The sequence below is a fragment of the Adiantum capillus-veneris genome, chromosome 23, assembly GCF_014529385.1.
Source record: "Adiantum capillus-veneris isolate H3 chromosome 23, ASM1452938v2, whole genome shotgun sequence".
Lineage (NCBI taxonomy): Eukaryota > Viridiplantae > Streptophyta > Polypodiopsida > Polypodiales > Pteridaceae > Adiantum > Adiantum capillus-veneris.
Genome location: NC_140953.1, coordinates 44,651,067 through 44,795,245, shown reverse-complemented (window position 1 = coordinate 44,795,245; position 144,179 = coordinate 44,651,067).

Here is a 144,179-nt window from a genome sequence, read left to right as displayed (position 1 = left end):
TAATCGATGAGCCTGAGCTATAAGCTTCTAAAATGTATCAACTTATCTTTAGCTAGAGATCCCATATTATTAGTTTTTGACCAAAGAAACCTTAGCTAAGGTATAAAAGCCCTTTTTTGTAAGTTAATGCAAAGTTTTTTTGGATAATATAAACACAACATGATCTAACGGCGCTCACTTCTCTCCTTCTCGTGCTTCCTACTCCATTCTTGGTTATCACATTGTAGTGTTGTCTGTTGCGTTGCAATAGCAGGTAAGAGCTCTACGCATTGACGTAAACATTTCATGGTAATCCATAGCTTTTGGCGTCAACGACCCATGGACTAATTTCATTAGAAGTAAGAATTCAAGCTTGAAAATCACAAAGTAAGCATAGGTGGAGTATAGGGGCATCATTGCTAAGCATTTAGATGCATTCTGGGTTGAAAACAACCAGGTCAAAAACTCAATGCTGTTAATAATCGTGATTTTTGCACTTGACCTAAAGTGAGATTTGAGACCATAAGCATGTGTGCTTAGGTCTTATATACATGTCCTAGAAGTTTCGTAACATTCGGATTCATTTGATGCTGGAATGGTCATGTTTTGTTCGTCGAGATTAGCGACGACTAGCTTTTGGTGACTTTGGTCATTTGAGTGTAGCTTGTGTTAGATGCAAGCTGTCTGTTGTTTTCCAAGAGATTGACAACCTCTTGTAGCTTGTATGCACTAGTTGAGTCAGCTTCATCCCATGGATTGACAATTATGTTCGTGGTTCTTCCTATGTCTGCAATAAGATAGGAGTGAGGTTAGAAACCCGTCCAACAACTCTGTTCACCTTCCCAATGATTTTTAGTTTCTCTTAAACTCAACTTGATCCGCATCTTTTATCCCCATTTCCCATCGTGGAATTAGAGCGACACAACATCCACCCCCTATGAACGTGCACATCCTCTAGCATGTGTCAAATGTTATCTGAAACTTCAAGCTTCCGCATATATCCGCCCAATAACTACCCCACTTTAAGAGTGCTTTGGAAAATATTCCAACCTATGGTTTTATGAGAATATACCCATTTGGAACAAAGAAAATGTAGGGACAAACATAAGTATCTTGTACCCAATAAATCCCAGATGTCATGGCACATAGACATGCTCTCCTTCAAAGCCATAGACATCCTACCTCTGAGGCAAGCTTTTCCATGCATGGGAACCCCCCATATATATATATATTTTGCCCTTTTACCAAAAAAATATTTCCTATTATATAAGTTACTTTTGATTTTTCTTCCCTTTTTCACAAACGTTTTAGCCTTTATTAAATAAATAAGACTTATGCTAATCAATCACGATGTAGCATAAATAAGTAAGCTTTCTTTGTTGATCTCTCTTTTGACCTTAAGCATTAAATATATATATTCTAAATTACATGATATATATTTAGTATTTTCTAATATATTTTTCATGTATATATATTATTCCACCCTACCAAATATTTTATTCACTAGTTTTCATTTTCAAACCTCAACCCCACTTTCAAATTTCAATAATACCTCCATTTAGATGATTGCCAATCTTTTCAACACTCTAGGTCATGTTTTCATACACATGAAGGAGCTTACACTTGAAGGAAAGAGAGAAGTCCACTCAAAGGGGACCACCAAAAGACCTTTGCAGCCACAAATAATACATTATTTGGCTGAATTTTTGCATAGAGAAGAATCCCGAATCTGAAGAAGTGTTCAACATGAAAGTTGTAGATCGTGAGCTCAACTTTTAGCTCAAATTTTTTCAGAATATTTGGAGTTATGAACGTGGAGCTATGAGTTTTGTGGTGGACCCCAGTTTTCTCGTGTAATGGTGACACAGGCCATCCCCAATTTTCTTCCCTCTAGAATGGCTATGGTTCTACAAGTCTTCAAGCATGATTACAAGAGACAAGGCTCTTTTAATGAATTCTTGGCAAGTCTAGAGTGATTCTATCACCATTTTTGGAGGATCCATCCTCATCAACAACTATCCACCTTCGACAACCTCTCTTGTAAATTTCTTACCTCTCTCTTCTCTCCCTAATAAGCTTATGTCTAGCCAAAGCTAGACTATTGTAAATATCTCCTATCCTCTACATCCTACCTACATTCTCTCTTCTTCTCTCTCTATTGACTTTGGTATTTTAAATAATGAGGAGACAAGATGGGAGCCACAATCACATGCACCCATTTCCTAGTCACCAGAGTGGGACACTCACCTCAATTAGAAATATTGCTAAATCCTCCCCTCCTTCCCTATATAAGGAGGCCATGAGAGCTCACTAGGGGGAGAGATAATATACACACACACACACACACCTATCCATACACACCCTTGTGCTACGTGCTTGTAGCATGAACCCTAATCACATAATCACCATCACCATCACCATGCACAAAAAATGAGCACCATACCTCCACACCACTTGTAATTAAGGATTGAAGGCACAATTTCAAGAAGAAGAAGGGTGGACACACTCATGATATTCCTCGCCATCAAATCCCATCTCTCCATTATGCCTCCTACAATCTTGTTCCCTTCTCATCTTCTTGCCATACACTACCTATTGTATTCATCTTTTGCAAGCAATCAACACACTCCATCTTGGTGCCATACCTTGTGTCGCTTTGGATACATCTCATTGTGAGTATGGTATATGCTTGTTCCTTGCCTTCTTTTTTCTGCTTATGTTAAGGTGTGCGGATTCGCTACCATACACACACACACTCTCTCTCCCTCTCATATTCCTATCATCTTGCTACTTCCATCTTGAGGTGTGCGGATTCGCCACCTCTTGTATGAGAAGTGAGCATACTTGCATGTTTCCCTGACCTCATTATCTTCCTTACTACATGCACGAGTAGCGAGCCCATTCTCACTCACTCACCACTCCTCTCACCTTATTCTCTGACCACCCCATTCCACATTTGGGCATGGATCTTGAAATTGTTTTCCATGGCATGTTTCATTGTGTATATGTATGCGTCCTAGCCGCATATCTTGCTAGGTGGTGCCCCTATTGTGTACCTCCCATGATGAGGCCATTGTGCATAGTCTTGGTGTAGAGGCCACCGGGTCTATTTTTCACTTCCGCCTCTGACCTCGATCAAATGGAAAAAGAAGAAACTACCCAAACATTGGAGCTTCATATTAACCACATGACCATGCATTACCTGTATCGATCAAAATCAAGCATCCCTGATGCAAGTATGTTTTTCTTAGATTAAACATCAAACAACCATATCGTATAGCCAAAACCACCCATCCATATCCAACCTTACTTTTGAAGAGCTATGGAATCTCTTAGATCAATCACCATTGAGAGTGCATAGCACCAAAGAGTCCCACAATAGACTAAAGCTTCATTAAATCATAGTGTATCATCCTCAGCCCATAAAATTTTGGCAACTTTAGCTTGTTACCAACATGCATACAAGAGTTGTGACTCCCCTTGACTGACATCCATAGCATTGGTAACATAAACATCAATAGAAAGAGTATCCAAACCCAACCATGCTTGATTTATTGTCCAAAAAAGTGGAAGAAACTATGCTCTCCTTGCAATGACCATGATAATTTAGCATCATCATCCCCTTTGATTGCATATTCATCAAGAACATTTGAACAATTTGAACCTATATTAGACACATCCTTACTCAAGCTTCTAGGTTGGTCATGAGAAACAACTTCTACCTATAAATCAACATCCACAACACCCTCCATTGGATTGATAGATCCTTGGAAGTCAATGTCATAGAATCTAATATTTACCTATCCCAAATTATTTATGCTAGACCTATCTCAACAAGGGGCTAGGAGGAGGGATATTTATCTCTCAATAGGGGTCCAAATGGAGAGAGGTCTACCAAAGAGAAATGTTCATTTAATATAGCTTCAAAAGACATTGGGGTAAGCTTCATGAAAGCCTCCAAAGGTTATTGTTAAAAGCCTTTAGGCCTAGGACCAAAGGGGTGACTATCGCCTATGGTATGTATTTGAAACCTTTGTAAATTTGGACCATGGTCATCAAGTGGCCAAGTGGACAGTCCCACTAGCATGGAGCGAGCCCTCTTTGTAGGGGATGAGAAAGAACACACGCACACGCACACGCACGCACACACACACACACACACACACACACACACACACACACACACACACACACACACACACACACACACACACACACACACACACACACACACACACAGAGCTTCCCTTTTTCACATAAGGTATATGGGACACATCTCAGGCTCCTATACAAGTTGCCCCCCAATGAAGCGTGAATCCTATTGGATGGCCTTTGGCAAGGATCAATGATAATTAAGCTTGATTAAATTGAGCTTTAAATTTTTAGAAAAGCTAATTAAAATAACTAATGAGAAATAGGATCCTCCTAATTCCTATTGGACAATCTACCAAGGGGTCCAATGAGAATTAAGCAGCCCTAAGCTAGATTAATACCTATTGGCCAGTTGAGAGGTCCAATAGGAATTTAGCTTCATTCAAATAATTATCTAAGATCTCTCTAAAGGGTAAATAAGGACACTTCTCACAAGGCTACGCACATTGCTTGCTATCTCTCATTGGCTAAGCCTTGGCATGGACCAATAGGATGCAAGGATGAGTATTTACAAGAGAGGGGGTCGACCAAGGAAAGAGGAGGCTCTCATTTTTTATATACTCAACCACATACACTCACACAAATCATGTGTTGAGAAATAAATCCATTTCCTTCTCTAAGCTTGAGAAGTAGAGAGCCTACAAAAACACCTCTTGCCTATGGAATGCAAATCCAAGCAAGAGGCAAGCTTCAATGGCATGCTCAACTTCTCGACCATCTTCATTATTATGCTAAGCTAAGCTCCAAGAGTAATCTATGAAGGGGATCGGGGAGCACCACAGACGGAGAGTGAGAGAGAGAAGGAGACACACGACACACAGATATGGGTGGGGAGACTGTGAAGTGGCAGTCCCCCTATACAGTATACTCACTATAAGTATAGGGTAATAGTGGGCGGGCGCCCATGACCTGGGCGACCAGTCAAGGCACATAGGCCTTAACCCCAACAACCTCCCACTTAAAGGCCAATGTGCCTTTAAGCAAGATCTACTAGTGTACAACTAATAGAAGGTGAGATATTCTATCAACCTATGCCCACTGACTCTCGATGAGCTATTGCATCCGGCTCTAGTGATAGACAAACATCCTACTGCGGAAGCCACACAGAGCTAGCTCCAAGCTCTGCAAAGAGTCTACAAGAGCTCATGTACTCCTGCAAGTATCAGTCCAATACCTGCAAACCTCCCCTATGCTCTATGCCGAGATCAGTCATCGAATGACTGATCAACCCTGCTGCAAATGCTCCCACTACAGCTGCTATGTCGGGCCTCGAGATCAGCATCTCGTACATGAGGACACCAAACGTTGATGCAACCCTGGCAACCTCTGCCACCTCCAACTCAGAACTCAACTCATGGCAATCCTGTCCCCTATCATAGAGACCATGACACTCTGACTCCAAGCTCTGGAGTGACTCCTCGTGCCCACCACATATCACATGTGTACCAAGAGTATCCATCTGTCCTGAATCTACACATCAAGCTCTGGCATAAGCATATCAAGAAATGACTCCACAATAACTGACATCTCAGCATCCATGTGAGTCATCTCTGTCATCACCTCTGATGACTCATCCTGCTGTGACTCACTAGAGCTGTCCCGCTCTACCTGTGCATCCGTAGACGCAACCTGCACAACAAGGTCACTGCTCTGCATTCCATGCAAAGCATCCTACAACCCACAAGCAAGAGAGACTCGCCTGCTCTCTCGCTCTCTACGTGGCTGCATGATCACAGAGACAACACCGTCTCTCCCGTGATCCACATGCAATGGGTAACTTGTACCACTCATGGCACCTCTCGCAATCACTAGCGAACCCAAATGCATCACAAAATCTCGCTCTCATAGCGAAATCTGACATCCACAATCTCTAAGCTGACCAATCGAGATCAAACTCACTGTCAAATCTAGTACATAGCGCACATGTCGTAACAAGTAAGATGAACCACTCGGTAATGACAGTCTCACATCTCCTGCACCTGCTATCGCATGCACCGATCCATCGGTCAAACGTACACTGCCAAGCATCCCGCTAGAATAGCTACAAAACCATGCACGATGCGGCGTGACATGAAACATAGCATCTGCGTCTAGCAACCACTGCGAAGGGAGTGCACTATCCACATGTATAGCATCTCGTGCATAGCTCGAGGTAAAAGTGACATCCCCGTCACTAGTATACTCCGACACTACATGTGCCTCAATTGTCAAAGCAACTGAGTCCATGGCATCACTACATACATCTCTGAGACTGCCATGTCTCCTACGATGTCGCATACGACGAAAACAGCGCCGTCTAACGTGTCCAGAATGACCACAATACCAACATGTCACCTGACGGCGTGCTCGTGAATGTACATGTCTCACACGAGTCCGTGATGACTCATATCTATCATACATTTCATGTAATCTGCACCAAAGTGCTCTCGAAGTTGTCTCATACATAACAAGAGCATATACAGATTCCGCAAGGTGCAAAGAGAGTGTAGATAGTGCCATCTCCTCTAGCTCCTGTCACTGATCGTCAGACATGTTTGAAGGTCTACCTGCATCACCACTCAATGGTCCATGCAACCCTCGCTGTGTCAATGCGTCAAGCATACACTCTCTCCATGCCGCAAAGTCTGACCCATCAAACACGCGCATCTATGAGAGGTCACAATCTGATCGATCACCTGTCTCTGCCATGAGCACAATGTAGCAAACTAGAAAGCAAAACCACCTCACCAACAACACCTAGAAACTGTCTACCAATATGGCTAGAAACACAATGTAAAACCTGTGAGACACACTCCAAAATAGAGCTCCCGCAATGTCAATACAAGCCTCGCCTGCTCTAGTATCACACTGCAATCAATCACACTACTTACAAGACGCATTCATGACGACTATAACCTTGTGCATAATCTTCACCGAATCAGCCCTGAAATTCAGCCCAAAATTAAAAAATTCTCAGCCCTCTTGCATGGCCAAAAACAGTCCGTAATTCAGCCCCACACTACCAACCGTAGCGCATAAAGAATCAACCCAAAACTTCTCCAAGAAGTTATGACTTGTTCGGTCTGAAGATCACCTGCACACACGCCGTCATAGAGCATACATCTGTGAGCTAATCACCAAGCCCACACTGTGCGGTATCGATGCATACACTTGCACAAATTTCCCACCTGCAGAGAACACCGCACGCAAATGCTGAGTGCAACCCACAATCTCTACCTAGATCGCATAAATGATACGCATAAAACTCCTGGGAAAATTTCGCCAGAGTTTCGTTAGTAAAACGGCCACAAAACCAGTAACCAAACTGACTGTACACTCAAAACCATGAGCAACCAAAGCGCATCAAACCGCACTCCAAATGCATGCACCAATCTCCACACTTTGCATACATCATTGCAAACACCTGCAAATCTAGTACACAAATATCTTCTCTACCTGTGACTGCCAAAAAACATGCTCGAGGCATACATTGCCGAGCTCAAAATGCAATCACATTAGTCTCCTTGAGCATCAAACCACATAAGGCATACATTGTATCCTCCCACATGTGAGGAAACTTGCAGCAAATATCACTCTCACATCTGAGAGCAAACCATGTGTGGAATCCTCGACACACAATAAACAACTTCTGTTGCAGAAAATTCAGCGTTCAGAATTTTAAAATTCTCATATGACGAGCGCGTCCGGAGCGTGCCAAAACCCCAAGGTAGACTCCTGGATCACATGTATCTGAGTCCGGGTGTGAAAGCTATGCCAAAAACCTCCGTTTCGACCCAAAAACGCAGCATAAACTGCCAAAAGAGGGCTGAAAATGCAGCTCCTCAACCGTAGCTCGAATGAGGTTTCTGATGGCTCGAATGGCTTCGAAAAGGGGGTAACACGCCAGAACACCTGGTGGAAACGCTCTCGAAAAGTTGAATTTGCCAATGCCGAAGTCGAAACCCTGTTTGCACTCTTGAAAGTGCACGCGCGCGGACGCGATTTCGGGAATGAAACTGGCTCTCCGCTGTTGTCGTGACTGTGCACACACGCGCTCCCTCCGCACGTACGCTCTGATACCAATTGAAGGGGATCGGGGAGCACCACAGACGGAGATTGAGAGAGAGAAGGAGACACACGACACACAGATATGGGTGGGGAGACTGTGAAGTGGCAGCTCCCCCTATACAGTATACTCATTATAAGTATAGGGTAAGAGTGGGCGGGCGCCCATGACCTGGGCGACCGGTCAAGGCACATAGGCCTTAACCCCAACAATCTAAGGTAAGTAGAATAACTATTTCAGGTATGTTACATCTTCTCCCTCTTTACTTTCCTCACTCCTTGCTAGCGCTCTTCACCTTTGAAGTTGTTTGAGGTCTTGGGATTGAGCCTGGGAACAAGTTTATGCTATTGCAAGTAAGTTTAATTGTTTTATTTTGGCATAATATTGGTGCATGAATCTTTTCATCTTCATGGCATCAACAAGGTCTTAATGGAACACAAAGAATGTATTGTACCAAGTCTCTCTTTATGGGAGAACATATAATACAAAATCCTTTTGGAGGGGGGACCAGCTCTAAGTAAATCCGATCCTCAATTGTTGTCAATTTATCTAATTATCTCTCTTTTACAAGTATTATTCATGCCAAGCTAGCTAGGTTTCATGTTTATATTGCTATCTTTAATCAATTACTCCCTCTCTATCTTCATTAGGAATTCTCTTAATAAAGTGATCAATACTGTCATTTTACTTTCGCTACAATCAATGTTATTAGCCTAATTTCATTAGATTGGTATCAGAGCTATTAGTTTCTCTTTTCTTGTCTAAGAAGAGGAGTCCTATAAAGCTTTTTTCAAGAGGGTTTTAAGCTACCAACAAAGAATAAGTTAGTATACACCTAAAATTTGTTAGCATGGATGACAAAAAAAAGAAGAGTAGAATGGATATTGATGACTTTGATTTTGCACATGAAGATGCTACTAATGATGCCCCTATGCTTGTGAATTATCTTGTCACTAGGCTACAACAAGCCATGGGAAACCCTGCTCTACAAGGTGAAGTTTTCCAACAACTTTGCACCCATGGGATTCTTTAAACTCCCCAAGAAGAGAGAGTACTTAGGAATTTCCTCAGTGAGACTTATAAAAGAAGACTTTCTCTTATGAGAGAAGAGGAGGAACCCTATGAAAGAGAAAGAAGTGAGTCTCCAAAAAGGTCACTGCATAGTCCTTCACCTCGTAATCCCAAGAAGGAAGAGAGGAATCCAAAGGAAGAAAACGGAGAGAAAGAGGTCACCCTCTTCTCCATCTCATCACCTTCTTCTTTGAAGAGAAAGAGATCACCCTCTTCTTCATCCTTATCACCTTTCTCTTCTTCCGATGAAAGTAGCGGCTTATCCCCTAAAGAGACTAGAAGGAGAGGGCATCAGAAGTCTTATGCTACTTGGAAATGGTCCAACAAGCTCAAGAAGTTCAAGGAGGGAGGAAAGAACATCTCTTATATCACTTATGATGGCACCTTTGGTGCTAGGAACAAAGTCTTAGCCTTCATCCAACAATTTGATCCGGCCTTTGGAGATGAGGGCTTCATGGAGTCCTCTAAGCTATGACATGTAGCTATGCATTTTCAAACGTCCGCTAGATGATGGTGGGATAATCTACGAGCTAATGGAAAATCTCCAAGGATGTGGAAAGCCATAAGAGCTTCCATAATGAAGCAATTTCTTGCAAGCAATGCCAAAGACAAAGTTCTTACCCAATGGAAAATTTTGAAGCTGTCTGCCTACGAGTCTATCCACAAGTATGTGGAGACGTTGTGAGCGGGATGAAAACACACACAATGGCTCTATAACGACCCGACACACACTCTTGGAATGATACACACACACACACACACACACACACGCTATGGGGCACCACTCGGCTTACACAACACACCTGGCCGAGACAGGGAACACACCTCTGGAGTGAGAGGAGAGAGACTATCCACTTGCCCACTCCACACACACACACACACACACACACACACACACACACACCCCCAAAAAACTCAGCTCAAAAGAGGGGAACTTCCGATAATTAGATACAATTGAGCTTGGGCCAACACCAATGGGGCAAATAGCTCACACAATATGGGTAAAATAAGCTAGATACAATCACAAACTAGAGCAGAAACTTCACTCATAGGAGAAACTTACACAAAAAAACAGCAGGAAAAGAGTGAGAAATTTGGCAAAATGGACAGTGCCATCGCATCCGGAATGGCCCAAAACCCCAGTCTACAATGTCAAAGTGCTCAAATCCGACCTCGGATGAGCAGTTTACGGCCAAAACTGGCTCCAAAAACCCCAAAAAACACACCTGCGGCTGTTCCTCCTCTCTTCTCCACGTTTTTTCTGGTCTTCTCTCTGTTTTTTCAGTTCCCACACTTAGATTTATTAGTTGGCCACCCTTGGCCTTTTAGATGACCTCAAACGGACCCCGAACAGGCCAAAAACTGACCTCGCAGTGCATAGTTGTCACCTTTTTGCATCATCCGCACACTTGGCACTCAGCTTTTTTCAATAATGCATCCCGCCACCACATGAATTTTCCCCAAAGTATGGTCCTCATGATGACCTTTCTCCATAATTCTCACAAGAAAACACCCACGTCGTGTTTGTACTTATCCGTGTGCAAGTATTGACCCCGTTCAGCCTCCTGACGCCACTAGATGCCATCTGATACACCTGCTTACCTCATGTCGTCGGCCTATGGATAGCTTCCTCGAGAATTTTTACGCACTACCAACTCCAAGACCCACTTCACCCACTACAGAGCAAGAAGACCAGCCCATGCCAAGTCCAAGCCCTTCACAAACTGCTAAATCCAATGAAGACAAGGACGCAAAGGGAAAAGAGAAGCAACATGAAGATGCCAGTTTTGAACAGCCAAAGGGAACAGAAAAGACTGAAGCTAGACCTTCTACAACAACACAACCAGAATCACCTGAAGCAGCTATAAGGCCTCAAGAAACATCAGCTGAAGCATCTACAAAGACACAAGTAGAATCTGTTGCACCATCGAAAGAGCCACAAGCCGAATCTGCTGGAACTTCTAAGTAGCCTCACATAGAACCTAAAGAATGGCAAACAGCGGATGAAGTGATCATTCAGGTTAATGAGTATGCAAAGCAAATGCAGCTAATGACAGAAAAAATGCGAACATCAGCACCTAGCCGCAGTGCCAAGGCTAGAGAATTGGAACAAGTAATAGATGCTCTACAAGGTGAGCTTGAAGACAAGATGAACATTATTGAAGATCTTTAAGGTAGATTAAAGAGATAAAAAACAAAGTAGAACAACACCAAATGGTCAAGGAAAGACAACAGAAAGAGATGGAAGATTTGGGGGAGCTCCTCACGAAGCTGTCTGATGCATGCAAAAGTAAGGGCCAACAACTGTCTGAAGTGACCGACAAACTTAAAATCACTACTCAGTCAGTCCAAAAGATCCAAGTGCAACTAAATGTAGCCAATGCCTCCTTACAGTACTATGAACAAAGAATCACTAGCTGTAGCTTCACTCAAGGGAACAGATGAAGTCTACAAGAATTTGGAAAAGAGGAACAAGGACCTCAAACTTAACTTGAAGCTTGAACAAGGACAAAGAAGAGACCTTGCATTAATGCGGGTACAAAGAGACGATAATTTTCTCAAGGAGATAGAAGATTTGAAGAGAGCCAACCAACTGCTAAGAGAAGGACATACAGAAGCTTAAGAGGAGGCAAGAACCTCTAAACAGCCAAGCATAGACATACCATCAGCCACCTTTGTAGATATGGAAACACAGCCATCAGAAGGGCTAGCAAGAGATTTGGAGTTTCAAGTATCGATCATAGATGGAGATCAAGTGCCAATGGTCCAGCTTTCTAAAGCTGAAGAAGATGCACTGAAAGAATAGATAGCCCATGAGGTAGATACTGAATGGAAAGCAGAAATGGATTAAGAGTTGAGAGTTCTCCACTCAGTCAATGTAACTCTGCTCACTCCCAACCAAATCAATGCTCAATGGCATCAACAATTGCTACCCTACCTTTGATAAAGATGGAGCTACTGCAAGTCAAAGAAAAACTTTACAAGGATATGCAGGGAGAAGGCTCAGATGATCTCCACCCCAAATGGAGAAAGAACTGGCTCAACAAGAACTCTAGATACCTCATTCTGTTTATAAGAGCACTCAATACAGAAAGACTCTGCATTCTATCCTGTACCAAGGGTAAGGACATGGTAGGCACACAAAGCACTAAATAAGAAGAGGCCGACATGGCTCAACTACTCGAGGCTGCCAGCTCCAAAGCAGGGACCAGCAACAACGGAGGACTACATGGTGAAAACCCTAACGGGCGCCATGAACTTCTTCAAAAGCCTCCCTGACCTCTCATGTACAATGCTCTATAAAATCTACCAAATGCCGTTTACATGCATTCAAGCTTTTCATGAGCCTGAGCAAACAGGATCTCCATGGATGTATTTCCTAAAAGGTAACAAAGTTTTATTCTATGATCTGAGTGACAGCCTTCAAAAGAAGTCCTCTACGGCTTCTACGCCAGATGCATGTTCCTACCATCAAGCAATATGTTGGCATTCAAAGAAGAGTTTTATAATGGCTTCTTCACATGGAAGACAAAGATTTTTGGGCCAGTGATAAACAATCTGACATCAAAGTTTGTTGGCTATTCTGCCATCGAACTTATAAACAAAGCCACTATTTAGTTTTTGCAAGCCCCTGACAAAGAAAGACACATCAGATATGAGAAAGATGTACATGCACTTAAAGACCACCTTGCCAACCACCACTACCAACCCAAAGACTCATGAAACTGTGTCAAGGGATGACACAGTTGAGGAGGGGGGGAATGTTAGTAGCAAGCTAGCCCATGTATCATTTTTTGAGAACTTTTATTGTAAAAACACTTATTCTTTTGATAAACTGAGAATATTGTAACTCCTCTTTTCTAGATGGATATTGTAATCGATGAGCCTGAGCTATAAGCTTCTAAAATGTATCAACTTATCTTTAGCTAGAGATCCCATATTATTAGTTTTTGACCAAAGAAACCTTAGCTAAGGTATAAAAGCCCTTTTTTGTAAGTTAATGCAAAGTTTTTTTGGATAATATAAACACAACATGATCTAACGGCGCTCACTTCTCTCCTTCTCGTGCTTCCTACTCCATTCTTGGTTATCACATTGTAGTGTTGTCTGTTGCGTTGCAATAGCAGGTAAGAGCTCTACGCATTGACGTAAACATTTCATGGTAATCCATAGCTTTTGGCGTCAACGACCCATGGACTAATTTCATTAGAAGTAAGAATTCAAGCTTGAAAATCACAAAGTAAGCATAGGTGGAGTATAGGGGCATCATTGCTAAGCATTTAGATGCATTCTGGGTTGAAAACAACCAGGTCAAAAACTCAATGCTGTTAATAATCGTGATTTTTGCACTTGACCTAAAGTGAGATTTGAGACCATAAGCATGTGTGCTTAGGTCTTATATACATGTCCTAGAAGTTTCGTAACATTCGGATTCATTTGATGCTGGAATGGTCATGTTTTGTTCGTCGAGATTAGCGACGACTAGCTTTTGGTGACTTTGGTCATTTGAGTGTAGCTTGTGTTAGATGCAAGCTGTCTGTTGTTTTCCAAGAGATTGACAACCTCTTGTAGCTTGTATGCACTAGTTGAGTCAGCTTCATCCCATGGATTGACAATTATGTTCGTGGTTCTTCCTATGTCTGCAATAAGATAGGAGTGAGGTTAGAAACCCGTCCAACAACTCTGTTCACCTTCCCAATGATTTTTAGTTTCTCTTAAACTCAACTTGATCCGCATCTTTTATCCCCATTTCCCATCGTGGAATTAGAGCGACACAACATCCACCCCCTATGAACGTGCACATCCTCTAGCATGTGTCAAATGTTATCTGAAACTTCAAGCTTCCGCATATATCCGCCCAATAACTACCCCACTTTAAGAGTGCTTTGGAAAATATTCCAACCTATGGTTTTATGAGAATATACCCATTTGGAACAAAGAAAATGTAGGGACAAACATAAGTATCTTGTACCCAATAAATCCCAGGTGTCATGGCACATAGACATGCTCTCCTTCAAAGCCATAGACATCCTACCTCTGAGGCAAGCTTTTCCATGCATGGGAACCCCCCATATATATATATATTTTGCCCTTTTACCAAAAAAATATTTCCTATTATATAAGTTACTTTTGATTTTTCTTCCCTTTTTCACAAACGTTTTAGCCTTTATTAAATAAATAAGACTTATGCTAATCAATCACGATGTAGCATAAATAAGTAAGCTTTCTTTGTTGATCTCTCTTTTGACCTTAAGCATTAAATATATATATTCTAAATTACATGATATATATTTAGTATTTTCTAATATATTTTTCATGTATATATATTATTCCACCCTACCAAATATTTTATTCACTAGTTTTCATTTTCAAACCTCAACCCCACTTTCAAATTTCAATAATACCTCCATTTAGATGATTGCCAATCTTTTCAACACTCTAGGTCATGTTTTCATACACATGAAGGAGCTTACACTTGAAGGAAAGAGAGAAGTCCACTCAAAGGGGACCACCAAAAGACCTTTGCAGCCACAAATAATACATTATTTGGCTGAATTTTTGCATAGAGAAGAATCCCGAATGTGAAGAAGTGTTCAACATGAAAGTTGTAGATCGTGAGCTCAACTTTTAGCTCAAATTTTTTCAGAATATTTGGAGTTATGAACGTGGAGCTATGAGTTTTGTGGTGGACCCCAGTTTTCTCGTGTAATGGTGACACAGGCCATCCCCAATTTTCTTCCCTCTAGAATGGCTATGGTTCTACAAGTCTTCAAGCATGATTACAAGAGACAAGGCTCTTTTAATGAATTCTTGGCAAGTCTAGAGTGATTCTATCACCATTTTTGGAGGATCCATCCTCATCAACAACTATCCACCTTCGACAACCTCTCTTGTAAATTTCTTACCTCTCTCTTCTCTCCCTAATAAGCTTATGTCTAGCCAAAGCTAGACTATTGTAAATATCTCCTATCCTCTACATCCTACCTACATTCTCTCTTCTTCTCTCTCTATTGACTTTGGTATTTTAAATAATGAGGAGACAAGATGGGAGCCACAATCACATGCACCCATTTCCTAGTCACCAGAGTGGGACACTCACCTCAATTAGAAATATTGCTAAATCCTCCCCTCCTTCCCTATATAAGGAGGCCATGAGAGCTCACTAGGGGGAGAGATAATATACACACACACACACACACCTATCCATACACACCCTTGTGCTACGTGCTTGTAGCATGAACCCTAATCACATAATCACCATCACCATCACCATGCACAAAAAATGAGCACCATACCTCCACACCACTTGTAATTAAGGATTGAAGGCACAATTTCAAGAAGAAGAAGGGTGGACACACTCATGATATTCCTCGCCATCAAATCCCATCTCTCCATTATGCCTCCTACAATCTTGTTCCCTTCTCATCTTCTTGCCATACACTACCTATTGTATTCATCTTTTGCAAGCAATCAACACACTCCATCTTGGTGCCATACCTTGTGTCGCTTTGGATACATCTCATTGTGAGTATGGTATATGCTTGTTCCTTGCCTTCTTTTTTCTGCTTATGTTAAGGTGTGCGGATTCGCTACCATACACACACACACTCTCTCTCCCTCTCATATTCCTATCATCTTGCTACTTCCATCTTGAGGTGTGCGGATTCGCCACCTCTTGTATGAGAAGTGAGCATACTTGCATGTTTCCCTGACCTCATTATCTTCCTTACTACATGCACGAGTAGCGAGCCCATTCTCACTCACTCACCACTCCTCTCACCTTATTCTCTGACCACCCCATTCCACATTTGGGCATGGATCTTGAAATTGTTTTCCATGGCATGTTTCATTGTGTATATGTATGCGTCCTAGCCGCATATCTTGCTAGGTGGTGCCCCTATTGTGTACCTCCCATGATGAGGCCATTGTGCATAGTCTTGGTGTAGAGGCCACCGGGTCTATTTTTCACTTCCGCCTCTGACCTCGATCAAATGGAAAAAGAAGAAACTACCCAAACATTGGAGCTTCATATTAACCACATGACCATGCATTACCTGTATCGATCAAAATCAAGCATCCCTGATGCAAGTATGTTTTTCTTAGATTAAACATCAAACAACCATATCGTATAGCCAAAACCACCCATCCATATCCAACCTTACTTTTGAAGAGCTATGGAATCTCTTAGATCAATCACCATTGAGAGTGCATAGCACCAAAGAGTCCCACAATAGACTAAAGCTTCATTAAATCATAGTGTATCATCCTCAGCCCATAAAATTTTGGCAACTTTAGCTTGTTACCAACATGCATACAAGAGTTGTGACTCCCCTTGACTGACATCCATAGCATTGGTAACATAAACATCAATAGAAAGAGTATCCAAACCCAACCATGCTTGATTTATTGTCCAAAAAAGTGGAAGAAACTATGCTCTCCTTGCAATGACCATGATAATTTAGCATCATCATCCCCTTTGATTGCATATTCATCAAGAACATTTGAACAATTTGAACCTATATTAGACACATCCTTACTCAAGCTTCTAGGTTGGTCATGAGAAACAACTTCTACCTATAAATCAACATCCACAACACCCTCCATTGGATTGATAGATCCTTGGAAGTCAATGTCATAGAATCTAATATTTACCTATCCCAAATTATTTATGCTAGACCTATCTCAACAAGGGGCTAGGAGGAGGGATATTTATCTCTCAATAGGGGTCCAAATGGAGAGAGGTCTACCAAAGAGAAATGTTCATTTAATATAGCTTCAAAAGACATTGGGGTAAGCTTCATGAAAGCCTCCAAAGGTTATTGTTAAAAGCCTTTAGGCCTAGGACCAAAGGGGTGACTATCGCCTATGGTATGTATTTGAAACCTTTGTAAATTTGGACCATGGTCATCAAGTGGCCAAGTGGACAGTCCCACTAGCATGGAGCGAGCCCTCTTTGTAGGGGATGAGAAAGAACACACGCACACGCACACGCACGCACACACACACACACACACACACACACACACACACACACACACACACACACACACACACACACACACACACACACACACACACACACACACACACACACACACACACACACACACACACACACACACACACAGAGCTTCCCTTTTTCACATAAGGTATATGGGACACATCTCAGGCTCCTATACAAGTTGCCCCCCAATGAAGCGTGAATCCTATTGGATGGCCTTTGGCAAGGATCAATGATAATTAAGCTTGATTAAATTGAGCTTTAAATTTTTAGAAAAGCTAATTAAAATAACTAATGAGAAATAGGATCCTCCTAATTCCTATTGGACAATCTACCAAGGGGTCCAATGAGAATTAAGCAGCCCTAAGCTAGATTAATACCTATTGGCCAGTTGAGAGGTCCAATAGGAATTTAGCTTCATTCAAATAATTATCTAAGATCTCTCTAAAGGGTAAATAAGGACACTTCTCACAAGGCTACGCACATTGCTTGCTATCTCTCATTGGCTAAGCCTTGGCATGGACCAATAGGATGCAAGGATGAGTATTTACAAGAGAGGGGGTCGACCAAGGAAAGAGGAGGCTCTCATTTTTTATATACTCAACCACATACACTCACACAAATCATGTGTTGAGAAATAAATCCATTTCCTTCTCTAAGCTTGAGAAGTAGAGAGCCTACAAAAACACCTCTTGCCTATGGAATGCAAATCCAAGCAAGAGGCAAGCTTCAATGGCATGCTCAACTTCTCGACCATCTTCATTATTATGCTAAGCTAAGCTCCAAGAGTAATCTATGAAGGGGATCGGGGAGCACCACAGACGGAGAGTGAGAGAGAGAAGGAGACACACGACACACAGATATGGGTGGGGAGACTGTGAAGTGGCAGTCCCCCTATACAGTATACTCACTATAAGTATAGGGTAATAGTGGGCGGGCGCCCATGACCTGGGCGACCAGTCAAGGCACATAGGCCTTAACCCCAACAACCTCCCACTTAAAGGCCAATGTGCCTTTAAGCAAGATCTACTAGTGTACAACTAATAGAAGGTGAGATATTCTATCAACCTATGCCCACTGACTCTCGATGAGCTATTGCATCCGGCTCTAGTGATAGACAAACATCCTACTGCGGAAGCCACACAGAGCTAGCTCCAAGCTCTGCAAAGAGTCTACAAGAGCTCATGTACTCCTGCAAGTATCAGTCCAATACCTGCAAACCTCCCCTATGCTCTATGCCGAGATCAGTCATCGAATGACTGATCAACCCTGCTGCAAATGCTCCCACTACAGCTGCTATGTCGGGCCTCGAGATCAGCATCTCGTACATGAGGACACCAAACGTTGATGCAACCCTGGCAACCTCTGCCACCTCCAACTCAGAACTCAACTCATGGCAATCCTGTCCCCTATCATAGAGACCATGACACTCTGACTCCAAGCTCTGGAGTGACTCCTCGTGCCCACCACATATCACATGTGTACCAAGAGTATCCATCTGTCCTGAATCTACACATCAAGCTCTGGCATAAGCATATCAAGAAATGACTCCACAATAACTGACATCTCAGCATCCATGTGAGTCATCTCTGTCATCACCTCTGATGACTCATCCTGCTGTGACTCACTAGAGCTGTCCCGCTCTACCTGTGCATCCGTAGACGCAACCTGCACAACAAGGTCACTGCTCTGCATTCCATGCAAAGCATCCTACAACCCACAAGCAAGAGAGACTCGCCTGCTCTCTCGCTCTCTACGTGGCTGCATGATCACAGAGACAACACCGTCTCTCCCGTGATCCACATGCAATGGGTAACTTGTACCACTCATGGCACCTCTCGCAATCACTAGCGAACCCAAATGCATCACAAAATCTCGCTCTCATAGCGAAATCTGACATCCACAATCTCTAAGCTGACCAATCGAGATCAAACTCACTGTCAAATCTAGTACATAGCGCACATGTCGTAACAAGTAAGATGAACCACTCGGTAATGACAGTCTCACATCTCCTGCACCTGCTATCGCATGCACCGATCCATCGGTCAAACGTACACTGCCAAGCATCCCGCTAGAATAGCTACAAAACCATGCACGATGCGGCGTGACATGAAACATAGCATCTGCGTCTAGCAACCACTGCGAAGGGAGTGCACTATCCACATGTATAGCATCTCGTGCATAGCTCGAGGTAAAAGTGACATCCCCGTCACTAGTATACTCCGACACTACATGTGCCTCAATTGTCAAAGCAACTGAGTCCATGGCATCACTACATACATCTCTGAGACTGCCATGTCTCCTACGATGTCGCATACGACGAAAACAGCGCCGTCTAACGTGTCCAGAATGACCACAATACCAACATGTCACCTGACGGCGTGCTCGTGAATGTACATGTCTCACACGAGTCCGTGATGACTCATATCTATCATACATTTCATGTAATCTGCACCAAAGTGCTCTCGAAGTTGTCTCATACATAACAAGAGCATATACAGATTCCGCAAGGTGCAAAGAGAGTGTAGATAGTGCCATCTCCTCTAGCTCCTGTCACTGATCGTCAGACATGTTTGAAGGTCTACCTGCATCACCACTCAATGGTCCATGCAACCCTCGCTGTGTCAATGCGTCAAGCATACACTCTCTCCATGCCGCAAAGTCTGACCCATCAAACACGCGCATCTATGAGAGGTCACAATCTGATCGATCACCTGTCTCTGCCATGAGCACAATGTAGCAAACTAGAAAGCAAAACCACCTCACCAACAACACCTAGAAACTGTCTACCAATATGGCTAGAAACACAATGTAAAACCTGTGAGACACACTCCAAAATAGAGCTCCCGCAATGTCAATACAAGCCTCGCCTGCTCTAGTATCACACTGCAATCAATCACACTACTTACAAGACGCATTCATGACGACTATAACCTTGTGCATAATCTTCACCGAATCAGCCCTGAAATTCAGCCCAAAATTAAAAAATTCTCAGCCCTCTTGCATGGCCAAAAACAGTCCGTAATTCAGCCCCACACTACCAACCGTAGCGCATAAAGAATCAACCCAAAACTTCTCCAAGAAGTTATGACTTGTTCGGTCTGAAGATCACCTGCACACACGCCGTCATAGAGCATACATCTGTGAGCTAATCACCAAGCCCACACTGTGCGGTATCGATGCATACACTTGCACAAATTTCCCACCTGCAGAGAACACCGCACGCAAATGCTGAGTGCAACCCACAATCTCTACCTAGATCGCATAAATGATACGCATAAAACTCCTGGGAAAATTTCGCCAGAGTTTCGTTAGTAAAACGGCCACAAAACCAGTAACCAAACTGACTGTACACTCAAAACCATGAGCAACCAAAGCGCATCAAACCGCACTCCAAATGCATGCACCAATCTCCACACTTTGCATACATCATTGCAAACACCTGCAAATCTAGTACACAAATATCTTCTCTACCTGTGACTGCCAAAAAACATGCTCGAGGCATACATTGCCGAGCTCAAAATGCAATCACATTAGTCTCCTTGAGCATCAAACCACATAAGGCATACATTGTATCCTCCCACATGTGAGGAAACTTGCAGCAAATATCACTCTCACATCTGAGAGCAAACCATGTGTGGAATCCTCGACACACAATAAACAACTTCTGTTGCAGAAAATTCAGCGTTCAGAATTTTAAAATTCTCATATGACGAGCGCGTCCGGAGCGTGCCAAAACCCCAAGGTAGACTCCTGGATCACATGTATCTGAGTCCGGGTGTGAAAGCTATGCCAAAAACCTCCGTTTCGACCCAAAAACGCAGCATAAACTGCCAAAAGAGGGCTGAAAATGCAGCTCCTCAACCGTAGCTCGAATGAGGTTTCTGATGGCTCGAATGGCTTCGAAAAGGGGGTAACACGCCAGAACACCTGGTGGAAACGCTCTCGAAAAGTTGAATTTGCCAATGCCGAAGTCGAAACCCTGTTTGCACTCTTGAAAGTGCACGCGCGCGGACGCGATTTCGGGAATGAAACTGGCTCTCCGCTGTTGTCGTGACTGTGCACACACGCGCTCCCTCCGCACGTACGCTCTGATACCAATTGAAGGGGATCGGGGAGCACCACAGACGGAGATTGAGAGAGAGAAGGAGACACACGACACACAGATATGGGTGGGGAGACTGTGAAGTGGCAGCTCCCCCTATACAGTATACTCATTATAAGTATAGGGTAAGAGTGGGCGGGCGCCCATGACCTGGGCGACCGGTCAAGGCACATAGGCCTTAACCCCAACAATCTAAGGTAAGTAGAATAACTATTTCAGGTATGTTACATCTTCTCCCTCTTTACTTTCCTCACTCCTTGCTAGCGCTCTTCACCTTTGAAGTTGTTTGAGGTCTTGGGATTGAGCCTAGGAACAAGTTTATGCTATTGCAAGTAAGTTTAATTGTTTTATTTTGGCATAATATTGGTGCATGAATCTTTTCATCTTCATGGCATCAACAAGGTCTTAATGGAACACAAAGAATGTATTGTACCAAGTCTCTCTTTATGGGAGAACATATAATACAAAATCCTTTTGGAGGGGGGACCAGCTCTAAGTAAATCCGATCCTCAATTGTTGTCAATTTATCTAATTATCTCTCTTTTACAAGTATTATTCATGCCAAGCTAGCTAGGTTTCATGTTTATATTGCTATCTTTAATCAATTACTCCCTCTCTATCTTCATTAGGAATTCTCTTAATAAAGTGATCAATACTGTCATTTTACTTTCGCTACAATCAATGTTATTAGCCTAATTTCATTAGATTGGTATCAGAGCTATTAGTTTCTCTTTTCTTGTCTAAGAAGAGGAGTCCTATAAAGCTTTTTTCAAGAGGGTTTTAAGCTACCAACAAAGAATAAGTTAGTATACACCTAAAATTTGTTAGCATGGATGACAAAAAAAAGAAGAGTAGAATGGATATTGATGACTTTGATTTTGCACATGAAGATGCTACTAATGATGCCCCTATGCTTGTGAATTATCTTGTCACTAGGCTACAACAAGCCATGGGAAACCCTGCTCTACAAGGTGAAGTTTTCCAACAACTTTGCACCCATGGGATTCTTTAAACTCCCCAAGAAGAGAGAGTACTTAGGAATTTCCTCAGTGAGACTTATAAAAGAAGACTTTCTCTTATGAGAGAAGAGGAGGAACCCTATGAAAGAGAAAGAAGTGAGTCTCCAAAAAGGTCACTGCATAGTCCTTCACCTCGTAATCCCAAGAAGGAAGAGAGGAATCCAAAGGAAGAAAACGGAGAGAAAGAGGTCACCCTCTTCTCCATCTCATCACCTTCTTCTTTGAAGAGAAAGAGATCACCCTCTTCTTCATCCTTATCACCTTTCTCTTCTTCCGATGAAAGTAGCGGCTTATCCCCTAAAGAGACTAGAAGGAGAGGGCATCAGAAGTCTTATGCTACTTGGAAATGGTCCAACAAGCTCAAGAAGTTCAAGGAGGGAGGAAAGAACATCTCTTATATCACTTATGATGGCACCTTTGGTGCTAGGAACAAAGTCTTAGCCTTCATCCAACAATTTGATCCGGCCTTTGGAGATGAGGGCTTCATGGAGTCCTCTAAGCTATGACATGTAGCTATGCATTTTCAAACGTCCGCTAGATGATGGTGGGATAATCTACGAGCTAATGGAAAATCTCCAAGGATGTGGAAAGCCATAAGAGCTTCCATAATGAAGCAATTTCTTGCAAGCAATGCCAAAGACAAAGTTCTTACCCAATGGAAAATTTTGAAGCTGTCTGCCTACGAGTCTATCCACAAGTATGTGGAGACGTTGTGAGCGGGATGAAAACACACACAATGGCTCTATAACGACCCGACACACACTCTTGGAATGATACACACACACACACACACACACACGCTATGGGGCACCACTCGGCTTACACAACACACCTGGCCGAGACAGGGAACACACCTCTGGAGTGAGAGGAGAGAGACTATCCACTTGCCCACTCCACACACACACACACACACACACACACACACACACACACCCCCAAAAAACTCAGCTCAAAAGAGGGGAACTTCCGATAATTAGATACAATTGAGCTTGGGCCAACACCAATGGGGCAAATAGCTCACACAATATGGGTAAAATAAGCTAGATACAATCACAAACTAGAGCAGAAACTTCACTCATAGGAGAAACTTACACAAAAAAACAGCAGGAAAAGAGTGAGAAATTTGGCAAAATGGACAGTGCCATCGCATCCGGAATGGCCCAAAACCCCAGTCTACAATGTCAAAGTGCTCAAATCCGACCTCGGATGAGCAGTTTACGGCCAAAACTGGCTCCAAAAACCCCAAAAAACACACCTGCGGCTGTTCCTCCTCTCTTCTCCACGTTTTTTCTGGTCTTCTCTCTGTTTTTTCAGTTCCCACACTTAGATTTATTAGTTGGCCACCCTTGGCCTTTTAGATGACCTCAAACGGACCCCGAACAGGCCAAAAACTGACCTCGCAGTGCATAGTTGTCACCTTTTTGCATCATCCGCACACTTGGCACTCAGCTTTTTTCAATAATGCATCCCGCCACCACATGAATTTTCCCCAAAGTATGGTCCTCATGATGACCTTTCTCCATAATTCTCACAAGAAAACACCCACGTCGTGTTTGTACTTATCCGTGTGCAAGTATTGACCCCGTTCAGCCTCCTGACGCCACTAGATGCCATCTGATACACCTGCTTACCTCATGTCGTCGGCCTATGGATAGCTTCCTCGAGAATTTTTACGCACTACCAACTCCTCCTTATTGTAGAAAAAACACACTGGTATTGGTAATAGTGAAAATCGATGCACTATGTACATGTTGTCGTACCTGTACACATGTGGGCCCCACGTAACCACCTGGCTCTGGAAAATGGGCAATTCTTTATTTGATGCACAATGCATGTGTATGTACATATGCGCAATCCCTTTCTCCAAAAAACTCCTGACAACGTTTTGGGATTTGCATCTCAAATCCATTGTCTACAAAAAGATAAACTTTGGAGAACGAAAACAACAATTTTGTGCTGGGCTATATCTGAAGACATGGCCAAATATGTCAATTCTCAACGGCCTAGGACCATCTCTGTAGTCATACATCATACTATGGTCGCTTCACAAATCAATTTTCAACAAGGGTCTAAGAGAAATTCTAAGCCCATGGAAACTAAAGACCAAAATGAGTCGAAAGAGAAGAACAATGCTCATAGTTTTTCTAAAGGAAAATCCAGCAACAACAACAAAAAAGCTAAGGAGAAAGGGGTCTACAAAGGTAAGAATAGACTCTCTCTTGAAGAGCTAGAGTGTTTTTGCAAAGACAAAAGTGCTTCAAGTTAGGGGAGCAAGGAATTGGCTATCGCAGTTGCCCCCAAAGAGATGCACGCAATGAGCCACCTAGACATTCTATGATTGAAACTCCAAAAGGGGCTGCTCATTGCAAAGGATCTTCCCTTTCCTATGCTTGGGGAAAGGTGAGAGAGCATGATGCCTTTATCCTTTTTGAACTTGGCTCAACTCACAACTTTATATCAATGGAGTTGGCTACCAAGTTAGGCATACAAGATTTTGAGTTGGGAGACACAGTGACTTTTGATGGGGCTTTCACGGGACAAAATGCCTCCTTTACTCCCTTGATTGGGAAATTGAGGCTTCATGTCCAAAGCTACATCGACAAAGAGGACTTTTTCATCTCCCCTCTCCAACATGAAGATGTTATCCTAGGGGAACCATCGTTCCATTGCATGGCTGTCAATATGAAGTTCCCTAAAAGGAGAATCTATTTCAAGTACAGAGAAAAGAACATGTACATAGATTCTAATGAGTTGGGTAACACCATACCCCTTGTGAATACGCCTACTTCTAATAAGTCAATGAAAACCTCAAATTTTGCGTACATAATTTTTGTTAAGCAATCTCTAAATGATCCAAATGTTTTACTACTAAAAATGGTCACAATCAAGGGAAATTAGAGTTCTCTAATTTCCTAATTAAATTCCAAGATGTTTTTATTGATGATATCCCCAGAGAGTTACCTCCAAAATGAGGGGATGGCTATTATACAATAAAGCTTCTACCAGGAAGCTCACCGCCTTATAAGCTTGCTTATCAAGTTTCACAAGCTCAACAAGAGGAGATCATGAGGCAAGTCCATGAACTGATAGAAAAAGGGATGGTGAGGCTAGCTCATCACCATTTTGTTCACCAGTCCTCTTAGTCCAAAAGAAAGACGACACATATCGTATGTATGTTGACTATAGAGCACTATATAGAATCACTATCAAAAAGAGATTTCTTGTGCCACGAGTAGAATATCTATTTGATAAATTAAAAGGGTCTACCTACTTTAGTAGGATTGACCTTGAAAGTCTATCATTAGATAAGGATAGTCAATGAAGATATCATAAAGCTTATCTCTCAACCTGTGCTTACACTGTCGGATCTCTCAAAACGATTTGAGGTCCAATGTGATGCTTGTGGCAACTGCCTTGGAGCATTTTGGCTTCAAGAAGGGCATTCCATAGCATAAGAGAGTCAAAGACTTAACTCTAATGAGCGAGTATTGGGAATATATGAAAAGGAACAACTACTTGTTCTACACGCCCTAGACGCATGGAAGCACTATCTTTTGGGGACTCCATTCATCCTACGCATGGATCACCAAAGCCTCATGTATTTTATGACTCAAACCAAGCTCTCCAACAAACAAATGAGGTGGGTAAATTTTCTTTCGCAACTTAATTTTCATATTGCTCACATTGCTAGCAAACACAATGAGGTGGCTGATGCCCTATCACGATGGCCAAGAGCAAATGTGGTATCTATAACAACTCACAATGATCTATCTTTCATGATAAATGGGTATGCTACTGACTCCAATTTTAAAGACATGATTTCAGCCCTTGCTTTAGGGAAGAAAGAGGGAACCATTCACCTTGCAGGATGGTTATCTTCTCTATGGCAATAGGCTGTGTGTTACTAACTCACTTCTTGAGAAAGTAATGTATGAATACCATGCTCCTCCTTATGCACAACATAGAGGGATTCAACCTACTATTTGGGGAGTAGAGACCTATTTTTATTGGCCCACTATGAAAGTAGACATACAAGAGTATGTTTCAAAATGTGTGGTGCCAAAAGACGAAGTATGACAGAGGGAAGCAACCTGGAATGCTTCAGTCATTTCCAATTCCTAATTCACCATGGGAGAGCATATCCATAGATTTTATCTTTAGATTTTCCAAGTCTATCCATGGGAATACAGAAATATGGACAATAGTCGACAAGTTTAGCAAAAAAGCACATTTTATACTTTTCTAAAAGACTATTAAGGCACACCAAATAGCAACCCTCTTCTTATATTAGATAATTAACATTAAATACCATGGCTTGCCAGCATCTATAGTGCTAGATAGAGATCCTAGAATGACTAGTAATGTTTGGAAGGGTCTCTTTGAGAACCTAGGCACAAAGATTAAATTTCTCTTTGGCCTATCACCCACAAATGGATGGCCAAAGTGAGATAGCTAACCTTACTATCCTAGATTTACTAAAAGCCTATGTCACAGAAGTAGATCAATGCTCACAATGGGAGAATTACTTACCCCTTGTAGAGTATGCATAACCAACACATTGTACACACTTCTATAGGGAAGGCACCTTTTGAGGTCATAAAGGGAAGATCTAAATATCCCTTGCTAAAGTGAGATAGCTAACCTTACGATCCTAGATCTACTAAAAACCTGTGTCACAGAAGTAGATCAATGCTCACAATGGGAGAATTACTTACCCCTTGTAGAGTATGCATAACCAACACACTGTACACACTTCTACAGGGAAGGCACCTTTTGAGGTCATAAAGGGAAGATCTAAATATCCCTTGCTACTAAAGTAACATGGAAAGATCTTCACTGCTACTGATGAGTATAGCCAAGATTTACAAGAATATTTTTGAAAGAATTAAAGAGGTTATATCCACCTCACAACAATGGCAAAAAGCTGGCTAATAAGCAGCTGATGAGTATAGCCAAGATCTATAAGAATCTTTTCAAAAGGTTAAAGAGGTTATATCCATCTGACAACAAAGGTGAAAGGGCTGCTAATAAGCACAAAAGAGCCTCATATTTTAAGGAAAATGATTGGGTCTTGCTAAAATTCCCCAAGGCTAAGGCAAACTGCGGGCAAGAATCCTACGGGCCACTAGAAGTATTATGCTAAATTAGCAAAAAGATACTATGGTCCTTTTCAAATTCTTAAGCCCATCAACGAGATGGATTATCACCTAGAACTTCCCAATCATTGGTTCATACACAATGCTTTTCATGTGAGCCTACTCAAGCCTTACAAAGGAGAGCCACCAACTAAACCAATAAATGAAGACCCTCTAGAGATTGAGGATCAAGAAGAGGTGATTAGACCCAAATCCATCCTTCGACATGAATACAAGGTGCTAAGACATGGTAATATTATTCAAAGTTATCTTATTAAGTTCAAAAATTATCCTTTTAAAGATACTAGATGGATGCAAGGAACACAACTTAAAGATACTATGAACCTGCTACACTAGAATAAGAAAATGTAAATACATTTTAAATGAACAATGTTTATATCTTATAGTAATCTCTCTATTTCTTTTATTGTGCACAAATTTAACAAATATGCATGCTTAGGATCATGTTTGTGTGGCGATGATGTCTCCCAAACACCAACTATAATTTGTCACTCTACTTTGGGAATGTGATATGGACTAAAGAAAAGACATGCTTGCGGCAACTGGGTCTCTCAAGCACAAAAATGGATTATTCATCTATTTTGGAATGATTTTGTAGGAGGGTAGAAAGGGATCCTTTACCCGCTAGGAAGCTATGGATTAATGGTTAGAGTTTACCTCCTCTACCTCACAGTCGAAGATCACTATGATTTCCAGAGAGAGGTAATGTCATAAAATCTAATATCTACGTATCCCAAATGATTTTTCATACTAAAATGATCATTTAATATGGGAAGATAGAAGGTAAAAAGGGTTAGAATATGGATATGTGCTGCTAGATATCTCAGCAAGGGGCTAGGAGGAGGGACATTAGGAAAAATTTGGACTCACAAAGGGGCCCTATAAGGACTTTAACTTTCTCTCTCTTGTCCAAAATGGGTGCATGGTAAATTATTTACAAATGAATCAAAACTTGTTGGACCTATTGGATTTAGAATGTACTCATTGAGATCTAGCCATTGATATATAGCATGCCACTAGATTCCTTATATTCTAGAAGATTCTATTTTTTGATGTGACAACTATGTCTTATAAATGGAATCTTTCCCCACATTTCAGCTTCAATAGGGAGATCACAACTTCTACAAATCAACTCCAAATTTGTCAGAGTTTGGGGATTTAGAACCTAATTTCTAAGATCTTTCCACTGATTTGTTGGTTGATAGGGTTTTAACAAATCGTTCACGGAATTCATCGGGTTTCCCACTTTGGACAAGAGAGACAAAATCAAACATCCTTATAGAGCCCCTTTAAAAGTCCAAATTTCCCCTAATGTAGTTATCTCTAGGGGTCAAATGGAGAGAGAGTCTACCAAAGAGAAATTTGCACTTAATAGAGCTTTAAAAGACCTTGGGTTAAGCTTCATTAAAGCCTCCAAAGGTTAGTGTTAAAAGACTTAAGGCCTAGGACCAAAGGGGTGACGATTGCCTACCGTAGGTATTTAAAACCTTTGAAAATTTGGACTATGGTCACCAAGTGGACACTCCCGCTTGCATGGGGCAAGCCCTCTTTGTAGGGGATGAGAGAGAACACACACACACACACACACACACACACACACACACACGCACACACACACACACACACACACACACACACACACACACACACACACACTACAAGAGCTCCTATGGGACACATGTCAGGCTTCCTAGACAAGTTGCCCCCCAATGAAGCTTGAATCCTATTAATTTGATGGCCTATGGCAAGGACCAATGAGAATTAAGCTTGAGCAAATTGAGATTTAAATTTTTAGAAAAGCTTATCAAAAGAACCAATGAGAAATGAGATCCTCCTAATTCCTATTGGACATCTAAGTGGTCCAATGAGAATTAAGCAGCCCATATTATATATTAATTCCTATTGGTTGGCCAGTTGATCTAGAGGTCCAATAGGAATTTAGCTTCATTTAAATGATTATTTAAGCTCTCTCTAAAGGGAAAAGAAGGACACTACAAGGCTACACACATTGCTTGTTATCTCTCATTGGCTAAGCCTTGGCATGGACCAATAGGATGCAAGGATGAGTATTTGCAAGAGAGGGGGTAGACCAAGGCAAGAGGAGGCTCTCATTTTTTGTAAACTCAACCCACATACTCACACAACTCATGAGTTGAACAAGCTCTCCATCTCATTCTCTAAGATTGAGAAGTAGAGATCCTACACCAACACCTCTTGGCTATGGAATGCAATTCAAGAAAGAGTCAAGCTTCAATGGCATGCTCATCTTCTCTACCATCTTCATTACTATGCTAAGCTAAGCTCCAAGAGTAATCTAAGGTAAGGAGAATAACTATTCCAGGTATGCTACATCTTCTTCCTCTTTACTTACCTCACTCCTTGCTAGCTCTCTTTACCTTTGAAGGTGTTTGAGGTACTGGGATTGAGGCTAGGGACACATTTATGCTATTGCAAGTAAGTTTAATTTTTCTTTTTAAGGCATAATATTGGTGCATGAATCTTTCCATCTTCACGGTATCAAACAAGGAACACAAATAATGTATTATAACAAGTCTCTCTTTATGGAAGAACATATAATACAAAAGCCTTTTGGAGGGGGGACCAACTCTAAGTAAATCCGGTCCTCAATTGTTGTCGATTTCTTGAATTCTCTCTCTTTCACAAGTATTGTTCATGCCAAGCTAGCTAGGTGTCACGTTTATATTTCTATCTTTAATCAAGTACTCCCTCTCTATCTTCATTAGGAATTCTCTTAGTAAAATGCTCACTATACTGTCATTTTAATTCCTCTACAATCAATGTTATTAGCCTAATTCCATTACATTGGTATCAAAGCTATTGGTTTCTCTTTTCTTGTTTAAGAGGAGAGGTCCTAAAAAGCTTTTTGCAAGAGGGTTTTAAGCTACCAGAGAATAAGTTAGTATACACCTAGAATTTGTTAGCATCACTGGAAATAATAAATATAGTGCAATGGATATTGATGATGACTTTGATTTTTGACATGAAGGTGCTATTAATGATGCCCCTATGATTGTAAATTATCTGGTCACTAGGCTACAACAAGCCATGGGCAACCCCGCTCTACAAGGTGAAGTTGTCCAACAACTTCGCACCCATGGGATTCTCCAAACTCCCCAAGAAGAGAGAGTACTTAGGAAGTTTCTCAGTGAGACTTACAAAAGAAGACTTTCCCCGATGAGAGAAGAGGAGTAACCCTATGAAAGAGAAAGAAGTGAGTCTTCAAACCCTTTGAAAGATGTGTCTCCAAGATGATGAAGAAAAAGGAGAGAAAGAGGTCACCCTCTTCTCCATCTTCATCACCTTCTTCTTTGAAGAGAAAGAGATCACCCTCTTCTTTATCCTCATTTCCTTCCTCTTCTTTCGATGAAAGTAGCGGCTTATCCCTTAAAGAGACTAGAAGGAGAGGGCACCGGAAGTCTTATGCTGCTTAGAAAAGGTCCAGCAAGCTCAAGAAGTTCAAGGAGGGAGGAAATAACATCTCTTTTATCGCCTATGATGGAACCTTTGGTGCTACGGACAAAGTCTTAGCCTTCATCCAACAATTTGATCTGGCCTTTGGAGATGAGGGCTTCATGGAGTCCTCTAAGCTATGACATGTAGCTATGCATTTTCAAAAGTCCGCCAGACAATGGTGGGTTAGTCTACAAGCTAATGGAAAGCCCTAAGAGGTTTCATAAATGAACCAGTTTCTTGCAAGAGATGTGAAACACAAATTTCTTACTGAATGGCAAAGTTTGAAGTTGTCTCCCTACGAGTCTATCCACAAGTATGTGTAAAATTTTGGGGAAAGTTGCATCTCAAATCCACTGTCTACAAAAAGATAGACTTTGGAGAACATAAACAACAGTTTTGTGCTAGTCTATCTAAAGACATGGCCGGATATGTCAATTATCAAAGGCCTAGGACCATCTGTGCGGTCATACATCATACTATGGTGGCTTCATGAATCAATTTTTAAGAAGGGTCTAAGAGGAATTCTAAGGCCATGGAAACTAAAGACCGAAATGAGCCTAAAGAGAAGAACAATGCTCAAAATTCTTCTAAAGGAAACTATAGCACCAAAAACAAAAAAGCTAAGGAGAAAGGGGTCTACAAAGGTAAGAATAGACTCTCACGTGAAGAGCTAGAGCTTTTTTGAAAAGAAAACAAGTGCTCCAAGTGTGGGGAGGAAGGACACGACTATTACACTTGCCCCCCAAAGAAATGCATGCAATGAGCCACCTAGAGATTCTAGAATTGAAACTCCAAAAGGGGCCGCTCATTGCAAATGATCTTCCCTTTCCTATGCTTGGGGAATGGTTAGAGAGCATGATGCCTTTATCCTTTCTGACCCAGGCTCACCCCACAATTGTATATCAATAGGGTTGGCTACCAAGTTAGGCATACAAGCTTTTGAGATGTGAGACACTATGACTGCCGATGGGGCTTTCAAGGGACAAAATGCCTCCATTACTCCCTTGATTGGGAAATTGAGGCTTCATGTCCAAAGCTACATCAAAGCAAAGAACAAGCTACCTAGTTTGTGGGTAGTTTTTGGATATATTTTGGCTTTAGTTTTCCAAATTTGAGATGATTTATACATATCAACAGGCATTGTTTAAACCTTGTTGCGTTTTATTGCGATTTGATTTTTTATAAAAATGCTAACTAATGCCTACAAGTACGCAAAGGGGGATCATATCATGACAAGGCCAAAAGTAACCCCATACTTTTGTATATACTACGCACATAAGATTTTCATATTTTGTCTCTAATTATATAGTCAACTATGGTGAAAAATCAAGAAAAAGCACAAAAAATAGACCAATTATGGACTAAATATTTTGTATATAGCCAAAAGCTTGTATTCTTGATCAAGAATAATTTACCTAATTTGTGGATAATTTTGGAATATATTTTGGCTTTATTTTGCTAAATTTTGGATTTATCGCAAATTTTAAGTACTTTTTTAGGATTTTCTTTCTTAAAATATATAATAAAAATTCCAGAGTTTGGTAGCAAATTGAAGATGTCAAATTTTGACTTAAAAGCGACTGTGACCCGACAGGTACATCTGACATATCAGGGGCACATAAAGTCCAGACATGGAAATTGAAGATCCAATGGAAATAGAAAGTATGCAAATAAGGAGATGGGATAAAAAACCAGAGTAGGGTCTGAGAGCACTAGGCACATATACTAACATAGGGGGAAACTGTAGCTCATTTGCCTACTAGAGCCTTGCTATGAGAGAGAGAGAAGGCCTACAAGAGAGCCAACTTTTGAGATTTTGTATGCATGACATGGTGGTCTCCATGGAAAGTGGAGCTAGCAATAAGTTTCTAACTCTATCTAGAGCATGTCTATGTATGTAAAACACTAACACAGTCGAGGGATCGGGGTCTAGACACCGCAACTAGAGACTGGGTCACTACTACCACATGGGACGATAAAAATAGACATGCATAGCATCAAAGTGATCATTAGAGAATAGGGAATGATCAAGTACCACCCAATCAGGAATAACTACCACGTGTCAGCTACCACGGTTGCTGCCACCTAGGCCCAAATTAAGCACAAGTTGCCCCATAAAAAATGAACTACCAAATCCCTTCCAGATAGGTGAAGCAGCCAACAAAAACCAGATCTATTGACAAATTGCAGGTCCATATAATAGGTACATAGCATCAAAATGACCACCAAGCCATGGGGGAGCCACCCATGGAATTTCATAAAATACAGGCCCCAGTGTTAGCTACCATGGTTGCTTCCACCGCATCCCAAACCAACAAGAAAGGTTTTCGACAGGTTCCTCTAGCCAAGATGAGTCCCTAGGAACAAACAAGAATGAAGATCATAATACAAACAAATTTGGGGCAGATCAATCTAAAAAGATAGATTGGGTTGTAAATTGGCAAAGAGAAATGCAAAGTCAGTAATTTTGACAACAAAAGCTCCAACACCCTTAGTGGCACATAATGTAACAAAAAATCAGGCAAAAAGATGACCAAAATTCAAGGTAAGGAAAAATGTGCATTTCTTGTGCGGTTTTAACCAAGCAAGTTGACATGATCGACTAAATCTTAAGCCCATGGATAGGAATTTCTCCATGATAAGTTCAAGAAAGACCCAACGAATATGCATGGAATAGTTGAAATTGATAAAAACACCAAGGATACCATAACTCGACCAAAATCCTTTCAAAAAAGGAAAAAATTTAGGGAAGGGGATCAAGACCCAACTCACAAGATGGTGCCTAGCATAAGAGGGACCTACACATCAAGAGGAACCAGCATAGACCAATTTTATAAGGTCTAGTCACAGATGTCAACTATCGTGGTTGCTGCCACATGAGAGTCTCATGGAAATTAAGAGTACCAATGTGCAAACCAACACCCAGGGAGTCCAAAAATGCTAACAAGAAATGGACACTTCAACCCCATAAAAACCAAGTGCCAAGCTCCTACAAGACAAAAAACTGGCTATCTAGCAAGATACAGGTTTATAGGATAAAAGCAAGGCACAAAGGCATGAGGAAGCTACTCAAGCAATTTTGGTCCAAAATGACACATATGGCAGCTATCACGGTTGCTGCCACACAAGAGCCAAAATTGAGAAGAATCTGATACCCTAGCTCTAACAGGTCAGATCCACCCTGATAGTACATAGTTGACACAAAGAGTACCTTGATCCACCAAGAAATCAAAGGGAAAGAGAATTATAAGTCTCAAAGGTAAAAAATGATAATAACTTGGACGAGACTAGGGGAAGTCAAGAATTTTGTGGTATTCAGACCTTACCAAGTCTTATAGGGAGATGCAATAGCTAGACATAATTCCCCACAGAATTCAATTGGAAATAAAATGTGCATTTTTTGCCAAACGACTTCCTAATAGATAGCCATGATGGCCAAGTCTAGGGTGTAACCTTTAGGAAGCTCATGAGAAGTCCTAGGAAGCTACATGAGAAGCTTGAAGATGATAAAAAAACCATAAGTCAAACAAATAGTGCAGCCCCCTTCTTTTTTCGGCCTTCTCTTCCCTACGAGCTGCGAGTGCCTTCTCTTCCCTACGCAGCTCGTCGCCTTTCACCTGCACGCCATCGACTTCCTTTCTTTTTCTTTATTCACACTCAAACACCCTTTTTAAATTGTCGGGCGGCCTTCCATAGTAGGCGGGCGGCCTCCCTTTGGTTGCCTTTGGGTGGCCATAGGTTGAGGCCATTGGGTCTTAGTTGTGGCCCTTGGCCAATATTTGATGGGCACCACTTTTGGTATACATATTGACCAAGCTTGTCAAGCTTGCTAAGCTTTTCCATTGCCGGCCTTCGGGCACTGTAAGGGATGACATGCCAGCCCCATAGCCCTTGGGTGCATAAATATCGGGCAAGCATCGTCAAGCACAACATCTTCTCCAGTCGCCATCGATTAGCAATATCATCATGGATTTTGATGTCATAAAAATATGCAATAGTGCCACATGCCTGTAAGAAACAAGTGTGAGTGATTGCTTTTGGAGAGTTGACCCGTCAAGGCTAGGCATATTATAAAAAATGCTTCCGCGTTCGGCCCACATTTGGCATACACATCGGGCACCGCACTGCATTAAGCCAGATGAATGTGACTGATCAGGGTGACTAGGGCGGTTCGAACCCGGCCCCCGACAATACTTAAGCTGGCCATATCTTGCCAACCAGAACCCTAATTGGCGAATTGGAAGGACCGACATGCTCTTGGAAGTGAGCACTTTGGACCCATGCATTCCTATCATCTTTGACTTTTTATCAGTAGGTGCTCAATCCGGTACAGATCTGTTACTGACTCAACTTAAAACTATCATAACTTCTTACCCGTAGCTCTAATTGACGAGCCGTAAAGATAGGCACGTAGAGCCCTTCAAGTACTTCAACTTTGGTTAGTAAAATCCCAGATATGTCCACTTCAAGAATACTCACTGTTCATCATTACCAAGACATCTTTTGGTCCTTAGAGCCCCATCTAGTACACTTTTAGCTTATAAATTGGCTTGTTAGCAAGCCCTTGTAATTGTTGATTAGCCATGCGGGTTTCAAATACTCTTGATTGGCATTCCTTTGCTCATTTTCTTGTCATAGGAGCGGAGCGGCACGACATTCGCCCCCTCTGAACCTGCACAGCCTCCGGTCTGTGCCAACCGGTCTTTAAGCTGCATCTGCTATAAACACCTTAAGCTACTTATAATCAAGCTTACGTAGTTGGTAAAGGCATGTAAAACAAAAGAAGGTGTAAATCATAGCATCAATAGTCTATCTCAATTATTTGGTAGCTGTCCCACCACAAATATTTGAATCGTAGTGGTCGTATCTCCAAAGCATTCAATTATGAAAATGTGTTTAGTGAACCCTACCAGACTCAAGTGCTCCAGTTACTTATGCACACGGCTTGACCATTAGCTCTCTTTAGGGAACCCTGTCAAGCTCAAGTATGCCTTACTCTATCTGCACACAGAATGGTCGTCAAGTCCTTTACTTCAAGTTCTGGTAGCAGAAGTAACTCAAAAAATGTGAAGATACTATAGCAATTGTCCAAAGATGTCAACTGGAAGATGTCCAAAGATGTCAACTGGAAGCTAGCCATGTAAGCTTATTGATCATATAACCAAAAACACTTATGTATTAGCATACATCCAAAAACAAATCTACTGGTAAGTAACCTGCTCTATAGGAAAATAAAAGATATCTTTGTATCTGCAAGTTGCTCTTCAATAGCTCCCAGGATCAAATGGGATAATAAGAAATTGCCCCAATAGTGGAGCAGCATAATATCCACATGAGCAGACATATTCTAAATCAATCAACTTCAAGCATTTCTGCTCCAAATATGCTATTCCAGGATCTAGCAGAAAGAAACCACCATGTATACCCAAAAATACCCATCCATAATGAGCCTGCTTTTGAAGATCTTTCAAATCACCTGGATCAAATACCATAAAGATCACATAGCATTGATGGCCTCCGCAATATACTAGAGCTTCACTTGAAGCATAGTGCAACAGCCACATCTCATAAACTTTTGGTAATTGAAGGTCGTTACCAGCAAAAATCAAAGAATTCTGACTCCCTTTTACTGGTAGCCAGGACATTATTGACATAAGAATTAGGAATAATATCCAAACCTAGCCACATTTGTCACATTGTCCAAGAAAATGAAAAACCTTGTGCACTTTATGCAGTATCAAGGATGATTTAGCATCATCACCCCCTCTAGCTTCATAACCATTATGAAAAATCTTAGGACTTTTTGGACCTGTATCATCGGAGAGATTTTTACATGGCTTTTGAGGTTGATAATGAATAATAGCTTTGTACTGAAGATCTTCATCCATATTCATCAAAGCTATAGGAGTTGGCTCCTCTTGCTGCCCGTATATAAGCATAGATGTACAATCCATGTCAATATCGTGCCAGCATGATGTAGGCAATCTTCAATATCGTCCTCTGCTTTCTCATATGCATCCATGCTACTTAGCAAACTATTATTGCTTTGAAAAGGTTTATCAGGCACCCCCTCTGAAGGGGTACATGCATCACAAAGCTGAGCTATATTGCTATAACTTTCTCCTTCAAATTGGGCCAAAAACCCATCAATTATGGAATCTGCTTCTGTGATAATAGAATTGGCAAACATATTGCCAGAAGCAACCATAGGTTCATTGGAATTATCAGGTACATCTTGTGTTAGGTTCACAGTCTCGGCCACTTCATCAGCTATTGTATATATAATAGATTTGTTTATGCAATCATCTGTAATAAATCTGCTACCTTGCTCAGCTATAATGCTGATAGAACCATTAGAAGCCTGTAGTGGCTCATCTTCTTGATAGACTTGTTGAGAGCATCCCATGCCAAGGTCAATAGCTTGAAAAAAAATTCTTGTACAATCTAGCTCTTCACTAGAACCATTATTCGAAGTAACTTCCATGCGAATAATCTTTGAAAAAAATTCATACATTTGTGTTTCAGCATTCATTTCATTATGAACCTTTGCTAGGTTTCTCAAAATATGGTCCTTTCCCATTGAATCTGCTTCTTCCAAAGCTGTATTTGCCTTGGCTTTACTTCTTGCAGAAATATGGTCCCAAATTTGATCATAATTAAGGAACTACATATGATCCCCTTCTTCTTTATAGAAAACAATATGGCTTCATTCAGTAATGTCCTTCATCGTTAACTCGATAATTTTTGAACTTTCGTGAACAAACCCATTTGCAAAATAGTCCCAATGCGTGGTATATGTTTCGGCCAGTTCTCGTACCTTACTTTAAACTCGGAGGTTACAACTTCTTCAAAGGTCGAAATCATCCAATCTTCTAGAATTCCTTGGCTCTTCATCTCCGCTTGATAGCATGCAAGGAGTCCATCTGGATCATGTCCTTGAAAAATTCCACACTATTCATGTACGGCATCAAGTGCCATCTCCACTGCATCATTAATCCGCTCTTTCATCTTCATCGCTTTTACTTCTTGCAAACATCTCTGAACTAAGCCCAACATTTTTGACAGATCTGCTGCTGCTAGATTTTTATCAAATCTATTGAGGTTGTAATCTTCAATAAACTGCATTAACTTTGCTGGAATCTCCATCCTGACCTCCCACCCTGGCTTGTTTCACGCCGGGTTCACCAAAGATGTTGGGGGATATGTGTGCAAAAGGTGAGCCGAGAAGGCACCGGGCCCCTGGCTGTGAGAGGTGTGCGAAAGAGGTGCAACAGACACAATTAACAAAAACAGAGCTCAAAACAGACAGTTCACCTTACACCAGATAAGCCATAGTATCCATGTTTTAATCAAATAATAATGGAAACGTTTATGCACTTTACAAACTTTAACCTGTCTTAATCTGGGTGCTAATCAAGACGATTAGTAGTAACCGCCTTGGACTGTCTTTTGCCTTCAACTTCCAAAGCCTTGGGTGGTCCAATCTAGTTTATGGTTATCGGATTAATTCAGGGTTAATGGCTTGGAGATTATGGCTTGGCGAGCTTAGGATTATGGCTTATGCGAGATTAGGATTAGGCTTGGGTTAAGAGTTTGAGATTAGGCATAGAGAGTTTACGCAAATCGGCTTAAGCGGGATTAGGTTTAGCTCTGCCAATGAGAGTTTAATGAAATCGAGAGCTTTGCTTGGCTTGAGAGATTAGACTTAGGCTTAGGAGTTTTAGATTAGGCACAGCTTAAGAAAGCTTAATGAAGCTTAGCTTGGGCTATGGAGCTTTAGAGCTCAAGAGCTTTTCCCGACTTGCTTCTCGAGAGCGTTCAAAATGAAAAGGGAAGGAAAAAAAAAAACATACCAGAGCTTTAGCTTCGGGAGCTTTAGATTAGGATGGCTAATGCCTCTCACCTGCTTCCCCGTAGAGCAAGAGATCAATCTGATGCTTGGCTAATGAGGCTTAGAAGCTTTGGCTTGGCTTAAGGATCTTAAGAATTTGGACTTAAGCTTGATTAATGAAGGTGAGGTTCGGCTTAGAGGGCTTAGGCATATGAATCATGAGCTTTAGAAGCTTCCCCTTTCCTTCTCTCTGAAGAGAGAGTTCTCTGAGATGAGGAGCACACAAAATCACACGTCACCCTCTTTTATAAGTTGCATGGCTCCCTTGCTCAAAATAGCCTACCCATTAGCGATGTCACTAATGGGTAGCTGACATGGCGGGACCCATGCCTACGACATGGCAGACTGTTTTGACGGGCTCACCAAATCACACGCCACTTGGACCAAATAAGATCGCCCTGCCTTGCTCGTCATTTCTCGTTTCTTCTCCAAAGCGTTCCCAGCATCCTGGAGCCCGTTGCGAGTACCTTCTCTTCCCTACGCAGCTCGTCCCCTTTCACCTGCACGCCATCGACTTCCTTTCTTTTTCTTTATTCACACTCAAAAACCCTTTTTAAGTTGTCGGGCGGCCTTCCATAGTGGGCGGGCGGCCTCCCTTTGGTTGCCTTTGGGCGGCCATAGGTTGAGGCCATTGGGTCTTAGTTGTGGCCCTTGGCCAATATTTGATGGGCACCACTTTTGGTATACATATTGACCAAGCTTGTCAAGCTTGCTAAGCTTTTCCATTGCCGGCCTTCGGGCACTGTGAGGGATGACATGCCGGCCCCATAGCCCTTGGGTGCATAAATATCGGGCAAGCGTTGTCAAGCACAACATCTTCTCCAGTTGCCATCGATTAGCAATATCATCATGAATAAAAAATCCTCCTGCAAGAAGCAAGTTTGAGTGATTTCTTTTGGAGAGTTGACCCGTCAAGGCTAGGCATATTATAAAAAATGCTTCCGCGTTCGGCCCACGTTTGGCATACACATCAGGCACCGCACTGCATTAAGCCAGATGAATGTGACTGATCAGGGCGACTAGGGCGGTTCGAACCCTGCCCCCGGTGATACTTAAATTGGCCATATCTTGCCAACTGAAACCCCGATTGACAAACTCGAAGACCTCATGCTCTTGTAAGTGAGCACTTCGGACCCATGCATTTCTATCATCTTTGACTTTTTATCAGCAGGTGCTCAATCCGGTACGGGTCTGCTACTGACTCAACTTAAAATTGTCATAACTTCTTATCCGTAGCTCCGATTGACGAGCTATAAAGGCAGGCATGTAGAGCTCTTTGAGTACTTCAACTTTTATTAGTAAAATCCTAGCTATGTCCACTTCAAGCATACTCATTGTTCAACATTACCAAGACATCTTTTGGTCCTTAGAGCCCCATTTGGTACACTTTTAGCTTATAAATTGGCTCGTTAGCAAGCCCTTATAACTGCTGATTAACCATGCAGGTTTCAAATACTCTTGATTGGCATTTCTTTTCTCATTTTCTTGTCATGGGAGCGGAGCAGCACGACAGCGTGACAGTAAATTGGATGCACCTTTGTCTAGTCGTACTCATTGAGGCTCTCGCCATGCATCTTATGCATTAGATTGTTATGCTTTGGCTGTGTCTAGCTTACATGATGTTGAGGAACCTCTCTCTTTTTATGAAGCACAAAAATCAGAAAATTGGATGGCTACCATGCAATCAGAAGATGATGCACTTATAGAAAATGACACATGAACTTTATGTGATTTGACTCTTGGCAAAAGGCCATTGGTACGAAGTGGGTTTACAAGTTGAAACGCAAGCCGGATGGTGCGATCAATTGACATAAGGCTCGACTTGTTGCAAAGGGTTATGCAGAGAAAAAAGGCAAAGATTATGAAGAGACTTTTGCTCCCACTTGTCGTATGACTACTGTGTGTTTTCTATGTGCATTGGTAGCTCATTTTGGTTGGGATGTACATCAATCACACATTGTTACTGCTTTCTTGAATGGTGACATATTTGAGGAAGTTTATGTAACGCAACCTTGAGGTTTTGTCATAAAAGGACAAGAGGAAAAAGTATACACATGTAAGAAGGCTTTGTATGGGTTGAAGTAATCTCCTCGTGCTTGATATGAGAAAGATCACGCTCATTTGGTCAAACAAGTCTTTCGTAACAGTCCAACTGAAAGCATATTGTATGTAAAGCGTGAGGGTGATGTACTTCTCATTGTGGTTCTTTATGTCGATGATTTGTTGATCACTGAACAAAATGAGAGACATATTGCTGAATTTAAGGCTGATTTGAATGCTACTTTCAAGATAAAAGATTTGGGGTTGTTGCATCATTACTTGGGTATACAATTTAAGTAGTGTGATGGTGGTATTTCCTTGTGTCAAAAAAGTTACATAGAGACATTGCTATGTAAATTTGGACTTGAGGATTGCAAACCTATTTCCACTCCCATGGAAACAGGTTTGAAGTTGAGTCTACATGATGCTGACGATCCTGCTGATGTCACTCTTTACCAATCTGTTGTTTGTTGCCTCATTTATGTATGCAACACGAGGCCGGATATTCAGTTTGTAGTCTCACAGGTCAGCAGATTTCTGCATAGCCGAGGGTCTAAGCATTGGCAGGCTGTCAAGAGGATTTTCCACTACCTTAGTGGCACTTTACATCTTGGCTTGTTTTATCCCAAGGGGGGATCATTGTCGCCAAACTTACATGCTTTTTCAAACTTAGATTGGGCTGGTTGTTTTGACACGCGAGTGTCCACAAGTGGTTTTTGTTTCTTGCTTGGTAGTTCATGTATATCATGGTTGAGCAAGAAGCAACCTACTGTGGCTACTTTGAGTTGTGAGGCTGAGTACAGGGCAGTCTTCACAACTACGGTTGAGTGTGTATGGCTCAGACGCCTTATGGCTGATTTGGGTGTTGGACAGAACAGTGCCAACACTATCTACACTGACAATCAGAGCGCATTGGCAGTTACGAGGAACCCAGTTTTTCATGCTTGCACAAAGCATATTGAGATGCATTACCACTATGTCTTGGAGAGGCTCTCAGCAGGAGAGATTAGCTTGGCTTGTGTGCCAACATAGGACAACCTTGCAGATCTTTTCACAAAGGCATTGTCTCGTGAGAAGCTTGAAGTTTTCCACAAAGCTTTGGGCTTACTCCCCTTTGTGGACTGACCATGTCCTCAGGGCATGGCACTTCCCTTTACTCATGTGCCAGCTCTCGTTCACCGCATCACTCCAGGGGGGATTTGTTACCATATACATGTGGTAGTGATGTGTGTGAACACACTAGGACCGTCCGGGCATTTTTTCCCTCTTTAGGAGGTTTTTTCCCCCGAGCATTGTATATACGCCCATCACTCTAGGGCTATCTATCTTTTTATTGCACACTAAGTAACACACTCTCTATTGTGTGCCTTGAGCTTTCTTCATCTTCTCCAAGCTGTGCGCATTTCTTTGCAACCCTAATTCCAACAATATTGTCTTGTGGGTGACTACTTTGGATCTATACCTTGCACTTTCTTTCAAAGGTGAATATGGGCTTATCTTGGATTCATTTAGGTTTACTCTATTATTGAAACATTCAATATGGTTGATGGGTGGCAGGGAATTCAATGCCCTGTCATACAAATTTTTTTACTCTCGGACGTTGCTATAATCGTCGGTATATAAGGCTCTGCAATGTCACTATGAGCGTTGCTATAGGAAGCTTGCAACCATTGCTATCTGCATCGCTAATGCGTCGCTACATAGCAACGTGTATAGAGACGCAGGTAGCGACGCAGATAGCGACGTATATAGCGACATTCCCGTAGCGATGCTATTAGCGACGGTCTTAGCGACACCGGGGAGTATAAAAACCCAATGTATATCATTTGCTAAAAGCATCACAAGTGCACATAACCTCTTGTAGTGCCTTATTTCCATAGCTTCAAAACCATGTTTCTACACAAATCTACTTTTTTATATCTCTCTATAATCAGTTTCGTCTTACCAATTTCTCTTCATCCTTCCCAAAACCATTCAAAATCACAAAAAAACTCAATTGTAACCTTTGCAAATGGGAGATTTTGAGCATCAAGTGCTCGGGTTTTCTTCACTGCAACTTTGCCTAGTACCATAAGCTACAAGAGGACTAAGTTTACTACCACTTCATTAATCGTTGTACATAGGTAAAATTTCTCGGTTTTCACATAGCTTTCACACTTTCCATGTGATTCCTCATCCCTCTTGAGGACTAACTCATTGTATATTCGTATCAGGGAATTCATTCACGTCTTTATGTGACGTGTGAAGTGATAATGATGCATGTTATTAACACCCCATGGGAGTCTTAATAAAATCAAATTCACATTAACTTGTTGAAACTGGGAGTTCTTGCTTGCTCGACGAGATACTATGATTTGGATCCGCCGGGGGGCTCAAAATTGTCTCCAAATTTTCAAAGAGGTGCCAAGTTTGGAGGGGCCTTTATAAACAATAGCCCATCCTCTCAGACACCCCCTTTTGGCACACTCTCTAGAGTCCTCACTAGAGCTATTATCCTTGAGCTTTATCCTATAATTTTTTTTCATCTTTTTCCCCTTTAAAAATGTCCACATATAGTTATGTCCCTTGGGTGTCTATTCGCGTGGAAGCAAGTTTGGGTAGAAAGAATTATCGTGGAGGGTTTAGGTGGTGTAAGTTCTTGGGGCTCATTTATATTATTGCAATGGAGTGCTCCTCATCACTACACCAGCATACTTGTATTATACGACTAGTTACCTCCTTTGGGTGTCTACTTGGAAAGAGGTTTGGGTAGGAAGCATCTTTGTGGAGGGTTTAGGTGGTGCAAGTGTTTGGGGTTCATTTCTATTTTTGGAATATTAATTTTATGCTTTTTTTTCCTACATATCACTATTGTCAGTGTTTTAGGTGGTGGTCACACGAGGCTCAATGATGAGTTATTTGGGAGGATAACAGATCCCCCTTAATTGTGGTCACACGGATCCTACTATGCCAACTTCGTTCTACTAAATAAACCCTTTTGTAACTATGCCATTTCAACATAGTTGCAAAATGAAGCATGTAAAATAAGTTTGCTTTCTGCCACCAAAGTGCTCACATTTATGCAGTTTGGAGTTGCTTACAACGTGACCGGTTGAGAGTGGGTAGCAATTATCACACTTGGCTTTGGGACCACTTGAGCGGGTTGTTTCTCTCTTTTTCTCCATGGGTAGATGAGTCAAGATACCCACAACTAGGCCTTGTGTGTGACCATGACGAAGGACGTTAGTATACAATTCATTGAAGACAGGCATAGTTGGGTCGGTAAAAACTTCTGTGTAGCGGAAATTAGCAAGAACATAGTGGGCATTTCATTAGAATAGATTCCTAATGAGAATTACAAGAGTGCTTGGGTGGAGAGAGCAACAAAAAGCATAACACCTAGTTAGATAGCATGAAAAATACTTTCAAAAGAGAGAGAAATTAAGCTATTGACAACAGTTGGGGACCAGATTTGCATGGAGCTGGTCCCCCCTCCAAAAGGATTTGTATTATCGTTTCTCCCACCAAGAGAGACATTGTAAAATACAATTCTTTGTGCTCCTTCAAGACTAGCTAGTGCAACGAAGATGAAAGCTTCATACACTAAGAAAAACACTTAGCAAACACAACATCAATTATCCCCGGTCTCAGACCCAAGACCTCACACACCATCAAAGATGGTGAGAGCTAGCAGGGTATGAGAGTAGATTGAGAGGAAGAAGGAGTATCTTACGAGAAAGATGTACATCTCCTCACATAATCACTCATATTAGCATAGCTTAGCTTAGTAATTAGCTTGGTAGAGGAGATGAGCATGCATTGGAGCTTGGCTCTTGGTTGGATTTGCATCCACATGCCAAGAGTGTGTCGATGTAGGCAGTTCTATCTCACAAGCTTGGAGTAGGTGATGAGCTCTCCATTAAAGCTTGGGAAGAGATAGTCTTTTTCTTGCTTCTCACATAGACTGTGTGAGAGTGTGTGTGTGGTAATGCCTTGCAAAAATCAGCCCCCTCTCTCCTTTGGGCGACCCCTCTTGCTATTTGCTCTTGCTATCCTCCCATTGGACCTCCCTAGGACTAGCCAATGACAATTAAGCAGCATAAGTAATAGCCTTTTTACGTGTGTCCCCCTTTCCCCTTTTGTGAGAGCTTTAGGTAATTTAATAATTCAACTAAACTCTCATTGGACCTCTTTGCCTCCTGGCCAATAGGAATCAGGCAAGCCATTGGGCTGTTGAATGCTCATTGGACCCCTTGGGAGACTTTCCAATAGTCTTCTAGAGGACTTAATTCTCATTGGTTCTTTTATTAAGTGTTTTTAAATTAATTAAACTAGATTTACTCTAGCCTAATTCTCATTGGTCCACCTCCAAGTCCATCCAATAGGAATTGGGTACACCTTGTGGGCATCTGGGCTAGGGAGCTGACATGTGTCCCTCATTCCCTTTGTGTAAAGGGGGCTTGTGTGTGTGTGTGACTTTCTCTCTCATCCCCTACTCCCAAGGCTCGCCCCCAAAGACTTTTTGGGTCACACACCAAGCATCCAATTCCCCTATGGTTGACCTTTGGACACAACCTTTGAATTTTGGAACCTTAGCATTTTGGAAGTCTTAATGGGCTGAACCTTAGGGTCTTTTTAGCCCATTGTTGCACATGGCTCTTTTGCAGATGGCCCCACCTTTGGATCCCTATTTTCCCTCCTTTGGATCCCTACTGTGGCCGGTCTGCTAGTTTAACCAATATTCTAGCTTTTTCTCCCCTGGCACTTCCCCATATTAAATGATCAATTTAACATGAGAAAATCATTTAGGAGAATTAGATATTGATTATTATGACAATTAACATTGTGATCATAGAAAAAAAACATGTTGGTGTAGCCAAAGTTGGTCGACCATAGAAGATGGCATGGGCAGGCTAGCAGAAGCAGGGCAAAGGGCTAGAGAAGCTACAAAGATCCTGGGTAGACAGGTAGCAACGAATGTGTATGGCCAATGCGGTTTTATAGGCCAAAAAGGGCTCCAAAAAGCACTAATTTGGATGGTAGATGAAAGAGGTTCAAATTTTAGTCTTTTTTCTTGGAGATGTAGATCTTGAGTTGTTGAAGGAGCATGCCCAGAGAGCTCATCAAACAGAGCTACATAATCCAAGATATTGGAGTTTGAAGGTGCAGTGTATTGCAGATTTGAGATGGACAGGGTTGACAGATCTAGTGGTCAAAGTAACTTTGGAGCTATGAATGCCTAGTGCTTGATTTCTGGAGCCTGCTGGTATTTTCAGATTGGCAATCGGAGTCACAGATATCAAGATACAAGGGGTGTAATTTTTGCAGGTGGATTCTTAGCCAAGTTATTTGCATTGGAAGGCGTGCCACTTGGCATTTCGCTAGCCTTGACAGGGTTCTAGAAGGTGGTATCATCAAGTGAAGTCAACAAGATTTGATGGCTCGAGGATCGGAGATACGACCATGGAGATATCCCATTGGAAGTTTGACGATGGTGGTTGTCGACAGAGCAGCCTCAAAATTTCTTTTCCACTTTTGCGGCCTCGATTTACGGCTAAATCCGTCTATGCCCCGCATAAGGTGGAGCATGAGATTCAGTCTTTAAGGTAGACTGAATCCCTCTATGCCCCACATAAGGTGGAGCATGAGATTCATACATTACTTTCTCACGTAGTGAGTTAGTAACACATAGTCTATTTCCATAGAGAAGATAACCATCTTGTAAAGTAAATGGTTCTTCTTTCTTCCCTAATGCAAGGGCTGAAATCACATCTCTAAAATCGGGATCAATAGTGTACTCATCTATCATTGAAGATAGATCATTGTGAGTTGCTATGGAAACCGCATTCACTCTTGGCCGTCTTGAGAGTGCATCAGCTACTTGATTATGCTTGCCAGCAATGTGAGCAATATGAAAATGAAATTGCGAAAGAAAATTTTCCCACCTCATTTGTTTGTCGGAGAGCTTGGTCTGCGTCATGAAGTACTTAAGACTTTGGTGATCTGCTCGCAGAATGAAAGGAGTCCCCAACAAATATTGTTTCCATGAGTCTAAGGCATGTAGAACTACGAGGAGTTCCTTTTCATACATGCCTAGAGCTTGCTCAACAGGGTCGAGCCTTCGACTCTCATAGCCTATGGCGTGCCCTTCTTGGAGCAAAATAGCTCCAAGGCAATCACCACAAGCATCGCATTGGACCTCAAATGGTTTTGAGAGATCGGGTAGTGTAAGCACAGGTTGAGAGATAGGCTTTTCTTTAAGCTTTTCGAAAGCATTGTTCTCCTTATAAGACCATGTATACCTAACACTTTTCTTTGTTAGGTCATGTAATGGTCCTGCAATTTGTGAGAACTTTTCTATGAAGCGTCTACAGTATGCACACATACCTATAAAGATTCTTAGTTCATGAAGATTCCTTGGTTAGGCCATCCTTTTATTACCTCTAACTTTGATGGATCCATTTGGATGCCATCTTGAGAGATAATGTGACCTAAATACTGAATCTCTTGCAAGAAAAAATCACTTTTCTTTCGATTAACATAAAGTTTATTCTCTCTTAAAACTTGAAATATTACCTGGAGGTGTTGCTTGTGTTCATCTAATGAATTAGAGTAGATGATAATATCATCAAAGAACACTCCAGTGAAGGTTCCATGAGGCTTGAACAGCTTCTCCATCAAGCGGTTGAATGTGGCTGGTGCATTGGTCAAGCCAAAAGGCATGACAATGTATTCATAAAGACCAAATGTGGTGCGAAATGCGGTCTTTACAATGTCTTGATCAACTATCCTTATTTGATGATAGCCACTTTTTAGGTCAATCCTACTGAAGTAGGTCGATCCTTGTAGCTTATCAAATAGGTATTCTAACCGTGGAACGGGAAACCTAATCTTGATAGCGATCCCATTTAGTGCTCTATAGTCGACACACATATGATATGTGCCGTCTTTCTTTTGCACTAATAGCACAGGTGAGCAAAATGGAGATGAGCTAGGCCTAACCATGCCCTTCTCAACTAACTCATGCACTTGCCGCATAATCTCCTCTTGTTGAGCTTGAGAAACTCTATAAGGAGGTTTTTTAGGCGGTGAACTTCTTGGAAGAAGTTCAATTGCATGGTCATCATTACCTCGTTTAGGAGGTAGCTCACAAGGGATGTCGTCAATAAAAACATCTTGAAACCCCTTGAGAAAATTGGATAACTCTAATTCCTTTTGGTTGCTTTTATTTTCTTTTGCTAAAGCATTAGGTTCATTTTGAGAATCTTTAACAAAAATCATGTACACGGAAATAGAGCTCTTTATTGACTTGTTGAAAGCTGGTGTATGTACAATGGGGATAGTGTTACCCATTTCCTTAGCATCTATATACATGTCTTTTTCCCTGAACTTAAAGGAGATTCTCCTTTCAGGAAATTTAACATTGGCAGCCAAGCGGTCAAACCATGGTGCCCCTAGTATTACGTCCTCATGCTTGAGAGGAGAGATAAAGAAGTCCTCTTTGTCCACATAGCTTTGGACATGAAGCCTCAATTTCCGGATTAAGCGAGTGACTGAAGCTTCTTGCCCCTTGAAAGCACTGTCTGCGGGTAGGACATCTCCCATCTCGTAGGCTTGTATGCCTAGCTTGGTGGCCAATTCTATGGATATAAAATTGTGAGTAGAACCAGGGTCAAAGAGAATAAAAGAATCATGTTCTCTTACCTTTCCCCAAGCATGGCATAGAGGAGATCCTTTGTGGTGAGTTTGGTGATTCTCCTCCTCTTGGATTTCAACCAAGTATGCTCTAGGAGGATCTTGGTGGTTGTTCTTTTGGGGACAAGCGCGGTACGCATGCCCTTGTTCGCCGCACTTGAAACACCGTTTATCCTTGTGATAACGCTCAAGCTCTTTAGGAGAGAGTTTTTTTTAACCTTTGTAAACTCCCTTCTCTTTAGCTTTGTTGGAGTTGCCCTTAGGAGCCTTTTGGACATTGTCCTTCCCCTTAGGCTCGTTGGAACCCTTGTTTTCAGTGGGCTTATTACTTCTTTTAGACCCCGTTTGGAAATTGATTCGAGAGGCCACCATAGTATGGTGTATTACCACTGATATGGTACGTGGCCTTTGGGAGTTGACATACTCCGCCATTTCTTCGGTTAAGCCCACACAAAATTGTTGCTTTTGCTCTCCAAAATCCAACTTTTTGAAGACAGTGGCTTTGAGTTGTAGGTCCCAAAACTTGTCTACATATTTGTGGATGGATTCATATGGAGAGAGCTTTAAGCTTCGCCATTCGGTGAGTACTTTGTCTTTGGCATCGGTGGCCAAAAACTGCTTCATAATGGAAGCTCTTAAAGCTTTCCATGTTCGTGGAGCTTCATTGTTGGCTCGTAGGCTAGACCACCATTTCCTGGCGGACTTTTGAAAGTGCATAGCTACATGGCGTAGCTTAGAGGACTCCTTGAAGCCCTCATCTCCAAATGCCGCATCAAATTGCTGGATGAAGGCCAAGACATTGTCCGTAGCACCAAAGGTACCATCATAGGTAAGGAAAGAGATGCTCTTCCCTCCCTCTTTGAATTTCTTCATCTTGGACGACCTCTTCCATGCGGAATAGGATTTCCTATGGACTCTTCTTTTTGATGGTTCAAAGGTTGCACCATCACTTTCTTGACAAGGTGAAGAATTTGAAGAAGATGGAGAAGAGGGTGACCTCTTTCTTGCCTTTTTCTTGTCTTGATCTTCGTCGTCTTCACCATCACTTTCATAAGAGGAGGAGGATGAAGAAGGAGGAAGAGGATGAAGAAGATGGAGAAGAGGGTGTCCTCTTTCTCGCCTTTTTCTTCTCTTGCTTTTTTATCATCCCTCTTTGAATTATGGTGTGGAGAAGGGTGCGATGCTCTTCTCCGCTTTGGTGGTGATGGAGAGCGTTTAGCCTGCCGTCTTCGTGGAGCCATCTCCACCGAGGTGGCGGGAGACTCACTTCTTTCTCGTTCCTTCAGTGGAGGCTCTTGAGTTCTCCTTTGGGAAGGAGATGCATCATCAAGAAGTAAATTCTTGAGCCCTTCGTATGGATTCTCCTCTTCTCCCCGAATCGGAGAGAGACCTCTTTTGGAAGTCTCACTAGGAGGCTTCCTAGGTGTTCTCTCGTCATGGTGATGAGCTTGGAGAATCCCATGAGCACGGAGCTTCCGTTGCACTTCACTTTGGAGAGATGGATTGCCCATGGCTTGTTGAAGCCTAGAAACACGATAGTTAACAAGCATCGGAGCATCATTAGTAGCTTTCTCATTAGCAAAATCAAAGTTATCAACATTAATTTCACTCTCTTTACTATTGTCAGCCATTCTAACAACTTTTAGGTGTAAACATTTTAGGTGTACTTTGGCACTTCAAGCCCTAGTTTCTACTCCTCTTTACCCCTTTAGAAAAAGCACTCAAGCTACTGTACCCGTGGCTCGAATACCATTAATTGCAAGGAATAGAAGAGAGGGTCTTTCAACACCAAAACAAGACCGGTTCCTGTCAAGCTTCTAATAGCTCAATAGTGGTAGGACTCCACTATTAAGACCATAGCTCTCGACGGTGATGCCCCGTTAACTGCACGAAGGCAAGCGCAGTGCAAGGCTGAAAAATCCCTATTCTACTTACTCACAAGCAATTAATAATACCAACCATTTATAGCTAGCTTGAGGACCTCCCTTCTTGACCAAGAAAAGAGAAACCTTGTGCTCTGATACCAATGTAACATTTAATGGCCTAAAAACTTGTGTGTAGCGGAAATTAGCATGAACATAGTGGGCATTTCATTAGAATAGATTCCTAATGAGAATTACAAGAGTGCTTGGGTGGAGAGAGCAACAAAAAGCATAACACCTAGTTAGATAGCATGAACAATACTTTCAAAAGAGAGAGAAATTAAGCTATTGACAACAGTTGAGGACCGGATTTGCATGGATCCGGTCCCCCCTCCAAAAGGCTTTGTATTATGGTTTCTCCTATCAATAGAGACATTGTAAAATACAATTCGTTGTGTTCCTTCAAGACTAGCTGGTGCAATGAAGATGAAAGCTTCATGCACTAAGCAAAACACTTAGCAAACAAAACATCAATTATCCCCGGTCTCAGACCCAAGACCTCACACACCTTCAAAGATGGTAAGAGCTAGCAGGGTATGAGAGTAGATTGAGAGGAAGAAGGAGTATCTTACGAGAAAGATGTACATCTCCTCACATAATCACTCATATTAGCATAGCTTAGCTTAGTAATTAGCTTGGTAAAGGAGATGAGCATGCATTGGAGCTTGGCTCTTGGTTGGATTTTCATCCACATGCCAAGAGTGTGTCGATGTAGGCAGTTCTATCTCACAAGCTTGGAGTAGGTGATGAGCTCTCCATTAAATCTTGGGAAGAGATAGTCTTTTTCTTGCTTCTCACATAGACTGTGTGAGAGTGTGTGTGTGTGGTAATGCCTTGCAAAAATCATCCCCCTCTCTCCTTTGGGCGACCCCTCTTGCTATTTTCTCTTGCTATCCTCCCATTGGACCTCCCTAGGACTAGCCAATGACAATTAAGCAGCATAAGTGATAGCCTTCTGACATGTGTCCCCCTTTCCCCTTTTGTGAGAGCTTTAGGTAATTTAATAATTCAACTAAACTCTCATTGGACCCCTTTGCCTCATGGCCAATAAGAATCAGGCAAGCCATTGGGCTGTTGAATGCTCATTGGACCCCTTGGGAGACTGTCCAATAGTCTTCTAGAGGACTTAATTCTCATTGGTTCTTTTATTAAGTATTTTTAAATTAATTAAAATAGATTTACTCTAGCCTAATTCTCATTAGTCCACCTCCAAGGCCATCCAATAGGAATTGGATACACCTTGTGGGCATCTGGGCTAGGGAGCTGACATGTGTTCCTCATTTCCTTTGTGTAAAGGGGGCTTGTGTGTGTGTGTGTGTGTGTGTGTGTGTGTGTGTGTGTGACTTTCTCTCTCATCCCCTACTCCCAAGGCTTGCCCCCTCCCATGTAGGGATTTGTAAAGACTTTTTGGGTCACACACCAAGCATGCAATTCCCCTATGGTTGACCTTTGGACACAACCTTTGAATTTTGGAACCTTAGCATTTTGGAAGTCTTAATGGGCTGAACCTTAGGGTCTTTTTAGCCCATTGTTGCACATGGCCCCCCCTTTGGATCCCTATTTTCCCTCCTTTGGAACCCTACTGTGGCAGGTCTGCTAGTTTAACCAATATTCTAGCTTTTTCTCCCCTGGCACTTCCCCATATTAAATGATCAGTTTAACATGAGAAAATCATTTAGGAGAATTAGATATTGATTATTATTGATTATTAGATATTGAAGATGGCATGAGCAAGCTAGCAGAATCAGAGCAAAGGGCTAGAGAAGCTACAAAGATCCTGGGCAGACAGGTAGCAACGAATGTGTATGGACAATGCGGTTTTATAGGCCAAAAAGGGCTCCAAAAAGCACTAATTTGGATGGTAGATGAAAGAGGTTTAAATTGTAGTCTTTTTTCTTGAAGATGTAGATCTTGAGTTGTTGAAGGAGCATGTCCAGAGAGCTCATCAAAAAGAGCTACATAATCCAAGATATTGGAGTTTGAAGGTGCAGTGTATTGCAGATTTGAGATGGACAGGGTTGACAGATCCAGTGGTCAAAGTAACTTTGGAGCTAAGAATGCCTAGTGCTTGATTTCTGGAGCCAGCTGGTCTTTTCAGATTGGCAATCGGAGTCACAGATATCAAGATACAAGGGGTGTATGTTTTGCAGGCCGGTTCTTAGCCAAGTTATTTTCATTGGAAGGCGTGCCAGTAATTGGCATTTCGCTGGCCTTGACAGGGTTCTAGAAGGTGGTATCATCAAGTGAAGTCAACAAGATTTGATGGCTCGACGATCGGAGATACGACCATGGAGATATCCTGTTGGAAGTTTGACGATGGTGGTTGTCGACAGAGCAGCCTCAAAATATCTTTTCCACTTTTGCGGCCTCAATTTACGGCCTTGCGGATCTTGGAATATGGCAGGCATTGGCTATTTTGAAGTCCAAATTGGTAGCTTATGTTGTTACATCTCAACCATGTAATAGTGGAGAAGACACTGGGAGCAATTGGAAGCTGGGAAAAAATGGTGTTTTTTTAGTAAAAGAGTTCCAATGACAAGGATTGTGGGGCAATTTCTACCAAGCTGCCACATGGCAAGAAGAAGACCCACATGCGCATCCCATGGTGGGCAGGTTAGTATCTTTGGGGTAGGCCATGAGGCCCATGTGGAAGAGATGATAAGAGAGGGGAGCTTCCCCTTGGCGCAACTCTGGCACCTATGTTGAGGCCCTGCTCTTGTGCACAAAGTGGCGGCTTTGTTGTGCAGGAGACAGCTTTAGTGGATGGTTTTGGTGGTGTTGCTGGGTGGTCGAATGGCCACGAGCGGCGTTGATGACCTGGCACCCCGCAGGGGTTTGATCCTAAAGTACCCCCCCCCCCCCCCAACTAGCGTGGTCGCTAGTTCTGGGGGCAGGGGGTTGAGTCATATGTAGGAGAGGGGGAGAGAGAGAGAGAGAGAGAGAGAGAGAGAGAGAGAGAGAGAGAGAGAGAGAGAGAGAGAGAGAGAGAGAGAGAGAGAGAGAGAGAGAGAGAGAGAGAGAGAGAGAGGCTGAGTGCCCATGGGGGGAGTTCATAAGGATGTGGCCAAAGTTCTTGGAGGATCTTCGGCAGCCAAAGCTAGTCAAAGGCCCATTGGAGGGACAGATTCAAAGGTGCAAAGGTAAAAAATATAATATATATAAAAATTGCCTAGGGGCACTAGCGTGCCACCCCCCTTCAAGAGACTAGGTGAAGTTCAAGTTCCCAAAAGGAAATAAATCCCATGCAAACCCTCTAATTAGCAAAGGGACAAGTGTTCTGCACTGCCCAATTTACCAAATAAGGGCGATCTCTCCTATAAATATCAAAAAATGGCCCATTTTGGGGTTTTTTTTGCACTGTGAAGGCTTGCAGACAACCGATGTGGAGCTGTTTTGTGTTGAAGCTTTCCATTGAATCTTTGGAATGGTCGTACTATCTCTCTGATAAGTAATACTAAGTCCTTGCCCCATTCTTGGTGTTGTTTCTCCCCTCCCCTTCCTTTTCTCTCGCTCTTTGTGTGCACGTTGGTGCCTGCGGAGGTGTGTGCCTGCGGATTGTTGTGTGGTGCAAAGAGGTCAAAATTGGGGTGTTATGTGAGGCTATTAAAAAAGGTGAGTTGAGCCGCTGGGGTGCATTCTGGCTAAATAGTTGTTTTGCAGAGCAAGAGAGCATTGTTTTGTGTACAAGGCTTGTTCCATTAGTGCAAATTGGTCAATTTGAAGGTGTTATCTGAGAGGTTAGGGGTGTTGTGGATACCTTGAGCTGTAGGGAGGCATTGTGTTGTGTGCTGGGTGTGTTCTCCATTGGATACCCCTCTCCATCTTCTAGTGCCCCCATTGAGGAGCAGCAGCTGATTGCTTGTCGATTTTGATCAAAGAAGGTTTTTTTTATCAAGGAAACATGGTAGCATGAAGTTATGGACCAATTTTCACTAGAGAAGAAGACTCGGAGGAGTGGATGACCAATTTTGAGTTGTATATGCTATCATTGCATATGCAACATGAAGATAGCAAGATGCAGACAATTCTGTTGATGATGCGAGGGAGAGCAAAGACATGGTTCTATGCTTTGGAAGGGGAACTGAGACCTATATGGCCGGCTTTGCATGCCTGTTTTTTACATGATTTCCGTAAATAGGTGTCCCCTATTGATTTGGATACAAGATTGAAGAATTTAAATTAGCGAGGAGTTCGGAATTTTTCTCAACCGCTTCGAGGAATGCTGGAGGGATTTTGCAGTTTCCATGCAATTGGCTAACGGTGGCGGTGAGCACTTTAAATTGGAAAATTTTATGGCTTGTTTGCATCCCAAAGTTTGTGAGAAGGTGGTTTTGAGAGCCCAAAAAATTACAACAAAGTGGTCGCGATTGCGCGGGCAAAGAGCCAAAAAATAAAAAAGATCGAGCAAGGTGCACTGGGATTTGAGGTGATGATTCCCAATTCTACTCCAAGTCCACAGGAGCAAGTTCAAGTGGAGAACCAAAAAAATTAGGGGGTGGCAACCATTCCCCAACAATGAGTATATACGGTTCAAGGTTTATCTGAGAAAATGCAAGAATTGCGTTTGAGTGTGATGGACAAAGGTCAGGCGAGGGCAGGAAGAGGCATGGTTAGGCAATTGGCAATTACCCGGTAGGTGTTGTAGTTGCGGAGAGAAGGGCCACTATGCTCTTCAAATTGTCCTCATTCATTGAGGGAAAGCGGAGGCTTGTACCCTCTGTTTAGAAAAGGCAGAGGGAAATCACAATTCAATGGTCAGAGGGAGCATCAAGTAGTTGAAAACCAGGCACCGCATGCTCCACCAAGAAATGATGAAGTGAAAAGGGTTAACATTATTGGCGTTGACGAGTAGGAGTTTGATATCAAGGCCAACAAAAGAGCAAGAGGAGAAAGAGAGACCAAGATAGAACGAGAAACCAAGGCAAGAAAAGTTAAAAGGAAGATGAACGAAGGCCGAGAGTAGCCCGAGTCAAGCAAGAGAAGACGAAGAAGAAAAATTACACAAAAGGATTTTCAGTTGTGACGCGGTAAGCCTGAATATGATCTGGTAAGGGATGTTCAAAATCCAAAATCTAATATCAATTTTGGGCAGCTGCTTGCATCGAACCCTAAATTGAGGAGACAATGGTCAACCAATGTCAGCACGAGGCTTCCTCAAGTAAGAGGTGATGTGTGTGTTGTACAAAATCTAGCCTTGAGTGTGGGGAGTCCAATTGATGTGCTTCCAGTGGTGAAAGTTTTGCTTGAGAAGATGAAACATGTGCAAGAGTATATCGATGGGGTGGTGCCTAGGTCTGTGTGATCACCAAGTCTGCTATGAGGGATATCGGTATTAAAGCTATAGTCATGTCCAATGTAAAAATGAGGATGGCCAATCATGCCAAAGCTCGATGTTTGGGAGTGGCGCACAATGTGAAAGTAAAAGTCATGGGAATTGAATACCTCATTGCTTTTTTTTTCATGAGAGCAAGTGAAAATGCTTACCCAATTATATTGGGGAGGCCGTGGTTGTTGGAAATTGGGGCCAAACAGGATTGGGAGAAGGGGGTATCTACCTTGCCGGATTGAGAGAATGGAGGGCAGATCGTGCTTGACCTGAAAACCGGGGGGAGCCACTTTCATCCAGAGGTAGGGGGTGATAATAGAGATTCTAGCACCACCTACAAATATGAAATTGAGTCAAATTATGATGAAGGGTCCACCAATGTCAAAGAGGAAGAGAGTGATCAACACCTATTGAAGCTGGATACAAATGTTTTTGGGGTCACCATAGATTTTGTCAGTTCGACTGAAGGTATGTAAGCTTCAGTTTATAGTCTAAAGATTGAAGAGGTGGAAGAGATGTTCGATGTAGACCTAACCAAGAAATAGAAAGAAGGTTATGTAGACTTATGTGCAGCCTATCCCATTTTGTTTGTAGCTGAATATAAAGATTTGAGAGGAACTAAAGGAGTAGAGCATCGAATTCTACTTAAAGATGGATACATGCCAAAAGCACAGAAGCTACGGAGGTTGGGAGATATTCAAAAGGAGGCTCTATGGCAAGAGATAGTAAGTTTCTGGAGGTAGTTATTATTTAACCACAGTGAAATAATTTGAGTGGGTTTCACCTGTTGTTATTGCACCAAAGAAGAAAGGGAAGTGGTAGCCTGGCAGGTATGTGTAGACTATAAGCCCTTGAATGTTGCTATCAAGCGGAACCACTACCCCTTGACATTTCAGGACGAGATTTTGAACCAGGTTGCAGGACATTAGTGTTATTCTATCATGGATGGCATTTCATGGTATTTTCAAATCGGTATTGCTTTGGAGGGTCAATTGAAAACTACCTTCATCTCTCCATGGGGGTGCCTTGCTTACCGCAGGATGCCTTTTGGACTGGTCAAGACTGGATGAACAAAGTGTTCATGCCATACTTGGGTAAGTTCATCAGAGTTTTCATGAATGATATTGGTTGTTATAGTTTCATGGCAGAACACCTATCCAAGTTGAATCTGTGGTTCGAAAGGTTAGACAAGGAAGGAGGGCAATTGAGCCCAAAGAAGTGAAAATTTGCACAACCGCGAGCTTAGTTGTTGGGCCATGTGGTCTCACAGAATGTTATAGAAGAGGATCCAGAGAATTAAAAGCATTGGTTCTGATGAAGCCTCCCACCAGTGCAATAGGGTTGGCATCGTTGGTGCATAAGTTAAAGCATCTGTCACGATTCTTTTGGATGTTCTCCTAGTATGTGTATCCTCTTCAAAAGAGGGATCAACATGTGCATGGATTTTAATGGGATGATGAAGCTCAAGAAGTGTTTGACAAAGTGAAGGTGTGTTGTGTCAGCTACCTATGGTATGTTATAAATAAGGTAAATTAGGATATGTATCTTGTGTACCTTGTGGACTAAGGCTGTGCAGTAGGCATTGCTCTAGTTAGATAGTAGATAAGCTAAGGCTAAGCGAAGATATCACATTTAATGTATTTATTACTCAAGTGCTCATTACACGCTATGGCCATTTATGCCCGGTCGGTCAATGTGTATTTATTTTGAGCATTGAAGAATCTATAAATAAAATACGTGCAAGAGGGAAATTCTCACTCTTGCACGGGGGCAGATTGTATGTAAAGTCCCCAACCTGCCAATACCAAGATCGGGATGGGATCCTTGACACGTCTCTAGGTCTGATAAAAATCAGAGTCTCTAAACAGGAAAAATCCAAGGAATAGACCTTTACCATTGACAATGGCTTGGGTCTATAGCCTTAGAAAAAGACCTAGTCCTGTCTCGCAGCGAAAACGGGACAACGTATTAAAAGTCCGAAAAACTATTTCGGCCCTATAACTGCCACAATTGGGCTACGGTATCCTCAACCAACGCTTTTTTCCCTCTAACAGATGTGAGGGCACAGCCGCCACTGGTGGACTCCTCTTCCAAGTGAAGAAGTTTTCTAAACGTTTTAGTGCACAGGGATGGATAGTTACCTGACTAATCAGGTCCACCCGTCCATGATTGACAACCTTAGTCAATCCCCACTTACCACCCGACACTCACACAAGATTCATTTATCTTATTATCACATTGTTTTAACATTTAAAATAATGGTTTCTTTTAGCGTTCCATCACAGTAATTCCTTGAAGACAGCATTGAAAGCATTCTTTTAGAAAACAGACATCTTTAAACTTAAGACAGGGTACTATCAATCAAAACTTTGTCCATAATAACCATGACCTGTACTCGTCTTGTCTCAAGACCGCCTAAGGGTGAAAAAACGGCACCCATTCCTTATTCACAATCCGGAGTGGATAAACCTCCACCCAAGGTTCCAGGTGCCCATCCACCAAACCAATTGCCCATGCAACCGGGCGTTTCCCCTAGGTTAAAAAAAACGGTATCCTAACTTATGTAGAAACATCAAGACATGACACGAAGTAGAAACTCTACGTTCATGGGGGTAATCGACTTATCCGTGGCTAGAAAGCCAATCATTATCATCAATTTATACTAAGGAGTCGGAGGTGTCTTGAGACAAACTGTCTTAAGGATGATCAATCATATCTTTTCTATTTTAACCAGTTTTAACCGAAACAATTCTTTCCTACATTATAAACAAATGCACGTTGGAAGTTACCTTCCGTTTTCAGCCAGTTTATCCTTCCTAACCTTACGTATGCAATGCTCACTTAAAAGTGAACTTTAAAAGATTTCAAATGAAAATAGAATCCACCTGGGAGCTGGGCTGGAGCCTACAAGCTTTCCTCAGTCGGCCTATGGGGCTAGGCCCAGCCTCATGGTCATTAGTGGCTTTGTTTCGCTTGTTGCTAACATCCTCTTCCTCAGTAAGAGGATTTCCCCTGGTTCTCTTTGGAGCCATGTCGGAAGCCTTATAAAAAGACTTAATCCATTAGAAGTTTAATTGAATAATCTTCTTTTCCCTTGTTTACCCAAAAATAAGGATTTTTGGCGTAAGTAGGTATCTTTAATAGTCAATGTGATGAGATATTCCTCCTGTAACTTATTTATGCTATAAGTAATTTTCATAATTACCATTTAATTTAGGAAGTCCTTTAACTAGGTTTCTTCTTAGTCTATCTTCCATTTTAACCTTAGTAAATTATAAATTTCTATCCGCTAACGGGTTACTCTCCCTAAATTGTAATTGAATTGTTCTATCTTTAGTAATTTTCATAAATTTGATTAATAACCTTTTCCTCCTATACTTATGGTCTAAATTAGGTAAAATTTTATTGACAATAATTTATTATACCATCCATTTATGCTCAGGCAAATTTTCCACCCTTCAATAGTGATTTTGGACCCCAGATATTTATTTGGTAATTAAATAAATTCATTTACTAATTTTCCTTGTCTATTTTATACGCAAAATCGATTACTTTTATTGAAGATAAATATCTAAAGTATTTATTTGAGGTTGGGGTATTTATCATGGATTCCCCAAGGTGTGTTCTGCCTTTGATATTTATATCAAAGGTTTTTGGATTAACCTCTAATAAATAAGTGAATTCAATTTGAATCCATTTGCTAATTTCTCCTATTTAATTTGTCATAAAAACAGAGTATTTCTGCTAAAGTAATAGATAAATTAATTATCTAAAATTTTCCTAATTATCATAGGTTTATTAACATGTAATTAACGTCTAATAAATAACTCAATTCAATTTGAATCCATTTATTATTTTCTCCTATTTAATTTGTCCTAAAAACAGAGTATTTCTGCTAAAGTAATTAAATAAATTAATTATCTGAGCTTCACATAATTATCACGGGTTACCTAGCATATAATTAACCTCTGATAAATAAATTAATTCAATTTAAATCCATTTGTTAATTTACCCTATTTAATTTGTCCTAAAAACAGAGTATTTGTGCTAAAGTAATTAGATAAATTAATTATCTGAGCTTCTCCTAATTATCACAGGTTTACTTACATGTAATTAACCTCTGATAAATAACTCAATTCAATTTGAATCCATTTGCTAATTTCCCCTATTTAATTTGTCCTAAAAACAGAGTATTTCTGCTAAAGTAATTAGGTAAATTAATTTTCGGAGCTTTTTCTAATTATCACAAGTTTTCTAACATGTAATTAACCTCTGATAAATAACTCAATTCAATTTGAATCCATTTGCTAATTTCCCCTATTTAATTCCTCCTAAAACCAGAGTATTTTTCCTAAATTAATTAGATAAAATAATTATCTGAGATTATTTTGATTATCATGGGTTTCTCAACACCTAATTAACCACTGATAAATAACTCAAAGCATTTGGAATCAAACTACTAATTTCCCCTATTTCATTTGTCTTAAAAACATAGTATTTTTGCTAAAGTAATTAAGTAAATTAATTATCTGAGATTCTCCTAATTATCACAGGTTTTCTAACACATAATTAACCACTAATAAATAACTCAAAGCATTTGAAATCAATTTACCAATTTCCCCTATTTAATTTGTCTTAAAAACAGAGTATTTCTGCTGAAGTAATTAGGTAAATTAATTATCTGGGCTTCTCCTAATTATCATAGGCTCCCTAACACATAATTAACCACTAATAAATAACTCAAAGCATTTGAAATCAATTTACTAATTTCCCCTATTTAATTTTTCTAAAAAACAGAGTTTTTTTGCTAAAGTAATGAGTTAAATTAATTATCTGAGCTTCTCCTAAATATCATGGGTTTCTTAACATATAATTAACTGCTGATAAATAGCTCAAAGCATTTTGAATCAATTTGATTATTTTCCCCTTTAATTTTCTCAAAATAACAGTGTAATTCTACCTAATTAATTAGGAAAATTACTCAAAAAATTATAGGATAATTTTCCTAGCTTAATGACTGTCTAATGCAGCTCTGATAACTACCTCAACTTAATCTAAGCTTAATTAATATATTTCCCATTAATTCATGGTTAATTTGGCTAATTTCAACCCTAATATGATAGGATAATTAATTAGCTTAACATTACCAAGCTTAATTACAACAATTAGCAGAGAGAATAATTAATTAAGAGAGGTTTTACGAGTATACATAGGCCTAATCTTTGATTTATTAACAAAATAGATTAATCTAGCCTTGCTAATTAAGAAGGATTAGCTAATTACCGTTTAGGTTAATCGACTAGAGCTTAATCTCTAGTGATTTCTGCGTAGCGTTCTCTCTAGATGAGAGAGAGTGTCAAGGCTCCGAGTCTGTCCAATTTGTGAAGCAAGGGGTCCTATTTATAGTTTTCTGGCACTCACAAGCTCTCACAGGCTGTAAAAGGCAGTTGCTTGCAGTTCAAGCAGTCCCCAGCAAGTCAAAAAATGCCCCCTACTGCTAAATGAGTCCATGGCAGGTCAGTGATGACCCTCCCATTACCTGCCAGCTTTTAAAATGTCAATTCTGCTATATTTTGATCTATTTTTGCTGAAGTGGTAAAATATCTTGTAAATATCTAGGAGGCCTTTAATAAAGTCTATGATTAAATGATTACTGCAACCCTTCAATTTTTCTTAATAATTTAATTTACATTGAATCTTTCGGAAGGACTAGTGGGGTCAATTTTTGTCTAAATTTAAATCTGAAAATTTCTAGCCCGGGGTTTGTTGTGCTTAAGATTCCAAAAATACCAATATTTGCCATGGTCGAGCAATTCTACATTGCTTTTTCAATAATTATATCAGTTTGATTAAGCTTTATACAATCTTTAAGGTTTCAAAAACTGGAAACCTTACATTGTACCCAGTGCTTGTGTTCTTCTCTCCTCTCCTCTCTTCTCTCTCGCTCTCTCCTGCTCTTTGTCTCTCTATGGTCGTGTGAAGTCTTTATTATGTTCTATGGGATTTTCCAGGTATGTAGATTTATCATTTATGGTATGTATTGTGCTATTTTGAGTATTTTGCAGGGCTGCCACACTCCCGATTGTAGCAATGGTATCAGAGCTGAGGATACGCTCTTGGTAACAAGAACACCTTTTGTAAGATTTGGCTTTCAACAACATAGCTCCTTACGATTGTGTAACACAGATAAGTACAATTATATAATTCTATTTTGTTTTATGTAATTTATTTTTGTTTAATCTCTCTTCTTGATTTCGTACACATGTGGAAAATTTTGGGAAACAATTAATAGTAACTCCTGTTGAGATTGTGATTATAGAAAGCCCACCTATATAGGACAACAAGCAAAATGATATTTCACATATTTAGAAAAGCCTATACATATCTTTAACATAGTAATTAAATTTTGATTATTTTGATGTAGACTCTTTAATATGGTAGTGGGATTATATCCGACTATATAAATTACTTGATTGAATCTGAGATATACATAGATATATGCGTTGCCATGGTCGAGCAATTCTACATTGCTTTTTCAATAATTATATCAGTTTGATTAAGCTTTATACAATCTTTAAGGTTTCTAAAACTGGAAACCTTACATTGTACCCAGTGCCGCATGCTCTTCTCTCCTCTCCTCTCTTCTCTCTCGCTCTCTCCTGCTCTTTGTCTCTCTATGGTCGTGTGAAGTCTTTATTATGTTCTATGGGATTTTCCAGGTATGTAGATTTATCATTTATGGTATGTATTGTGCTATTTTGAGTATTTTGCAGGGCTGCCACACTCCCGATTGTAGCAATGGTATCAGAGCTGAGGATACGCTCTTGGTAACAAGAACACCTTTTGTAAGATTTGGCTTTCAACAACATAGCTCCTTACGATTGTGTAACACAGATAAGTACAATTATATAATTCTATTTTGTTTTATGTAATTTATTTTTGTTTAATCTCTCTTCTTGATGTTGTACACATGTGGAAAATTTTGGGAAACAATTAATAGTAACTCCTGTTGAGATTGTGATTATAGAAAGCCCACCTATATAGGACAACAAGCAAAATGATATTTCACATATTTAGAAAAGCCTATACATATCTTTAACATAGTAATTAAATTTTGATTATTTTGATGTAGACTCTTTAATATGGTAGTGGGATTATATGATCCGACTATATAAATTACTTGATTGATGAATCTGAGATATACATAGATATATGTGTGTGGGTGTGGGGGAAGCAATGCTAGATAATTACAATAGAAGGAGTAAGCAAGATGTGTGATGCTCAACGAAGAAGGATGAACAGTACTAACTTCATGTAGCTTGAAGCTCAAAGAGGTCGTATATGAGTTTAACCCGTGACAAACCACCCTATGACAATATTACATATGCACACACAAAAAGATGGTGACCGGTTGTACTCATTCACTCGCGCAAAACTGTAGTTCAAGGACGACACTGTCATGAACCAAATTACGACCTCAACCAATTTTGTCATAGTGTCATTGGCAAAGTTGCTACAGCAACCAAAATTTGCAACATGGATGGAAGTAGAGTAGTACGCAGTACTCCGTAGGACACACTGTTAGTGACCAACTACAGCCACCAACCATGCAAACTCTCTCTTGCTCTCTACCATTCCTTTGTCGATGGCGCAGCCCCACTGCCATTTACCAACCACCTCGTAGCCGTCGACCATTTCTCTCTGTAGCCGCAACCCCTTTTCTCTCCCGCACCCTCATGAAACCATATGACTCTAGCTCTCTTTCTCTCCCTCGTCAGTAATTGATGGCACTCACACATATATTCTCAACCGCCACTTTTTTCTTCCCCTTTTGAACCCCATGCACCATACACACACATGCAGAGCCTATCTCTCTATAACTCCCCCACATGCAGTCGCCTTCACCCACCAGACAATCCAAGTGCAATCCTCCTATAGTCAGGATCCAACCACTTTTTACTACTACTATTATCAGTATCTTCTGCCCACTCTCCCATGGGCTTCAGTTAGCTCATGATAAACTCGCAGAGTGGATGGGTTTCAACGCTCCACCAGGCGGCTTGACGATCTCTCTGTGACCCACAACTCATCCCTTTCTCTCGTTCTTGTACAACCACCACAGGCGCCTACTTTTTGGCTACCCCCCCCCCCCCCCCCCCCCCCTACACATACACATGCACTCAGACCAGACGTTATCTCACTCTCTCCTCCATTAGCCACCATGCAGCGTTGCGGCTATGGTCGCATGCTTAGTACCATACCGCAACAGGGAATCACCACCCTCTCTTGGACCAGCAGCTAGTGGACTCTATTTTTCCCTCTCTTCCTCTCTCTACAGTAGCCACCCCAACCTTCAACCTTCAATCAATACCACAACCTACCAATTTTTAGAGTGTGAATCCTTTTGTGATACAATATCAAACACAAATAAGATAGGAATTTTTCATTCGCCGTGGACCTAAAAGATGCTTCGCTCCAAAAGTGAGGTAGATTTGTAGCACATGTGGTGGGTGAGGTGGCGAAACTTATATATTACTCAAGGAGTAGGTCTTCCTCGCTCTATAAATCCCACAACGCAAAGAAAACTACTAGTAATACACAATATCTTAAACAATATGTGTCTTCGGCCACGTCTTTGCATGCTCATTTATATTTTCTTCAAACTCCTATAGGAAAAATTGAGAAACGTGTTAATAGCAGTATCACTATTAGTGCCCTCTTATATATTTGCTACAAATACATGTCAGTTCTCATGTGATATTAATGTTAGTCATTTACATTTCAACATATTTGATTAAAGAGCTCAATTTAGCAACACTCATAAAACATACTTGAACTTACTCATGTATTATTGTTAGGGCGTGATTTATATTTCAACATATTTGATTAAAGAGCACAATTGAGCAACGCTCATAAAACATACTTAAATTTACACATGGATATAACACCCTTTACTTACAAGATTCCATTGAAAAAGGGATTTCCTAAGAAATGGTATGAGCTACCCTTTCCTTGCAATAAAGTCCCGGTCTGTCTTCTCTTTGATGGAGTAAAAGCCGCTTGCAAATTGGCTTTATTGCATTGTCTAGTGAAGTAAAATTCTTATAAGGATGAACATCCTTCTTGCAAATTGGAAGACGACGACATCGACAACATACACACTTGCCTACGATCACAGCGAGGTCTTTTTTGAGCGAGAAGGGCTTTTGAGTGGGATCTTCAAGGATATATTCATCATCATCACTATCAGAAGAGTACTCTGCACCTGTCAAAAGATATCCTCCCTCATGGTAGAGCTTTACGTGAACAGTGGGACGGGCCACTCGCATGGCTTCAATGAGCTTAAACTCGATCTTTCGACGGTACGATTGTGATCCTGTGGGCACAATGAGGACTTTCAAGGACGGTAGCATGCCAGGTGAAGTGATGATGTTCACCTAAAAAGCAAATTAAGAGCCTTATATATGTTGCTAAAAAAGATTGTAATCTATTGATTGAAAAGAGAATGCCTAGGTGAGGCTTAGCTTCCATTAACTTGTTTGCAACCCACAATGTGAGTGCCCTATAAGCAAGATCTAGAGCAAGAGCATACACGGGAGAGGCTATATGAGTTACTTCTTATAAAATCAAATCAAACCTCGTGCATGTTGAAGAGGCACCAAGAAGGCTGCAAAACTACTAGAGGTGTGTAAATGAGCCACACAAGGATTAGACACAAATAACATTTGCAAGGCTACCCATATTATTGCCACAAAGAGAACATTTGTGAGGGTGGCTACCTTCTTAGGGTGGTCGAAATAGAGCTCCTCCAGCAAGGGCAGTGCTTCGAGCCATGCCATCTCCGCTCTACGGCTAATTTCCAATGGTCTGAGGAAGAGGGATCTCAGGGATGGAAATGTGACACTATTGAAGACATTGACTTGCTCCTCTCCTAAATCAATCCCGTGAACTTCGTCAATGCGAAGCTTTTGGAGATTGGGGCAGGTCCTAGCAACGATTTCTGCAAGCGGAATGCTAGCGCTGGTGGATAGGATCACCCATCGAAGAGAAAGATGGCGGAGGTTTGCTCCAGGGCCTTCGCGCAGGCCCTCCTCCAAACCCTCTGCGTTCCAACTATCGAATCTGCAAGATTTGAGTGATAACGCCGTGAGCCCAGTCCCGCGTCGCAGGCCCCACCCAGTAATGCGCATATGGCCATGGAGGAAAAGCTCGGTCATGGCGCTGCAGTTGGTGAGTATGGAGTCGATGCCGGCGTCTGAAATGGTTCGGCTCGAATAACTGAGCATATGATATGGAGTCAGTCGCACAGAGAGGCGAAGGGATGCGAGCTGTTGGCATCCGAGCGCCAGAGATTCGAGGTGCGAGTCCATAAGAGGGTCGCAGCGATAGCCCCTCTGCAAAGTCTGGAGACGGATATGGGCGAGAGCAGGGCAAGCGAGAGTGAGGGCTTTCATCCATTGCAGGTCTTGGAAAGAGACGTAGCGGAGGTGGAGGGTGGTGAGGCAGGCCAAGCTACGTGGCTGAGGTAGTGAGAAGAGGCATTGAAACGCAGCTGGGATGAGAACGTCGGCATCTGCCCACGAGAAGCCTTCAATGGTGATGGCTTTGGCTTCCGGGAACGCAGAAAGCGCTTCTAGAGCCTCTATTCCCACGTCCCGCCATAGCCGCTCTTGCCGGCGTATTTCGTAGTGTGCGTCCCCTTGCATCTGAAAGATCGTAATGTCCTTGCTGCTCATGGGGTGCAGGATGTGCACCGCTGCTGCCGGCCGGCGGCCGCAGTCGACAAGCTTGCTCCACTCCGAGCACGTGAGCGAGGCCGCATCTTTGTCCTCCTTGAGGTTAAGCTTGGCCAGAACGCGCACCAGACAACGGTCCGGCAGGTCCTGAAGCCGTAATATGAATTCGATACTTCTCTGCACGTCATCGCTTCCAGCGCTCTCCATCTTCAGATGTTGTTTTCGTTCTCTAGCCAGCTCTCCGCCACCTTTCTACACTTGTCGTCCTTCGTCGGTCAGCTGGTTCTCTCTCACGAGTCATGAAAAATATATTCTCAAGACCAAGGTATACTAACAGGGCAAATGGTACATAGAAACATAAAAACATTAGAGTAATCCCACCTACAAATTTTGAAAATTGCCTCTACGTTTTAAATGTGAAGGCAAGAGAATTTAGAGAAATTTAGTGTAAAAAATTTCAAATATAATGGTGTGTATATGCGTGTCATGTGTCATTGTACTTCTTGGCAAGAACGTACATAAAAAGAAACAGAAATGCCCTCTCCAAATTTTGTCTCGCTAGCCTATCCCCGGGTCTTAGTAAACATTGCGGAGAAAAGAGATATCATAGAAAGAAGAGAGAGAGAGAGAGAGAGAGAGAGAGAGAGAGAGAGAAGTTTCTGTTATTTTTGAGAGAGAGAGAGAGAGAGAGAGAAGAATGGCGAGGTGAGAATGAAATCCTGCATAAGACCGGCCACCATAAGCCCAGCATCAGACCTGCCACCATAAGCACGAAGCCTCTTATGCGTGAGGCGGCACACCCGCGTGCGATTCTGCAATACTCATCCGACGCCTGGCTTCAACCCTGCTTCGACGATTGTCACCCACATAAGCAGGTCCTTCCTTTGTTCTCTACAATGACCTCTTTTGCATTACCTTCGGCTTCTAGAGTAGACCTTAGGCATTATGGAAAATTTGGACTCACAAAGGGGCCTTATAAGGAGTTTAACTTCCTCTCTCGTGTACAAAATGGGCGTGCAGTAAAATTTTTGCAAATCAACTCTAAACTTGGTGGAGATTTGATAGTTCGAATCTACTTTGCAAGATCTTTCTATTGATATATAGCACGCCACGAGATTCCTTATATTTTGAAAGATTCTATTTTTGATTCTCAAAAAGAGCTTGAAGAGTAGATTATAATTGCCACATCTCCGCCAAGTTTAGAGTTGATCTGCAAAAATTTTACCGCACACCCATTTTGGACATGAGAGAGGAAGTCAAACTCCTTATAAGGCCCCTTTGTGAGTCCAAATTTTCCCTAATGGAAGAAGTTAAGAGTTTAGTTCATGAACGGCTGGATAACACCCCCTCCTTTGATGCGTCGGCTCTGTCTGATATTTTGCAAGATTCTATCACTAACGATCCTCAGATCAAAGGGGATCATCGGGTAACTCCGGACTCTGAAATTTTTGGCAACAAATCTCTGTCTTCAAAGCTAGAGCTGTTGTTCTTTTTTTTGCCTGGTGGTCTGCCTCAAATTAATGATATAGGACAGGCCATTGATAAGGGCTTTGGTACTCATGTTATAGACAAAATCTTCTATGCTGGGAAGGGACTTTTTCAGGTGCTGTTTCTAAGCCCCAAGATCAGGCTGCCTTCTTGTCGAAACCTACTATTATATTGTTCAAGGCGGTTGTTTATGTGCTTGAATGGAAACCCATTAAAATGATAAAGGATGCCTTGCTTTCTCAATGCCCTGTGTTGGGTAGAATACATTGGTTTACCTTCCTTTATGTGGCCATGCATTAAGGATATTACTACTAAATTGGGCCAAGTCTTGTATGCCCCTATAATTAACTCCCCCAACAGAAACAAAGCAGGCCGATTGTGGAATACCAAAACCCCTTTCCACGAACTATAGATATAAACATCCCTTCTGGAGGTAGGATGGTGTTGTATCTTAAATGGGGTTCTCTAGCATGTGCATGTTTTCATTGTAATAAGCTGGGGCACTTCTTTAGAAATTGCCAGACCGTGTCTCAATCCTCAGGGGATCTAATTCCCTCTTACAGGCTGGTAGTAAGAACGTGGTTCCAAGGGAACAAATATTTGGTAAATCTCCTAGTACATTTCATCCATGCAATGGCAGTAGTCCTGGTGGTGAATCAGACATCTGTAACCGTCTCTCTTGCTTATGCCCATGCGCCTGGCACAATAGTTAGCCATGCTAAAGGCTCGGGGGGTTCACTATGTGTAAAACTACCATATCACGTGCGTTCAAGACATGTTTGTAAAACCCCTTATGTGTGAGTTTTGTTAAGAATATAATTTACCATTTTCTTTTAAAATTTGTAAGTTTTTTTCAAATTTGAAAAAATAATGCCCTTTTGTATGTATATTTCTTAAAGTTTCAAGAACTTTAAATACCCTTCTGTTGATCTCACGTGATAGGTTACATTTTTATTAGGTGACCTCCCCGGGGCTAAAGGGGTCTCTAGACGTTTATTCGGTAGTGGGCACCAAGGTCCTTCCTCATTTGCTAACCCTCATGGTTTCAGTAGAACCATGGATAAGGGGAAAAGTACTATTGATGCTGAGGGGTTCCAAGCAGTCTCTGCTAGAAATTCCTTTTAACCAAGGAAAAAATCCTCAGGGTATATTAGCCCAAATGTGTTTGATATTCTACATGGTATGCCTCACCTGATACCTTGACTTCTATTGAAGAAGCTTGTACTACTGTTGAAAGAGTACCCATGAGTTGGGAGGCTCCTGGTATAAATCTTGAGGTTAACATGGTGGATAGTGATGTGAGCTCTCACAAAGAGGGGTAATACCCAAGTTGTTATGAATACTCCCTCATGAAATTGTAACCTTTAATGCTAAGGGTCTTAACAACCCCACTAGGTTGGCCATGCTTAATAAATGGATCCTGCAAAACGATCTTGATGTAGTGCTCATACAAGAACATAAGTGGCATAAAAGAGCACTATGAAAATCTCCAAGTGTTTACCGCGCTGTTTTACCGCATTTTGTAGAGAGAAGGTGCAATTCAATTAGAGAAACAAGAGAAGAAGGCAGGGGGGGTTTTTTTTTGCTTAAAGTATTATCGTGACTTTCTCCGTTGTTATTACTGCGGTTATTACCACGCTAATTACCGTTGTTATATCCGACAACCAAATTTAGCGCCTAAACTTTCAAATTCTGGCTTAACCTCTCTCTCTCTCTCTCTCTCTCTCTCCCCCCCCCCCCCCCCCCCCCCCCCCCCCTTAAAATTTTGGTGTTTCCCTCCTCTCAATAAAAATTAAAGAATATTTATATCATCTTCAAATATAAAAAAGAAGAGAGAGAGAGAGAGAGAGAGAGAGAGAGAGAGAGAGAGAGAGAGAGGGCGCGCGGGGGGGGGAGAAAGAGGTGGGGGGATATACGATTACACTTGGTTACAACTAAAATAATCATTGTCAATTGATTAACATAATTGAGCATATTCTCAAATCTAAAGAGAGGAAGAGGAGGGAGAGAGAGATGAATGGATTACACGACCAAAAAACTTCATAATTGCAAAATGTTTATGAATCATCTTCCAAAAGATCTCTACATGAAGCATCATCCAATTCTAAGCCCATGGCTCCTAAATAAATAAAGAGAGAAACGGAATTGTCGTTTGTGGATGCATTGCCAGCTTCATCATCTTCGAGTTCATCATCCTCCATCTCATCATCTTCATCGTCATGACAATCATCCTCGCTAAGACTTGCTGCCACTGGACTTGATTCATCAACCTCCCTCTCCTCTGTTTCCACCTCATCCAAAGTTGGAGGTGAAAGAGGGTCGAAGATAGTCTCCACTTCATTAGTGGAAAATATGGTTCTCCCCCAAGGTGTAACGAGAATTACGAACCAAAGTTTTGGTTGGTGGATTGTTGGGATATAGATGACCTTATAAAATACAAGCTCAAAGTGAGTAACATTGGTATAACTAACGCTATAAGAAAATAAGAATAAAAAAGGTACATGTCACTCACTTGCTCACAATTGCGCGGTAAAACTGAATTGTCATACCTCCCTGTGTGATGCACACTAGAGTCCACCATGTAGAGGCCACTCTCATGTCATCTAGACACGTTTGCAAACCACTTGCACTCGAAGATGAAGATATGAAAGCTTCTAAAATTAACCTTTAGTATTCTTTCAATAGTTTTGTAGTACCTGGCTTCATCACCGTCTGTGTCAAAGTTGCCCATGATGGCACAATCCATGGTGGTTCTACGCTCGTCAATGTGGCGCGTATGAAAGTGACCACCCTTTGACCACATAGAGTTAAAGGAAAGGCACTACAAAATAGAAAAATATATTAATTTATCAAATACATATTAAAGATAATTTCAAGAAATAGCGAGACAATATGGTTTAGGTATATGAGTACTCTACCTTTGGTACGCAGCCTCGTGCATATTCTCATTCTTCGTTGGTGATGTCTTCTCTGCGCGCTTTTGCCTTGGTCATTTTCTCATGAATCCACTCTGCACTAATGAGATCTGGGAAACATGCAAGGTGTCTAGGCACTGGGGGTGCCCTCCTTCCTCCATGTGCTTGTTTCCATGCTTCCCTCTCTTGCAAACGCCTTGTCTTTGCCATTGTCCACAAGTCCACCCACTTGGTCATAATCTTTGCATTGAGAATGCAAAAGTTATGGACCACTCGGGATAGATTCATATCCATGTTAAGTAGTTTCCCCTTTCCACTTGGCAAGTGTGAAGTCATCCTTGCATCTTCCTCGTCTGACCACATGCGAGGCATTGAAGGATCAACTTGTGCCAAATACTCTGATATGTAAACAAATGCCTCTTGAACTTGGCCATACATGCCTCTGGTTGAGACCGTAGCTGCACAAAATCTTTGAGAGTCTTTAAAAGCTTTTCTAAGAAGAACATCCATCGTGCGTGCACTACTCTACATATAGCTATCTTCTCCACCACGTGAACCAAGAGGTGAATTTGACTAAGAAAGACCGATCGAGGAAATACATCTTCAATAGCACACACAGTCTCTGTTGCAAGTGTTTGAGCAGTAGGGGTAGCATCTATTTCGATTTCCTTGGAGCTCACAAATCTGCAAGAAAACACACAAGGATACACTAAGTGCTAGTCAAGATTATTGTGTACATAAAAAAGTGTAGTTGAGTGGAGTATTGTGGTGTACCTTACTACACTACAAGAGGTACTTAATAGTAGCGACGCTCGGAGTGCGACGCTCAAATGTGAAAAACCACGGCGTCACTATAGGCGTCGCTAAATTACAAGGAACTTAGCGATGCTCAGAGCGACGCCGTCGGGGCTAAAAAAATAATCGAGAGCATCCAAAAACTCAGATCTCATATCTGAGTTTTCGGCGCGCGCTCAAGCAAGCAAGGTAACGCGCTCTCCCTCTCTCTCTCTTTCTTCTCCACACACACACACACACACACACACACACACACACGAGGAGAGGAAGGAGATCCAGGTATGCTCCTTCCCTCTCCTCACTCTCATGTTCCCTTCCCCTCTTTCTCTCTCCCTCTCTCTCTCTCTCTCTCACACACACACACACACAGACATTGTGTTTTTGAGAGAGAGAGAGAGAGAGAGAGAGAGAGAGAGAGAGAGAGAGAGAGAGAGAGAACACAAGCATAAACAAAAAACACACACACACATGCATAAACAAAGAATGCACACACACATTGAGAGAGAGAGAGAGAGAGAGAGAGAGAGAGAGAGAAGAAGAAGAAGAAGAGAGTCTTAACATCGTAGGAAACTATCCCAAGAGACCTTAAAGATCTAGTCGACAGGAGTTGAACTCAAGACCTGTTTTTTATGAGGGAAATGGCATAACCAATCTATCACACTTCGGTGATAGAAAAGTTATACCATTTTTCTCCTTTTTATATTGGCGTGCACACACCCACACACACACACCCAAGAAGAGAGAGTTTAATTTAACGTCGTAAGAAACTAATTAAAAGGACCTAAAGATCTAGCCGAGGAGGAGTTGAACTCAAGACCTGTTATTCAAGAGGGAAATGGCATAACCAATCTACCACACTTGGGTGATAGAAAGGTTATACCATTTGTCTCTTTTGTTTGGCACACACACACCCACACACACACACACAAGAAGAAGAGAGTTGTAACGTCGTAGGAAACTATCCCAAAAGATGTTAAAGATTAGGTTAGATGTAGACTTATGTTGAATTAGATTTAGGTTTATTTAAGTTAAATTACATTAGATTTAGGTTTATTTTTAGCTAGATTTACGTTTGATTAGATTTAGGTTTATTTACGTTAGATTTAGATTTACGTTATATTAGATTAGATTTAGGTTTATTTAGGTTTATTCACGTTAGATTTAGATTAGGTTTATTTTATTTACGAGAGAGGCAAGGGGAGAAAACAAAGAGAGAAAGAGATTATGTTAAAATTTAAATTAGACTAAGTTAGATTACATTTAGATTTATTTTTATGTTGAGTTTAAGATTAGGTTAGATTTAAATTTACATTAGATTAGATTTAGGTTTATTTAGGTTAGATTAAATTAGATTTAGGTTTCTTTTGAGTTAGATTTACGTTAGATTAGATTTAGGTTTATTTACGTTAGATTTAGATTTACGTTAGATTAAATTAGATTTAGGTTTATTTTGGGTTTAAGACTAAATTAGATCTAGATTTATGTTCGATGGACTAGCTTTTTTTAGATTTAGGTTAGATATTAGTGCATGTCAATGAAGGTGCGCTCATGATGTTAAGCATTGTATGAAAAACACTTGCTCATATGAAAAACACGGAAAAAGACTCCGTTTTCTTACATGAGAAAATTTCCTGCGCTCACAGCCTCGACAATCCATGCGGACTAGCAATTCCACCTGCATGTTCGACTACTCCTACCATACAATAAGCCGTCATGATCAGCCAATGGAAGAGAAAATTCAGCCTACACAAAAATTAGTGATGCAAGATGACGATTCCAAGGGTCAGACACACCCACACACACACACACACACACACACACACACACACACACACACACACTACACAACCCGTCAAATCTAGAGTAAGAATTAAGTCCTTTTAGTAGGCATCAGCTACATTGCAAGAATGGTTTACCTGCATGCTACAGACAAAGATCTACTGTGAAAAGATGTTAAGATGCTATGAAATGCTACAGCTAGAGAAGAGTCAAAGGGGTTTTGTCCACTACAGGCAGTATCATGTAGACGTGGGTGTGTAAATTTCTTGTACCCACAAATATAGGCATTGACCAATAAAGACGAGATTATAACCCGGTGGTTCTGATCTCCGTGCACCTCTAGACTAAGGTGTGCGGGGATTGGACATGACTATAAAGAGAGAGAGAGAGAGAGAGAGGACGAAAAATGCCAATAGAAGATTAAATTTGTTGTCCAGGTTATAAGATTTTTACCCTCATTATGAGTAGTGATGAGGATGTGGGGCCGTCCAACTGAAACACCTATCTCTCAACGCTACTGTGGGGTCGCAACGCTACTGTGCGTAGAGGAGAGTCTGGTTTTCTTGAGATGGATTCAACTAAGACATGGACTGACCTAAGAGACACTTTCGTACTACCCGAGCATTGTGAACAAGTAAGTATGTAAATAGTTAACATCCCATTTTAGAATTTATGTGCTTGGAAGCTCTGATGTAAGTTATGTGGCTCTGGTAGGTGATATTTCATCCTACAAAGTCTAGAACAAACTGGTGGTACGTCGTAGAGGTAGCCCCTCGTAGTACACGGACGTATGAAGGCTACCATGTGCCAATCACAGCAGCATCAATGGAGGAGATCGGAGAAGATGCTGAGTCAGAAGCCGTTGAGGTGGTGCCATACGAACATCAAGCTGCTACTCTCTATGGGGTGCATGCAGAGGATCTACAAAATGAAACAGATGACATCTGTTTAAACGGAGAGCTCTATATAGATATAGGAAGTTATGCTGAGCTATGCGAGGATGAGAGAGAGAGATCTCTTAAAGCCATAAATAATGTATTTGAACAATTTTGCTCCGTTTTGTAAAAACTCTGTCTCTCTAAGTACCTTCCATGTTGTATAACACCCTCCGACTGCAAGATTTGATTGTGTGCGCTCTCTCGCTCTCTCTCTCTCTCTCTCTCTCTCTCTCTCTCTCTCTCAAAAAACGCAGCCGTTTTTTGACCTAGTAGACAGCAGTCCACTCTTTTGATCATAACTTCTTCATCCGAACTCCGATTTGGGTGATCTATAGCCTCAATCGAAGAGCACTAAGTCCTCTACGCATTGATGTAAAGACATAAATTTTCAGAGTTATGGAAGGCGTTTCTGTAGTAGCATTTCCGAAGTGAACAGGTTCAACAAAATTGATTCTCATTTCCTATTTTACATACAATGTCTTCCGGCACTCGCAAGGGTCCTTCTTCTTCAACAAGGTCCACAACCATTGTGGAAAATGATCCAAAATCTCCTAAGTGTGGAGATAACAACACAACCACCCAACCAACGACATCGGAAACCATGATCATGGCGTACTTGGTATCATTGCAAGAGACCGTAAACAAACAAGGCGAAGACTTACGAGCACTTGCAATGGAGAATGGCACACTAAGGGTACTTGTGGTTGAGAATGAGAATCTCAAGAGGACACTTAAGATGCAAACAACACGTTTGATGCAACTTGAAGAGGAAGTCAAGGAATGCAAACGCTCTCTTGTGGACTTGAATTCTTTGAAGGAGCGGATGAGCAAAGTAGAGCATGACCATGTATTGAAAGAGGAGAAATTTGACACTATGAGCCGGGATGTATGCGACATGAAAAATGTATGCACAAACAAGTCTTGGGCTGATGTATGTGGTATCAATGTGGTTTCTAATTCCTCACTCATGCAAGCTATGGCTCAAACAAAGAATGTTGAGAATGTGGATGTGGAGGAGTTGAAGGAACGGGAGCGACGTTCCAAGAACATTGTTATTCGTGGAATTCCCGAAGAGAAGTTAGAGACACCTCCTTCTTGCCATTGTTATTGAAGATTTCTTCAAAACCCACTTTGGCATGTCCGAAGTTATGGTCTATGGAGCACATAGAGTGGGGAAGCAAGGAGCTCCTCGCTCGGGAGAACGGCCAATTGTATGCACCATGCCGGATGAGACCAAGCGAAAGATTATCCTTGATAATAGTTGGATCTATTTGAGGGATACAAAATGTTTTGTATGTGAAGATCGCACTATTAAGCAACAAAATATGCGTCGCAAGGCATATGAGGAAAAGAATAATAAAAACAAGGAGATCTCTCATGAAGAAAATGTGCCCAAGGAGGAGGCAAGTCTCTCAAGCAAATTGGGATGCGTGACCTATGAGACCGAGTTACAATTGAAAATATGCTTTTGGAATTGTAATGGATACCCATGGAATGCGGGGGTTGGCATTGATGAACTAACAAGCAAAGCCGATGTTGTACTTCTTGTTGAAACTTGGGAGCATGATACACAAAGGATTAACGGCTTGGAGGATTACAATGTACATTCATTGATGTGGTCAAAGAATCTCAAGCAACGAAGAGGACAAGGAGGGTTAGCATGTATGGTTAAGAAAGGATTGGAAGATTTTGTATCAATTGTGAAAGATGACAAGTACAAACGTTATGTATGGCTGAAAATTATGACACCAAAAAGAGCACCCATTTTTGTAGCCGGTTGCTACATTCCTCATCATGATTCTCCCTTTTATGCTTGCATGGATAGAGATCAACCATTTTCTGATTTGGAAGAGGAAATTGCTTATTTCAAAGGTGAAGGTGATGTTATTGTATTTGGGGATATGAATGCTCGCACAAAAACATTGCAACATGATACTCAACAATTTGATATGCCATACATTTCAAGGGAGTTGGAGGAAGTTCACTTGTATGATCGTACTTCAATGGATGAGAAAGAGACGGATCACTATGGAAAGTTACTTTTACACATGTGTAATAGCACGGGTATGCTCATTGCCAATGGTGTATCTTTGTGGAGTGGAACCAATGGATTTACATGTAGGAGACATAATGGGGATAGTGTGATTGACTAGATGCTACTCTTTGAAGCCATCATGTATCGCATAAAGAGTTTTATGTTTGGTCAATGGACCCCGGAATCCGACCATCGCACCTTATGTATTGACCTTTCATGTGGAGAAGCAACTAAGCATGATAATCTCAGCCAAAGGAAAGAGAAGTTATCACTATGTATGGATTTCAAACGGGCACCAATGTACATTGAAATGGTTGAACAAAAATTATGGATGACAAAGCTTCAATGTGATGCACCATTGGAAACTAAATGGGAAGCTTTCAAGAAAGCTATTTGTTCTTGTGCAGAAGAATGCTTTTCCATAAAGCATCTCCATGGTATCAACAAAGATAGATCACGCAAAAGGTGGTTTGATAAAGAATGTCAAGATGCTCAAAAGTCCTTGATAAAGCTTGATGAAACTATGGACAAAGACAACTATCAAAGTCATTTGCATACATACAAGGCATTGATTCAAAAGAAGAGAAGAAGATGGGAAGTAAAGCAACAAGAATTTCAAGTCCAAGAAAAGGAACATGCATGTGGAAGATTTTGGAGAAACTTGAGAGGCAAGCGGGTTGAGAATTTTGGTAACTTGAGTCTAGTGGATATGTACACACATTGTAGGCAATTATATGAGCAAGCAAATACTGAAAAAATTCCATTTTATGGTTCACTCCCATGTATGCCGTCTTTTTTTACTATTGAGGATGTATGCGGTGGGCTTGAAAAGTTGGCCACTCGCAAAGCGGGAGATCTTCAAGGTATCAAGCCGGAGATGATCAAATGGACGGGAGATTTTACCCATGAGTGGATGTGTGATATGTTCAACCTTGCACTTCAACATGGTATGCCTTATGATTGGAGTACTAATTGGGTTAAGCCTTTGCATAAAGGAGGGGATGTAAAGAATGTAAGCAACTACCGGACTATAATGATTGGGTCTCTTATGGCAAAGTTGTTTGGGTGCATAATGGAGATGAAATTGAGTGATTGGGCTGAAGAGAATGACAAGGGTGCAAAGGGACAAGCGGGTTTTCGTCGATGCCATAGCACCATTGATCATCTTGTCACTCTTCGTGTTCTCATGGAGGAAAGTCGGTTGAAAGGCAAGCGATTGTATTGTTTTTTTGTGGACTTTAAGAAAGCCTTTGATATGATTCCACGTAACAATTTGTGGAGAAGGATGGAAGAACTCCAAGTGCCAAGTGAGTTTATGCTTGCGGTTTCTCGAATCTATGAGAAGGTGATTTGTCAATTGCGCATGGGAAGAGAAATTTCAGAAATTTTTGTAAGCACTATTGGGGTTAAACAAGGATGTCCATTGTCACCAACTCTCTTTGGTCTATGCTCCACCACCTGGTTTTTCGATTGCAAGATTTGATTGTGCTCTCTCTCTCTCTCTCTCTCTCTCTCTCTCTCTCTCTCTCTCTCTCTCTCTCTCTCTCTCTCTCTCTCTTTCGATTGAAAATTCTGAGTTATCGGCTTGCCTCTTCCATCACTCAAGTTGAATACAAAAAAGAACGCGTCATTGCGTCATTGCGTCATTGTATTTAATGGTCTTTGCGTCCACTCCAGGTACGTATGCTCTAAGTATGTTTTCACAAGCAGGGACGACGAGCACCTCTCTCTCTCTCTCTCTCTCTCTCTCTCTCTCTCTCTCTCTCACTCTCTCTCTCTCTATCTATCTATCTACTTGTCCATGTTTTCTACTCCATTCATTCAATATTAAGTTTAAATTTTCGTGTGTTTAATGCAGGTATGGATTATGAGGAGTTTCTTTCTTCTTTGTCACCCCAGCAGAGACAGTGTTACGTGGAGCGTCATTGCTCTGGCGCACCATCACGCGTTCCTACTCCATCCGCATCTCCCTCTGTCACATGCCACGTGAGAAGCTCCATGATATACCTACTTTTTAACATGTGTTGGATGCGAGGAACTAATAGAAAATGTTTCAATACCTTGCGGGGTAGGTGTGCCTCGCTCACTTCTGTCTTGTATCATGCCTCCCTGCACACGGGACATGAGGTAGCATGTGCATTCTCATTGCGGTACAGCATGCAATCGTTGACGCACGCATGGATGTGCTCATACTCCATTCCAAGTGCAGCGACATACGATCTAGCTCGTTGATGATCTGGAGGCATGTGGTGATCTTCTAGCAACATTTTTTCCATCAACCTACAATAAACATGCATAATTGTATAATTCATAGAAGACGAAACCATAAAGAGAGAGGGAGAGAGTATATAAAATCCACATTCCATACTTACAAAAGTATCTCCCTCTATCTCTTCCTCTCTCCTTCTCTCTATCTCTCCCTCTTTCCCTCTTTCTCTGCCTCTTTCCCTCTCTCCCTCTATCTCTCTCTCTTTCTCTCCCTCTTTCTCTTTCTCTCCCTCTCTCTCTCCCTCTCTCTCTCTCTCTCTCTCTCTTTCCTATCTCCCTATCTCTCTCTATTTCTCTCTCTCTCTCTCTCTCTCTCTCTCTCTCTCTCTCAAAAAGATAGGGAGGGAAAGAGGGAGAGAGATAGGGATAGATAGAAATAGAGATAGATATATAGGGAAAGAGAGAGAGTAGATAGAGAGAGAGAGTAAATAGAGAGAGGGAAAGAGAAAGAGATAGAGAGCGTGTGTGTGTGTGTGTGTAAATAGAGAAAGAGAGAGAGAGAGTGTGTGTGTGTAAATAGAGAAAGAGAGAGAAGAGATAGATAGATAAATAGTTATATTATCGTCCTCGGAGGTCAAATATGACCTATGAGACCAAATGAACATGTCATGTGGTGTGAGTGGAGGTCATAAATGACTCTCGATGCTCAAAAATGGCTGAAATGAGCGTTGCAATAGAGAGTCCACATCGTGGTTGGGAGAGGAAGGTATGTAGGGAGAGCTCATGGCTGAATATATGGGGAAAATAGGACCTAATGTGGTCAAAAGCTGAGCACTCAAGTAGTGTGTGGTACTCACTCTCTCGCACTTGAAGAGGGCATAAGGTGCAAAGTCGATGACACTCCTCACCAGTGCCCTAATGTCCTGTCTCACAACTTAGAGAATGGGAGCTAAGAAGAATGGAGGCAATGGTGCGGATCGCACTCAACGGGATGGGCTCAAGGATGTAGGGATGGGTTCGGTTACCTCGTTCGGAGAGGGAGAGGGAGAGAGAGAGAGAGAGAGAGAGAGAGAGAGAGAGGAGAGAGAGAGAGAGAGAGAGAGAGAGAGAGAGAGAGAGAGAGTAAATAGAGAGAGGGAAAGAGAGGAATAGAGAGAGATAGGGAAAGAGGGAAAGATAGGGAGAGAGGGAAGGAGGGAGAGAGGAAAATTGGGCTCCAAAGGGATACCTGAGCAAACAGCACCAAGATTACCTTCAAGGCGAGGACGCTTTGTTGAACGAAGTGCTTTCTTTACATGGAGGTGCAGGCATGACTTTGGGATGGAGCTTCCGCTTCGTAGTTTAACTGTACGACCAAGAAGGGGAGAGAGAGAGGGATAGAGAGAGGAGAGAGAGAGAGAGAGAGAGAGAGAGAGAGAGAGAGAGAGAGGAGAGAGAGAGAGAGAGGAGAGAGAGACTCAGTGAGAGAAATAGAATTACTTATTGCATTACATTAGAATTGTAATGTTACAATCAATTGATCACTTAGACGTTGAATCTAGGTGCAACCAACACAAAACAATGGCTATATCTACAACCTTAACATATATATGTGTACACATATATATGTTTTATGCATGTATGTAGGCACTAAGTATGGGAGCATAGTACCCAAAGGTTAGATGCTTCCTCTTGGGTATAGTCCTTTTTTAATCGTGGCATTGCGGTCATTGATCCACTCATGTATGGATTACTGCAATGTACCTTTGGTTTTACAACGATTGAGACTGCGATGATATCTAAAGAGGTGCAGTTGACCTTTGGCACTACTAGCCGCTACTTAGGTCTACTAGTATGTATATGTATCTACGTGTTTGTGTGCTAATATATATATCATCTGGGAGGAATTGTAATGTTAAGATCAATTGGTCACTTAGACGTTAAATCTAGGTGCAGCCAACACAAAACGATGGCTACATTTAAAACCATAACATATATATGTGTGTACATATATATTTATTTATGCATGTATGTAGGCACTAAGTACGGGAGCATAGCACCCAAAGGTTAGACGCTTCCTCTTGGGTATAGTCCTTTTTTAATCGTGGCATTGCGGTCATTGATCCACTCATGCATGGATAATGCAATGTACTCTTGGTTTTACCACGGTTGAGACTGTGATGATATCTAAAGAGGTGCAGTTGACCTTTGGCACTACTAGCCTCTACTTAGGTCTACTAGTATGTATATTTATCTACGTGTTTGTGTGCTAATATACTTGTGTACGTATTTATAGATGAGTGAGTAGGGTGGAAAGCTTAATCTTATAGTGCTCTTTGTAATGTATATGTCAAACGAGAGACCAACTGGTGAGGAGCAGCCAGCTGGCTCTTCTTTTGGTTGGTTCACATCTCAGGTGGGCTCCCACCTGGGCTGGACATCGCCTCCAGTGGACCCGAGTCTTGAGTCGGTGAGAACAAATAAACAAATAAAGAATGTTTCTACGTAGTTAACCCTAAACCATGAGTGTCATAGGTTTTTTTATTGTTATTTGCAGGCATGGCCATCCTACACCTACCCTTCTTAGGTTCCTCCACCGGTCGTAGATCCTGACATACAGCAGGCTATCTCTTTACAAGAGAAGTACCTCCGTTCAACGGAGGATTTTCTTCGCCACTACACTCCGCAGCAGCTTGCGACCTACCGTATTTCTCCGCAAACTACAACATGGGGGAGTCAGGGAGGGACTCCTTACCTACAGAGCCTCGCACTGATGGCACCTCCCTCTACTCTCCCTTCCTATCATTCTACTCCTATTCCATCATAGGGTCCTACTCCCCTTGCATTGTAAGGTCCTACTCCCATGGCATCACAGGGTCCTATGCCACTCCATTCCACTCCTACTTTGCTAGAACATCATCGGCGGACTTCCTCTGGCAGAGCGCGTCGACGCTCGTCTCAGGGCAGCGAGCGCAATGAGAGATGAAGCGGCGGTGGATCTTGTGGTTTGCATGTTTTGGTGGTGGCGAGGGAACGGAGTCCCCACTTTCAGAGTGTGCCACCCCTGATGCAGAGGACGAGGATACTGACGCACCCGTTCCAGACACGCATGGGCGCTACTGTAGGGTTAAATATGGCGGGGAGGTGGATTTTGGCATAGCACAGGGTAGGGCATTTTGATGCCATCTAAAAATTCTTATGCATTCAACATATAAGAAATGTTTTATAAAGTTTAGAGACCAACTGTCTGATCATGCATGGTACATTGAGGACGCTCTGTTAGCTAGATTTCCAAACGCCCCCGATCAACGTTTTTCACAACAATGGTTGGAGGGCTACATAAAGCATTTCAAAAAACAAGCAGTCCAATGTACGATATGCAGCAGCCAACCAGGTCAGAGATTCAGATAGGAGTTATCACGGTGGCAACATAGCAGATGCGGATTGGGAGTGGGAAATTCAAGAGAAGAGGGATCAAGCTGCAACGGTCTCATCATACAGAAAACAACGCGAGGCTCGTGCAAGACAAACTCCCATGCACTATGGCTCAGGAGGAAACGGAGCTTGGAAGCATAAATATGTAAGATTAATTGAATTATAACGTCGATCGGTGATTATAAAGAGTCTAGTTGATGATTTGGTATTGTTATTGCTAACTTAGGAAAAATGTCACTCTCTCGCGACCAACTAGAGAGATGGTCCAGTATCGGGAGCGACATACACAATTTGATACTTGGCGATGTTTGTTCGAAAACAACCACATCTCTTACGCGCAATTCGACGCGGCGCCAGCTAGACCACTATAAGCGGTAAGTTTAAACAAGTAATTTTGTGTCAATTGTTTTGAGCTGTTGATAATTGTTTAATTTAGTTTGGATTAGATAGAAAAATGTTTTGACAAAACTTTCGTAAAGTCCCAATGTGGCACAATGTATATACAACTATTTACTTTTTATTGTAACTTTTTTAAATAGTTGATCTTCTACATTTTTAATTATCAAGGTAAAGTAAATTCAATCTCAGTTCTTTAGTATTTTTTATACTCTTCCAAAAAACAATTGATGTTTCATTATTTTATGCAGGTCAAAAATAAAGGTGCTCATTTTGGCCACCCAAATTTGGGTGGCCCAAATGAGCACCTTTATTTTTGAATTGGTGTTTAGTGGCAATAAGCGCGGTAATAACAGTGGCAAAGGTTGCGGTAATAGCAGCGGGTATATTTCCGCGACTATTACCGCACTTATTGCTGAGAAACCACTACAGCGTGCATAGCCGCGGTTATTGCCGCCCTCACAAATTTTTCTCTCTCCTTTTTCCTTTGTTTTTCCGTGGAAATGTTAGCGGTTATAGACAACTCCTCTTATAGTGGATCCGGAGAAATCTATCACTTGAAAGGATACTCTTGTTTTTATGGGGAGGAAAAGGGGGTGTACTGGGCTATTGACCTTTATAAAAAACTCTTTGAACCCGTAGTGGGTGCTTGATCACCCTTTGGCAGATGCTTTGTTTTTACAATGGATTCGAAATAGGGACCTTCATATTTTGTTAATGTTATGCTGCTAACATATGGACTCATAGAATGGAACTGTCATGTCTAAAGTTGTTGAATCTAGGAAATTGTATTTTTGGTAGTGATTTCAATATGGTAACTAATCTGGTGGATACCACCTCCACGGGCACTGTTATGTGTAAGGAAGAAGCTGTTTGTTGGGATGAGCTGGAATCTTTCCATCGATTGTCAGATCCATGGTTAAATGGTTTCAATTCAAATGGGTTCACTTTCACTCTAAGTCTTACATGCCATCTTGGTCCAGGTTGGATAGATTGTACTTTATGCAAGACATATGGCTCCCAGCTAATTGTCAAATGCAGGTTCAAGTCAACTTTTGTATGTCTAATTACTTTCCTCTTGGTATGAACCTTTTTGATGCTAATGCTATGTCTATTATTTTTGGTAAACCAAGGCCTTTAATGGTGACTAATTTGTTGCCCTACACAATAAACACTTTCAAGAAGATGTATTGAGATGTGTTAGCCATGCTAAAGGTTTGAATATTGATCCCGTTAATACCTGGATTTTTTTCTGCTCTGAAATGCAAAAAATGCATAAGACATAATGGTAAGGTGGTGACTGCACAAAAAAGACAAAGGCTATCTAATCCGCACAGAGGAAAAGTAATTGTAGGGATATGTAAAGAAACTGAGGACATAAGGGGTGCCCTTCTCTGAAGAGCTAAGGCTAAGGTTGCTTGCAAGTTCAAATGTAGAGTGAGAGAGTTATTAGATGTGAATGACACCTCTAAGGGGTCTTTTCTGACGCTTAAGGAAAAGCATAGTAGAGAATCGATCAAATTATGATAGAAGATGGGTCTGAGGTCACTGATAGCCATAACCTTATGCAAACCTGTGTGGATCACTTTAATCCCATTCTCAATAGACCTGTGGATTTTTCCAAGGAAAGGTAGTAGGCAATGGATGTGATGTTCGAATGTGTGGACTCTTGTATTAATAGATGTGATGCCCAAAGGCTTGAGGGATTCTTTGATGAGGGAGAACTTCACTATGAAAGGTAGCAGGCAATGGATGTGATGTTCGAATGTGTGGACTCTTGTATTAATAGATGTGATGCCCAAAGGCTTGAGGGCTGCTTCGATGAGGGAGAACTTCACTATGCTATCACTAAGTTGGGGAACGATAAAACCCTTGGAGCCTGTGGAATTTCTAAGGAATTCTTGATGTATTTCTGGACTCACCTCAAACGTATGGTTAAGCAGGCCATCGATGCTATCTGGGTGTCACAGCTTATGGACCCCCATCTCAAGGAGGGGATTATAAAACTCATCTTTAAGCAAAAGTTTTGCTCATATCTCTCTCAGTGGAGACCCATAACCATGATGGGTCTGTTGTATAAGGTTATGGCTAAGTCAATGGCCACAAGACTGTCTCCTCTATTAAGGAAACATATTCATATGAATCAGACTGGGTTTATTGGGGGTAGATCTATCATGGACAACATTATGGTTGTGCAATTGGGGGTTGAATATACTGTTAAAACTAACCAGAATACAGTATTATTACAATTGGACTTTGCCAAAGCCTTTGACATTGTAGCTTGGGACTTTATTCATTCCATTCTACAAAAATTGGATTTTGGGGTCAAAATGAGTGCATGCATCTTCTTGTTGGGTCAAAATGTTGTTTCAAGGATCATAGTGAATGGTCAACTTTCAGACCCTGTTCATATTCAAAGATCAGTGAGGCAAGGGTGCCCCTTGAATCCTCTCCTTTTTGCTGTTAGTACTCATTCATTTTTTTGCTTTCTAAAAAAACAAGCAGCTTTAGGGAGAAATACTGGTCTAAAATTGACCAAAGAACAATTGTTGGCTCTTGGTTTTGCTAATGACACTGTGACCCCACTGTGATCTTTTTACAAGCTACAAATCTAAACTTGACTAAATGCATGTCTTACCTCGCTCTGTTTTCTATGGCTGCTGGTATGAATTTGAACTTGCAAAAATTTGTACTTATTGATATGAATGCTGATCAGTTTGACAATCTCATTTGGGCTGGCAAAAGAGTTCACAAAGGTCATATTGTTAGGTATTTGGGGTACCCTATAGGGGTGTATACAACAACCATCTTGTTCAATGCGTATTATCTAGAGTCAAAACTAAAATTGTTGCATGGTATTCGTGGCCTTTACATGTTAGGCTCATAATTATACAGGCTATTCTGGTTCCCTATCTGTCGTATTACTTGCCATTGTTGGACTGGAAAAGACTCATTTAGGTCAGATACAAACTTTGCTGACAAAATTTCTTTGGGGGAAGACCTTTGGTTTTATCAAATGGGACTTTGTTGTCTGTCCTAACACTGCAAGAGGTCAGTTAAATTCCGACGCCAAATTACCGGCGTCAATGGCGGGCGTCGGTATAAATGTAGGTAAGTATGGAGGGAGATACAATTTTTTTAAAAATCATTTTTAAATTTCCGACCTGTTCCGATGTCTCTTCCGACGCCTGTTCCAATGCATTTTCCGATGTTTATACAATTGCTTTTTTTGACACCTGTACTGATACCTGTACTATCAGACCCTACAAAAAACGAACCCACGGGCTTTCCCTGCGCATTTCTCTTCTTCTTGAGTCTTTTCTCTTGCTCTCTTCCTCCTCACCTCTTACAGATCTGGTGCAAAACAAGTTGTCGGAGGTGCTAATCTTGCTTGTGGACTACTCCATAGCACTAAGGTAAGATTTTTTTCAAGTTTACTTGTAGGTTTAGGGTTTAGGGTTTAACATGGTGTGTTTTTTCAGGTTCGAGGACGTTTACAACACCTATTCTTGCTCAAATAGGCCACATGTGAGTGCTTGAACTTTTAATGCATATTAAATTTATTTAAATTAATTTGTATATTGAGAAAAGAAAATTTCATGCTTTAAACTTTCAATGCTCTAAAAGAAATTATGGTTTTTGTTGTGAAATATTGTTTTGAATTATGAAAAAAATTCGTTTTGGTTTATGAAAAAAATCTTGTTTTGAAGAAATTTTGTTTTGAATTATGTCGTTTTTGAACTTATGCAATTGATGAGGTTTAGGTTTTAGGTTTTGGTTAGGTTCAGTTTAGGTTATATGTTAGGTTAGGGTATATATAGGTTATATGTTAAGTTATAAGTTAGGTTATACGTTAAGTTACGTTAGGTTAGGCTAGGTTAGGTTAGCTTATAGGACGTTAATTATGTTAGGTTAGGTTCTAAGTTAGGTTTAAATTAAAGGTTAAATTAAGCTATAAGTTAGGTTATAGGTTATAGGATAGGTTAGCTCGATTATAAGTCAGGTTTAGGCAACAAGTTAGGTTATAGGTTAGGTTAGGTAAGGTTATAGCTTGTACGTAAAAGTTAGGCTACATTATATGTTAAGTTAACTCATGTTTAGGTTATAGATGGACGTTGTGTTCGATCAGTTAGAACTTATATACTTTTATCTTAATCTAAACACTTATCGGTGAAACGTCCAAACACGACCATCTACCAACATCTAAACCATAACCCTCTACCCTATTAGCAGAGTGAAATGGCCAAGCGCTACACTAATTAGATTTGGAGCGACCAAATCAAAAGTTGCCAAACCTAAGCGGATTTACATAGCCTACCCTAACACTCCAAATATAGTAATGTATTAGCCGTCAAAACAAAAGTCGCTAATCTAAAGCCAATAACCCTTAGCATCTATCCCTAAGCAGACTAAATGACCTAACGATACCCTAATATGTTTTAGAGCGCTTTACCTTAGCGGCTTTACATAGTGTATCCTAACCGTCCGAACACGGTGCACCATCTATTAGTGGCAAACCAGAATCCATAGAACCCTAAGCGGCTAGCCCTAAGCAGATTGAAATGGAAAAACGCTACACTAATCCAATTTGGAGCGGCCAAACCTAGGCAACTTTACATAGCGCACCATAACACTCCAAATACGGCCATCTATTAGCGACTAAACCAACACTAGTCCTAAGACACTGACCCTAGGTATCTATCCCTAAGCGGATTGAAATGGCTAATTTCTATCCTAATCCAATTTAGAGCAGCCTAACCTAAGCGGCTTTACACACCATACCATAAGTTCTAACTGTCCCAACACAACGTCCATCTATTAGTGGCCAAACAAAGATGACGTACATGTGTACTTCTAAAAACGCAAACAGACTTTGGTTAGGTTAGGTTATAGGTTAGGTTATGTTAGGTTTAGGTTATAGGTTAGGTTAGATTATAGGTTATGTTAGAGCTAGTGACAAATAGTAGAAAAAACGCAAACGGACTTCGAAGATGACTCGTGTACTTCACAAAACGCAAACAGACTTTGATTAGGTTAGCCTATAGGTTAGGTTTAGGTTATAGATTATGTTAGGTTAGGTTAGGTTTAGGTTATAGGTTACGTTAGAGCTAGCGGCAAATGAATAGTAGAAAAGATGCAAACAGACTTTGAAGATGACTCGTGTACTTCTAAAAATGCAAACGACAGACTTCAGTTGGGTTAGGTTATAGGTTAGGTTTAGGTTATAGGTTAGGTTACATTATGTTAGGTTAGGTTTAGGTTATATGTTATGTTAGATTATAAGTTAGGTTAGAGCTAGCGGCAAATAGTAGAAAAAACGCAAACTGACTTCGAAGATGACTCGTGTACTTCAAAAAACGCAAAAACGAACTTCAGTTAGGTTAGTCTATAGGTTAGGTTTAGGTTATAGGTTATGTTAGGTTAGGTTAGGTTTAGGTTATAGATTATGTAAGATTATAGGTTAGGTTAAAGTTAGCAGAAAATGAATAGTAGAAAAAATGAAAACAGACTTCGAAGATGACTCATGTACTTCTAAAAAGGCAAACGGACTTCAGTTAGGTTAGGTTACGTTAGGTTAGGCGGTTTAGTTTATAGGTTAGGTTACATTATAAGTTAGGTTAGAGCTAGCGGCAAATAATAGAAAAAATGTAAACAGACTTCAAGAATGACTCGTGTACTTCAAAAAACGCAAACAGACTTCTGTTAGGTTTTGTTATAGGTGAAGTTATAGGTTAGGTTTAATCTGGTTATAAGTTAGGTTAGGTACACACAAACTTCAAAAACACTAATATATAGTCATTGACCATATGATCCTAATCTCCATGCATGGAAGCAGTACATAGAGGAAAGTTTTCCTACATTTAAGAACGAGCCTCGATGTATTCGCTTTAGTCTTGCAATGGACGGAGTAAACCCATTTGGATTACGGAGTTAGTTTGAAATGTGGTCCTCGACTTGGCTTCTGTCGCTCTGAGCATTTGAGCAAGACAGTTTACAAGGAGCATGGTAGATTTTTGCCTGAAGAACATGAGCTACATGGACAAAACATATGCAAACATGACATGCATCCACTAAAAGCGAGAGATTGGAAAAACATGTGACTGGAGAGGGGAGATTGGATGCCACGTGGAATGAAAAGACTTTTTATTTTCCATGAACTCCCGTACTGGAGTGACTTGCAGGTTAATCATTTTCTCGACCCAAAGTTAATCATTTTCTCGACCCAAAGCACATCTTCAAGAATGTGGGGGAGATCATATGGAAAACCATCACTGGGAAAAGGGAGAGCAAGGCCCAAAGAGATGACTTGCAGGCTGTGGGTCGAATTCCAGAGATGTGGCTCGACTTAAACCCAATGGAAAGTTTGCTATACCAAAAGGTCCATGGGTTCTGAGTCATGCAGAAGAGCAACAAGTGAAGAAGACTATATCTTCATTCAAGTCTCCCACAAGGTGCATGCGATGTTTGAAAACGACTTTTACAAGAGATGACAATCTCAGTGGTCTTAAGTCCCACGATTGGCACAAATTTTTACAGTTCATCGTACCAATTTCCATAAAGGGTTGTTTGACAGATGACATTAGAAGAACAATCTACAAAATCCGTGATTTGGTACACAGGATCGTTCAAAAGAGATAAGAGAAGACAGCATCGATGCAACACGCTTAAATGCTATTGAAGCAGTGTGCATGGTGGAGAAGTACTTTCCAACAAACATTCTTACCATCCAAATGCATGTACTTGTGCATGTGGCTGATGAAGTTGCAGTTGTTGGGGTGGTCCATAGCAGGTGGATGTTCTTCTTGGAGAGATTCATGAAGACTTTAAAAGGGTTTGTTTGTCAATGGGCTCGCCCCGAGGGTAGCATGGCCGAAGGATGGCTTGTACAAAAGTCTCTTGTCCTCATCAGTGAATTTTTTGTCTCAATTGATATAGAGATGCCCCGAATGTGGACTACTGAGGTCAATGTCAACGTGACAAGGGATGAGACATAGGAACAGGGCATCGTTAGGAAGATAGACATCACAATGCAAGAAAAGCTTATGAGATTTTGCCTTCTCAACTCAGACATCATGCAAAAGTGACTAGAGAGGTACAAAGGGGAAAAGCAACAATGCTTGACAGATCACCTGCAATTCAAGCACAATTGTTCCATTAGAAATCTTCCTTTTCCAGATCATCTTCAAAAATTGCCCGACTTTTCAACTGGGCGGTGGTTAGATGTGACCATCTCAGAGGCAAAGAGAAATGGAGTGTTGATTATTACTGAAGAGGAAGAGGAGATGTCAAGGGGTTGCGATTGGCATGTATATTTTCACAACTTCCTTTTCGAGCTCCACATGAGCACATTGCTTTAATAACTTTTAGTATGTTTCAATGTTGTGGCTACAGTATCACAAATATGGAGCTTTGTGGTCGCATGGGAAACACTTTAGAGTGCAAACGATTGACGAACAAAGGGTCACTTTTGACAGTGGTGTTAGGGCAAGCTTCGTCCAAGAAAGTAGGAGTAGTGCCAGGGATGAGAACACAGAGACTACCCAACTTGAATACGTTGGCTACATACAAGACATCTTGAAGATTAGCTTTAGAAAGTTTGGTATGTTTAGCTTTGATGTCAAGTGGTTCAAAGTTATTACCAGCGGCCCTAATGCAATTGTGCGTAAATACAAGAGTGGATTGATTCAAGTGAACTCTAGGTGGGTGTGGACAGATGCGCGGGATACATTTGTACTTTCACAGTATTGTGAACAAGTTGTGTTCACACACGATCCACTATGAACAGAAAATGATGAGAATGATCTATCAAAACCCTGTTGGCTCTATGTCGTTCAAGTTGCTCCACTGAGCAATCAAGTGTGTGAAGGATTGGACGTTGAGGTCGCAGAGGTGATTCATGAACAAAGTGCAGGACCGACAGAAACTTTAATTTTAGATTTTTGAGGTGGATGTCAGCAGTGAGCAATTGTCTGAACCTAGAGATGAGGTGTCAAATAGTGAAGCTGATCCGGAGAGCGACAAAGAAGTAGAGTTTGATAATGAAGATGCAGAAGTACAGATTGAGAAAGACATCTTTGGTGCATCAGATGTCATAGAAGATGAGAGATTAACTAATGATTTTTGTTAGGTGCTCTTTTGTAAAACTTTTTTTATTAGTCTACAATACACTTTAGATTCATTCATTTGTGTTGCATCTTTGTTTAATTGTTATTTGTATTGATTAAGCGTTTCTTTTGTAAACTAACATATTTTGTGGGTGTTATTTGTGTATGATTAGCCATGGTCGATGACGATGAGCCATACTCTCCTAGTTTTAGTTTTCCTATCACTCCGGTCAGCATGTCACTCGAGCAGGTGGGCTCGTTTTTGTCTCAGTTCACACCAAAGCAGATCGCGATGGCACAACACCTTTGGACAACAGGTCTCTCTAGACCTACTACGGCCAAACCTATGCCTGAGACTAGTGTGGTCCCTACACCAAGCGACCCCACACCTCAGTCTAGTGTGCCCCCTACGCCTAGGACTCATGTGCCCCCTACACCAACGGGTGGTTCATCCTCGAGACGAGGTAGGCATCGTTCTGGAGGCGGTGCTTGTTGTGGTAGCGGTTGTACCGATGCATCCACACCACTAAGAGAGCGTCCACCACTCTCTTCAGTAGATAGTTCACCGATTGGCACAACACGTACACCTTGGGGATCACACGAGCATGATCCTAGCAAGGTGTACAAGAGCAGGATGGGGCTGTTGTGGTGGATAGGGTAGGAAAGGCCATGCGACAGAGGATTTGGTAGCTTTGTACGGTTTAGTTTGGTCACTCTATGATGGAGGTTTGGGATAACCTTGATCTTAAAAGAAAAAAATTATATCTTGGAGGCCATTCATAGAGAGTACAGACCGGCAGAGGGGTATGATCCAGTCTCAAACCCCTGGATTTTGAGCATGGGGAAGGCCACAATGTCACACCGTCGGTCAGAGGCGAGAGACAGGTACAATGCAGGGGTCCCAAGCCGGCATGGTCGGACGTAGAGGAGTGGGCGGGGATTGCACGAGAGACACAAGACAATCCTGAGAGATTTCAGCAGTAGAGAGATGCAGCCAGAGCACATTTGGAGTCTGTTGGAGCATCACATCTTGGGAGTGGAGGCTACGATACGCTTTGACATGAGTTTGTAAGTATTATACGTATGCTTTAAATTATTGAAAATTAATATGTCATTTGAAGATTTATCTAATGATTAAACCATAATTTTGTAGGAAGTTGCCGTGAAGCGCCCTCCTACACACCGAGAGGAGAAGTATGGGTACAAGCATGGACTTGTGGCCCTTTTGACCCAGCTGCTCTGCAGGAGGAGGGAGAGGACATCGATTGGGAGACATTACCATGAGGGTCTTCTTGATACAATTTTACCCGGTGATCTTTATATTGTCTTCTTGGTACAGTCTTTTTTGTAGTTGTGGTCTTCTTGATACAGTCTCACTCAGTGATTGTTTTCATATGTATAGTTTTGTAGTGCTTATGTTTATGGTTTATGGTTATGTTTATGGTATGGCACGGATGTTATGGTTAAGGTTTGGCAGTCAAGTTAAGGTTATGGTTTTTCTATAATGGTATGGAAATCATGTGATGGTTATGGTTACGGTGTTGGGCGTGGAACGCGTGTACAGAGTGTGTGCAAGAGAAGGGACGAAGAGAATGGGGAAGGAGATGAAGCACAGTGCACAGCAGGGAGTTTGGGTTAGTGGAGAGGAAAGTGAGAGAGTGGTCAAATCTCTCCCTTTCTCTCCCTATATTCATTTAGGTGAAAGTATAAACAGGGGCGGTTTCCCACGGCCACCTGGCCTACACCCCAACAACCTCCCACTTGAAGGTCATGGTGGCTAATAGTGGCATTAGTATAGTTAGTCTATACAAAGTTGATGAAGCATTGCCGAGGCTTCATCCTAAACCCATAAGTTCTATACAATCTGTAAATCGCTCCGAGGCTAGGCTCTTTGTGAAAGCATTTGCGGGGTTGTCGTCAGTGTGAACCTTGACAAGCTCGATACGCTTGCCAGCCAATGCATCTCGTATGACATGGTATCTGACCTCTATGTGTTTCGACTTTGCGTGAAACACCGGATTCTTTGCCAAAGCAATGGCACTCTAACTATCACAATGTAGTACTAGAACCTCGTGAATGCCCAAATCTCCCACTAGACGAGCCAACCATATGGCTTCCTTGCTGGCGTCAGACGCAGCAACATATTCTGCCTCAGTGGTAGATGAAGATGTGCAATCGTGGAGACACGATCTCCAAGAGATACCTTCTCCAGCAAACATGAACACATAGCCACATGTGGATCTTCTACGATCCACACAACCCGCATAATCCGCATTCGTGTAACCCACAATAGATGCATCACTGTTTTCGAAGCGTAAACACTTGCTAGCTATACCTTTCAAATATCTGAGGATTTTCTTCACTGCTTCCCAATGCTTCTTGCCAGGGTTTTCCATGTACCTACTAACCACTCCCACTACATGTGCAATGTCTGGTCTTGTGGCTACCTAGCGTACATCAAACTGCCAACTACTGAAGAATATGGTACTTTCGCCATTTCAGTCTTCCTTGCTAAGTTTGGAGTATGCTTGCATTGGGGTAATCAATGACTTCCCCCCCTGCATACTAAAACGTTGCAAGACATTGTGAATGTACTTTTCTTGAGATAATTCAATAATTCCACGTTGTCTGTCTCTCTTGATGTGCATACCAAGAAAGTGATTGGCATCTCCCAAATCTTTCATGGAAAACTGAGTGTTTAGCATCTTTTTCAATTGATTGATCTCATCAATTGATTTGCCTGCGATAAGCATATCATCTACATACAAGATCAAGATAATTAAAGAACCATCGTTCAATCTTTTTGTGTACAAGCAGTGATCCTCTTTACTTCTTATGTAACCCTGAGACTGCATGAATTTGTCGAAATTTTTGATACCATTGCCTTGAACCTTGCTTGAGGCCATAGAGTGCCTTTTTAAGTCTACAAACCAATTCTGTCCTCGTTGGTTTTTGGGTCACACATACGAATCCCTCTGGTTGTTTCATGTAGACATCTTCATCTAGATCCCCGTGAAGAAATGCTGTGTTCACATCAATTTGAACAAGTTCCATGTCCTAGATAGCAACCAAGACAAGCACGGTGCGAAGTGTAGTCATCTTGACTACTGGAGAGAAAATCTCATCAAAATCCACACCTTTTTGCTGCTTGAAACCCTTGGAAACTAGACAAGCCTTGTATCTAAGCTCAGAATCTTCTGCTGTATACTTATTCTTGTATACCCACTTGCAAGGTAAAGCATTTTTTCCTTTTGGTAACACTACAATACAATATGGAGATATCGACGCGCGTATATCGACGAAATTAGCGGGCGTCGCTATACGCGTCGATATACACGTCTCAATGTACGTCGATATACGTGTGGAAAGGATTTACTTCCCACGCGTATATCGACGCCTATAGCGATGCGTATATCGACGCGTATAGCGACGCAAAAAAAATGGGGGAAAAAAGCGAAACCCGCGAGCAGCAGGGGCCATTTTCTCCTGCGCTCTGCTCAAATCTTGGCCTCCACCTGCTGCGCAAGTATTATGCCCCCCCCCCCCCCCCCCCCCCCTCTCTCTCTCTCTCTCTCTCTCTCTCTCTCTCTCTCTCTCTCTCTTTCCTACACACACACACACACACCGCGCGGTGTGTGTGTGTGTAGGAGAGAGAGAGAGAGAGAGAGAGAGAGAGAGAGAGAGAGAGAGAGAGAGAGAGAGGTGTGTGTGTGGGTGGCGCGGTGTGTGTGTGTGTAGGAGAGAGAGAGAGAGAGAGAGAGAGAGAGAGAGAGAGAGAGAGAGAGAGAGAGAGAGGTGTGTGTGTGGGTGTGTGTGTGTGTGTAGGAGAGAGAGAGAGAGAGAGAGAGAGAGAGAGAGAGAGAGAGAGAGAGGTGTGTGTGTGTGTAGGAAAGAGAGAGAGAGAGAGAGAGAGAGAGAGAGAGAGAGAGAGAGAGAGAGAGAGAGAGAGAGAGAAATGTGTGTGTGTGTGTGTGTGTAGGTAATCAAAGAGAGAGAGAGAGAGAGAGAGAGAGAGAGAGAGAGAGAGAGAGAGAGAGAGATAGAGAATTAATGTATGCTAAGGAAATTAAAATTAAAGAAAATTAAAGAGAGAAATGAAATGAAATGTTATATTAACGTCTTCGAAAGGCCAAAGTGACCTATGAGACATGAGACAAGAAAGTTACAATGTGATGGATCTGATACAAAGTCAGAGTAAGAAGATGACAAAATAAAATATTATGGAATCCTAAACTGCTGGGTATGGACTAAACGGTTAAACCAGCTAGCTGGGATAGGTAGATCATAAGAGATCCAGCAGCTGTCGCTAGCGAATCTCATCAATCTCCTCCATGGTCAGTAGTCTGACCGGGCGTTATGCATGTCGAGCCAAAGTGACCTAGCTAGATCCTCTGATGCAGCCTCTGTCGATGTTGTGTAGTCCTCCGCAGTCGTGGACGTCTAGATCTCCCTAGCTCAGTCGCTCGTTCGATCAGTAGAGATCTCTCTCTCTCTCTCTCTCTCTCTCTCTCTATATATATATATATATATATATATATATATATATATATATATATATATAGAGAGAGAGAGAGAGAGAGAGAGAGAGAGAGGTAGGGAAGTGAAGAGTGAGACAGAGAGAGAGATAGGAAAATAAGGAAATAGAGAGAGAAAGAGAGATAGCTAGAGCGAGATCAAGAGAGAGAGAGAGAGAGAGATAGCGAGAGAGATCGAGAGAGAAAGAGAGATCGAGATTGCTTTTTTGAGCAAGAACCATGCAAGGCTTCTGAATCTTTCTCAAGTTGCTCATCCATCTCCACATTATCTTCTGGCTTGGACATGGAGGCCCCGTCCGGTTTACCATCAGGTAGAAAACTTTCATTGGGCTGAGAACTTCCATGGCTTGTGCTTTCATCAAGTGCGGCATTGGAAAGCTTTCTCTGACAGGCTACCTCGGAATGGAGGCAGGTGGGTTCGTAGACAGAGAAGAAACTATGGAACTAAAAGAGGCAAAGGGGTTTTGTCTGCTACATGCATTGCCATGTACACCTGGGAGTGCACGTATGTGTCTACCCATATAGGATTTGACCAATAAAGACGAGATTTTGACCCGATGGTCCTGATCAAATGTAAACTACCTCGCATTCTCTAGTCTTGCCTGATCTTCGTACACCTCTGGACCGAGGTGTACAAAGATTGGGAAAGACTAGAGAATGCGAGGTAGTTTACATTGTGAGGAGTATATATATATATATATTAAAACAACATTCATAATCATTGTAGATGGCAACATCATCAACTAACATGGAGGAAAATATTGCATGCTCGTGCACGCTTTGCAAGTATCAAATCCTGTGCAAGCGTAGCATATGTAATGAGCATGTGCACAAGTACGGAGATTTTGCTAGAGAAACCGTACAGAATCTGCGATACGACTCCTACGGAACGGGCATTGATTTTCGCAACATAGCACCTACATCTGAGAGAGAGAGAAAAAAGATTATGCGTGAAGGTCCGACCAATATAGAGCCATGGATGGAAGCAGAAAAGGACTTACAGACAGAAGACGATGGCATGGAGGAGATGCTGGATGCCTTCTTCCAGACAAGCGAGGAGAACGCGAACAAAGCAGCACCAGAAGCCGTGTGCCTATCTCCTGAAGACATGTTGAGGAAGTTGGCACGGCAACCAATCTATGAAGGCGCCAAAATATCTGTGCTTCATACTTGTCTGGCGTTTTTGAATCTTCAGTCAGTGTACGGGTGGTCAGATGCAAGCGTCACTGCTTTGTTTAGGTACGTAATTTACAAAAGAGATTTTCCGATTGCAACGGTGATGTGCTCGGAGATCTTTTTAATTTAATGTGGCTTAAACAGGTTATTGCGGGAGCAACTTCTCCCGGCTGGCAATAAAATGCCCCCCTCTAGGCCAGACGCAAAGCAACTTCTGACCTCAGTTGGCTTGGACTACAACAAGATTCATGCATGTCCAAATGATTGCATTCTTTTTCGCAATGAATTCGCAGATTGTCTGTCGTGTCCATTGCAAAGTTGATGCGGTGTCATTCTACGAATAGATCCACTGACGCAACATTTAGGGTGCCCGTTGATTCGAAGGCTTGGAGGCACATTGAAGATACCTGGCCACATTATAAGAGTAAACCACGCAATTTGCGTTTGGGCATGGCAATGGATGGAGTCAATCCATTTGGCTTGAGAAGCTCGTCATGGAGCACTTGGCCTGTGTGCCTTATCAATTACAACCTCCCGCCGTGGCTTGCTATCAAGAAGGGTCATTTGATTTTAAGCTTGATTGTACCTGGTAAGTTCAAGGCAATAAACATGGATGTTTATCTAGCTCCACTAGTTGACCAGCTCCAGGAGTTATGGCATGGTATCGACATAGCAGATGCAGTTGAACCAGTAGGACAACAACATGCAAGGATCCATGGACTTCTTATGTGGACTATGCATGATTGGCCAGGATACGGAGAAGCTTCTGGTAATGGTTATTGATTTACAAAATTCTCGCTATTCGCAAGCCCTTTGCCTTGGCCTAATTCATGCTTTGATATATGCAGGACTAACAACTTCAAGATACAATGCATGTCCAATTTGCGGGCAGTCTTTGGATGTGCGCTATTCTACCTCTCTTCGAAAGACAATTTATCAAGGCCACCACCGTTATCTTCTAGATGGCCATCACTTGCGCGAAGGCCAGCTTGGTCGCGTCGAATGTCGTCTTATGCATGTACAGGAGTGGCGTCGCCGATGGGAGCAACATGAGGGGCAACCTGTTCCAGGAATGAAACGTTTGTCCATTCTCCATACGTCTTGGGATCAGCAAGACAAGGAAAAAGTCACTTACATAGTGGAGACCATCCTGAGAGAGTACCAGCTTGCTCCGGGTTCTTCCGTTGTTTCGGCGCGGTGGATCAAGGGTGTTGCACGGGACACCATCAAACATCGACGAGATGCAGCTCGGAAGGCTTTCAGGACCGGCTCGCCGAACCCTTCGGGCATCCCACACGAGACGTGGCTGCAGATCAGGGAGGATGAGCGGACAACGGCCACGCGGTTCACACAGCAGCGTAAGGCCGCGCAGGTACGACAGATGACTAGGGGGACATCTCATCTTGGCAACGGATGCTTCGACACCTTTCGCTATGAGTTTGTGAGTTTCTAATCCAATCTTAACTATGGCGTTTTTTAAAACGCGATGAATCATGTATTCTTATTACTTTGATTTTTGTATAAACGCAGAATCTTGCGATGCATCGAGCTTCATCACGCGAGGAGGAGTCAGATGGATATTGGAGAGGTATCTATGACGTATTGAATGATCTTGAAGCTTCAGGAGAGCCTGTAGACTGGGAGGCCTTACAGTCTCGCTAATCGCTTGAGGTGAGACGTTAATATGTGTGAGTTGATTTAATTAAGTCAGTATATGTGAAGTAATATCAATACTAATTTTGTGAGTTGTCCTATGTGCAGGTTGCGACGCCTAGTCATTAGTGGACCAGATTTCATCTATATGCTTTGTGAGACACAGACACGCTTCTGTGTCTCTTTTTTGTACAAACAGTTAGTGTTCAGACAGTTATTGTTTCCCTTATGGTTATGATTATTGTTATTGTCATTGTATAGACAATTATTGTTTCTCTTTCTGGTTATGCTTATGGTTATTGTTAATTTTGTTTATGGTTATGGTTATCTGCATTATGGTTTTGATCAAAGTGGTTATAGCCGGTTATGGTTTTAAGTTATGGTTATGCTTTTAAGTTATGGTTATGGTTTGTTATGGTTATGCTTTTAAGTTATGGTTATGGTTCGTTATGGTTATGCTTTTAAGTTATGGTTATGCTTTTAAGTTATGGCTATGCTTTTCAGTTGGTACGGTTGTCTTTCATGGGCCTTAAATCTCATGTGAGATCCTACATGGATAGCATGTAGGAGGCGTATACATGATATGGTTTTTTTCGAAAAGTTTATGTAAAAACAAAGGGAACTCTGCCAAAATTTCTGCGCGCGGGAGCATGGTTGATATTTTTGTGCTGCTCGCTTTCTTAGGCAGAGGGTAGGAAGTCTGGCTGTGGCTGTGTCCATCTTTTAACTGGGCACAGGCCAGGCTACCTGTCCTCTGCCCAAGAAAAAAATTTTCTGCTATGGTCGTCGCTATGCGCATCTCTATATGCGTCGCTATCCGCGTCGCTAATAGCGACTGGTTTCACAGCAATGCGTATAGCGACGCGCATAGCGACGGGCAGCGTCGATATATGCGCCGATAACCCTATTTTTGTTGTAGTGTAATTCAACCAAATCCCATGTCTCATTAGCCACAATCGAATTGTATTCTGATTTCATAGCCTGCTCCCACTTAACGGTATTATCCATTTGTATAGCTTCTTTGTAGCAGGTTGGCTCTCCACTGTCAGTGACCAAAATGTGGTGTATACCCGGCACAAACCGCTGGGGTGCACGTGATACTCTCTCAGAGCGTCTCAGTGCCTGACTGCTGGACTTTTCTCTCTCCGGAGCAATAGTAGTGATGGGGGCTTTTCACAAGCCAAGCTCCCATACCCCTCTTCTCTCGTCCCCACCCCATGGAAACCTCCTCTTAGGGAGGGAGTGATAAAAGGCATTGGAAAAGTAAGAAAAAAAATAAAGTATGATTATGTAAATATATGAGAAAGGTAAAATAGGCCACCTCATGCCTGCGGGGCAGCCCATCCCCACCTTGCCTCCTTTTTCTTCACTGATGCCCCGTCGTGTGTCCCTTTTCCTCTCCTCCACTCAAAAGGTCAACCCCCTCACTCTTCCCCTTGTCCTTTCTCCTTTCTCTCTCCCCTCAAGCTACCCCACCTCTCACCAATAATGCATTCTAACTCACCAATAATGCACCCTAACTCACATGCAACTTACCCTATCTTCCAAAATAGTATACCCCACCCCCCCTTTCTCTCTCCTATCATATCCCATGACCCAAATACCCCCCCCTCTCTCTAAAGGGCGCCATGTCTCTTGTTTTGTAGCTAAATAACCTCCCCCACACTCACACACACTCAGTTTCACTAAAAAAAGGTGCCCACAGACCCATTCCCACCCGATGGTTACCTGATTTTTCTTGTGTTCACACACATCTGCACACAAATTCACCTCTGAACACACTCCTCTCTCTCCCCTCTTGTAATTACTTTATTCTCCATGTCACCTCTCACTTTTTTTTCATCAACCCATCTCTCTCTCTCATGAGACTGCTGTTCTGGCACATATACACACAGCCAGACAAGTGGGACCCACAGTCACATGGCCTATGTAGATAATGATTTCTTCATTTCTAAATTCTAGAATTTCTCCCCCCCCCTCCTCCCCTATATAAAGAGGGGTCACCATCACACAAAAAACACACAACATCACCAAAGAACACACTATGCACTGTGTGTGCCTAGTGCACACACACACACACACCCACACCATCACCATCACCGCAATCACCATGCTTGTCTTGAGCATGACCTCTACACCCTTGGCTATGGAAGATGAAGGGCAACTAAATGAAGGATGATGGCCATAATCCTCGTGCAAGTCTTCGCCATCAACTCCCACCTATCCGCCATGTGCTCTACCACTCTCTCCCTTCTCATTCCCCTACCCTATGCTCCCCATTTCATCGCCTAATTCTCTAAATAAAGCTTGAGGTTTTGTGAGTATGTTTTCTTGCAATGTTTTGCCCATGTGAGGTGTGCGGAATCGCCACCTAGTCTTGTGTTTTGGAGTGATCTTGTGTATGTGTGAAGGGTGTGCGGATTCGCCATCCTTCTGTGATGCCTAAGTACTAAGCCGCTATACCCCCTCCCTCACTCTCTCTCTCTCTCTCTCTCTCAGTTGATCTCATTCCCTTTCCTTTTCATCATTACTCCCAAGCATCCATCTCTCTTGGATGAAAACTTTGTTATGGTGGTGTGTTGTTTGCGTCCTAGCCGCTGAAGCTAGGTGGTGCCCCCTGTTTGCTTTACCATGACAGGCTCGAGGCGCGCCATTCGGTCCCCGGTGCTTTAGAGGCCATCGGGGTTCGGGGTTCGCTTTGCTCTCGTCAGTAGCATCTTGCACTTGAGGAGTAGGTGCAACACTACTGAACTGAGTTGGTTCTGACGCTACATCCTCAAAACGAACACGTCTGTACTCAACATCTTTGATGGGCTTCTTGTGCATTTTTGATTCATTGAAAATCACATGTGAGCTACGAATGACTTTGTTTGATTCTGGGTGCCAGAGACGATATCCCATCTCTCTATTTGCACCATAGCCAATAAAAATGCATTTGTGTGATCTGGTATCTAACTTTCGACGAAGTTCTTTGGGCACATGTGCATATGCCTCACATCCAAATACACGTAAACGCTCATAGCTTGGCCTTTTTCCAGTCCATAATTCCTCTGGAATTTTGAAATTCAAAGGAGAACTAGGTGACCTGTTGATGATGTGCACTGCGGTCAGAACAGCTTCCCCCCAAAACTCTGGAGTAAGCTTTGCCATAGACCTCATAGAGACAACTCGCTCTTGAATCGTACGATTCATTCTTTCAGCTATCCCATTTTTGTGCAGGTGTGTATGGAGCAGTAAACTGCCACCGAATGCCTCTTTTATTGCAAAAATCCTTGAACTCTGTGGAGACGTATTCTCCACCATTGTCCGTGCGAAAAGCTTTGAGCTTTGTTCCTAATTGGTTCTCAACCATGGCGAGGAATTTTTGGAATGTCAAAAGGACTTATTCCTTATGCTTAAGGAGATACACCCACACCTTTCTGGTAGAATCATCTATGAACGTGAGAAAGTAGTTCGCCCCTCGTAGAGTTTTATGTGGCGTTGGACCACACAAATCACTGTGCACCAAGTCTAGAGGTTCGCCTAGTTTCTTATTCAATGGCAAAGATGTCAATCTAGTCTGTTTGCCATATAGACAATGCTCACACAATGGAAAGTCCGTGTAATCTAACACAGGTAAGTAGCCAAAACGGTGAAGTGTTTTCATTCCCTTTTGGCTAATATGCCCTAGCCGGCTATGCCACAACTCAGGAGATGGCAGCTTGGCAACATAGATAGAGTGTTCGTCGACACTCGAAACAAACAAAGAGTACAGGGATCCATTTTTATTACCTTTCATCATGATAAGGTTGTTCTTGCGGATCATCCAAGAACGATTATCAAAAACTGTAGTGTAGCCAAGATCATCCAATTGCCCTATAGAAAGCAAGCTTTTCATAAGCTTGGGCACATGTCTGACATTCATCTGAAGTTTCACATCACCAATGCCAATAATGTCAAGCTCATAGGAATCACCAAGCTTGACTATTCCATGCATGGATGCATAAGAGGAAAACCACTCTCTATGCGGTGTGACATGAAAACTTGCACCAGAATCAAGGATCCAATTTTGTGCATAACCCTCATCCTATGCAACCAAAGCATCTGGAGTGAGATTTGAAGTGAAAATGAGAACATCTGAGGCATCTGGTGTCACCTCGGCATGAATCTTTGTGGGCATAATGAGCATCATTGGAGGAGGAGCATCCTCTACTGCAGTGGTAGGTATGGGAGACTCAACAATATTGAGCTCCTCAATCTTTACTGTACTTTTGCCTTTGCCAGAATTATCCTTTTGCATGTTTTTCTAATCTCTTAGGAAACTGCGACAATCCTTTTTGTAATGACCCTTCTTGTGGCAATAGTAACATTCGACATTTCTCGCATTGCGGTCTCTACTTTGGTTCCTGTGTCTGCTAGGACTACGAGGATTTCTCTCTCTACTTTTGCTTTTGTATTTGTTCCTGTCACGGACTCTTGCCTTTGTTGAACTGCCATCCATATATGCATCTCCATGACTAGCACCATCGAGAGATTTACGACGAATCTCTTCAGTGAGCAACGCATCTGTTTACAGCATTAAACTTTAACTTGCCATTCGGAGCCGAATTGCTAATGGTTGTGCAAACGATATCCCATTACCTGGGTAGAGAGCATAACAAGAATATAGACTTGAGTTCATCGTCAAACTCCTTAAAGCCCTAAGATGTCAGCTGACTGAACAAGGAGTTGAACTCATTTAAGTGACCAGAAACTGTGCTACCTTCTTTCATGTTGAGCTTCATAAGCTTTTTCATGAGAAAAACTTTGTTGGATGCACTTTTGCTCTCCATGCTAAACATAAGCTGTCCCAAAGTTCCTTGGTTGTTTTTCTTTCCTATGATAGAGAAGAAGACTGACTCAGCTAGATGTAGACGTATCGTAGCCATGGCTTTTGCATCCAAAAGCTCCCATTGAGCTTGTGTATAATCATCATCCTCTGCGCGCTCTTTCAACGGTTCTGAGAGGTCTTTGTTTATCAAAACATCTTTCATGCGCTCTTTCCACATGGTGAAGTTGCTGCCATCAAACTTCCGAATGAAATACTCCTCCTTTTCTGAAGAAGAAGCCATCACTGACAAGAGGGTTTGAGAGGTGCCAAACTATGGTGAGAAGCTATAGAAATTTGGGCAGAGTAACCTTTGTATTAGGAGTAAAATCTCAACCGAAATAGACTCAAAAGTGCCAACAATGAAAGTCATGACTTGCGGGAAGGAAATCCGGCAGAGTCTCCTTTGTATGAGGAGTCAAAACTCAACTCAAAATGAACATAAATGTGCCAACTACACTAACTGGGCATCTGCTGCACAAAACCACTACTGTGCGACTGCCAACTCGGCGTCAAAAGCATAAATAACCGTCCAATACATATCCTATGGCGAGGGTACCGTAAAGGGGAACTCCAGCTACCTGTATCACCAAAGGTGTCTCAACATTCGAGCACACCCCAGCTCAAAGAAAACCTCACGCTATCGACCCTCCAAAGGCTAATGCAGACACAAATGGACTAGCCACAGTCTCAAAAAGGGCTCTTCCGGTCCGAGTCTCAGAAACCGCCGGGAAAAACTACCAAAATAGCCAAAAATGGCTCTACACGTAGTACAGTGGGCAGTGTCCGCAACTCAATGTACATGAGTAAAATCGCACTCAAACAGGTGCCAAGAACTACTGCATGCAGTGAAAGTGATCCCTGCGGGGATATCTGCTCTAAAAAGAGCTCAGTAGCACTAGATGTGCTCACAACAAAATGCATATGTCAATGCATGTGTCCACAGAGAATCTGCTATCGAAATGACTGCCAAATCGCCTGTAAAAGTGTTGTGTCTGGTAACCTGGAGGATCTGTGAGTGAATGGAATGAAAAACCCCCTATAACATGTAACCTGCATGTCGGTGTTGCTATGTGCCGATTTCTGCCACCGGACAGAAATATGCTAGTCGAATAGCCGCCAAAGGTGTCGTATCCGTAAACTGTGTCATACAGTGAGATCGGTGCGCACGATGCCGATGTCGGGTGTCACTCCTCTATGATAGAGGTACCTCAGCCGCACATGTTGCAAGCACGATCGTCAATCGCGGGAACGCGCTCGTCTAGGGAAATGCCCGGTGTCTGGGTCAGATGTCGGAGATCCACCGCATGAGCAGTGTCGAGCCGGTGCGCATGAGCGGTGTCGATGTTGATGTGGCCTTCCGCCGCCGGGCGGAAGTGGCTAGCTGAGTAGCCGTAAAACGCCAATGCTCGAAGATGATATCGAGCGATCAATGCGGAGTCGGATCGATATCGATCGCAAATCTCGCTCGATCTGTCAAGATCGCTCTCAAGCTTGTCAGACTCGGTGTGCGGACGTCGAAGTTGGGTGACGATGTCAAAGAAGTCGACGTCAAAATCGGAGAATCGCTGATGTCGATGATGAGACCCTGGTCTTTGTCTCTCACTCACTCACTCGCTTTGTGTGTTGCTTGGGCTCGCTCGTAAGCTCAATGTCAAGCTCGCCTTTTTGTTTTTGTTCGAGAAAGTGTCTTCCAATCTCTTAATGAAGCTGTCTCTCTCTCTCTCACACAACTGCAAATTTCTGAGAAACTTTCTTTTCACGAGCTCGAGGAGAGGGGTTGGGGGATTCAGTCATCGCAGGCTCGGTGGGAATGAGCCCTTGCACACACACTATAGTCTATGAAGTTTGAAATTTAAAAAAAAAAAAATCGCTTTCACTGCTCTCTGTCGAAATTGCTCTCTGACGAGATGACGAGCATGCTTTGTTTGTGCCCCCCACAATTCCTGTCCACTGCAAGATCTCTCACAGCTTTGGGATCTACTTGACCTGCTGCCCCTAAACGACTGCTCCTCTCGACCTTGCTCGCCACTTTGGCTGCCCAAATTGCCTCTGTTATTATCTGCTGCATGACCTCACTGTGTGTTGATTTTGACAGTGTGTGTGTGTGTGTGTGTGTCCACCACCAAGCAACTACCAATGTCCTGCTCGAATTCCACCCCAGCTCAAGCTGTCGAGCCTTGTTCTGCTGCCCGTTGTCGGCTGCTCTACTCACGGCCTTACTGCTCAATGTCGGCTCATTTGATTCCCCCAATTGGATGCTCGGGGTCTACTGCTTGCTCTGTGACCTGCTCGTTCAATTGCTTGTGTGTGTGTGTGTGTGCTTACACACACACATACACCTTGCTTTGTTTGTCAGTTGGAGCCTTCACGACTGCCTCTGCTGCCTATCGGCACCTTCAATTATTCACTCAATTGATCGGAACGAGGTTCCCACTCGTCTTCAATCGCAATGATTGACTCTGTGTGTGTGTGTGTGTGTGTGTGTGTGCGTGCGCGTGCGCGCTACACACACCACTCAATTGACTCCAAGACTAAGCTTCCATTAAACCTGTATACAGCATGATTCCAATTCCTTCAATTGTGCAATGATTCCCCCAATCATGAGCTCCATGATTGTGTGCAAGCGGCTGCCTCTATGCCGAAGGCTCCGAGCTCCGCGACTCCTCTTAATCCATTCAATCAAGCTTTCGTGGCTGATCTCCAAGCTCCGATCCGCTCAAGCTTCCATAGCTCTGATACGAGTTGTTGGGCGTGGAATGCGTGTACGGAGTGTGTGCAAGAGAAGGGAAGAAGAGAATGGGGAAGGGGATGAACCACAGTGCACAGCAGGGAGTTTGGGTTAGTGGAGAGGAAAGTGAGAGAGTGGTCAACTCTCTCCCTTTGTCTCCTTATATTCATTTAGGTGAAAGTCTAAACATGGGCGTTTTCCCACGGCCACCTGGCCTACACCCCAACATATGGTTATGGTTATGGTTATGGTTATGGTTTTGGTTCTGGTTCTGGTTCTCGTTCTGGTTCTAGTTCTGGTTCTGGTTCTGGTTCTGGTTCTGGTTCTGGTTCTGGTTCTGGTTCTGGTTCTGGTTCTGGTTCTGGTTCTGGTTCTGGTTCTGGTTCTGGTTCTGGTTCTGGTTCTGGTTCTGGTTCTGGTTCGGGTTCTGGTTCGGGTTCTGGTTCGGGTTCTGGTTTTGGTTCTGGTTCTGGTTCTGGTTCTGGTTCTGCAATGATGGTATGGCTGTTATGGTTATGGTATAACAAGCAAGTTATGGTAATGGTTATGGTATGTCAAACGGGTTATGTTTATGGTTTTGCAGTTTTCTACTCATGTTTTAATTATGGTTATAAAATCTTTATGTTGTTATGCCATGATCAAGCTTTTGATTTTGTGGTTATGTTATTCTTACAACTTTGCTAATTGCCATACACTCGCTCTATAGCGTCAGCTTGTAGGTGGAATGTGGTTGCTTGTGCACTCTTCCTTTGGGCAGAGAGGGCTGTTTTCTTTGGCTGTAGTACATGCAGCATCAATTCCCAGCCCTCTCTGCCCCAAAAAAAATTTGCAGGTTTGGTCGTCGGTACAGAGTACGATGCAGGCGCCAGTATACACTTCGGAACAAGCGTCGAAATATCCTTTACAATTTTCGGCCGTTATTTCAAAGCTTATTTGGACGCTCATTTCATAGTTTATTACGATGCAAAGTATACCGGTACTTATACTGACGTCACAAAATCGGTGTCTTTTTAGAGGCCTAATTTAGCACTTTTTAGTTTTAAAACTAACTTTATTTCGTCGATATCTGTGCCAATTTTTGCACGACGTGTTGTAGTGTAAGAACTAGGGGGGCTTGGGAGTCCTAAACTTGCAGGCACATGCTCATGCTAGACGAGCTACTATGGTGAAACATATGTTCAAAAGAGATATAATTTGGTCTAGATGTATGTGGGAAATTATATCTTTGTCAATTGTGTACTTTCATGGGACATGGAATATGTTTGAATGGATAAATTGTTCTCACATGCTTCTCTAAAGACAGGATGTCTTACTGCTCAGATGATGATTGGATTCTAGAAACATAAATGCTCTAACTTGATATAGCAGGGTCAACTTAGGTATACAGGGAACTCTCTTGGCAAAGAGAATGTCTTCTAGAGTTTGTTCTTCAAAAATCCTCCTGCTTTGATTATTAAAAAACCAGCCATTAGGATGTTTAGAAAAGGTATCACATGAATTGAACAAATGTTGGACTCCCAAGGACTATTTGTTCCCTTTTTTGCAGCCACGAGGTAGTTCAAACTTTCTAATGCCTTCAAAACAAGTTGGACATATTTGTGTATTTAGACTTTTAGGCTACAAATTTCCATTACATAGAACTTATGGGAGAGATTTGAGATTCATACTTTTAGGCTGCAAATTTCCATTACATAGAACTTATGGGAGAGATTTGAGAGACTCGCACCTCCAAGGGAATGCAGGCGATTGGTGGAAGTCTTATACAGCTCAATTTTACAATTTTCTTATTCCAGCTATGGACATATCTGTCACATGTAATAGATACTGGCAACTTAACATATCTCAAGACTTGTGGATACAGAGACTGGCTACTTTATGGAGTCTCCCTTGTTCAAACAAACACAAAGTGTTTATGTGGAGACTGCTTACAGGTTCCCTTCCCTGTGGAGAACTACTGTTAAAAAAATGTATTGATGATGGGAAATGCCCTATATGTAAGGCTCTGGAAACTATTAAACATACATTTTGGACTTGTAAAAATGTAAGACAGTGGTGGTTGTGGATTCTACAACATGTGTAGAATCGGGTCCCTATTAAATTGTCTATTTTCTGTATGAAATTTGGTTTGTGAAAATTTCCAGATGATGTTATGCATTCTGTATGCAATTACTTTTTTTCACTTGGAACAACACCAAGAATTATGCATGCTCTGAAAAAGCCTCACAGTGTAGAGTCACCATTCTATGGGAGAACATTAAGAAAAAGATGATGGAGATTGTTACAGTGTCTCTGATGGAAAGTTGAGGGAGAGATGTTTGCAGTTTATGGAACAGTTGTGACATAAGTGCAAGATGACTTGATGTAAATAATTTTCCCCAAAGAGAGAGAGAGAGAGAGATAGAGAGAGAGAGAGAGAGAGAGAGAGAGAGAGAGAGAGGAGGAGTATAAGTGCTAGAGGCAATATCAACAAGGCATATGAAGTAAATGCAATGAAGTGAGGTTTCATATCATGGAATGTAGTGTGGATAGCTTTGTCAACATGAGTTTCAATCATGGAGTGGAGTGTTGTACAAAAAAGAGCTTTGCATGGGGATGGGTATCAACAACCGAGGTCCACACGGCCAAGGCCCAAGAAAAAAGGACTAGTGCTTTCTTTTTTCCACTATTAAACTTTCTCAAATTTTATCGTGAACATTTGTAGTGAGAGAGTGAAAAATGGAGTGGCCAAAGAGGAGAGAGGGAAGCGAGAAGGAGTTGTTTTTTATATTAAACTTTATCCTATTATTACCGTGCATGTTATTGCGACTATTATCATGCAATTTTATGCTTTAACACTAGTTCGGACACTCAAGTGTCCTGAGACACTAAAGTATCCTGTTTTTCCAACAACTTATACTACAACACGTTGTGCGGATACCGAAACAAATATCGACAAAAATAAACTACTTATAAAAATCAATGGCATCGATATGTGTGTCTTTATCAATGTTGGTATGGTAGCATCGGTATATGTAGTGTCTGTATAATCGTTGGTAATATGTGCTGATACATATCGATGCCTATATCAACGTTCATATAGACGCACATATGTTTTTGTGCAGAGAGGGTTGGCAGTTGGTGCTACATGTACTACAGCACCAAAACCAGCCCTCTCTGCCCAAAGAAAAGAGTGCAAATTTAACCGCATTCCACTTTCATCTTGCTTGAAAATTGAGCAAATGTGAACACATTACCATAACAAGATTTTCACTACAACACATTTCACGCAAGCCGATGCAAATATTGACGAAAATCAATGGAATCAATATGTGCATCTTTATCAGCATCGGAACGGTACCAAAACCAACCCTCTCTGCTCAAAGAAAAGAGTGAAAATTTAATCGCTCTCCTCTTTCATCTTGCTTGAAAATTGAGCAGATGTGAATACATTACCATAACAAGATTTTCACTATAACATGTCGCACACAAATACCGATGCAAATATTGACAAAAATCAATGAAATCAATATGTGCATCTTTATCAGCATCGAAACGGTACCATCATTATATGTAGCATCAGTATACCGTCAATATAATGAACATTGATATATGCACTGGTAAATATCAACACACATATCAATGCATATACTGACGTCCATATAGATGCATATACTGATGTAGAAACTTGCAAAAAAAATTTAGCAAAGAGGGTTGGCAGTTGGTGCTGCATGTACTGCAGCACCAAAACCAACCCTCTCTGCTAAAAGGAAAGAGTGCAAAAACAACCGCACTTCACCTCCATTTTACCTGAAAATGAGTTGTGAGTATATTACCATAATAAGATTTTGGAACTATACCATGACGAAATTCATAAAACATAACAATAGTAGTACTTCTAACCATAGTAGTACTTCCAAACCATGACCATCATAAAAATCACAAACCATAACATAACTCGCTAGCCATAACCTTAAGCAGATTCCAAAACCATAATCATAACTTAAAGGGAATTTTAAAAACCATAACCATAACCTTAGGCGGATTCCAAAACCATAATTGTAAACATAAGCAAAGTTTCAAACCATAACCATAATCTTCAGCAGATTCCAAAACATAATCATAACCAAATTCTCAAACCATAAACCATAACCATAACCTAAAGCGGATTCTAGAACCATAACCATAACCAAATTTTCACAATATGAAAATCTTAACATGTTTACCGTGACCTTTGACCGCGTTTCGTAGAGAAAGAGTCCAAAATGGGCTACCCAAAGAAGAGAGAGGGAGACGGGAGCACATTTTCTTTCATTTTAAGTATTTTGTAGATATTATCGTGAACATTATCGCGGATATTTCCTCACACACATTATCCCACCGATTATCAACCCCACGTTAGTGCGTAAACATTCAAATTTTTGTGTTTCCCTCTACTTTGATAATCAAAAATATTTAGAGAACATTATTTTAAATTTTTGAAAAATGAAAAAAAAATGAAATTAAAACATAAAACAATAGCTATGTAGATGTCGATAAACATAAAAATACGAAGAGGAAGCTCCATCCCAGAGTTATGCATGCACCTCGATATGTAAAGCAAACACCATCAGAGATGAGAAGCAAAACATGGGTGACATCTTCTGTCGAGACATGGGTACTACTTTGTTGAACTTTGCATATGCCCACAAGAGCAACCTCCACGACATCCATCCATCATGTTTTGGGTTGGCTCTCATGAATTGAGGTAGCTAATTCATCTCAATATAGCAAAACATAGACAAGTCAGTTTTACAAGTGGAACCCCTCGTCTTCTACCTGCATCCTCCAAGATAGAGTGAAGTGTACTCATATTTTACTAGATGCTCGCACCTATATTAGTTTCTTCAAGCTCTATCTTGCAACAATGTGCAAGTGGCCTTCACTTTTTTACGAACCTTCCTCATTCTCTTGTACATGGTAGAGGCCATGGAAACCAACGTTTCTCAGGCAATTAGTAGTTGCAACAAGGAGTCCTCTGCCTTCATTTTCATAGCCCTTATGTTTTCACACTTTGCTATCATGAGCTAGCCATTGTGAAAGGTAATCAAGTGCTAGGTTAGTTGAAACTGACTCTTGAATTGGTTGACTTGTTGTCTGATGATTGACTAAGTAGAGCTTACTAGGGGCAATATCAAAATGCAATTGCGATGTCAAATTATCATGGTTCACAAAATGAGAGAGAAAGAGAGAGAGAGAGAGAGAGAGAGAGAGAGAGAGAGAGAGAGAGAGAGATGGACAACATGACAAAAAATATTCATAGATTAACATATACAAAATGTTTATAAATCATCTTCAAAAAGATCTCTACAAGTAGTTGGATCTAAATCGTCAAAGATCAAGGCTAGCTAATAGAGATTAAAGACCTTAGGGCTAGCTTCATTAAAGACCTCCAAAGGTTAGTGTTAACAATCCTTTGACCTTAGTCAAGCTAGGGTTGTACTTGAGGTGGAAATCCGGCCCAAGCTTGAGGTTCTTGTCGTGCTTGTGACTAAGGTGCTTGAGGTGCTTGAGGTGCTTGTTGACTAAGGTGCTTGAGATGCTTGTCGTGGTTGCTGACTAAGGTTCTTGAGGTGCTTGTCGTGCTTGCTGACTAAGGTACTTGAGGTGCTTAATGACTAAGGTGTTAATGAGCTCCATGACTAAGGTTCTTGAGGGGTTAAGGTGATCAAAATTCAAAGCACATCCCTAATCATGAGGGGACGATCTCTCTTTGTAGGAGCTAATGTCTCCTAAATCAATAAAGAGAAAAATTGAATTGTCGTTTGTGTATTTGTTGGCTTCATCATCTTCCATCTCATAATCATCATCATGGAAATCATCCGTGCTGAGATTGGCAACGTTGGGACTTCAATCATCAATCTCTCTATCCCCTGTCTAACCCTCATCCAAAGTAGTAGATGGGAGAGGATTGAAGACAGTCTCTATATCATTAGTGGCAAAATTGGTTCTTCCCCAAGGTGTTACAAGAACTATGAACCAGAGTGTAACATTTAATGCACTAGTAACTTGTGTGTAGCAAAAATTGATAACTTAGTGAGGATTTCATTAAGGACAAGTTCCTAATAAGCATAGATAGAGTACTTAATTTGAGAAAGCAACATAGCAATTTACACCTAGCTAATTTGGCATTGACAATACTTGATAAGGGAGAGAAATAGAACAATTGACAACGGTTGAGGACCATATTTACATGGAGCCGGTCCCCCCTCCATAAAGGCTTTGTATTATAGCTCCTCCCATCAAAGGAGACTTTTGTACAATATAATCTTTGTGTTCCTTGATAAAACTAGTTGGTGTAATAAAGATGGAAGCTTCATACACCAAAGTATGCTTGAAAAACACACCTAGTGTCCCTAGCCTCAGTCCCAAGACCTCACTCACCTTCAAAAATGGTGAGAGCTAGCAAAGAATGAGGATAGATTGAGAGGAAGAAGATGTATCTTACAAGAACGAAGTATTCTCCTCACATAATCACTCTAATAGCATAGCTTAGCTTAGTAATTATCATGATAGAGGAGATGAGCATGCCATTGAAGCATGGCTCTTTGTTGGATTTGCATTCCATAGCCAAGAGTTGTTGGTGTAGGCCTCTATGTCTCAATGCTTGGAGAAGGAGAAGGAGATGGAGTTATTTTTTCACACATGAGTTTTGTGTGTGTGTGTGTGTGTGTGTGTGTGTGTGTGTGTGTGTGTGTGTGTGTGTGTGTGTGTGTGTGTGTGTAGCATTGTGTTAGAGTAAAATGTATCCCTCTCTCTCATCTTGGTTGACCCCTCTTGCTAAATGCTCATGTTGGCCTCCCATTGGCTCATGTAAAGCTTAGCCAATCACAAATTAGAAGCATACTTGATAGCCTTTTGACAAGTGTCCCCCTTTCCCCTTTTGTGAGAAATTTAGGTAATTAAATTATTCAATTAAACTCTCATTGGACCTCTTAGTCTTCTCGCCCAATAGGAATCAAGCAAGCCATTGGGCTTTTGAATGCTCATTGGACCCCTTGGTAGACTGTCCAATAGTCTTCTAGGGAGATTAAATTCTATTGGTTCTTTTATCAAGCATTTTTTAATTGATTAGACTAAATTTTTTCTAGCCTAATTCTCATTGGTCCACCTCTATGGCCATCCAATAGGATTTGAGGAGATATTGGGAGCAACTGGCCTAGGAGCCTGACATGTGTCCAGTATTCCCTTTGCGTAAAGGGGAAGCCTTGGAGTGTGTGAGTGTTTCTCTCTCATCCCCTACAATAAGGGCTCGCCCCTTCCTTCCTAGGGATGTGGGAAGACTTTTGAGTCTTCCCATGGCAATCCAATATTTCCCCTATTTTGTCCTTTGGACAAATGAGTTAATTTTTGGAACCTTAGTCTATGGAAGTCTTAATGGAGCTGAGCCTTAGGTCTTTTAAGCCCCATTGAAGCACATTTCTCTTTTGTAGACTGTCCCCCTTGGATCCCTATTTTCTCTCTTTTGGATCCTTGACAGAGACTCGTCTGGCAGCCTTACCAATATTCTAGCTTTTACTCCCCTGGTACTTCCCCATATTAAATCATCAGTTTAATATGATAAAATCATTTGGGAGTATTAGATATTAATCTTTATGACATTACCTCTCTCTTGAAATCATAGTCTTCCTTGACTATGAGGTAGAAAAGACAAAGCCTAGTCATTAGTCCATTTGCTAGCGGGTAGAGGATCCCTATTTTACCCTACGACACCGTTCCAAAATAGATGACTAGTCCATTTGGTGCTTGAGAACCTTAGCTACCGCAAGCATGTCTGCACATTAGTTTGTGTCAATCTTCCATAGTAGAGTGACAAGCTCTACTTGGTATTTGGGAGACGTCGTCTCCACAAACATGATCCTAAGCATGCATACTTATTAAAACTTGTGCACAATAAAGAAAAAGAGTCTTATAAGAAAAAAACTTTGTTCGTTTATACATATTTACATTTGCTTACTCTAGGGAATCATTGTAAGCATTGACAAGGTTTAGGTTATCCTTTAATTGTATGCCTTGCATCCATCTAGAATCTTCAAAAGGATAATTTTTTAACTTGATAAGATATCATTGGATAGTCTTACCACCTCGTATTACCTTGTCTTTGTATCAGAGAATGGACTCAGACTGCAGCACCTCTTCTTGGTCCTCGATCTCCGATGGGTCTTCAATAATTGCTTCTTGAGGTGGATGTCCTTTGTAAGGCTTTAGTAGGCTCACATGGAAATCATTTTTTATGAGCCAATGGCTGGGCAACCTAAGTTGATAGGCCATCTCATTGATTAGCCTAAGAATCTGGAAGGGACCATAGTACCTTTTTGCTAACTTAGCATAGTACTTTTGGTGTGCCGTAGGATTTTTGCCCATTGTGTGCCTTAATCGAGCCTTGGGAAGCTTAAGCAAGACCCAATCATTTTGTTTAAAGGCTGGGGCTCTTCTGTTCTTATCAGCAGTAGCCTTTTGCCTTTATTGAGAGATTGATATAGCATCCTTAATCTTTTGGAAAGATTCTTGCAAGTCTCTGCTAGATATTCCCATGTACCTTGAGTAGCAGGCAACTTTTTTATCTTCCCTCTATCACCTCAAAAGGTGATTTTCCCACGGAAGTATATATAGTGTTATCGTAAGCATACTCTACTAAGGGTAAGTGCTTCTCCCATTGGGACTTTTGATCTACTTCTGTGACATAAGCTTTTAGTAGATCAAGAATTTTTAGGTTAGCTATTTCACTTTGGCCATCCGTTTGGGGATGATAGGCCAAAGAGACATTTAGCCTTGTACCTAAATTCTCAAAGATACCCTTCCATAAGTTAGCGGTCATTCTAGGATCTTTATCCAACACTATAGACATTGGCAAGCCATGGTATTTGAAGATTTGTGATATAAAGAGGGTTGCCATTTGATGGGCTTTAATAGTATTTTTGACAGGTATGAAATGTGCTTGTTTGCTAAACCTTTCTACTATCATCCATATTTCTGTATTCCCATGGATAGACTTGGGCAATCCAAAGATAAAATCCATGCATATGCTCTCCCATGGTGAATTAGTGATTGGCAAAGGTTGAAGCAATCCCGGTTGCTTCCCTCTATCAAAAATCGTATTTTGGCATACCACACATTTTGAAACATACTCTTGTATGTTTTCTTTCATGGCAGGCCAATAGAAATATGGTTCTATCCTTTTTAGGGTAGATTGAATCCCTCTATGCCCCTCATAAGGAGGAGCATGAGATTCATACATTACTTTCTCACGTAGTGAGTTAGTACGCATAGTCTATTGCCATAAAGAAGATAACCATCTTGTAGGGTAAATGGTTCTTCCTTGATCCATAGTGCAAGGGCTGAAATCACATCTCTAAAATTGGGATCAATGGCGTACTCATCTATCATAGAAGATGGATCAGTGTGAGTTGCCATGGATACCTCATTCACTCTCGATCTGCTTGCCAGCAATGTGAGCAATATGAAAATGAAATTGCAAAAGGAAATTTTCCCACCTCATTTGTTTGTTGGAGAGCTTGGCCTGTGTCATGAAGTACTTACGGCTTTGGTGATCCATTCGCAGAATGAAAGGAGTCCACAATAAATAGTGCTTACACGAATCTAGAGCATGTAGAACTACTAAGAGTTCCTTTTCATATATGCCTAGAGCTTGCTCAATAGGGTCAAGCCTTCGACTTTCATAGGCTATGGCATGCCCTTCTTGGAGCAAAACAGCTCCAAGGCAATCACCACAATCATCGCATTGGACCTCAAATGGCTTTGAGAGATCTAATAGTATGTGTGTTAGGAATGGGATCGTGCTAGCTAGGGTGGATGAAACAGAAACATAGTGCAAGTGCGTGAATGTGTGTGTAAGCAAGATTATCACTCAAGTGATTTAGATTCCAAGATAGAATTATCTTGAACTCATAAACACAATCTTGAGCATTGACTTAGCTTGGCACAAGCTCACCATAGACAAGCATGTAGTGCAATGTAGAGATGTGTTTATTCATTCATGAAATGAGCTTTAAGTAGCTCTACAGCCTTGCTCCATAGCATCTGGGATAATTCCACTCTTCTCTCCTTGACTCACACTTTAGGACAAAACTTATTAGGAATGGGATCGTGCTAGCTAGGGTGGATGAAAGAGAAACATAGTGCAAGTGTGTGAGTGTGTGTGTAAGCAAGATCATCACTCAAGTGAATTAGGTTCCAAGATATAATTAGTTTGGACTCATAAACACAATCTTAAGCCATTGACTTAGCTTAGCACAAGCTCACCATAGACAAGCATGTAGTGCAAACTAGAGTTGTGTTTATTCATTCATGAAATGAGCTTTAAGTAGCTCTACAACCTTGCTCCACAGCATTGGGATAATTCCACTCTTCTCTCCTTGACTCACACTTTAGAACAAAGCTCATACTTTACAATCCTCCCCTTGAGGTATGGACTATGACAAAGTACTATAGATGTAATCCACACGGGATGATAATTCGGTATCCACAAAGGCTGACAAAATCCACACAGGATGATAATATCCACACAGGAAAATAAAAGTCCTCCCCTACAAGTAGAGATGTTGCATCTTCAAAATGGGTCTTCATAAAAGACAAGGTTGTTCTCGCCTTCATCTTCTTTGTCTTCTACCATGTGAGCTAACCCTTTGATAAGTCTCTTTCCTTCGTGGCTTCTGCTACTGCTTCTACTATTGTTGCTTTCTCCACTACTGCTACCTCCATTTGAGTAGCATCAAGAAGGAGGGTCTCCCTTCTTACCGCATCTGTTTCAAGGTTTGTTTGTGTGGCAGTCTTTCGCTACGTGTCCCATTCTTCCACATTCATAACACTTTCTTCTGGTTGAGGATGTCAATGGCGAATATCTTCCCCTTGAGGATGTTGTGATAAAAGCCCCTCTTGATGAGGTTAATGTACCTTTTTGCTTTCTTTCTTCTGCTTGGATTGAGTTGATGACATCTTGGAAAGGTGGAGCCGTTTCTTTTTCTTCGAGAATTATGACTAAGTGGTCATAAGAAGATGAAAGTGCACTTAATAGTATGGCCACTTTATCGTCTTCTGGTACTTCAACTTGGATGTAAGTGAGCTGCGTGACAATGCTCTTAAGCCTATTTACTAGGCTAGCAATGTCCTCCCCTTCAGTCATAATGATCTTGTAAAGTTACCTTTTTTGAGACTAACTTTACTTCTTTTGGCCCTAGCTTCAAAATTACTTTCGAGGATATGCCAGGCATCATGTGCATGCTTACATTCGTCTATGAAATGCACATAGTTGTCATGCAAGGAGGTGATGATGATTCCTAACGCTTGTTTGTCTTTGGCCAAATTTTGTGCACTTGCTATGAGTGTAGTTTCCCTAGTGTGCACTGCATCGAGTGCGGCTTGTTGCTCTAAGGCAGTGCTGATGACATACCATAAACATTTTTTATTAGGTAACCTCTTAACTTCATTTTCCAGGTGTGAAACCCTTCCTTGTTGAGTTTTCCTATTCCCTTGTCCCCCATTTGTGCTAATATAGGGGTCTTAGCTTAGGAGACTCTCCTAGCCAGTGTCTACCTCTTTACACGGGTTGTAATGATTTTTTAGAGTTTAATTGTAAGGGGGGGGGGGGGGGGGGGGGGGGGGGGGGGGGAGAGAGAGAGAGAGAGAGAGAGAGAGAGAGAAATTCCTGTAATTTGTGAAGCTCCTCTTCATAGAGTGACTTCACAGAGTGAAGTCACTCTTCACCAAAAAAATGTCTTCTTTGATTGCTTGGAAGGCCCGTCTTGAAGCTTGATGAAGTTTTAACAGTTTTTTAAAACCTTCTTTGAATGCTTTGTTGAAAATACTTTTGAATCTCTTTTGAAGGGAGGTAGGGTAAGTTTATTAGATCTTCTAATGATTTGGCTTTTTTTTTTTAAAATTGTTGCCGATTATCTCTTTTCTGCTGCACGTGGGAAAGGGGTTCAAAATATTGCAAGAACCTTTTGCAAGGTAGGAAGAAACTCCCCCTTGTGGTGCTCGTGTGACGCAGTGCTTATGCCAACGGGCATTCCGAGCGGGCGGGGTCAGACTTGGGCACTCTGGGCACGCGGGGGAAGAATCGAGCAACACAGGTAGGCGGGGGCAGGGACTCCAGGCAGGCAACAAACAAAAGTGCCTTTAAGGGTCGATCGGCCAGCTGCAGTTGTTTGGATCCAACAATGGATTTAATTCGAGCAAAGGTGCGTTTTGAGTTCCATCCAGGCACCCATCTTCCTTGGGTTGACTTCTTCCTCCAAAACAAAAACAGGGGTTCCCACCACGAGTTTTAAAAGCTTGTGGGACTTAAGATTGGTGGGCATTCAAAGTTCAAAAGCCACACACACAAGGGTGTTTCAAAAAATCTGTAGCAGGATGGCAGACACAAAAGCTTCACATACACCCTAAAATAGGAAATCAAATTAGATGGGCTAACTGTGTGCCAATGAAGAGGTTAGGGGCTCAATGGACTGCTCTTGACAATGGCTTTGCACACACACAAGTCACACTTCAACGAAGATCTTGCACAAAGAGTAATTGGGGGATTAAAATCATGCAAAATCTAAGCTAAATGCAACGGCTAATGGCGAATTAATGAATTCCAATGCTAATTAAGCTTCCAATTAGCCAGTGAGTAGTGGCTCAAGAGTCTTTAGCTCAAGAACATGCTCATGCTAGCCAATGGAATACTAATTAGGCATGCGTTATGCAATAAAAGAGCAAACCTAATTGATCTAGTTAATGATAATTAATGAATGCTAATTGTACAAACATGCAAATGGATAATGGAAAACCTAGCTGCATAACCTAATGCTATGATACCACTTGTTAGTAATGGGATCGTGCTAGCTAGGGTGGATGAAAGAGAAACATAGTGCAAGTGTGTGAGTGTGTGTGTGTGTGTGTGTAAGCAAGTTTATCACTCAAGTGAATTAGGTTCCAAGATAGAATTAGCTTGGACTCATAAACACAATCTTGAGTATTGACTTAGCTTAGCACAAGCTCACCATAGACAAGCATGTAGTGCAAAGTAGAATTTTGTGTTTATTCATTCATGAAATGAGCTTTAAGTAGCTCTACATCCTTGCCACAACATGTGGGATAATTCCACTCTTCTCTCCTTGACTCACACTTTAGGACAAAGCTCACACTTTACAGTGTAAGCACAGGTTGAGAGATAAGCTTCTTTTTAAGCTTTTCAAAAGCATTTTTCTCCTTGGTGGACCATATATACCTAATGTTTTTCTTGGTTAGTTCATGTAATGGTCTGCGATTTGTGAGAACTTTTCTATGAAGCGTTATAGTATGCATGCATACCTATAAAGCTTCTTAGTTCATGTAGATTCCTTCGATTAGGCCATCCTTTTATTACCTCTAACTTTGATGGATCCATTTGGATGCCATCTTGAGGGATAATGTGACCTAAATACTCAATCTCTTGTAAGAAAAATTCACTTTACTTTCGGTTTATATAAAGCTTATTCTCTCATAAAACTTGAAAATGTTTCCTGTGTTCGTCTAATGAATTAGAGTAGATGATTATATCATCAAAGAACACTCCAATAAGGGTTCACTGAGGCCTAAATAGCTTCTCTGTCAAGCGGTTAAATGTGGCTGGTGCATTCAATCAAGCCAAAAGGCTTGACAATGTACTCGTAAAGACCAAACGTAGTCTGAAATGCGGTCTTTACAATGTCTTGATCAACTATCCTTATTTGATGGTAGCCACTTTTTAGGTCAATCCTATTGAAGTAGGTTGAAACGGGAAACCTATTTTTGATAGTGATTCTATTTAGTGCTCGATAGTTGACACACATACGATATGTGCCGTCTTTCTTTTCCACTAATATCACTGGTGAACAAAATGGAGATGAGCTAGGCCTAACCATGCCTTTCTCAACTAACTCATGCACTTGCCGCATAATCTCCTCTTGTTGATCTTGAGAAACTCTATAAGGAGGTTTATTAGGCGGAACTTCCTGGAAGAAGTTCAATTGCATGGTCGGCATTGCCTTGTTTGGGAGGTAGGTCAACAATAAAAACATCTCAGGACCCCTTGAGGAAATTGGATAACTCTAATTCCTTTTTATTATTTATATTTTCTTTTGCTAAAGCATTAGGTTCATTTTGAGAATCTTTAACAAAAATTATGTACACAAAAATAGAGCTCTTTATTGACTTATTGAAAGCTTGCTTATGTACAAGGGGTATGGTACTACCCAACTCCTTAGCATCTATGTACATATCTTTTTCCTTGAACCTAAAGTAGATTTTCCTTTCAGGGAATTTAACATTGGCAGCCATGCGATTAAACCATGGTTCCCCTAGGATTACATCCTCATGCTTGCGAGGAGAGATGAAGGGAGTGACTCAGACTTCTTGCCCCTTGAAAGCACCATCGACAGGCAGGACATCTCCCATCTCATAGGCTTGGATGCCTAGCTTGGTGGCCAACTCTGTGGATATGAAATTGTGAGTAGAACCAGGGTCAAAGAGAATAAAAGCATCATGTTCTCTTACCTTTCCCCAAGCATGGCATAAAGGAGATCCTTTGTGATGAGCATCCTCTTCTTGAATTTCAACCAAGGTAGCTTTAGGAGGCTCATTACATGTATTATTGTGGGGGCAAGCATGATAAGCACGCCCTTGCTCCCCGCACTTGAAACAACGGATATCTTTTCAATATGCTCTAGCTCTTCAGGAGAGAATTTATTTTTGCCTTGATAAACTCCCTTCTCCTTGGCTTTGTTGTTGTTGGCGTTGCCTTTGGGAGACTTTTGGACGTTGTCCTCCCCCTTAGGCTCGTTACTGTCCTTGTTTTCCATGGGCTTAAGATTTCTCTTAGCCCCTTGTTGGAAATTGATTCTTGAAGCCACCATGGTATGGTCTATGACCATAGATATGGTGCGTGGCCCTTGGAAGTTAACATACTCCGTCATATCCTCGGTTAAACCCGCACAAAATTTTTGTTTTTTCTCTCTAAATTCCATCTTTTTGAATATAGTGTCTTTAAGATGTAAATCCCAAAACATGCCTACATGTTTGTGAATGGATTCACAGGGAGAGAACTTCAAGCTTCACCATTCGATGAGTACTTTGTCTTTGGCATCGGTAGCCAAAAACTGCTTCATGATGGAAGCTCTTTTTGTAGAGCTTCACCGTTTGCTCATAGGCTAGACCACCATTGTCTGGCAGAGTTTTGAAATGCATAGCTACATGACGTAGCTTAGAGGACTCCATGAAGCCCTCATTTCCAAACGCCGCATCAAATTGTTGGATAAAGGCCAACACTTTGTCCGTAGCACCAAAGGTGCCATTGTAGGTAAGGAAAGAGATGTTCTTTCCTCCCTCTTTGAACTTTTTGAGAATGGATGGTAGCATAGGATTTCCTATGGCCTCTTCTTTTAGCTGGTTCAAGAGATGCACCATCACTTTCTTCAAAAGAGGAAGAGTATGAGGAGGATGGAGAAGAGGGTGACCTCTTTCTTGCCTTTTTCTTTCCTTGTTCCTCCTAATCTGCACCATCACTTTCTTCAAAAGAGGAAGAAGATGAGGAAGATGGAGAAGAGGGACCTCTTTCTTGCCTTTTTCTTCTCTTGTTCTCTCTCTTCCCTCTTTCAATTATGGTGTAGAGAAGTACGCCATGGTCTTCTCCATTTAGGGGGGGTTGGAGGGTGTTTTTCCCGCCGTCTTTGTGGAGCCATTTCCACCGAGGTGGCAGGAGACTCACTTCTGTCTTGTTCTTTTGGCGGGGACCCTACCATTGAAACTTGGGTTCTCCTTTGAGAAGGAGATGCATCATCAAGTAGTAAATTTTTTAGCCCTTCGTACGGATCCTCCTCTTCTTCCCTTATCGGAGAGAGTCCTCTTTTGGAAGTCTCACCGGGAGCTTTCCTAGGTACTTTGTTCTTGGTGGGGAGTTTGGAGAATACCATGGGTGCGCAATTGGTGTAGCACTTCACCTTGGAGAGATGGGTTTCCCAGGGCTTGGTCAAGCCTAGAAACAAGATAGTTTACAAGCATAGGGGCATCATTAGTTTCTCTTTCATTAGCAAAATCAAAGCTATCAACATTCATTTTAATCTCTTTTCCCTTGTCAGCTATACTAGCAAATTTCAGGTGTAAATTGTACTTGTACTTTGGCACTTCAAGCCCTAGTTGCTACTCCTCTTTACCTTCAAAGATAAGCACTCAAGCATCTATACTAGTGGTTCAAATATTATTAATTGCAAGGAATAGACGAGAGGGTTCAACAGAGCCAAGACAGCACCGGTTCCTGTCAAGATTCTAATAGCTCAATAATGGTTAGCCCCATAGGACTCCATTATTAAGACCATAGCTCTCGATGGTGTCCACGTTAGCTGCATAAAGCAGGTGTGCTTCAAGGATGAAAAATCCATATTCTACTTACTCTTTTGCAATTAATAACACCAACCATTTGTAGCAAGCTTGAGGACCTCTCTTCTTGAGCAAGAAAAGAGAAACTAGTAGCTCTGATACCAATGTAACATTTAATGCACTAGTAACTTGTGTGTAGTGAGAATTGATAACATAGTGAGCATTTCATTAAGAACAAGCTCCTAATGAGCATAGGTAGAGTAATTAATTTGAGAAAGCAACATAGCAATTTACACCTAGCTAATTTGGAATTGACAATACTTGAAAAGAGAGAGAAATAGAACAATTGAAAATAGTTGAGGACCGGATTTACATGGAACCGGTCCCCCCTCCATAAAGTCTTTGTATTATAGCTTCTCCCATCAGATGAGAATTTTGTACAATGCAATCTAGTTGGTGTAATGAAGATGGAATCTTAATACACCAAATTATGCTTGAAAAACACACGTAGTGTCCCTAGCCTGAGTCCCAAGACCTCACACACCCTCAAAAATGGTGAGAGCTAGCAAGGAATGAGGATAGATTGAGAGGAAGAAGATGTATCTTACGAGAAAGAAGTATTCTCCTCACATAATCACTCTAATAGCATAGCTTTAGCTTAGTAATTAGCATAGTAGAGGAGATGAGCCTGCCGTTGAAGCTTAGCTCTTGGTTGGATTTGCATTCCATAGCCAAGAGCTGTCGGTGTAGGCCTCTACGTCTAAATGCTTGGAGAAGGAGATGAATTTCTTCTTGCACACATGAGTTGTGTGTGTGTGTGTGTGTGTGTGTATGTGTGTGTGTGTGTAGCATTGTGTTAGAGTAGAATGCAGCCCTCTCTCTCATCTTGGTTGACTCCTCTTGCTAAATTCTCATGATGGCCTCCCATTAGCTCCTATAAAGCTTAGCCAATCAAAAATTAGAAACATAGTTGATAGCCTTTTGACAAATGTCCCCCTTTACCTTTTTGTGAGATCTTTAGGTAATTAAATAATTGTTCCAAGTTGTTATGGGTGAAGGATTTAACCAATAGTTTTCGACTGCCCTATGCATTTCATCTAGTTGCAAGGGTGGTAAGGTACTCTCCCATGATTTATTTGCAACATTGTTGTAGGTGGTGAACTTACAACGAGAGGTGCAAACTCTTCCTTGCTTTATGCATATGTACAATGGGGGGTGGAGGTTGTGTCAAAGCTTCTATTTCCGTATAGGAACTACATGAAGAGCAAGAAGCTTCATTTGACTTCCCTGTTCTTGAGCTAGGTGGAACAAATCGTTCTATCTTTGGTACCCAAACTAGATCTGGAGCGGGTGTGTAGCATTCCGTGATTTTTTTCTTTCCGCGATCTTCAATTCGTTTTGGAGCCACAGGATTGGGCTCACATGGGCTAGGTGACAAGTAAGAGCACAATTTACATTTTGGCACCCAGATTTGATCATTTCCTTCATAGTAGCCTTGGGCTTCCAATAGTTTTTTAGGAATTCAACGCAATGTTTCTTTACATTTCTTGGGGCGAGTGGGACGTCTCTTACCAGGCTCCTGTCTTTTAGCACTAGCTATGGTCGCTAAAGAAGCTTTAGGGACCCACTTGTATGTTTTTTTTGTTATATTGGGATGGTCTTGTGTGTCTCAAGCTTTATTTCAACTACATCAGTTGAAGCTCTAGAGAGTTGGGCTATGGGTACATATGGTTCAACCTCTTGGACATGAAATGTTTTGGCTTTTATTTCTTTAAGAGGCAATATCTCAGGGACTATGGCTCGAGTGGCAGGCTAAGAGTTGGTTTCTACATTGTGACACCCCCTGCCCCCCAATCAATAGTGCATTGGTGGCTATGATCCACGTGCATCCTAGGTTTATATTACCCTCCATAGTTCCATCAGGCATGACCAAAAAGTCTTGAGCTACAACCCCATTGTCATAATTGACAGAAGTGTGCCAGATTCCAAGAACCACAGTTTTTTTCTTGTTGACACCCTTGACTTGGATAATACTCTCAGATAGAGGTGGCTTCCTTAACTGACACCACACCCCATATGATAGCAAATTATATTTAGCACCCGTGTCCAATAAGGCGTTATATAGCACTTTTCCATAGGTTTTGTTTACCTCAATAGGGTATCGTAGAGGTGTGTCAGAGTCCAACCAATCCTTGTTGATTTCAACGTGGATTGCATGTGTAACTCAAAGGTTAGCCTTTCTTTGGCATCTTATGCGTTGTTGTCGCTCCTTAACCTCAGCTTGAGCTTGTATCTTCTTCAATTTTGTTTGTGCCTTGGCTGCCTTTTTTTTATGGATGGCACGTAGCTCCTCTTGGCTTAAAGGATCATAGTATCTTTTAAATTTTCTCCCATTGAGGAATCCAATGGTTTCAACTCCATCAAGAGTCTCCACACGAATGGTTCCTTGTGGGGTGATCTCACATACTCTATATAGTCCTTTTCCCGCATATTTCAACTTTTTCTTTTTGTTACGCACTCCATACATAAGGACTTTATCACCAACATTGATATCTTTGTTCTTTAGATGACAATCAAACCATTCTTACTCCTATCTTTCTCCACAAGTGCATTTTGCACAGGTAATTGCCTCTCTTCATCTAGCCTTTCAAGAATATAAAATCGCTCAACTAAGGGGTTACCATCCCAACCTTCTTGAGAAGCTACTCAAAGACTAGGAACAACAAACTCCCATGGCATAACCGCTTCTTGGCCATACACCATCTTAAACAATGTGCAGTTAACGACAACTTTGTAGACAGTACGACAAGCCCATAAAGCTGAAGTCAGCTTTAAATCCCAATCTGTGCGATGAGCTTCCATCATTTTGGTCAAGATAGAGATTAAGGTCTTGTTGGTGCTCTCAACTTGTCCATTTGCTTGTGCATAATAAGGTGTGGACTTATGGTGAGCTATCATAAAAATGGTAGTGAGTTCTTTTATTACTCCATTTATAAAATGAGTACCATTGTCACTCACAATCTCAAAGGGACAACCTAATCTTGTAATAATGTTCTCAAAGAGAAACTTGGGAGTTGACTTCACATCGGCCTTACGTGTTGCCTTGGCTTTCACCCACTTTGTCACATAGTCCGTGGCAACGATAATATATCAAGATTAAGTGCTATGAGTTGCCTGACTAATTGAGCCTACAAAGTCCAAACCCCATTTTTCAAATGGTTGAGTCACTTTAACAGGATGTAAGGGCATCTTATCCTTTCATTGTGTGATCTTGTAACATTGGCATTCATCACATCCTTTTGCAAAAAGTGATGCATCCTTGAATAAGGTAGGCCACCAATAGCCTGAATGCAACACCTTTCTAGCTATTAGTTCCCGTGAGAAATGTGATCTGGCTATACCCATATGGGCTTATTGTAGTATGTATAAATACTCATCCTCACGGGCACAACGTCTAAGAATATCATCCTTTCCTATCCTGTAGAGAGTTCCTTCAATGAGAGAGTAAGATTCACATTCTTTTAACATTTTTCGAGCTATGTCCTTAGGAAGCTCTTTGGGTGGAAAACCATTAACTAGAAAGTTCACAATCATCTCATTCCATTCAGGTATGGTTTCGACTAGGAATAGAGAAGTGTCAAGCAACTCATCATCAACTCCAATAGGGGCTTCACCATTGGGTATGCGAGACAAATGATCCGCCATGACATGTCTTTTACCAAGTCTCACCACAACGGTAAAATCAAACTCAAGGAGAATTAACAACCATCGTGTAATTCTTCCCGTGGAACAAGGTTTATTTACTAGATACAACAAGGCTTGATGATCAACATAGAAAACAAGCTTGTTGGCCAGAAGGTAGTAGCGAAATTTCTTCACTGCATAAATCATATCTAAACATTATCACTCTGTAGTGGTGTAGTTTCTCTCGGCATCATTCAATTGACGACTAGCAAAGCTAATGGGGTAGTCCAGTTTATGTTCTCCTGGTTGAGCTAGAACACACCCAATAGCAAAGTTCGACGCATCAATATGCACATGGAAAATTACATTTCAATCGGGCACTCATAGAATAGGAGCGCTAGTCAAGGTCTTTTTCAATGACTCATAAGCATGGTCACACTCTGTGGTCCAGTGGAACTCAATAAGAAGCTTGTACAAAGGACGAGCTATCTCGGCAAAGTTTAAAATAAACCATCGGTAATAACCAACATGGCCCATGAACCTTTGAACTTCTTTATAGTTTGTAGGTGGTGGCAATTCATCAATGGCTTTTATTTTGTCCTCATCTGATGAAATCCCATTTTTGGACACTACATGCCCTAAAATAAGTCCATGTTTAACCCAAAATTGGCATTTGAAAGGGTTTAAGGAGATGTGATACAATCTACACTTCTCAAACACTTTTTGTAAGCATGATAGATGTTCTTTCCAAGAGGAATAAACACAAAGTTCATCTAAAAAAGCTTCACAAAACTCCCTCAAATATTCTCTAAAAGCAGTGTTTATTAATCTTTGAAAGGTAGCACGGGCATTGGTTAAGCCAAAAGCCATAACAAAATGCAAACACTCCAAATTTGATTATAAAGGCTGTTTTAGCTTGGTCCTCCACCGCAATTATGATTTGCCCAGAGTACCCATCTAAAAAGCTATAAGCTTCCTTCCATGCAACTCTTTCAAGCACATGTTCTGAATATGGCAAGGGGTAATGGTCCCTCCTAGTGGCGGCATTGACCTTCTTGAGATCCACACACACTTTGAGTTTCCCATTCTTTTTTGGCACAATCACTATTGGAGACACCCATTCTGAGTTCTCGATAGGGTATATGAATCCGCATTTTACAAACTTTTCAATCTCTTCTTGAACGATCTTTGCATATTTAGGATTCATTGGGTAGAGTCGTTGTTGCTGAACTGGTTTAGCCATGCTATTCATGGGGATTGTGTGTTGCACCATGGGAGGTGGAACACCTTTCATATCATGATATGTCCAGACAAATATATCCCTGAATTCCTTGAGAAGTTCTTTAAGTACACGCTTCTCAGTCGCTGTCAGATCTTGGGCAATGAAAACAGGTTTGGACTCTTCTCCTAGGTCTGCTTACTCTATTTCCTTAACTATTGCTGGACCGTCATAGACTCCATTGCTCCCATCGATAGGTTTTCTTTGAGCCTTTGTATACACAACCTTACGTTCCTCTGTGGTGTAGGATCTGAAATGTTCAGGTGCAAGGTGTAAGTCTGTGGGGTCATGTTGTTCTCTGGACTATGATTTCACTTCCAATTCCTTTTGTTGTTGAGCTAACTCTCGATTTTGTCGTCTCCTTACGGTACGGCTCAACTTGGGCTTCTTTGTAGCCTCTCGTTGTGCGATGTAAATGGGTTGTGGACTACACCACATAACGCTTTGAAGGTATTCAACCCAGTTATCTACCAACTTTCAATGAGCATCACATGCCCCTATATAATTAAGCCATTCTGTGGTAGATTTCTTTTCATTTATTCTAGCATGCACATTTTCTCGATATCGTCGCCTCCTATATCTCTTACTCTTCTTGTCCAATTTTTTATTACGGCCGATCTCTAGTGAAGAGTCACTAGATGAATCGCTACTTGTGTCTTCTGCTCCCTTGGATAGATTATCATCTAGGGTACCACTGGGCCCTGAATGGTTTTTCCCCACATTTGTACTAAGATTTAACTCAGATTCTTTGTCCTCATAGTCAATTTCAATTGATGATTCTGACCCCAAATCATGTGGGCTATAGTCTTGTGAGACGCTACTGGTTCCAATGCTAGTCAAACCTTCATGTTGTAGGTCATCAGGAGTTATATGCATTGCTTCTAGCATATTTAAGGGTATCAGTGGTGGCATTTCATCCCCCTCAGGTGTTACCCAAGTCGTCCCCCTATTTCCCCAAGTGTCTATGGTTGTTGCTAGGTGGACCCAATCCACATTGTCCGACTTAGTCATCCCAGGTAGTACATCCGAATCTTCCCCAACATCAGTGTCCGCTTTACATGTGTAACATACTGCAATGGGGCCGAGTGAACTGTGGTGTCAGATCTATGATCAATTATAAACTTGTTTCCTAGGGGATGTGCTTGACCAGTTACAAGATCCACTCGAATGACAGAATCTTGGAACTACAAGTAGACATGGTTTTTAGACCAATCATGACCATTTTTGCTTCCCTCATGAAAGGACGTCCTAAGATCATCTTCGATGCCATAGTGTGCTTGGAGAAATCCATAACAATGACGGTAATTCTCATTTTATGTCCAAAGACCTTGATCTTGAGATCTTCTAGCATCCCAATAGGTTTAACAATAGACACATTGGCCATCTTCACTACTATGGTTGTGGTCGCAAGGTGAGGTCTTCCCATAGTTTCCCATCAATTTTTAGTCACAATGCTAACCCCAGCACCACCAACAAGGATTCCCATCATAGTTACTCCCTTAGTAGTGATTGGTATGGTCGCATTGGATTCATCACCCTAAAAGTATTGTCCCAACTTGTTAACAGGTATTTCTACCACAAGGTTCTCATCAGGATGGGTTGTGGATCTAAGTGTTCCTCCTCTATTGGCATTTCCCCATCTCCATCCATCTGTGCAAATTGTGGTAGCCCAAACTTCAGTTCTCCATTGAGGAAATCTCGAAGAGCTGAGACTAGCTCAGGGTCTTTATATAGTTTGGACATGATGGTGTCTAGCTTCTCAAGACATGAAATCCATCAATTTGGCAATGTTTAACGGCACCTTTTGGGCTTCAGTCCCTTGACTTGGGGAAGATGGGATCTCCATTTCTTCAATAGGATCAGGTAGTCTCTCTGTAAACATTCTTTCCATCAAGAAGTGAGTATGCCCACTTTCCCATGACTTTAAGTCACTTTCTTCTTGGATGACACTAGGTATGGCTAAGGGTCTATGGACTTGGTCAGGTTGTTGTTGCGTAGGGAACACTGTGTCTGTAATGTGGATCTGCCTAGGTGTTGGTTCTATATCTCTTTGGGTATCTTCTACCAAACTCCTTAATTGCTTGACTCGCTGGATCTCCTCTGTAGGGTTTGGATAAGTTCATATCTTCTTTTTGGATCCTGGCCATTGTGGCTCATGAAGATCTTCCTTGTTGGTTTCTATCTTAGTGGTCGTTTTGGTCTCCATGGTTTCACCTGAATGAGAATCCTCTTTAGCGTCGTTCATATATACGGGGTTGTCAGCAATCCCTATGTTGGTCTTTGAACTGGGGTCTGACTTCGGTGCTCTTTGCGATCTCTTCCTACGTGTTTTCTTCTTTTTTTGAGATTGGTCAATTGATGCCGTGTCTCTTTCCTCAAGAATATAATTTTGTTTTTTAAGGATCGATCGTGTGAGTACGTTTACTGGTACCACAGGTGTACTTTGTGATGGCACCTCAGTAACCTCAATCAAGTTTAATGGAATGATCTTCGGTGCATTTGGATTATTTGGTCATTGGACAATCAAATGATCTATGCCACATCGATTACACATGAGGATCAGCATTGTAGACGTGCTCGCTTGATTGGTTTGCATTAGTGTGGCGTTCTTTTGTAGCCTAATAGGACACTCGGCCACACGATGTGGACCTCCACACTCATAGCATTGAAGAGGTGGTCTTTTAGCAGTGTAATTGATATTTTGGCCTCTTGCAGCAAGAGCAGCTACTTGATAGACAGGTTTGACTTGTCCCCAATAGTTCTCCATGTAGTATTGTGGACCTTATTCAAGTGCATCCATCCCATAGGCAATATTAGGGTCTATATCTTCCTCACAGCCTTCCAAACAAGCAATAGATGACTCACAACCCACTTGATTCACAGAAGTGATTCTTGGATGTGGTGGTTGCGATCCTATCACTAGAGGTGGTAAGGGTGTTGTTTGAACAACATTTTGGGCCCTAGGGACCATGTGTTGTGACGTTTGTTCAAGAGGTGGGGCCAGCATCAATGCAGGCAATCGAGGTGTGCATGTCCATGCTAAGGTCTATTGGCCATCGCGCGCTTAAATACTATGCAATCCTTAGCTTGATGACCATACCTCCCACAGGCATTGCTGTTCCCATTGAATTTTACTCTAAAAGTAGGGCATTCACTGGTATTATGCGGTCCATAGCATCCTAACACCATTGTTGCTCCCTTCTTGGATACATATGATTGTTATACGGAGCACGATTGTCTCTAAGACTCTCTTGAATGGCCTTGGTGAGATCTACTAAAGTCGTTTCAGATATCTTTGGCTCCTTAGCAATAGGCTTTAGGGTCATTGGTTGATGCCGCGATGCTTGTGAGCTAATAGATTTAGGCTCAACAGACACTCTTTCTCCTTGAATCATTAAATTATCCTCCAATTGGATCGCATTGGTGGTGACTGCTTCCCAAGTGGTGATACCTCTAATGACTAGGCCATTGTAGATATCCTCATGTCGTAATCTCCTAATGAATCTATCAAGCAATTGATTATTATTGAAGCCTCATTTGGATTACAACGAGAATTCAAATGCTTTAAGTGACTAATAAAGTCTCTCACCGACTCTCCTTCCTCTCGTTGGGCTTTCTGGAGCTGAGAGGCTACACTCCAAAGCACTCCCTCTCGTATGTATTCTTTTAAGAACAATCTCCTAAGAGTAGGGTAAATCATTTTTTCTTCCGCCCTTAGGGTTCTATACCAATCCCCTACCTTCCCACTTAAGGTTAGTCTTAAGGAATTACTCTTATGCAGGTCGTTGTGTTCTCCTAGAGAATCGCATATTTGTTCAAAACTTCGATATGCTTTCTCACATCCCCGTCTCCACTAAATTTTTGTGTGAGCTTGGCTATTTGTACTGCCTTACTTCTAAGTTCTCTATCAAGCGTGTTATGCATATTCTCAACAATAGATCGACTGCTAGCTTGAGCAAATGTTGCCAAGTCACCTAAGTGAGCAGGCACCGTGGGTGAAGGCGCTCCAAAGACTACATGTGGATAGGTATTGGCATTGGTCTTGGCGCATAGGAAGCCATTGGGTTCCACGTTTGGTACGGTCTTGTGCCATGTGGCGGCCCAAAGTTCATGTGTGGCCCTAGGCATAGCAGACGTCGGATGTGACATGCTAATGCTAGCCGGTATGGTCCCATGGAAATAAGAACTTGGGTGTCGTGGTTGTGGAGCATAGGTTGTTGAAACAATGGGAGGGGTAAGGACTACATGAGTACGAGGACCCATAGGTGTATACGATTGGTACACACTTGTAGGTACTGTTGCAGGCATTGAGCTACCATGTAGCGGTGCTTTAATAACAAATGAGGTCCATGGCGTGTTTCTTGGCATACCCATCATTGGGGTAGGCAGGGTAGCCAAGGTATCATCAAGGGGAAGATGAGCTAGGCTTGGAAAAGTAAAGCTATCACTTGTGGGCTCAGATTGCACTGAGACCCTTGTCAAAACAACATATGGAGGATCAATCGGACTTACCGAGGGAGTCTTCATTTGCAATAAGGTTGGTTGTTTAGCCTTCCCTGTATCCAAGAATCTCATGAGACCCGTTGAAGGCATGTGGATCCCCTTGTTCTGTCTCTCTAGCTCAATAATCCTATGGATGACCTCACAAACTCTTTGTTGTTGATCCTCCACACGAGTAGCACCCGTTGTGGACTGTAGGACATCTAACCAACCCACGTGATAGGTGTGACCTGTGTATAGGTCGGTTAGAGTTTCCATTAGTTCTCATTTATGAACGCTCCATCTAGGCTTGAGGTGCTAGGGGTGTCTTTTGAACTAGATGCAATGTGGCTCTCTATGGGTTGATCCTTAGTGGTCGCTAATTTAGGAGCACTCGATTTCTCTCCTAGCAACGATATTGACATAGGGGCTTTCGCGTTTAACTCTCTTTGTTGCTCTGCCTTGCGTAAGCTCTCGATTTCCTTTTCCCTAGCCGCAATGATATATCGCTCAACCTCTTGCACTTCGGCAAGGCTTCTACCATCAGGTAATATAATCTCGGAGGGAAATAGCTCTGAAGAGTCAGGGGGTGCACTGAATGGAGTATTCACGTGCACATTCTCTTAGGGCATAGGGTCTACGTTGGTCATGAATGGATAATTTACTTCCCCACCCCCCTCATTTACATCGTTAGCTCCATGTCAGAGCAAGTGGCTCTACTAAAGGTTTCCTTCTAGCGACTAAGCATGCTCGGCCTGGACCGTGGACCCATGGCATGCATGGCTTGGCTTGAGCTATCAGGATTAGGCATTGGGTAACCCTCCATGACGTTGTAGTCAAAGGAAGAGTCACTAGACACTATATGCGGGTCCTGACTGGTACTACCTTGGGTTCCCGCTGAGGGCCTAGAGCCTAAGGTAAAGGAATAATGAGTGCCCGCGTAAACGTAGATACTCTTGATGTGCTTGTTCTCTAGCACACAACCAGAGCGTAGGTGCATGTGACCTCGACACTCTAGAGGTGTTGGTGAGTGCTCGTGGAGGCCGCTCACCTAGTTTTTTAGGTGTTTATAACCCAATTTTTTTGTATTTTTGGTCCTTTTTTTTAACCAAGCCACAGAATATGGTGTGTGATAGCTCAAAACGAGCGTCTTGGCTAGAGGACGTGCCGCGCTGTACAGCTCCCGTTTTGATTACGTACAGCCCTCGGAATCCTAAAACTAGTCTTTTCCTAGGTGGGGAGAGGACTAGAATTAGTAAGTCCAAAGGGTGAGTGTAAAGGGGATGGTGGAGGACTTGAGGAACTTGTCCCACATGCCCTCATTCCCTCTTGTGGAGGTAGGGTATATATATAAGAGTGAGTCTAGTATATATCATAGCATTGAGGACTGAGGCTTGGGCTTGGGCTTGGGCTTGGGGAAATGATCCCGATCTCGATCCAAAATTTTCGGAGAGCATGCTCACACCTCACACTTAAATATTTTCGGATTTCTTTTTTTTTATTCTTTTATTTATTTTTTTATTTTATTTTATCAGTCGCCACGCGCGGTTTTGGTGGCCTTTTTGGGCCACACACACACACAAAAATTTTTGCCCACTCACCTAACTAACCTAACTTTATCTCTTCTGCAACTAACTACTCTGCTAACTAAGATTATCTACTCTGCTAACTACTAACTCACAGTACAGCTTCCTACTCTGCTAACTGCTTACTCTTTCACTACCTAACACACTAACTACTAGCTGTGCAAATTAAAAACTGTGTAAAACCAGACATTGACAGAAAACAATCTATTCACTAACTATGTAAAGACTGTGTGCAAGCAGACATTGGCAGAAAACACTCATTCACTACTAACTACTAACTGTGCAAATTATAAAAAACTCTCCAAAAACTGTGTAAAAGCAAACATTGGCGGAAAACAAAGATTACGCAGGAAATTAAAGCTCGCAGAAAATAACTTCTTCTTCTTCCTTCCTAACACAAACACTCACAGAAGAAGCACAAAGTGCCTCTTGAGCTTAGTGCTGGACGATTCCCCGGCAGCGGCGCCAAAAATGTGGGCTTCTGCCGCACGTATCGAAGCAAGGGCCTTGCCTAACAATGTGTGTGAGCCACAGATGGCTCCAAGCACGCAACTAGCCTAAACTAGTAAGCTCAAATATGACAATGGTGTGTCACTCACCGCTCTACGCTTGCTATCATGGAGGATTCCTCACCGCGAAGAAGAAGGAGCCGCCATTGCGCTGCGCTCAACCGCTTCGCCGCCACCGTGTCGTCGTGCGATGCTCTCTCTCTCTCTCTCTCTCTCTCTCTCTCTCTCTCTCTCTCTCTCTCTCTCTCTCTCTCTCTCTCATACACACACACACAAGGAGATGAAGAAGAAGAAGATGGAGATGGAGCAAGAGCACTTTTCAATTGCACAAATGAAAGAATGAATGATTTTGAGGTTTAAGTGACTTTTATATGACCTCGCTCCATTCACACTTAGGCGCCTATACTTAGCCAACTAACCCTGGAATGTTCATGTTAGAGTGTGTCTCTCATTGGTGATCACTCTTACCCTTTTCCTATTGGACCGACAAGCCTGGGCCATGACTACTAGAAGTGGACGCTAGTGGTTAACATTATCAATGAACTATATCAGTTGTTATCCATGTCCAACTTACAACTTTTTAATTTAAAACCAATGTCCATAGTTTTTTTGGATGTTCCAGATTAGTTTGTAAGAAAGTTTTTTTAAGCTTGGTTCCTTTTAGTTTATCTTTTAGACAAAAACTATAACCAGGAAGTTATCAACTTTTTTTTAACTCTTAAGCAAATGGATTTTGCCACATTAATTAGGCATTAACATATTTTTAAAGTAAAAAACTTTTAGCTTTCTCTTATCAATCCAAACATCTAGTTGGCAAAAAAGTTTTAGCCAACTCAGCCATGTTTATCCACCTCAAAAAAATAAGTTCTCTTGGGTCAACTTGAATCTTTTTTTTGTTTTAATATGTCAAAAATGTATACCAATCCCTTCTTTAAGTGTATTGTAACATCCTTTTGATCGAGGTACCAAACTTTTTCAAAGAAAACACCAGCTCAGTATCATCTCTTTCAAAGTTAATTACGTACATGAGTTTTTCTAGAAAACCAAAAGCTTATCCAAAAATTTAACCCAATAATTTATGTGAATCTTCCAGCAGTTTTTGCTACATGAGACAAAAAACAAGTTTCTTGGCAAATACATCATTGCCCAAGTGGCCACAAACCTTTATACCACGCAGAAATTTGTTAGATACAGAGTTTGGAGAAAAAACCATTAGTTTTATAGGAGGTCGTACTAAATACTCGGTATCAAGGCAATGTTCAAGATTGCCAGAGTCCAAACAAAATGAAGAGTATCATACTCAAGTATAGGTAGATTTCTACAGACGCAAGTACTGAACCCAACCAAATTGTCAGAACACCATACCAAGTAGCTTCCCCATCTCATCGCCTTTTACAACTAGGAATCAGCCAATAATTTTGATAAATTAGACATAATCAACCATACCAAGTGTTTACTTGTCAAACTTTTAATGCCATTCGCTGTCAGACTTAGCCACCCACACAGTGGGCCTTACCAAGCTAAGCTAGAAAGTTTACATACACGTAAGCAAAGGTGCTTACATCACCTTTAGACCTACACTTACAAAGGAGAGGTAACCATAATACCAAGAGCAATATTCAGTAACCAACCTGTGTGGGTTGCACTGGAAGCTCCATAACCACACAGTAGAGAATGAAACACACAGTCCTCTCTTTTAGTTTACGCAAATCAAACACACACAAGGCTAAGTGAGAGGCGGAATGCACCGTCACCTCTTTAAATAGAAGAAGGTTGATCACAAATAATCATGGTGTGTAGCGAGCAGTGTCCCCCATCATTCCAAGCTTTGAGTAGGCAAGGTGTCATTTTTACTAGGGAAACAAAAGCAACCGCCTCTCATGAGGCTCCATTATATAGAACAGAGTTACCTACGTGCCATAAGCACGGCATGGAAGAGAGAGTGTGTGTGGCACAGCTGTAGATTGAGAGGCAAGCTTCGTTAATTGCTACCAAATTAACTACCCACGTTTTCTTATTTTACTATTATAACTCACACGATGGATATTATACTAGTGTAGCTTAGAAAATAGGCACTAGTTTTATAACGATAGCTGTTAAGCTCTATCATAAGTGGAAATTTATAGAAAAAATGAAAGCAGTACGGGGGTGTTTTTTTTATATAGCAAGGCAATAAGTGAGAAAAACCTAGGGTGTGATTTAGAACATAGTTGTTAGGTAATATACAGATAAATAAGTACTTGAGTGTGTGTGTGTGTGTGTGTGTGTGTGTGTGTGTGTGTGTGTGTGTGTGTGTGTGTGTGTGTGTGTGTGTGTATCCAAGTGAACAATGATGTGTTGCATCCTCTGAGAATTTCTATGATGTATCCCATGGAACTATGATGTGTTAAATCCAGAGAGAACCACAAAGTATCCAAGAGATCCCATCTTATACAACATAGAACTTGAGTGATTGTCATGATTTCCCCCAAGTTTGGTTCACGAGGGTGTTTGTTGGGGATAAGTCCAACTTGGGCTTATTCCCAACTTGGGCAGCCATAATATGCGAATGAGTGTGAACATATTGTAAAGGTCTTTTTAATGGCTTAATGACCCTAATGCAAACTCTCTTTTCATTCTTGTTTATTTTCTCGTGTACTCTCTCTCAAGCTCTCAACCTCTTCTTTGTATTGTCTGCTCTTACTCTCCATAGTTAATGTCCATTAGGGATAGCATTCATTTCCTTACACCCTTGCGGCTTGTGGAGGTCAGCCCCTTGCCACCTTGATATGTGAGCTCTATGTTCCAAGCTCACAATGTGTAGGGTGTCAAGCTAGGACCCTAGCTATGGCGAGTGAGCTAGAGATAAAGATTGAGGTGGCCTTGGAAACACACACACACCTCACAGCTCCTCTGCTATCCTCTCATAGCCAATCCACACCACCCTCTTGCATAGAAAATATTTCCCTAGTTTTGCGACATGGCTCTCTTGGCCATTATCAATACTTAGGGGTGGTTCCCATGGTAGGCCATGACCCCTAGCCACGTGCAGTGTGAGCATGCCCCTAGACTATAGGATACTTCACATTCCTTAAACCTTGAAAAGAATTTTGGTTCTCAAAAATTTGATTTGAAGGAACAATCCTAAAGTCAGGGGATTTTTTTGGAGAGTGCTTATTCATGTTGAACTCAGCACAATGTTGGACAGATACGCCACGACGGACGTCAGCACAGCGAGAACTCACCTAACAAGATTTGTCAGCTAAGTACGAAGCTCGACCCGTGTAGGCGTGTGGAAGCAAGCATAGGGTGTCAATCTACACTCGATCGACTCTCGAGACTAATTCCTACAGAGGTCTCTACCCAATGTCTAAGCTATAGCCTTCACGAGTGCATAAGAGAAGGTTTCCTACAACGCCTCCAAGAGCCAAATACCCATCAAACGGTCTCGAAACGCCATAGAACTTGAAGGAGACCCTACTAACACCAATAGGTCACTCTCCCTAAGGTCTATGAACCAAAATCCCAACCCAAAACACTCAGTGCAAAATCACGTAGGATGTCTGGCCGAAATTTGCAGGTCGTCGTTTCCGAAACTAAAGTGCCTAATGTATAGCTCTACTCAATGCGAATGCGTGGATATGTTGAAATGCAAAAACGGATAACGTACGCTCATCGAATCACCAGATGGAGCTCGTAGGTCGAGCTCGCAATACCGGACCGTACGCGCACAATGTAGGTATTGGCGCGTAGCTCTCGTCGGGAGCAACACGCTGCACTTCTCCGCACTCGATTCTGACCACCGGTGCGTGCATAGCGTCAAAATGAAGCTCTCACTATCTCTCGTACACAGTACGCTCACTCACAGACAATACTTTTTTAAAATGACAAAGGTTTTTTCATTAAGGTCAAAAAGTGGTATAAATACCTTACAATCTCAAACCCTAATGTTCCAATTTAACCATCTACTCAATCTAAATGTCAAAACTGGGATACAATCTGGAAACTTCTGTAAGCCCCAATATTTACAAAGGTGAAATGTCCGATTTTCTTAATAAATGAACAATTACAAAAAATAATAATCCGCCGAGCAGTCATTTTTTGTAGGGTGTGTCCAGCTTCTAACACTCCCCCCCTCCTTGTTCATGTCGTCCCCGACATGGTTGTTGAGCTACTTCTTCATCGTAGGCTTTCTCTCATTCTTGAGCAGTGACTCATATCTTGCATGTTGAGCTAGTAGAGTCGGCCCGAATATGTCAGTGCTGATTGTGAAGAAGCCGGTGTAGAAGGCTTCTTCAAAGGCCTGGAGGTGATAAGAAGGTAAAAACATGATCCTCTAATACAATGCATGTATCACCTTCTGGGGAGGCTGACCAGACAGATCGTATGCATATCTGTATGTATCTTGAAAGAAGAAGATATTGTCTGTCGCCTGGCCTGGTTTGAATGTCTCGAAGACTGTCAAAAGTGTTTTGCAAATCTTTCTCATCATAATGCAAGATAGGTCAGGCGAGCTAGTGAACAATTTGATGGCGCCCATTATGGTTTTCACCATGTATTGCTCACTTATTCTTTCGCCTGCCTTCGAGCCTGGCAGCTTTGGGTAATTTAGTTAAGTAGGTTGGCTTCTTTGCAATAGCTCATGGGCCTTCCACGTCCTCATCCTTGGTAGAGGGCAGAAACTTAGGTTATCTCTGATGACTTTAGGTGCCTCTACCAAATGGATTAGATACTGTGGATACTTTGTCAGCCATGCCTTTCTCCACCTGGGTTGAGAGTCGACTATCAACTTTACCCCTTCAGGCTTGGAGATGTCTGCTTTGTACATTGGCACTATTGGCTCCTCTCTGATGCGCTTGTTGATCGTGGCAGCTTCATATTTCAGCAGAGGAAACGGGAGAGAAGGCTGTAGCCATTCACGCCGAAGGTTGCTAGCATCTATCTTCTGAATATTCATTGATTTAAAGGCCCTCTGCTCCCATTCCAAAGCTTCTCTAGCTATATATTTGACTGCTGCTTCTATTGCCTTTTGCAGCTTCTCTTCTTCTTGTTGTGTCAGATCTTGTGGCTCTTGAGAGGGTCCTACAAGGATTTCCTCTTGCATGGTGGTGTCCACTGGATCTGCCACATTCTCTATGTCTATTCCCTCCATGGCTGCTGGCCCGGTGCTAAACTACTCTTCTGTTTGCTGCTGGCCTCTCAGCTCTTCTATTTGTTTATGAAATGTCTTCTTTTCTGCTTCAGCTTGCTCAATCATATTCACAAGGAGGTCGTTTAGATCTACGTTTATCTTTTCCGCCTCCTCGATCTTTCTCTTGATGGCTTCTAGCTCATTCTTCATGGCTGTGTTTTCTTCTTCCATGCGGTTTTGCATAACCACTGAGCCCTCAGCCAACATCAGTCTTTTGCCGGTTCTCCAAGGTTAACTCCTTTTGGAGCTCCTTCATTTGCTCTTCATATAAATCCATCTCAGAAGTAGTGTGAGTCGAGCTAGTAGCTCTGACTCTGGCAGGAGATTCCCGTAGCCGTTGGATGGTATGATCTTTGACTTTCATCTGGTCTTTAAGCTCTATTACCTCATCCTGGCTCGCCTCATTCTCTAGCTCTGTCTTTTCCTTGGCATTTCTCAATGTTTCCACTTCCTTGGATTCTTTTGCAAGTTGTAGGGTTATGTTGTCCCTTTCCCTCTCTGCATCTGTCAATGCCTTGCTGAGTTTTCTGTATTCTTCTTCAGCTCCTTGCAGTCTTTGAGTTGCTGCCTGATTTTCTCGTTCCATCTCCTGGCATCTTTGCAATGCTGTGGCTAGACTGGCTTGCAGCTCTGCTTGTTTCTCTATCTGCTCTTGTCTCTATCTTTGTAGTGTCTACTTCAGATTTGATCAGAACTTCATTGGCTTTGAGATTGTCAATCTCACTTTTCGTGGCCAATGATTTGCCCTGAGCCCGGTTAGCTTGTGCATCACCACGTCCCAGTCATTGGTGGGTGGCTGTAGGTCCATCGTATCAGTGGCCATCTCTTTCAGTTCCACTAACCGCAGGCTCTGCATCTGTTCTTTGGGCCTTGTGCTTGCCAAGTCAAATGCTACTGTAGCTGCCTCTTCTCTTGAATATCCCACAGCTAGTAGATCAAGAAATGTGTTAAACCTTCTTTCCTCTGGCTCTGGCTACTCATCTTTGGGCTGTGTTTCTTCTTTCTTCTCTTCCCCTTTGGTCTCTTCTTGCTTTGATTCTTCTTGTTCATCAAATGTGTCTAGCTCCTCCTTTTGTTGGGTTTGTGGAGGGCTACGAGGAGGTGGTGATGGCGGTGGGCTAGACTTCCTGCTTAATGGTGGAGTTGCTGGCTTCTTTCTTAAAGTCCCTGTCTACCTTTGTCTTCCTCTCTCTCTCTCTTGGCCTTCCTGCTCCTCTAGCAGTTTCCGTCGTACTTCATCCACTTCTGCTTCTGTGAAAGGACCATTTGGGATATTTTCTGTTGTAGCATCCAAAATCTCAAAATTCTTGATGTAATCTTCAAATCTGTCTCTGTGCACCCTTCGGGATGATCCCAACATTGCTTCTAGTGAGGGCTTCCACAGCTCGCTCAAATCTCCCTTGAGGGCTCTTTCAGCTCTGAAGCTTTCCATTGGCCGCTCTAGCCGTGCCTCTTTCTGTGATTTTGTCTCTTTGAGTGGCACTTGTACAGTTTCCTTCTTTCCCTTCTTCAACTCTGGCTGCTCCTCTTGCATGGTCTCTAACCAGCGCTTCAATTGTGTGGCAACTCTGGGTTCTTTGGGCGGTTCATCCTCTTTATCTTCTTTGAGACTTAGCCAGTCATTCTGTGATGGAGGGTCAGGCCATCTTCCCTTGGCGTGCAATGCCCCATAAACCACTTTCGTTATCAGTTCACCCGGCACAATGTAGGTGGGGTTCTTGTTGCCCATCTTCACCAGATTGTCATGGATATAGGTAGCATAGTTGATCATCTTGGTCTTGCTCTTTTGCATTGCCCAGGTGAAGGTTGTGGCAATTGCTCCAGGCGGCATTCTGTACTTTTGTGGCCGCTTTGTACACATGTGGAGATACTGCTGGTAAAGCTGGCTCATGATAGCCACTTTAGGGTTTGCAATGTCTTCAAAGGTGTAGCTGCTCTTCTTTTCAGAGTACACCTTGACTTCATCTCTTCTTTTGGTTACACTATCCCCTTTGTTGGAGATGTCTAGTGTTGCTGCTACCACTCTCTCTGTGATTACAACCACAATGTCCAGCTTGCCCTGCAGATCAGTGACTCTGGCCACTCCATCTTCTTTGATTGTAGTTACGAACTCCCACACTCTTTTGATGTCGATGCCTGCCGACAAAGCTTCAAAATAGTTATGGAGATCTATCTTCTCCAGGTACTCTTCCATCTTGCTTCTGACAAATTCATTGAGCTCCCGAGGTAGCCATGGTAGCTCTATTTCATTTCCTTCAGTATCTTTGAACACGCCTTGGTAGATCTTCAAGTCATTGGATTCTAGCAAATCCTCCTGAATCCATGTGCTGGTTGGCTTCAGAGTTCCTTCTGGGATGACAAACGGCTCCACTTCTTCTAAATAGTCTTTTATTGTCATACTTTTCTTCTTGGCCGGTGATTTTGCGGCTGCCATGGATCCTGTTGCACTCAGTAGTCCGAAGTTAGCGTTTTTTCCATATCAGCTGAGAAACTGAGTTTTAACTATCCAAATGACTTGAAAATCGAAAATAAAACTTAAAAGGAACTTGGGAAACCCTGCATATGCTCACAGTGGCTTTCTGGCTAAAATTTATCATTTAGACATCCTACGCGTAGGATGTCTTTTTCATCAGTTTTTGGTGAAACTTGGCAGGCTGGTGGCCCTTGGCCTGTGCAACATGGCTATGTGATTGGAATTGGGTTTGGGCATCAAAAAGTGCATTTTTGGGCAGATTCAGGCTTTAGGCTCACAAATTGGGTAGGATGTCCACAACATGTAGCAAATGATATTCAAATGGGTTCAAATTTGATATATAGGCTCCTTCCACCATGTAATGGCTCCCATGATGTCATTTCTTGCACAGTAGGTCAAATTCATGTTGGAGACATCCTACGCGTAGGATGTCTTTTTCATCAAAATTGCTTGAGATTTGTTCTGTGGGTAGCTCTTGTCATGTGGAACATGGCCCTGCTCTTGGATTTTGATTTGGACAAGAATTGGTGTTGGTAAGACCATGTGTAGTGTTTTTGGGCTCAAAAAGTGTATCTTGGAGATGTTGGGGGCCAAAAGTGATGGGAATGGCTTGAAACTTGATATGTGAGCTCTTGAAGGTGATATGAAGAGATCTGGAATTGAAAAACACCATCTGTGGGCAAAAAATGTCATTAAGACATCCTACGCGTAGGATGTCTATTTCATCATTTTTTGCATGTGACCACACAGATAGCTTGGCAATGTGCTCATGAATGTATTGTGCAAGTTTCATGTGATTTGGACAAGTTTTAGTAGGTTTATGGCCCATTATTGCCTCTATGCCCTAACTTTACGTTTTTTGGTGCACATGAGGTCAATTTTTGTCCAATTGTGATGAAACTTGGTGGCTAGCATGTAAAGGCTATTCAGAAACTTTGTGTGATGAGAAATGTTAGGGTTGGTGCCCAGATTTGGCCTTGAGACATCCTACACGTAGGATGTCTCCTGATGAAATTTTCATGGTGACTGCTACTGGTGCCTGTCCCCCTGAGTCCCTTTTAAGCCCTATTTAATCAAAAAAGTCAAATAGATAGAAAGAAACTCCCTCTATGGATTTCAGATCCTCCAAGCCGTTTTCTAACTTTTGGAGTGCTTTTCGGCAATGAAATTTCTTGATGTTGGTCTCCATAGCTTCCCGATCCCTTCGAGATCCTTACCGTATGGTTTTTGTTGACTTTGGCTTCACCGGAGCTTCGTTTGGCAATTTGTCGCTCTGGAAGCACCCGTGGTTGCGTTTACATGTCTTCGATGGCTTATGGTGGTCTTCCACCATAGGACTTGGTTGTTGATGGTCTAGGAAAGCCGCTCGTGAAGTTTGGTGGCAAACGGACATGCGGTTTGGCCGCGAGAGCTATTTGACGCTTTGTGTGTCTGATGCCGTTTCTGAAGTTTAGTGCCACTTCGGGTCACCGTATGGTCATGTGGGCTATATAGACTTGTCGAGCATGTCGAGATGCACCTACCCATGAGTTTTGGTAGCATTTGGGCGCCTTTCCGTCGATTTTCCATTTGGTGGCCTCTTGCGGGGCTCTAGGAATTAGGGTTTTTTCCAATGGTTTTCTATTGCCTTTGGTCATCCAAAAGTGGTCTCCTATGCTAGGGTAAGCCGCTGATAAAGTGTCATTGCTTTTGGGTTAGCCGTTAGGTGGTCACTTCTACTTGTAGGTCTCTACTGCTCGCTTTCTGTGTGAACCCTACGCTAGTTTCGTGACAAAACGACAAACATGCGCGAAAAGCTCAAGGTGGTGAGCCTATCTCTCATGTCTGGAGCCTGTTGGATCGCCGTGCGTGTCATAGAAGCTGTTGGAAGTTCCGTTTGCTCTAGGTGGCAAAAGCTGTCTCAAAAGTCAATAGTGGAAATGAGCTTAAAATGAAGTGAAAATTTCTTATAATGGGGGTCCCCGAACCACTTTTCATGAAATTTGACATGTGCTCCCAACTTCTTGCGAGATGCGGTTTAGGCTCAAAAATTTCTTGATTTGGACTCCATTTGCCCAGTTTCCGAGATATTTGACGTTTCGGTCAAAATCTGGTCAAATCACGCTTTCCGCTCCATTCACATAATTGCACCCCCATTGTACCATAGGTTGTCCTATAGTCACTGATCATCCCCATATATATTTTTTTTCATTACAACCGGTTTTCACCTGCTTTTTGTATTTTTGAAGTTTTTCTGCCGAAAATTAGCAAAATTAAAAGGAAAATAGCAATTCAAACCCAAAAAATCCCCAAAAATCATAATAAATCAAAAACATCACCGCAAAACACTATATACACTCACATGCAATTTTAATGGCCGGATTTCTTCGTTTTACCAATATTTTGTCTGAAAAATGGCTATTTTTACTTATATACACACACATAGGGGCTTGATTTGGCGTTTGGCCCCATATACTTGTAGATTCATGTTGTATAAGGGCATATGTACTTGGGTTAGTTTAGAAAATTTTGCAATCAAACGACAACCCCTTTAAAATAGTCAAAAAACATACCCTTTTTTGCTCTTTCTGCCATTGGGTCCGCATTTGAGAATGCCTCCCCCCCTCCTAGCCAGAGTCCTCCCGGACGACAAGGTATCGCTGCGGAGTACGTGTCGTACATGGGTGAAAACTCGTGCTAATGTTCGGCCGTGTAATGTGGCCCTATATGATGTATACTCTGTCAATGCATGGAAAAATTAATGTTGTGCAAGAGGAAGGTATAAGCAATATGTTTATTGGCATTCGCCGTCAAGGTTTCCTGTTTGTTGTTGATTTGGTCGGTAGATTTTCTTTGCAAGTAAAAGTTGTAACTCCACCGCTCTTTGTTTGATTGTCTGTCTTGCAAAAGTCGCTTGCTTTGCCGCTACTGTCGATATGGCCGTAGTCGTCTCCTTGGAGAGAATTTTCGTGACAGACTTGGCCGTAGACTTTGTCTCTTTTGCTTTCCATTTGTAGCTTTGCTTTGCCGGTTTTTATAGGTATACTGCTACTTCCTCAGTTGT